At 43.3% G+C, this 144179-nt stretch overlaps 3 protein-coding genes across 5 annotated transcripts; 2 read left to right on the forward strand and 1 right to left on the reverse strand.

Annotated features, from left to right (window-relative positions):
• The first annotated feature begins 24189 nt into the window (after window positions 1–24189).
• Window positions 24190–42734, forward strand: GJB3 (gap junction protein beta 3). Its single transcript, XM_007422299.3, has 2 exons — window positions 24190–24341; window positions 39054–42734. The coding sequence occupies exon 2, from the start codon at window positions 39088–39090 to the stop codon at window positions 39889–39891; it is 804 nt and encodes a 267-aa protein (XP_007422361.1). The 5' UTR covers window positions 24190–24341; window positions 39054–39087; the 3' UTR covers window positions 39892–42734.
• Window positions 42735–60459: 17725 nt separating this feature from the next.
• GJA4 (gap junction protein alpha 4) lies at window positions 60460–67867 on the forward strand. Of its 2 annotated transcripts, none has more exons than XM_088140233.1 (3): window positions 60460–60483; window positions 60651–60811; window positions 64690–67867. In XM_088140233.1, the coding sequence occupies exon 3, from the start codon at window positions 64691–64693 to the stop codon at window positions 65741–65743; it is 1053 nt and encodes a 350-aa protein (XP_087996359.1). In that variant the 5' UTR covers window positions 60460–60483; window positions 60651–60811; window position 64690; the 3' UTR covers window positions 65744–67867. The 2 variants fall into 2 exon arrangements, with proteins under 2 accessions (XP_087996359.1, XP_087996358.1); XM_088140232.1 differs by having other exon boundaries at window positions 60465–60483; window positions 64685–67867.
• A 36869-nt stretch (window positions 67868–104736) lies between these two features.
• On the reverse strand, window positions 104737–111764 carry SMIM12 (small integral membrane protein 12). 2 transcript variants are annotated; one of them, XM_088140234.1, is made up of 2 exons: window positions 111606–111764; window positions 104737–105674 (listed from the first exon to the last, which is right to left on the reverse strand). In XM_088140234.1, exon 2 carries the CDS (start codon window positions 105658–105660, stop codon window positions 105379–105381), a length of 282 nt encoding a protein of 93 aa, XP_087996360.1. In that variant the 5' UTR covers window positions 105661–105674; window positions 111606–111764; the 3' UTR covers window positions 104737–105378. The 2 variants fall into 2 exon arrangements, with proteins under 2 accessions (XP_087996360.1, XP_025033108.1); XM_025177340.2 differs by lacking the exon at window positions 111606–111764 and adding an exon at window positions 111049–111523.
• Between the last annotated feature and the right edge of the window lie 32415 nt (window positions 111765–144179).

A 144179-nucleotide genomic window follows, 5' to 3' on the forward strand; every position in this document is an offset into this window, starting at 1 on the left:
TAATTGACGTGTTTGGAGGTGCCAGGTTGGGAATACTGACTTAAGACTCACATTAGTAGATCAGAAGGGGTTAAATATAATTGCCATCAGAGTGGGCAACCTAACACACCACACTTGCCTGTACAGTGGTACCTCGGGTCACGAACTTAATTCGTTCCGCGACTCTGGTCGCGACCCGAATTGGTCGTGACCCGAATCAAATTCTCCCATAAGGTTCAATGTAAATACGGTTAATCCGTTCTGAACCATATGTATTTTTTTTTTAAACCACAAAAATATGACACAAAGTACAGTACAGTACAGTATGAGGAGAGAGAACGCTAACCTTGCTTGAGGCGTGGAGGACAGGAAGGCGGGTGGGGAGGCGGTTATTGTTTGGAGGGAGAGTCCCGCTCCCTACAGGAAGCCACGACCACGTGTGTCAGCAGGGAAAATGGCCGCGGACCCTGCTCGTCACCTGATGCGGAGTTCGCGAACGGAAGCAAAATTTTGCGAACGGTGCTGTTCGTGAACTGAATTGGTCATGAACAGAAGCATTCGTGACCCGAGGTACCACTGTATTTGCAAAACTCCAAGGCTATTTCAGAGTATGTAAGCCAGGTAATCTATTTAGCAACCCACTCAAAGTAAGTACTTACAAAACACACTTGTAACTTGCTTTCTCAAAGAACTTCCTGGTTGTTGAAGCCCCTACCCATAATAAATCTCACCTAGCTGGACTTCTCTTGCAGTCCAGGTCAGGCCAGTTTAGTACTTGGATGGGGAACTCTCAGGGAATCCCTGAGCTGTAAGTTAGACCAAAAAATTAAACATGAACCTCCCAGGAGAAGACAGTGGCAAGCCATCTTCATTCTGCTGCCAAGAAGATTCCATAAAGTTACCAGGAGTGGAGTTCAATTTGAAAGCATCTTTACCTTTTAGACACAATTGCATTTTTAAAAACATGATTTACATTTAAAAGGGGAGAGGAAAAATGTTGTAAGACCAAGTGAAGTATAGACTCCCTTTCAGTTTATGGCTGAGGCTTCGTGTTGTTCCTGCTCCTGTGTCCATGGTGGCCACATGCATGTAGGAGTTCTTCGTTGGAGGATCTGCCCTTTCCCCTCGTCTTCTGTGGTTCTTTGTTGTACAGAGGGATTAAGGAGGATGTCCCCAAAAGGAAAGAGGGTGTATGTCATCCTCCCAGAAAATCATAGCCTTAGTTTTCCGGGTTCTGCCATAGCAAGGATGACAGGTACAAAAATAATTGCAACTTCCACTGGGCTCAAGTTGGCCTCCAGCTCCTTAGAATTTGGTTAATTGGTCCTGACCAATCCTGTCTGTACAGGTAGAGGAAGAAGAGAAGGCTTTCTCACTTGTTTGCCTGAGATCCTTCCAAGATTAAGTAGGTGGCTTTTTTAACATCCTACAGTGTGGCTGTCAATCCAGATCCATCTGGGTGTGTCATTCCATTGCACCCAAAGACAAACACTTCTGGTGACTCATCGTCTTCATTGCCCAGAAAGCTACACCCGAGTTAGGTTGCATGCAACAATTTTCAGATTTTTCCAAGGCCTAGAGGACCAGATGAAGCTAAACCAAATGTGCATTTCATTCCAAGGTGGGAGAAGGACAAGCAGGAGCCGGGCTGCTCTTAGCATGTGACTATGTGGGTGAAGAACTGTAGAGGAACACAGAGACGACCTTGGAGAAGATCTGCAGAGACCGTTAGCAAAACATGAGCTCAGTTTGGGAAAGAAGATAGTGTGAGGTAGAAATATAAAGTTGCCTCACCTTGGCTCTCTTTTGCATAAGAGGGAGGGAATGGGAAAAACTGTTAGGCTTTCAAGACTGATATCAACCTTTCAAGTCAGGAAATTGAGACCCCAAGAAATACTAGAACTCTGTTTTATTGGCATAGGCTATAATAACAGAATCTTGAAAACCACTGACTGTTTCAGTTCACACAAAGCCTAAATTACAAAGTGGTATCTAAATAGCCCACTTCAGACATTGGGGCCTAGGTCAATCACTAGTGCCAGCAACAGCACCTAACACCTTTGATAGGACCTTCTCAAGGCCAGCCACCCTAAGAACCTCATGCCATAGAGCCCTCCCCCTCCACACACAACTTTATGATTTTATTTATTTTTATTTATTATAACCCTCATTTCTTGGGCTGCTCAGCTGCAGAATGATTGTGAGCAGTTTACAAAGTTAAAAGGAAGAAACATCACAATGACCACAAAAAGAATAGTGGTCTAGAAGGAACAATCTGAGATGGAGAAAGGGGGTTGAGGAGCCAAGATTAAAAGGTTCGTTGTACTGGCAGGAAGGGTAGGGCTAGTTTGAATCTTTGGAGGGATGTTGTTCCAGAAGGCAGGTGCTACAACAGAGAAGGTACACATCCTGGATGATGCTGTTTAATCAATGGGACCCAGAGCATGGATAAGGAGAAACCATGGAGACAGAAAGTCCTTCAAAAACTAGAACTCATATCCCCTTTTATAGTCTCACCATGTCCTAGAAGGACTTCCTTTGGGGCTGGTTACCTGAGAGAACCAGGTTTTTATGACCCTTTCTTGCTCCTTGTGGTTATTGGAGAAGGTTCATCCACTGAGGTTCATCAGTATGGTCAAACTTTCTCTGTAGCCACTCTGAGTTTCGGGCTGCATTCTGTGTTGAACCAAGGAATCTGACTTTACTGGTTTTTAAAAAGAACCTTAAGCTATGCGTACACATTGTTTTTTCTTTAATTGTTTGTGGTTATAATTTTAATTTGAGAGCTTTGGTGAATTCTGGATTGATGTCATTATTATACTCAGACTCTGATAGCTGGTAGTATAAAAGGCAAGAATATAGATTATGTTTTATGTTATATATGTTTTATTTTGTTTTGTTTCAGTTTTAACTAGAATTTTATACAACTTTCAAGAGAGTTTGGTTCTGAAGTCCTGAGGCCAACTCCAGGTACCAAAACATATAGCTGATATTAGAGTTCTCTTACAGATGATGATAGTCAGCACAGAAGAACTGTCAATCACCCCTCTTCAAATAAGAAATGACATTCTATATTGACATAGCAAGCAAGATTTTTCCTCAAAAAAGCCATCCCAGATAAACAGATTCAAAATATACACATCCATTCACCATCCCAACTCTTGTCTGAGATAATCCAATTCCTATTGTTGCAGGAAACTCTTCTTGCCCTCCTTAGCTCCACCACAACCACACACACACACACACACACACACTAAGCAGACAATGTATCTCCTTCTTTGTTTGTTTGCTTCATTTTTTAAATAGCTTGTCTGGAGAGTTTTAATGGAGAACATTCCATTCACCTTTCTTTCATATTTTTCTTTTCCCAGTTTTTACTGTGCTATCTTCACTCTGAAAAGATTATTTGAGTGTTACCCTAGGAAATCATGAAAGGTGGGAATAAGTACTCTACAATTAAGGGCCATGTGTGTTTCAACATGGGCTTCTTCATTTAAGTGCAGGTGGCCAAGGTAGTCTGATCTGTGCACCATGTCCTGATGTATCAGTTGTAAATCTGACAGTTGCATTCACATCCCTTGCTAAACTAGGTGTTTATGTGGGTTAGGTTTTGTTGTGGCTCAGCTTTGTTGTGAATGCAGGCCATTTGATTTGTTTAGGGCATTTTGTTAATCCAGAAAATAGATTAGTAACCAGTTTGGGTCTTGTGTAAACACAGTCCATAAGTATGAAATCACTATCTCCAGACCTCTAGCACTTCCTCCAATGAAAAGCAATCGTTTAGATAACAAGAACCAGTGGAAAGTTCAGCATAACTTGGGACAAATACCTTGGTTCACTGTTATGAAATTGCTGGAGAAATAGCATCAGTGCTTTGATGCTAATTTTGTCTTCCTTGCCAATTCATATTTAGGGTATCCCCTGTTTGGCTTTATTTTAGATTTCCCTGTATATTTTTATGGTTATGCGATCACCCTCTCTAACAATCTTCAAACTTAGTCCCTCATCAGATTGCTGGATTTCTTCCCTGTGATTGCAATAAAGAGCCCACATCATGCCCTCCCTACCTCTGAAAGTGGCCAGACAGATGGACCAGTCTACTCAATGAGGGACTATAGTACCAACTTGCTCTGTTGGATCCCTAACAATTGTGCCCATAAAGTGGACTGGCCCATCTCTGACCAAACTCTGCTACGTTTTATGATTGGTAACTATTTTACAGAGGCCAAAAGTTGTGGTGGAGAGATCAGCGGTCCAGATAAGTAGAGGTTCATCACAAACATGGACAGGACCATGACTTTCCAATGGATGGGGTGACTATTCAAGTAGGTGAGGTTGTGCTATGCAGGTGAGAAAGGCCAAGGATCTTTTGCTTTGGGGGGGAAGAGTTGCTTTAAAAAAAATTTGAGGCTGTTCTCAAAATTGGAGAAACTGTGCCACCAGTCTTTGGCAACTACGGTGACAGGAGACCCAAAAAATGGGTGCTTGAAACAGCAGGCAGCCCTAAGACTTCAAGTTGCTTAGCCCTACCATACTGGAACTAAAATGGTTTCTGTATTGGTGGCCACCGTCCTTTGCTTGAATCTTGCTTTCCAATTAACAGATTGACTGGACATGAGGAAGTGAGATGGACTTGGCTGGTGCAAATCATGGTGGCCCCGTATCTTAATAATGAAATGCCTGTTCATTGCTTCAGCATACTTAAGTTGTGTTAAGACATGCTGAATTACTGAAACATGCTTGGGTTGTATAAAGAGCTAATTGACTGCTCCTGCTCTTTCCCAGCACCCCAGACAAACCTGTTCTGAGGATTAAAGGCAAAGTTCCCACCTTCGAGAGATTGCAAGGCAGAAAATTGGAAAAAGCTCATTAGAGATCTTTCTCGCTCCCTTCCCCAAATGATTACCTTATAAAACTTGCCAGATCTATTTCTTTGCCATGTACTGTATGTGTTCAGCATTTTGCCTACATAAGGGAAGGATCAAACAGTGCATCTACATCAGCCTAGAGCAAGGGACGTAGCACACCTGCCAACTGCAAGGGATCGACAGAGATGGAAGACCTGCTTACTTCATTCAAGTAAGAATGGACGTAATGGCTGGAAAAGCCTTGCCCAATTGTCTGCATAGAAGAAAGCAAAGGTAGACATATTGAAGCTCTGTGTTTTAGGACCATCTTTCTGCCCACAGAAAAGCTGTCCATAATCTGACACCAGGAAGCTTCAATCCTCCTGCTACAGTTATTTCTCCAAATTATTTGGGGTTTGACCCTTTTCAGCAAAAGTCAATGCATTGTAAATCTCATCTGCAAGATATGGTTTGAAAGCACTTGGCCCCGATGAACACAATTGCAACCAATCTTATCTCAGTATGAAAACAAGAGCAGGACATTACAAGGGAGCTCATCAACTGGGCAAGAAGCTGTTCTTTTGCAGGGCACTGGAATCCAACACTAGTTTCTTGGAAACCCACATTACAATATTCTTGAAAATCCCCATTCAAACTTTGGGGCTTAACAAAGTCCTATTTCCTTCTCAGGACTCAATCAACCTTTCTATGGTCTCTTCCCTTCTCTTTCCTGCTTCCCTCCATTCCCATTCCCATTTCCATTCCCATTCTTTCACCTCCTTCCCTTCCCTTCCCTTCCCTTCCCTTCCCTTCCCTTCCCTTCCCTTCCCTTCCCTTCCCTTCCCTTCCCTTCCCTTCCCTTCCCTTCCCAAAGTGAATGCTAGCAGCAACAGAAAACAATTTGTCAGCAAGTGCTTTTGCTAAACAAGGCATTCTAAATCCCCCTACAGGGATTTCTTCTCAATTCAGCTTCAAAGGTAGCTGTGATGGGGCTACAGATGTGTCATGGGAAGATTAAAATCAATACACTAAAAATGCTTGTTAGCAAGGCTTATTTCTGTATTGTTGTTAAGGTCCATTTCAGTAAGGGACTGGGAGATGACCTGAACCATAATAGCCTCACCTTTGCTGTCTGGAGAGGATATTTCACCTGGTCCAGCATTCCTGTTTGGGGATTGGGGGCAGGGTGTGAGATATTTCAACTAAAGAAGAGAAGGCTAAGGGGAGGCATGAAAGCAGTCTTCCAAGACTTGAAGGGTTGTCACAGAGAAAAGGGGGTGAATATATTGCCTGTGGTGCTCAACAGTAGGACAAGAACCAATGAATGGAAGCTTTACAGAGAGAGATCCAAACTCAAAATAAGGAGGAATGTCTTGACTATTAGCACTATTAAGCAGTGGACAATCTGCCTCCTCCTGCTCCATAGCTGGAGGTTTACAAACAAAGATTGCACAGCCATTTGTCTGGGACAGTCTGACGATTCTTCTTCTGTATATGAAGTTGGACTAGAAGACCTTGGAGGTCTTCCAATCCTATGATTCTGTGAACTCTTCAGTTTCCAGCTACCCAAAAGAGTCTCTACCCCAAAAAAGAGAAATGTATGATTGAGGGTCCGAGCAAGTACGTGTGATGAAGAGAAACCATTGTGAAGGTTACCAACTAAAAATTAGAATTGTGAGCACCAGCCTGCAAGGGTTCAGAGAATCCCATAAATTGAAATAGTTTCCACATCTTACCCCTGTGGAGGACTTTCCCAAAGCAAACCCCATGCTCAGATTTCTCTGCATAAAGGGTGGTTTGTGAATCATGACTCATTTTTCCTGAACTTTCCCTAAATGACTCAGTTCTGCATCAGTTGATGGATTTCCACAAAGGAGGACAGAGGGAAAAATTATTAGTTTGTGATTTCAGGCCTTTTCTTCTGCATTTTACCCATCACTCCTTTCTGTTCTCCATCTCTGCCAGAAAACTAGGTATGAACCCTCTTCAGCCTGAGTTCATCCTCCCATGTTTGGTTAGGAAGAAACAGGATTAGGAAATTTCCATGTGGATCCTTCTTGGATTCTTTTCATTTCTTGCCCTCCTTGTTCTTTAGCTCTAAGATAAAACTTCCCTTATCTTATCCATTTTTATACTGTACTTTGTCTGTCAGCATTCCTAGTGGTTTTGATGCAAATAAAAAAAAGCTTAAAATGCCCATTCTAGGAGAGGAGAGAAATTAACCCCTGCCATGTTTCTAGATCACCTGCCCTTCAAGAATGTGGTCCTGCATTTTTATCAAAAGGAAAATGTAGAGGAAATTATAACAGAGAACATTAGAGCAAATGAGCATCGATGCATTTGCAAAAGGAAAAGTAGTATTTACTCTATGAATGCAGCTTGGCTTGGTGCCATGTTAAACCTTATTTGAACCACTGCCAGATCTCAGATCCCTATGGGATGCTGTCATTTGCCCTGGGCCTTGTTTTCTACATAATATTTTGTTATTTTGTCCTTGACGTTCAGCAACTTCCAGACACCATTTCAGATTTCTCCCCAATACTATGAATGTTACACCATAATAGGATAATCTACATCTTGTGGCTGATATCCAGGCCCCATAGCACATTTTGTGGTGTCTAAGATTCTTCATCCAATTTTGGTTGTGTGTTGGTTGAAGACCAGTAGTGTGATCCTCTGCTAATTTATTGAGTTTTCTGTTAGCCCAAGTATGAGCTTAAAACAGTTTAAGTAAAAGCAGAAGCAAAAAAAAGTACTTTTATCTAAAAATGAAATCATTTTTCTGGAAGCATCCTATTGGAGCTCCATGTTCCATCAGTGGGCAAGACCTGAGCCAGAAGTGATAAAGAGATGTGTGTAACTGTTATATTTGTTCAGTACTTAGCAGGGGAAAAACAGAAAACACCACTGTGTGAAGATTCTCTTCATTAGCATCATAACTTTTCTGGAACAGAAAAGGAGGCAGTATCTGTGAGGTTGGAGAAAGGACAAAGCACTATTTTCCCCCCAAATCAGAGGTTCTCCACCCTTGATCTAGGCCAGTGTTTCTTCAACCTTGGGAACTTTAAGTTACTGCCTAACGTTCACTGTCTGGAGACTGTGCAACGCACAGGCAAAAGTAGGATGAGAGGAAACAACTCAGTTTCACAGAGAAGATTGTTCCAATAACTCACTATGCTTTCACCATAAGGGAAACACAGAGAATAACTTTTCTGGTTTTGGGCTGCAGGCAGATTGGCCTGGATGACATATTCCATGTTATGTCACATTGTTGGACCTGGTGGGAATCCTCCCATATGATCTTGGATGCACAGAGACCAATTCAAACCATTTAAACTGTGACCAGAATGCCCCATTTCTGAAAAAGTATTGATCTCTCAGATAATGCTAGCATCATCCAGGCATTTCCATTTTTATGCATCATCCCTCCATGTGTTTATTTACTATCAAAGTTCAGCTCTTCCTCAGAAACCCGCTACATTCAGAGCAAGATTCAATACCCAGTTATTTCACAACTCCTTTCCCTTGAAGTTCTTCTAGGGGAATGTTTGCCCCACCCCTCTACAGTTTTTCCCACACTTCTATAAGGTCTCATCAATTGATTTCCACCTCCTCAGAATTAATTCACTCAGGCATTTAATTGATCGTGCTTTTCTCCACCCTCCCTGAGAATAGCTATGAAAAATCATGTTGGCTGTCAAAGCCTTCTGTTAGTTGCTAAAAAGCTTGTGTGGTGGGGGGGGGGGGGTGCATGGCAAGAAGAATTGATTGTCCTCCAAATTAACCAGATGTTGATTACTTGCACGGTCAACAAACCATCCAGCAGTTTCTGTGCACAGAACTGGGCAGCATATGATGAGATGAATGCCAGTACAGTAACAAAACTAATGGGTGAAGCATGCTAAATTGGGTGTGAGATATGCTGCAACGGTGTCTGTTTGGATAACAGAATGAGTCAGACATCTGTACAGGCGCTCAGGTTTGCATGTAAGGAAAAAGAAATGTCTTGATTACCCTTTCTGAGTAATAAAAAGCCGGGATGGAAATGAACCAAATCTTAAAGGCTTCACATGGAATGGCTGTCTCCACATTTCATGTCAGCAAATTTCATGTTACGTGTGGTGAAAACAAATAGAGAAATGGAGGTCTGCCTTCAAAAAGGACTGGATTCTTCCATCTCTTCTCCTTCTCTTCTCCCATCTCTCAAAGGAGAAGATTCAGAAGAATGAAAGGCCCGTAATGCCAGCCACAGAGACCCAGACAGAAAAGGAGAGGAATCTCTTCTGACAGCAAGAAGGAACATGTCTGAAGAGTATACTGAAGGGGAACAACAAACAGTGCTTTTAAGGATACAGAGATGCTTGTTATTAGAAAAGAAAAAGCTTGTGCTGGCCATGTGAAGTTCTGGCAGGGTGCCCAAGGCAGCTCCCTCTTTTAAATGTGTGGCAAGACAAACACCCTGGAAAGCTTCACATAACCCTCCCTTCTGCTGATCTGCATCTGTTTGAACCTGCATTGGACTGCAGTCTCTGGAAACAAGAAGGAAACACTGGGCCAATCCTGGGGATGTTATGTAAGATGAAGTTTGGAAAAATAGAATCCACTAAAGGAGAATCCACATTCCAGTTGATTAGGCAAGAGACTAGAAACAGAAGATGCTTATGTTTCAATCTGGACTGCAACCATGTCTGGAACATGATGTTCAGCCCACCAATAAAATGGAAGAGCTGGAAATGATGCAGAAAGAAAGGAACTAAAATACTGGGAGACTAAACCAATGCTAAAACATTTGAGAAGTTAGAATACTGACATGCCAATGTCTTTTTCCTGCAATTTGGGGATTATTCTCATTCCATTTGAGGGAAACACTGCTTTCATTTTTTCCCCCCAAAGTGTATAAACCTTTCTATGAAAGACTCTTGGGTGGAATGCAAGTTCATCTGTTTCTTTCTCTTAAGCGGTAGTGATAGAATATCCTAAGCAATCATTTCTCTTGCAGACTTCAGCCTCCCTGTCTTCCCATACTTTCATTCATATGGAGGGGGAAACCTCCCAGGTAGAACAGAGGGCAGTCAAAGAGGCTGCAAAATGCAGGAGAGAAATGCAGCACTGAACAGCTACTTCCCCCTGCCATCTTGCAATTTAAAAAGCTGGGAAAATGCCATCCAAAAGAAATGCTAAAGCAACTTGAGAATGGGGTAGAAAAACAGAAGCCACTTCCTTTCAGGAAATAAGAAGGCATATTTTGACACAGATTTTAGAAGGAGAAATCTAAGGAAGAATGTCTTGGCAGTTTCTTCACTGATATCTGGAGAAAGTGAGTAAAGACAACATTGTCTCCCACCATTTCACCAGGCACAGGCTGGTAAAATATCAAAGAGTGGCTGAATTAGATTTTTCGAGGGCAGGGGATTTTGATGCAGTTTCCATCACAATGCCTTGCCTCTATCCCAAAGCTGAAGAAAGATCAAGGCAAAAATATACTTTTTTACAATGCAGAAATGCTTATTTATTTATTTAGCAAATGTATACAGCCACCCAGCTCCCAAAAAAGTGACTTTGGGCAGCTTACAAGCCGAACAATAAAAACGATATCACAGTATAAAAAGACATCAACCATAAATAACAAAAAAATATTAAAAAATTTAAAAATGCAAGAATAAAAACATAAAAGAACCCAAGATAGCGGGAGAACAACCATCATTTAGCCTCCTACAATCTCCTCGCCATGAGATTCCCCAGGGTTGAAGGAAGAACCACGTTTTCAAGGCTTTCCAGAAGGCTGGCAGAGATGGGACTAACCTCACCACAGGAAGGATAACAACGTTCCAGAGGGCTGGGGCTACAGCAGAAAAGGTGTATCTCCTGGATCCTGCCAGATGGAGCGCCTTTTCTGATCAGGGATTTTTCCTGATCATTAGTTTTACATAACTAGGGTTTGGCTAATGCAGTGTAGGCAGCTCTGTCTTCAGGCAGCAGATGGGATCTACAGCATACCTCTTCTGCTGGACCCGATAGGATGAGTAGATGTAACCAGGAAGAGACTATATTCTATATTATTTGTAGAACATTAAATATACAGAAAATATTATGCAAAATAAAGGAAATCATGGCTTTATGTGTTCTCTCTCTCTCTCTCTGCATAAATCATGCAGGTTATCCACCACATTACGCAAAATTAGAGAAATAATTCAATGATGCCCCATTTGCATAATGTATGGAAGACAGTGCCTGCCTGCCTGCCTTCTTCCTTCTTCCTCCTTTCTTCCTCCTTCCTTCCTTCTCCTTTCTGCCTTCCTTCCTTCCTTCCTTCCTTCCTTCCTTCCTTCCTTCCTTCCTTCCTTCCTTCCTTCCTTCCTTCTCCTTTCTGCCTGCCTTCCTTCCTTCCTTCCTTCCTTCCTTCCTTCCTTCCTTCCTTCCTTCTCCTTTCTGCCTTCCTTCCTTCCTTCCTTCCTTCCTTCCTTCCTTCCTTCCTTCCTTCCTTCCTTCCTTCCTTCTCCTTTCTGCCTGCCTTCCTTCCTTCCTTCCTTCCTTCCTTCCTTCCTTCCTTCCTTCCTTCCTTCCTTCCTTCCTTCCCATATGGCATTTAGACAGCCCTGCTTCCAGGTTCCATGGTTGAAACAAACAGGGATTTTTCCTGATCGTTAGTTTTACATAACTAGGGTTTGGCTAATGCGGCGTAGGCAGCTCTATCTTCAGAAGGACAACCTTGGGTTAATTAATGTGCTGGTGGAGACTCTTTCCATATATGTGAATTTTCTGTGCCCCAAACTCTTTACTGGCTCTATATATGGTCACGTAATGCAGGCAAGGGGTAGCATGGTCAGTTCTGAGTTTTTTTAGAGGGTTCCCTTTGCCCAGAGAACTCGAAGTGGTGCTTGCTGACACACAAAAGCTGATAAAATCACAGTGGAGGAGGACTGCAGAGGTGAAGAACAAGAAGTTGATTCTACTGTGAAAAGACTGCGAGGTTCTTGGGTCCAAGTCAAGGTGGAAGGGGTTTCATGCCCTTCATTTCCCATATGAATAGGAGATTGTACAGCGGTCTCCACTGCAGCAGGAAGGGGCAGATTTCCGCCTTGATGGGTCTACTTTTTCTTCAAGTCCTAGGTTTATCAACTGGAACTTGGGTCGAAATTGTGCTTAATGGCAGAGTCAAGCTCCAAATGGTGGTTTAGGTATGGTGCAAATCATTTCTGTTGCTCCTTCATCCATCACCTGGGATAGCTTTTAATATATATAAATCTGGACTTATCATCCCTGATTTCAGAGGGTTTTTTAATTATTAGGATTTTAATAAGATGTTACCAAATTATTTTGCTTTCATCCTTTAACGCTCTAGAAAGAGTTTGAGTTGTACCCCATTTTGAGGGAATATTCCATTTAATGAAGAAAAAGTGGGACAGGATCTTTCATGAATAAATAATGCCATCTTTTAAGAACAACTTTTTTACAACTGCATGTGCTGATCAGATGCAAAACAAGCATGAAAACAAACGCAGTCCAGGATTTTGGCATCCTTAAAAGTCATTTCAGATGAACAAAAATATCCTTTCTTCTAGTTTTGAACTAGAGATGGAGGAATTTTTTTTAAAAAAAACGGGCATTTTTTAAAAATCTCAATCTTCCTCCAAGGATCTGAGCACAATGCAAAGGAGTTCCTTCCCACAGGATCACAATAGCACAATAACTATGTCCACACAACATGTTTCACCGGGGTGCTGAATTTACAAACTGCCTTTTCACATGATATTGAAATGCAAACAGAACAAAGGCTGAGGTTTCATGAAGTCAAAAATAATCAGGGGCATCTGCAGGGGGGTCAAAAAAAGTCAAGATGGTGGTCACAACTACACAATCAAAGCCCCAGCCTCTTGCAACACGCATTTAAAAAAGAGTGGGGCACTGATCACATGACCACAACTCCCATCTTCATTTTTTTAACCCGCCCCCATGGACACTCCTGCAAATAACCAAGCCAAGCTCAACACTAACCAAGCTTAGCAGAACGTGTGTATGCAGTTGCTGGGTCCTTGTAAATGATTTGGTTAAACATGTTTTGTGAATGTAGCCCCTGAGATAGATTCATTGAATGCTGCTTTCAAAAGCAGTTTAAGAAATGGTAGGTAACCAGAGGCTGCAGAGGACTCCTGAATCTCTTTTTGGTGGAGCTTCCTAACATTGCCTGCTGTTTTCTGTAGAAAATGGAGGGAATAGTAAAATTTAAAGATAGAGCTTTCCCCATTTTTAAGAAGGCTAGAAGAATGCTAATAATCACATGCATTTACAGGATGTTAGGAGCACTAAATCTACTTCCACCCACTGTTGCTCCAATCTGCCAAATTTCCTCCTACAGCTATCCAATGAACATTTTCCATGCCAGTCTCTCCAGCCTTGGAATTCCGGGATGAATAAGTTGTAGATTTCCTGAGCATTTGCAGAGAGGCTTTCCTTCACTGTTGAAGAACCCCAGCTGGGTAATAGAGCTCAGTCTGGAATCATTCATAAAGAAAGGACCTCAACTCCTTTGCTCAATATAAGCAATTCTGGGAGTTGTAGTCCCAATGAAACTGGAAGGTGTCAGGGTGTGAAATCTGATATACAGCGTAAGGTGCAGTTATGGCATCCATGAGGACTTTGATGCAAGATGAATGCTCAGCTTTAGAAGGAAGGAAATGGGGAAGACATAAAAAGTAGAAAAGAAATGGGGAAAATGGAAGCCATGTGACTGTATGGAGAAAATTGGGTGGGGAAAATGTTGAGATCCATTGAATGGTTGATTGATTGATTGATTGATTGATTGATTGATTGATTGATTGACAAGAAACTCACCCTTCCAGCCTGCCTGAGTAGCTTTATCGGCTACTTAGTCGGCAGAATCAGGAACTGAATTTCTTGATAGCAGAGAGATGGATTGGGCAGGACAGAAGGGAGAGGGAGGTGGCTGATGGAAGAAAGTCAGTGCAAAAAACCAAATTCCTGCCTCGAACGTTGGTGTGATGGAAGCAAGAGCTGAGCGTGCCAAGGCAGAGGGTGGTCAACTTTGGAGCAGCTGGCAAGGTCAATAAGCAGAAGCCACGGAGATGAAGTTGCTTCTAGGTTTGGAGGAAAAAAAGATGAGGAAGAATATGTTGAGAGGAAAGAATGCTATTTCCACCCACAGCCCACAGCAGAACAAACAGGCTGAGGACATCTACACTGAAAGAAGAGAGACCCACTCTTTAATTAAGGAAAGAATTTAAATTTCTACTGATCTTGCATCAGCCCACGGGCAGCCAAAATATTGACTTACCAAGCCGCAGGCTGGAAGCATAAACACTATTCATCAGAAGGATGGAAAGTAGCCACATTTCCAAGTGGTTGGTTTAAAAGGCAAGCAAAAACGGTGAAAATTCATCTACAGGAGCATTTTAAAAAAGAGAAAAAGCCACATTTTCAAAATCTGAATGAGAAATTCAAAATACTGGAGGGCTTTTTATTTTTTTTTTTAACCCTTTGAAGTAAGACCACTTCAATAGAAAGAAAAGTACTAGGACTGGTCATGTAAGAAAGATCGGTTCTGGGGGTATAAGAAACCATTGGGTTAAGCTTTTTGGGAGCTGAGTGATTATCTGTGTAGCACAATGTTGATCCTCATGTTTCCACTGGCTGGTTGTCTCATTTGAGAAAAGTGGGCAGGAGAATTTATCTTCTCAGCAGTGGTCTGTAAGTCCAGTGTAATATAGAATGCCTTCATTCAAAGCAAACTTTTTTGTCACTTCTGGACCCAGGGCCCATTGGTTTTGAACTTTAAGATCAATGCACTGTATATACTTTTTTAAACTTGCCCTCCTTCTCCCCCAGGTATTTTTCTCCCCCCATGCCCAAAACCTCTAAAATGAAAGGCCAGAAATATTTAGCTAAACATTTCTGGCCTTTCATTTTAGGAAGGCCCAGTGATCATTTTGGTTGCCCCTTTAAAATGGATTTTCCAGTTGTTTGGTTTGTTCCCTGTAGAACTCCTAGTTGGTGATTCTCATTTCTTCCAACCTTCTCCCTTTTTGCTCTCAAGCTCAACACATTCTTCTGGAGACCCAACTAAAACAAAAGGTTGTATAAGACATGGAAATGCAATACAAAACAATATAATGGTTCCCATCATACAATCACAACCATGCAAAATGCACTGGCTTGTTCAAAAATGCAGAGTTTATTGTTGAATTCACACAATATGCTTAACCAGGTCAGATAAAGGCCCAATGGCTGTATTGGTACAACATGGCTTTATTAAATGGCAATCTTGATTAAGTCATGTGTGTCTGTGTGTGCATTTGTAAGTGTCTTAGAATGTTGTGTGAAACCAGCCTGTTGGGTCAGTCTGTGGCTTGGTGGTTTGTGTAAATTCAGAAAATTAGCTAATTCAGTAACCAGGTTGAACACAGAAGCCTGCTATCAAAACTGCTATTGGAGTTTTGAAACAATACAGACTAAGTCACTGAACCAAAGTACCACATTAAGGTGAATCCAAGCCAGCCACCAGACAAAAGTCTGTTCTTAACATCATGAGAACAAAAGAACTCTCAGAAGGCCTTAGGAACATGACCAGAAAGCATCCATAAGTTCCTATAGAAAACAATGGTTCATACCTTTTTATCCTTGCTAAATGCCAAAGCTTAATCTACCTCAACTGAGCAGCATCTTTAAGAAAGAATGTTGCAAACACACACACACACACACACACACCTACTTTGTTTTTAGGGTGAGGTTAGGTCAGATGTTATGTTTTTATATTTAAAATTTGCATTCATGCCAGCAAAGATAAGGTTGAATTCAGGAAGACCAATTGCAGAGTCAGCCATGAATCCATCTGGAAAGCCAGAATGCAAATGTTGAATTCCTCAAGGAGCAAATAAGGTCAAGCCAGGGAGGAATTTCAGGATAATAATTACAATCCACAGCAATCAAATAGTACGATCTCTGAATTCATGCTAGCCAACTCTGTCAATAAGAGTAATGATTAAAGATGCCTTTAGTTGTGTTAATCCATTTCTTTCTTCCTTTCCTGTTGGCCTCGCCGGGTTAACCAGATAGGAATCATAACCAGATAAGCTAATTCCACTTTATTATAAGACTTTACTTATTTATTTATCAAATTTGTATGGCCACCCACCTCACAAAAAAGTGACTCTGGGCAGTGTACTACATTTAATTAAAAAACCATTAAATATATGAAAACATTCATTTTTTAAAACTATTTAAAAAGCACAATAAGAAGAGAGGACACTGACAGAAAGTTGCAAGTCTGAAAGTACAATTCTCCTCCCACCTCCTTTACAGCCTGAGAAATTAGGGAGGGTCTCTTCTGAGCCCCTTGCCCCACCCACTATCCAGCTCTGGGCTATACTGTCTCTTATCTGACCATTCCCTAGGCAGCATCTCTTCCCCCATCTCCCAAGCTTTTCCCACATGCCATTTCCCTTTCCCATTTCCCATTTCCCATTTCCCATTTCCCTTCCCTTCCCTTCCCTTCCCTTCCCTTCCCTTCCCTTCCCTTCCCTTCCCTTCCCTTCCCTTCCCTTCCCTTCTTCATCAATTCCTTTCCTTTCCATTGCTACCGAATAAGATTTCTTCTTTATGTCATTGAAAAGTAGGTATTATAAAAGAAAGCCGCCGCAGATTCCTATGGCACTGGAGATCCCCCAGAGAGATTTTATCAGAGCCTGAATTGCTGCATTAAAGAGAACCAACCAAACTGCCTCTTTTCCTAGTAAAAGAGTGTATACATCCTTGCACACAAGCAATGTCTAAGCAAGCTGAATTTGAAAATCAATGTTTGCTTCTAAAAAGTGGTATGCAGAAAGACACAGTTATCTGAGGGGAAAGAGAGTGTATTAAAGAAATTTACATGCAGTAGGTCCGCATCAAGGAAATGTATATAAATACATTTATATAACATGTTGGTAGGGGTTCTGAGGATAATATATTAGCTGAGTAGAAAAGCTCAGTATATTAGAAAACAAGATGAACAAAAAGAACCATACAAAATTTAGACAAAATGCTCCCTACTACAGCAGTGAAGCTTCATTTTAGAGGTTCATTTAGTAGGCAGTCTCAACAAATCTTCACATCCAACCGACTGTCCAAACTGAATCAACAGTTCAGACAGAATCTCTGATTCAGATGCTTCCCACTCAGTTCAGTGATCTGAAACAATCTGGTGATTCAAACTGGAACCAATTCACCCCACCCTGTTGCCAGGAAATCTTAGCAGCCACCACATTGTTGTTGTCCATAACATATATTTGGGAGATCCAGTGTAGACTTTGGTAAACTTAATGCCTTTGGTTGATAAAAACTAGGTGTTCTTTTCTGGTATAATAATACACCTAACCTGGAATTTACTCAGCTGTCTATGGCTAGCAAAATTTTGTCTGAAACATTGCTAAGGTATTTAGGCCACCCATCCTTGTCCAATACAAGAAGTTCTGGATCTTCAGAGGTAGGCACCGGTGAACTCTGTTTCCAGATGCAAATAGAGAAGGAGGCCTAATGCAAAGGTAAGCATTCACACCCTCCTATAACTTGCCTCTTCTTGCATCATGCAGCTTTCTGATCAGATGCCTCCTACAACTAACTTCTTTCTGTAAATAAGTTGACTACTGGATTTCATTTGACATTTTTATTGCAAGACACTAGTTTAATCGTCCCCTATAATCAAGGTCACCGAAGTGCATAGAGTCTTGCAAAGAGTCAGAAAGGTTTGGTGTATATCTGTAAAAGGTGATTTTGTGGGGCCAAATGCTAACACAACACTCCTTTTCATAGTGTTTGTGTGGCTCAGTCAAAACCTCTGAAGAAGAATGCAAGGTGAAATCCATTCTGAAGAATATAGCTGAAGAAACCTATTCTGGAGAATATAGTCCATGGGTGATGGCTTCAAGGCTAATCATGGGTTGTAGATCATAACATTGTGAGAAAGGGCTACTGGCAAAGACCGTTGTCTGAACTTTTCAATATGCATCTGAGTCTAGCCATCACAAAGAAGATGCGGTGTTTTTCCATAATGATTTAATGGCTGTGCCTTAGATGAGATATCCTGTGAATATGCATTTCTCCATGCCCAGAAAGCAGGTGTGGGACTAGCTGTGCTTCGAACTTTCTGGTGGAGTTTCCTTTATTGGGGCATAAGCACAGCTTTTTAATTATCTTGCACAATTGCTTGTCTCAAAAATTCTGTTTCATGTAAAGAAAACACCAAGGAATTCTGTCATTTTCTTTGAAAAGCCTCAAAAGCACTTGTGATCCCAAATGACAAGCTTTGAAAACCGAATCAGCTGCATAATCTAATAAATTGAGTCAATACGGCTCTTTGTCAGTGGGCGTTGCTGGAAACCCTCTGCAGCAACTGAATTCACAAAATGCTTTAGTTCCAGGCATCTTTGAAGGAAGGTCCTCTAATATCAAAAGTATCTTGCTTGGCTGGTATTTTAAACGTATGTGCCATTATATTTTCCTGGGTTAATTATGATAAGCAAGAATTGTGAGTTCCTTATCCATGTCAAATTCCTAGATGTGCAGAACCTTAAACATTTGTTTGGTCTGATACATTTTAGTAAGATTTTTTTTTTTTTTTAGTTAGCAAGGATTACATCTTGGGTTTTTAACATGTGGGGTAGCCAAGGGATTTATTCCAGTTTTTTTCAACTTTTAAAAAGCACTAAAGGCCAATCTTTTTCTCCTTATCCTTGATAAGTCCTTCAGTGACCACAGAACTTGTTGGAGAGCTGTAGTTTCAGCAGGAGAAAGCTGGTCTTTTGTAGTCTTGGAAGCAAATGTAGTTAGGCCTGAGTAGTACCTAGATAAGAGGCAGCTAGAGATAGCAGGGCTGCAGACGAGACTGGGAAAATTTTGAAAAAAGAACAGAAGGCCACAATAGCAACAACTTCCATTTTTATTGCCATGAAACCTACATGGATAAAGTCACTTGGCAGTGGTATTTATGGGGAGATGGTTAAACGTGGCAAGACTGTGGATGAAGGGTGTATGATGAGAGCTCTGCCACTTTTGAATGTGCTTGGGGCATTGAGAACCAGTTGGTTGTTGTGGTGAAGGCACCAGACTAAAAACTGGGAGACCATGGGTTCTAGTTCTGCCTTCAACACGAAGCCATCTGGGTTCCTTGGGCCAGTCTCTCTCAGCCCCAGGAAGGAGGAGGCAAGGGCAAACCACTTCTGAAATACCTTGCAAAGAAAACTGCAGGGACTTGTCCAGGGACACCAGGAGTCAAGACTGACTTGAAGGCACCTAAATAAATAAATAATGTGGCATTGATGCATGTACACAGGAGACAGAGCTGCATGACGTTTCATGTATCACATTGCTGATGTTGACATCCACCCACCTCTGGTGCTGCTGTCATTGGGAGACAAGCTGGATTAGGGGAGACTTGAATTTCACAACGGTCTTGCTGGAAAAAGCAACTGGACAGGCAGTGTTCAAAAGGCAACGTTCAATAAATCATCTCTTAATACGGTGGTACCTACAAAGATTTCAAGCTTTCCTACCTTTTTTTAACAGGCCTGTTTTAGGAACTACTTCAGTAACGGTTAGCTAGGTTGTGGCTAAGATGCATTTAGTGAAGACCTTCATTTTTTGCTTATATCTGTGAATAGAAAATTCAAGTCAGAGTAGGGTAGCGCTGTAGCAATTTCTGATAGATAGATAGATAGATAGATAGATAGATAGATAGATAGATAGATAGATAGATAGATAGAGTTGTGAAATCTGTAAAAAGGGTACCATCTGCTTCTATCTTGAATCAAAAGCCATCTCACTGATGCTTGTTCTCTAGAGAGGCCTGGAGGTTTTGTGGAGTATCATAAGCAATATTGACTATCCATTGCTGAGTTCCTTGGCCATCTAGGTACAGCATTTAATAGCAAAATACCCATATTTTTAGTATTCTCTGTTCGCAAGCATATGAAACTCACCTACATACACTGTGTTTCACTAACCTGGAAAACTATGTCTACTTTGGGAAATAAATAGCTCAAAACCTCGTTAAGACTCCCAAATGTTACAGAATAGCTCAACCAAACAAATTAATGTACCCAGACATCAATACACTTACATACTTTTTAAACATTCAGATTCAAAAGATATGTTTATGTCTCGCAAGGGCAAAGAGATACCCTCCTTCATGTTACAAAAACAACCCCCAAAAGTGTTGATTCCTCTATGGGCGGGCCTATTATTGCAAATAACTGAAACTGGAAAGAGGGAGAAAGGAGAAAATAACATTCCACAAATGTAGTGTGGAAGGAGGTCTAAGGAAATAAAACGAGAGTTGACTCTGGACAAGCTGAAGTTCAGTTGCTGGTCCCTGAAACAGAGAACCAGGGCAGGCAATAATGAGACATTTAGAGAACTCAAGAGAGAAAGTAGAGAAAGAAAAATGAGAAAACAGAGAATTTAAATGGATAACTCAGTCTTACCCCAGCCTAGTTCTCTCAAAATATATGGAATTACAACACTGAGAATTCCTACCTAATATTCTTGAGACGAATGGTTCTCCTTTGGGGAGATGCTAAAGATATTGAGTCAACGGAAGGAAAGGAGAATTTGATCAGTGGAAATTCAAGTTAGGCAGCCGAGCAGTAATGATGCTAGGTAAGAGGTATGAAAACTAGTCTTGGATAATTTCCCATAATTCCAAGAAAATCCCAGGTTGATTTAATGCTAAATCAAAGATGTAGGAACAATGCAAAGAAGGCAAAGCAAGGAAGACAGAAACTGATATCTGGATTCCAGGACATTGCTAAGGTTTTGACAAATTGCTCAGATGATACAGGGGTTCGGAGTTCAGCACAGGATGGAAAGGCAAAAGAGGGCAATGTGAAGAACCTTCAAAGAGACTTCAGGCCGCTTCACTCCCTTTAGATCTATTTAACAAAAGACAGACAGTAAAAGCCACCCAAAAGTCAAGCTATTCTCTGAGTTTTTTGATGGGTTAAATAGACGGTAACCCTGTAGGATCAGGATCCTTTTTCTCACTTTAAAGACTTTCCCTCGTGGGTTTTACAAACAGGGCAGAAGCTTACAATCAGACAGGCACTATCAGACACTGGCACTTTTCTGAGAAATTCCATTTTGATTTCATTAATAGAGGAAATATGTGAGCAACAAGAATGCCGCTCCTGTACAAAAGTATGATCATCGTTCCTAGAGGCTCCAGAAGCTTTTAACTCACCTGCTTTTTTTTTTTTCTCCTTCCTTTTATTTTTCTGCAGACCTAAATAAGTGTTCTCAGCCAAGACATCTGGGCGACATCCAAGAAAAATAGCAGGTAAATACTACCCAGGGGCAGCCAATAATATAACGTCACAAGTAGAGCCACGCCACAGGTAATGTTATGAAACAAGCATATGTTGCTTGAGAGTACTTTTTCTGCTCCACGAGACCTTTAAACAGTTGGATGTTCTTTTTCTACACTTCTTACTGTTTTTGCCAAGAGGAGAGGAGTGAATTTGATTTAAAAAAAAAAATACTACCATGTTTTGCTTTGTTTGGAGTAAATGCCACAACTTCCAAGTCATCTCCAATTTCTCTTTGGTCTTCTATCTTGGCTTTGAAGGATTCAGAATTGCTTTGCCCTCTCTTTGGCTTTTTAACTGCCTCGCTCGCCATTTGTGATTTGCACATGGGGGTACAAAGCCCACACTGTAACTTTGGACTGAAACTTCTTTTGGGAAGATTTGGATGCTTGTTTTGTGGGGGGACACAGACAACACCAAAATGCATCTTGAGCAATGCATTATTAGTCACATCTCCTTTTTGCCCCAGGTCTCAGAACATCAGGCATTACCACACTTTAATCCTCTATCGGTTCCTACACGTGCATTGTAGTAGCTCAACACGGACTTACAAGGAGAGGCCACAACTTCAAAAGAACAGAGACAAAACAATGACTTGAGAGAAAGATGGTTTCTGAGGGGCACTCAGGCTCCTGACAGCCTTGCAAAGATTTTTGGAAGAGGATAGAACAAGGGCAACAGAAGACCCATACGGCCTTTTTCAGGACTTCTGGGACTTTTTGTGTCCCTACCTAGGGAGGGACGGTAGGTCTTTGGTTTTTGCACAGGTATCTAGAAAGCCAGAAGGAAGAGCCTCCATGTTCTGATCCCTTAGCAGAGGAGAGATGAGCCCAAGGGACCATACCATGCACCAGCCATCAATTATAGCAAAGCTGGGAATCATTTGGTGATTGAATCCTGCAGAGTCCCCATGGAGAGGGCATGAATGAGAAGTGGGCAGGCCCTTACCATGGTACATTATGTGGGTGGAGCCAAGATTGGCTCATTTATTTGTTGGCTTGTTATTACAGGATTTATATACCGCCTCTCAGTTTGTAAACAGACCCCCTTGGCCTTCCAGAAGGCCCTTAAGACCTGGTTTTATCCTCAGGCGTTAGGGGTGGGATGTTTGGGGAGCTCCACATACGTGGGCTTGTTTTGCGAATTTGTTGTAAGGTGCCTCAGTTTTCTTTGGTACTGGATTATTTTTAATATTATGGTTATGGGGGTTCTTTTATAAATTGGTTGCTAGCTACCGAGAGTTGAGATGGACGGGCATACAACTTTTCTGAATAAATAAATACCCTCAGAGCAACTGGCAACCATTCAAAGACCCCAAATATAAAACATAACAAGGAAATAAAGTTTGACCAATATACAGTCATTTTCCTAAATATGGGGGGAGGGGAAGCCAAATGCACCCCCTCTCCCAGAGTGTATTCCATAGCTTGGGGGTCACGCTGGAGAAGGCTCCCTTCCATGTACCACACAGCTGAGCAGTCAGGACATCTTCCAAATCAAAACCAGCTCTCCAGTTGAACTAAATAAAAGGGCTGTTACCAGGCTTGTCCAAGGGATCAAAAAATTCAAGGGGGCAGTCACACCCATGTGATCTAAGCCCCATCCCTTTTTCCATGTGTTGCAGCTGCCATCTTGTTTTTGTTACACCCCCACTCCTCACAGATGCCTCTGACCATTTCTCCAACTTCTGTTCTTTAACAGAAGAAGACGCAAGTGCTGTCATAAACCATGTCCCTCTGGGAAATGAAATGGATATCACACCAGCCTACACAAGGTCACAGTTGAGGGTCTGCTATCCATCCCAACCCAGATGAATAGTTTGTAAATACTGACCTGTTTCCTCCTCAAAGTGTCATGCAGTGACCAAAACTGGAATGTTGGGTCTGGATTAAAGCCGTCTTTAGCTGCATTCACACCTAAGGTTTCCCCTCGTTAGTGAATTAACCCATTTTCTGGGATTGTATGAAACATGGTACCACAACGTAGCCAAAAGAGCTAGGCTATCCCAACCTACCAGCAAAAAAGTAACATCTAGCCAAGCGTCTCATGTTGGACCAATCAAGTTGCTACTGCTACTTTGATTTGCTTGGGTGTGTTGTGTGAGCCCAAACATGCCTTACAGACCTTGATCAATGCAGTCCTAAGAGTACTTCAATAAGTCAAATATTTACTCCCATTAATCTCTTCTCTATACTTATTTCTCTTCTTTATTCCCCTCCTTTGTCCTTTACTGTTTCCATCTCTGGTCGCAATAGAATGCATTTATTGATTTGCTGCTTTGCAGGCTGTACAGCCTCCTTCTGTGTTTTTCCCCCAAGAGCTCAAGATGGCATATGCAATGCTTTCTCTCCCCATTCTTTCACAACAACAACAGCAACAACCCTGAGAGGTAGGGTTGGGCTGAGGTACAGAGACAGGCTCAGAGTCCTGTAGGGAGTTTCAATGGGTGAGGAAGGTCTCCCTACTGGTAGTCCAACACCTTCACCACTGGACCAGACTGGCTCTTGGGCTGAGAAGGATGGATTGATGGATTGGCCTAGAGTCACCCCGAGACCATCTGTGGCTGAGGGTGATCTAGAACCTGGATCTTCCCACTTCTTGTTTAACATCTTTATCACTGTGTCACATTGATAATCAGTTCCTCTGGGGACACCCCTACATTAATCAGTTCCTTCCACATTGTGTCACAATTGCCAGAGCCAGTTGTCTTAGCTTCCAGTTTGTGTCATGAGCTAAGAGACTTGCTTGGGATATCCCAAATTCAAACAGGAGAACAAAAGGGGAGGGGAGGAAACACTGATTTTGGAAAGGGAGGGGATCTCCTTACCCAAGACCTAAGAGAGGTATAACCAGATTGGTTGTAAAACCAGCCAAATGAAAATCTGAATCAGCTCCCCCCCCCCTTCACCACACAGAGAGAATTCCTTTCTCCTTGCACAACTCAAGAAAATTAGACCACACCCTATTGCTCACACAAAATAAGGCATCTCATTACAGTGCCATGAGCCGGACTCCTCCGGTGCTTTTTTCATGCAGGACAAGGAGAAAGTTTCATGGCTTAAACTCTTAAGATTTCAGGAGACCTGCCACAAAGGAGAAATCTCTGCTTTTCTCTTGGAGAGGCTGGCCAATCTCAGGAAAGGCCAAAGAAGGTTTGAAGTTGGTGAGTAGAATTTCCCTTCTTACTGGTGGACGGACGCGAGTTTCAGAAGATGGAGAGATAGACCATCTCCGCAGGGTTTCTCTTTAAAAATATTTGGAAGTACTCATTGCTTCCAACCAGGAAACATTGCCCATTTGCCAATACTTTAATCCTGAACAGAGGTTGCGGGGAATGTGTAAGTACGACTTCAGTAGATAATATTGATTCTTCAAGCAACTAGCAGTCTGAGTGGGCATTTTCAGTACCTAGAGGTAAAGACTCCACATACCAGGATATCAAAACCATCTTCTTAATTTTACCTAGGACCCCATGGAGAAAAAGTTGGATGGGTTCAGTTGCTGAACAACAAATCAAAATAACCTGCTTAGTAGATTTTGCCTCAATAGGAAACATGAGGAAAAAGCAAGCTGTTTTAATGTCGGTAATCAGGAAGTGCCTCTCTCACCGTCCGGCTCATCCTCTTAAGTGTCTGTGCTCCTGTGTCTTTGGTCCCCCAAAAGCCAAGCTGAATGGGGACTTGGAGGTTAGATTAAAGAGAGAACTGAAGGCAACTCAGTTGTTTCATCTTCTTCGCTGTTTATATGATAGGAAGCCGTCCAAGTTTACAGAACTCCAGCTAAGCACAGGTTTGCTTTTTCCACCAAGAGGCAGAAAGAAAAGATCAGATGTCTCACTACGGAAATCAAGATTAACTGTGCAGTCATCTGAATGGTGACTTGGCTATCAGTCCCATAGAGTTGAACGGCAATTACTAAGCCCTACATTCAGCAAATTGCCTTCTTTCTAAAATAAGTAGTAGGAGTAGTAAATTTAATGCTGGCTGGGAAAAAGCAGATGCATGTGGAAAGGAAACAGGCAGGCTGGAGAAGAAGGAGTTAATTTTTTTTTTTCCCTTCCTGCCTGTCTTTGCAGCCAAGGTATATACTCTTGTATATACACTTGCCTTTGAAATGCACTGGCTTGTAAAGGAAGGTGTCAACTAGAGAAAAATAGGGAAGAAATAAAAGCAGTTCCTGGAGTTGGAATCAAAAAGCATCTGTTCTCCCAAAGCTTCTGCAATTTGATGAGGAAGGTGCAGCAGGGTATAAAGGAACTTTAATAAACTCTGCATGGGGAGAAAAATGAGATTCTTCCTGCCAGACCTGACTTGCTCCAGGGAGCACCAGGGGGTGGGTGATGGTAAGAAGGAAGGATTGAGAGCAGTAGAAGGGAGGTTGTTTGGGGTTTTTGTTTTTTTAGGTGCTGGCTCTAGTCAAGGGAAGGGAACCATTTGGGCTGCAACTCAGCCACATTGTTTAGGTGGGCATACAAAAGGTGGTCCTGAGAGCTTGGCATTATTCAAAAGAAAGGGCTTTCTCACGCATCCGAATCGATTCAGGGAGAGAAATACATCGCTCGATTGGTCTGTAAGGTGCAGAATCCTGTCCTATTTCTTTTCTGAATGCTTCCCTCCATTTTTGACTTTTTGGGTTAAAGGTTGCTTATTCAAAACTAGCCAAACAGAGAGGAAAATTCCAGGCTGCTGAACTCCATGTGTGTGAGTTTTCCATGTGCAAGGAGGCAGGCTGAACATGAACAGATTACTTGAGGCTGAATTAGCCCCTTCATTCATCTGGTTCATGACGTCTCAGTGAGGTTTACCATCATGGCAGGAACTCTCTAAAAGTTTGGACTGAAGTCTCTTAGATCATGGGGGTAGACGAGCTTAACCCATCGCCTTGGAGGTGCAAGGCATGTACAGCACCGCCGAGCTGTGGCCCTTCAATTATTTTTTTGTCTAGGTCAGCAAACCTGGTGGCAGCGACAGCACATTCCAACAGCCAGCCAGAGAGGTCACAATAATGATGCTCTGCTGGAGAGACTTTTGTAGGGAAAATCATAATTGGGCTTCTGTTAGGGCAGTGTTGTCCAAACTTGGCGACTTTAAGATGAGTGGACTTCAACTCCCAGAATTCCCCAGCCAGCCATGCTGGCTGGGGAATTCTGGGAGTTGAAGTTCACTCATCTTAAAGTCGCCAAGTTTGGACAACACTCTGCTAGGGCCATAGTCTGGTTTTTTAAAGAAACTTTCAGTGTAGCCAAAGCAATCATCAGATTTCATATTATTATATGTGCAATATTATTATAAGCTTCCATGAAAGCTCAAATCCTGGTGACTTACATGGATCCAGGCATGTAGGTTTATTGGCAGAAACAATAGAAATAGTTTGCCATGACCTTGCATGCAAACCTGGGCATCCCAGGTGGTCCCCTATCTAAGACCTCACCAGGATCTCCTCTGTTTAGCTTCCAAGATCAGCCAATGTTGGATAGGTATTTCATTGAGGTTTGTGGAACCCATATAACATCCTGGGTGCAAACAACACTCTAAGCCTAAATAATGACCTACAAGCCATGATGGTTGCTTTCACACAACAAGCTGAAACACGAAAAAGCTAATCACACAACAGCTAAGTAAGAGAAGCGAATCTAACCAGTCTATAATTGGAACATGATTTGCAACCATATTTCTCTGTCCACGAGATCTCAGTCTGGGCTATGCAATCCAGCTTTGGGATTAAGAAACATGGCAGATCGGTTCCAAACAGGTGGTTCATGCATCATATCAAGCCATGTCTCTCTAACCATGGTTTAGAGAATAAACCACAATTGGCTAGGTTCACAAAAGACACTAGGCCAAAGCCAGCTAACACGCTTATATTGTTGCTCAGCACAATGCCTAAAGCCGGCTCCTGGTAGCAGGTCGTTTCTAGGTATTAACCTCAGTAAAGAGGTTAATGTCTTCCCTTTAATCTTGCACATTAGATTGAGAGTTCATCTGCAAAGCACTCCCCCCACCCAGGAACTCCCATTTCAGAACTTCTTGGAAGGCAAAGCCCAGTTACAAATCGGTTTTCTCCAAACAGGCTTTGGAGGGAGTTGAAAACCCGTATCTCTTGCAAGAAGCCACAATTTGCAGGTCCTCAAGCTGGAGAGAGCAATGTCGTGGTGAGGAAAACAATAGACTTTGTCACTGAGCTGCTGAATTCCAATAGTGCATTTTAACTCAAGTTATGAGCCAGAGGGCCACCTAATTTCTTCTTTCTTTCTTTAAAGAAAGGCAAGTGCGCTGTTAAAAGCACAGCGCAGGGCCAGTTTTAACCTTTGGGGACTCTAAATATGGCGGCTTCAAACAGCAGGCAGAAGAATAGAGGACATGAGTGTTTTTGCTCCACTGGCTTCATCCATAGGTGGATTCACTGTGGTTATCTTTACTTGTGTATTTCTGTAGTCAGCGCTACTGCTAAAGGCTTAGATCCAGCTGTTTTCAGCTTGGTTGGCATGCCTAGCAGAGCAATGTATCTATGCTGGTGCTTCTCAGACGTTTCAGTCCAAACAAAACCTGAGCCAAGAAAATGAGTCACTGAGGAAGAGAAGCCCAGCATGGCCCTACTTATAACTGTTTACTATTGGGTGGAGAAGCATTGGCTTTTCCCCCTACGCTAACATTTTTAGTCCAATGCACAATAGTTATTTAGTACCTAACATCACCTTCGATAACTAATGACTCTTGAGATTCTGTATGCCAAAGTCAGATCAAACAATCCAGAAAATTGAGACAAACATATTTACATAACAGTATTTTTAATTGCATCTATCAAGAATATAAATATGTTCCCTATTGAGAATATAAAACAATAAAAATGTTGTTGTGCTCGAAAGTCAGTCTCCCAAAGCTATATTGAAACGTAATGTAGTAAAAGCAAGCCCGTGAATCTATTATCCTGCCGTGTAAGAGCCCATAGATTCACTTAAATATAATCAGCATTCTGAAAAATCATCTCCAATTAAATGACTGAATTTCACTCAAATTGTTCAGATTAGGAGGTACGGTTGCGTATTACATTCAGAGTACAAATTCCAGTTACAGAAACGGAGATGAAATGATATGACTAGGTGACTTTAGATATCAGATTGATAGCGATTTATGTTATCTGTTAACAGCTTCAAGAAAATTGCTGTTCTTTTGAGTGATGGTGTAGGGCAGGGGTCTCCAAACTCTTCCGCTCATTGGCCCCCTTCATGAAGTTTCAGATTGCTCATCAATCCCCCAACATTTATTATATGAAAATAATTTCACAAATTACTACGTTAACTAATAGTACTACAAAGAATAATAATAGTCCTTGGGAAGGACTCGATAGGCGGATAAAAATGCCGAATCCAGTCTAAACATCTGGATGACTGTGCAACCAACCATAATAAAAATTAAGACAACATTGACCCCTTGGGTAGTCCCATCAACCCTTAGGGGTCAATATTGACCACTTTGGAGAACCCTGGTATAGGGTATCTTGATGGGAACAAGAAATTATGTTCAGATTTTGCACACGCATGCACACACACACACACCTCACAGTGCAATTATGAACAGTTGGAATATGCAAGAACTAATGACTTTGCAGAAGAGCTTTTCATAAATAGAAAGAAAATCCTTATCTATTTCGGTTATAACCCCCTTTCCTCCTGAAGCACAAGGCAGCATACATAGCACTTTTCCTATTTTAATGTTTTTGTCTGTTTTTATGGGGGGGGGGGTCTAGTTTTGTATGCTGCCCAGAGTCCATTGGAGCTGGGCAGCTAATACATTCAAGTAAATAAATAAATAAATCCAGCCAGCCAGCCAACTGGCCTTTGAGTAGGCTGGCCTATGAGAGAAGGCGGGATTGACCCAGACTCCCTTGGGGAGACCAAACCCAAGTCTCTCCAAGCCAATTCTACTGCCTTCACAACTACCCCACTGAGTTCTTGTGTTGAGAGAGGGGGACTGGCCCTTCTAGTCCCCCGGGGAGCTTCTGAGACTGGGGGGGGGGGACTAGAACCTGGGTCTTTCCACTCCTAATCCAGCCTGTTCATTGCCATCCTATCCTAGCTCCTAGGCTGAAAGGGAGGGACTGGCCTAGAGGTTCTGCGGCTGAGGAAGGATTACAATCTGGGTCTCCCTGGTGCCACCCCAACACCTTGGCCGCAGCAGTACACTGATTCTTGGGCTAAGACAGAGAGGATGTAATGCTTAATCCAGCATTTTAACCACATCACCACCCTTTACAGCAGGGTTGGAAGCCACATGCCCCCCCCCCATGCCTCATTTTTTGCAGCCCTCATTTTCGGACCTCCAATGGCCAGAAACCACACTTGTTCTATTCACCCCTTTGAAGTGGAAAACTTCAAATCTGTAGCATCTGCCTCTCGCTGATCAGGGTGGCCATCTAATCTAAATGAACTGCCTGTGTTAGTAATAAGTCATCCCAGCCGCGGCTGGGTGATGCTATTAAACCACTGGCTGGCCTTGTGTTTTTAAAAAGGAGAGACATCTTGCCAAACTTCCCCCTCCCCCCCCAAAAAACAGAAAAAACCAAGTTAATCTCTCCCCCCCTCCCCAAATGCCACTGCCGCCTCCTGGAAAACATGAGGAACCTTTTGACCTCCCAATGTCAGGTCAAAATATTGCACCCCACTCCGTGTCTGCTCCTCTTACAGGTGCAATACTCATAGTATTGCACCCATAAGGAGAGCGGCCATGGAGTGGAAAGGAAAACCTGGATCAGATTTACAAACTGTTGCACCGAAAACCTGCCGTTTGGCCAATTCCGTGCCAAGCCACTTCCGTTTCCCAGAAAGAGCTCTTAGCGGGCTGCCTTCTAAACTGCTGCTGGCAAAGCAGGTGCCTCTAAGGCCGCCAGCAAGAATGCCAAGTGCCCATTGAAGTTGCCCATCAAAGCCTTAAAAGAACAACAAAGCCATGCCAGTAAGGACAAGAAGAAATTTCACAGTGACGGAAGGTCGGTTCAGTATTGTAGCTGACCAGCCAACCATACGGTTGCCAACTTTTTTTATTTTCCTGCCTTACTTCCCCGGAACAGTGGATGACTAACTTCCACTGTCCCCCTTTCCTGCAGGGGCATCTGCAGGGTGTGGTCAAAAAAGTCAAGATGGCAGCTACAATAGTGTAGTTGAAGTTCTGCTTTTTTTTTATGTGCATCATATGCAACACATATGAAACACTGGCAGAGCTTTGATTATGCCATCGTGGCTGCCATTTTGACTTTTTAAAAATATTTTTTGTTAATTTTTTTTTATACGTAAAAAGCAAATTTAATCAAGGAAAAAAGGAGGGAAGGAAGGAAGGAAGGAAGGAAGGAAGGAAGGAAGGAAGGAAGGAAGGAAGGAAGGAAGGAAGGAAGGAAGGAAGGAAGGAAGGAAGGAAGGAAGGAAGGGAGATGGGTGGGGGAGGAAGGAAGGAAGGAAGGAAGGAAGGAAGGAAGGAAGGAAGGAAGGAAGGAAGGAAGGAAGGAAGGAAGGAAGGAAGGAAGGAAGGAAGGAAGGAAGGAAGGAAGGAAGATGAAGTGCAAAGAAAAAAAGAAAAACAAAAAAGATAGAGAAACAGCTAAAGGAACTAAAGTAGATGACTTTTTTGCTGCCATCTTGACTTCTTTGCCCATACCCTAGCTTCCCTGCCTATCAAGGTGATGGCAACAGCAAAGCTGCAAGAACCATTTGCAAAGCTTTTAACAGCAGGCAATTTCTGAACACAGACAGATCTAACCTACTCTGCTTTACGGCTATGCGTGCTTTTTTAAAATATCAATATATGTATATATATTGGGTAGTAATATGGATACTCTTAAAATGTTCAGGCTTTTTTATAAAAAAAAAAATCCATCTGCCTGCAAAGACAACCTGATCATTCAGGTTACTACTTCGTTATATTGACCCTGTTCCCCTGCCTTGAATGGACAACAGCCTGAAAAACGCAGCAGATGAAATTTGTTCAGAGATCCTGGCATGTTTCTGAAAGGAACACATTTTCCCTAGAATGAGCTCACCAAAAAATGCTAATGACTGAAGAGAATTATTTAATGCAGGAATGCAAAACCTACAGTAGCAAAGTCTTGGGGTCCAGCTGCTCTGAGAACTCAAATCCCCAATTTATAATCCAATTTGTTTTTGTCTGCCCTAGGAACGTCATAGAATGCAGCCTTGGCACTAGACTTCGATGCCACGCAGGGCCTAAACTTGAGAAAAGTTGCATGCCTTCACTTTGGCTGGGCTTTGGGCGAAGTCCCGTGGAATTTAATTTAATTTATCAGATAAATAATCCTTATTGGGTTCCACAATGCGGCAGAATCCAGCGGTTGCAAGGGGGAAAAAATCCATGCAGATAGAAAATGAATTGGTTAGCAAGAGGGCTCTATGAGTAGTTTTCTATTTTCTGTGCTAGCTTTCTCTGAGCAGGGTTCTGCTTGCACGGGAAACAGGCTTTGTTCATTTATGGGAGTGTACAGTTGTCTCTGAAATGATGAGAACCTCTAGTTACAAGTTAGTTTATTACTTGCAGAAGGAGGGGACATCACGGTGGAGGGGCAGGGGAAGAGGCAAGATTGTCTTGTTTTTCCTGTTTCTTTTGGAGAGGGACATATAACCTCCTCCAGGTTAGTTTATTACTTGCCGTAGGAGGCCTGCTTAATGTCAGCCAGCAAAAGAATAAGCTGCTACGGTGCTAAGGAGGGAGAATAGATCATATCAAAAGGGAGGTGGGGGGGGGGAGGAGAATGCCATTTTTGAAAGCTCCGACGTATAAAAGCAGGAAGATTAAAGCTGGTGGATAAAAAGCCATCAAATCCAAACGGGAGAAAGTTCTGCCCCAACTCTGCTATCTTGCTTTCTTCTCTTTTTTATTTTCTGCTTTTCCTTTCTGTGCAATTTGTAGGGTTTGTTTATTGTTTAAGGTTCGCAGAGAGCTTTTCAAAAGACCCGCTGCTCGCATAGGGGTTTCTTTGACTTTGAAATCAGCCCGTCACATACCTAACTTTTATTTAGAAAAGATGAAAAAGAAAAAAAGGGCCCTTTAAAAGATGGGAAAGGTGTGGCCCTTTCATTTCCACTGCCCTGTTATTATATACAGCCAGATGTACGACCCATCTGTAACCACGGTGGAGAAGAGGGACAAACACCTGCAGATGTGGCCCGGCTGGCCGGCGATTTTGGGAATTCGGTGCCTCTGAAAAGGCAAAGCCTTCTCCTTTTTATAGGAGATGCAAGAGGAACCAAAAGACTTGTGGGTTCTCCTTCATGTGCATTCGTGCATAATGGAATTAACAACTGCTGGATCTGGGTGTTTCATTCTTTAGGGCTGCAGGGGAGGGAAGGGGGGTAGCCATTTCTTCCCCAACCCCACCCCACCCCACCCCACGCCTTGCAGGCTTCCTCTGAAGATGTTGTTTGCGTGGAGAAAAGCTGCCGTGGGTCCCAAGAGAACTGACAGTGTGTCCTCTCTGGGCCTCCAGAAGGGAAAGGCAAGGGGAGAACAGAAGTGATGTCACAATACAAACTCCACCCCCTTTGTACTTGCATCATGATGTCACACACCATAGGTAAGGGGCAGTCAGCATTCAAAAATCCCATATAATACGGCCCTTCATTTGAACAAAACCATACAGCTGAGATCTGCGTATGTGGATCTGATCAGGGTAAACTGTAGGGGTGATACAGAAATATGATTTGCATTTAACTGGCTTCTGTGATTTTTTTTTTTTTTTTTTTTTGACATATGGCCTTATTTGTGTTCTGTGTTTTGTATTCTGCCTTCCGATATGGCCTAATGGCTAATCGGTAATAATAAAGATATAAAGGTAAGGGGCGGAGCTTGTCTTGCGACACATTTGGTCATTGTTCCATCATTGTGGCTTGTACAAAACACCTCCAAGAACAAGGCTCAGAATTGGCTGGATTCCTCTACCATACTAAGCCCTAAGGCACTTGGGTAGCATTTGGTTAGGCAAAATAAGTGAACCCATTCAGTGGCTGGGTTCTCACAACACGCTACACTAAACTAAAATGAGGTTGGATGGTTATGGTTCAAATTTCCACGTGGTATGGAAATTCTGACCTTGGGGGAATTTTCTTGTATGAACTAGGCCACCATATCAAGCCATAATCTGGTTTGTTTTTGGAGGTGCATTCCATGTTTTGTTTTGTTAACCTGGGTTTAGGGTTCAGCAGGTTGTATGATAGAGGCTTAGCCTTATTATTATTATTCATTAACTTTCTAATCCACCTTTCATGGGTGTATTGGCCCTAAAACAAGCCATTATGATTTATTCAACAAACAGTTGGCATAGCATTCATGTAGGAACTCCGTTATTGTCTCTGGTCCTCAGGGAAATCTTGAGTGGCCACAGAAAATTCAGACGATCCATTTCTGATTTGGATCTCAGGAAAGATTGTTGAGATTACACACAGCCCGGTCTTGTTTTAGAAAGCATTTTTTTTAAAATATCAGTTTAAAAAAATGGTAAGGAATGCAGAGTCAAAATGCAAGCGGTTCCACCTGTTTGATGGGTTCTTTCCAGATGTAAAAAAAGCTTAGTGCTAATTGCTCACAAGCACCACAATTAAAGGAGAAAAGGGAAATTGGACAGCTCCCAAAACAAGGAGCAGGATTAGCTAGCCCAGAACTGTTGCTGTTCTGACAAAACCTGAGCTGGACTGAACTTTGGGGCACCCAACACATGGGCTGGCCAGAACTTCAGTCTTAAATGAGATGGTCCCTGTTCATGTTTGTACCTCAAATCCCCGTTCAAAATACACCTGCAGGGGTCCACGGCAAAGCTAGACAGATGGGGCTAGATTGAAGAATTGGAAAGAGTTATAGTTGGGTTCACAAATCATGCCACATCCTAGCCTGTTCACGCACTTTTTAACCACGCACAACATGCTTTGCACTCTGGTCTGGGCCCAGCCACTGTGTCTTGTAAACCATTCTTTATGACTTAGTGCAGTGTTTCTCAACCTTGGCAACTGGGAGACGTGTGGACTTCAACTCCCAGAATTCCCCAGCCACCCATGCTGGCTGGGGAATTCTGTGAGTTGAAGTCCACCCGTCTCCCAGTTGCCAAGGTTGAGAAACACTGACTTAGCATATTACGTACACCAGAAAACTGCAGTTTATTCAATGAACTATGCTTGAACAAACCATGGCTCAGTCATTCAGCTCAATTTGTGAACTACATTTCTTTTTAGCAAGTTAAACCAACCACAGCTTAACAAAATATGTGAAGCAATCTATAAAAGGTTCTCATATTGCTTTCATCCATGAACAGCATCGGAGCAGCCTATAAGCCCAATAAAATAATTGTGATAATGTTACTGTTGTCATTTAACAAATCAGATTGAGTCAAGAGACAACAGTGGTGAGGACAAATTTCGTGAATAAATACTGCCTTACTTGGAATGGGTTTCATGTTTTTTTCTTCCATGACATCTTCAGAAAGCAAGATTTGACTGGCACATTGATGATACCAGTGTGCTAATGGGGCAAAGTTGCCAAGCACTTAGCCAGTTGGGATTGCCAATACCAAACACCAATAATGGAAGAGAAAAGATTCTTGGGAGGAAGGGGGTCAGAAAAACCCAAACATATATCAATATGTTTGCCCCCCAAATATTTGCTGAGAACATTCAACACAAGTCTAGTTTAAATCTCAGGCAAGACAAGGCAGAAGGCTTGGAACAGGTCCTGGAACACTGGAAAATCATAAAGAGAATTTAAAAGCAAGGAGGTCACAGAGTAAGAAATGGCCCTTGGCAGGAGAACTTGGAAGAGGGATTAGTACACCATGAAATATGAAGAAGGAGGTGCAGAAAGTAGAGGAAATGTCATTCCAGATGGAGCTGGAAAAGGTGGGTGGGTGGGCAGGCATGAGTCACCCAGTTCTACTTAAAAATGAGAGAAGCCGTCTGCCGTGATGAATTGGAGGAAGGAGCCTGGTCGATGAAGGGTGTAACTCAGAAAGTGGGATGACACCAGCAGTGGCAAGAGGAAAGAGTAGGTGGCAAAGGCATGGAATTGAAAAGGCAAGGAAGAGGCAGAAGGAAAACTGGGAAGTGGGGCTAAGCCTAAGATGGCTGAAAAGAATCATCTTCCAGGGTCCAGGTCTTTGAAATACCATGGCCCCATTAAACTAGAAGAATCAACCTTGTCTGGGATTGTGTCCTCAAGATACTTGTGCAAAACAACAGCAAATGGGAGGGATCTTGCTTCGTTATGGGGATACATGCACTTCAACAAAAACGCCACATCCCTCTTGGAGTCAGTCAACCAATTGTTTGATTACATCAAGACAGCATTTTGTCAATATTTCCTGGTAATGTAGATCTGAGAGAGGAGGCAGAAAGGGAAGGAATTATGAATTAGATGAAAGGGGTAGAAAAATGCAGCAGCCTGCATATAACTAATGCCTCCATCCAAAATTTGGATGGAACTACATATGTACAGTATGTAGTTGTATGTGTTGGGTTCTACTTTGGAAATCTGCAGAGATATCTATGTCAGGAGAATTTCAGAAGCCTCCTAATTCCTACATGAACTTTAGGTAGGAATTAAGAGGACAACCATGTTAGTCCATGAGGGCAAAAAAATAAGAGGGAGTCTGAAAGCACCTTTTCCAACTTAATGAAGTTTATTCAAAGGCATAAGCTTTTGTGAGCTTCAACACACTTCACCAGATGGATCTGATAGGTAAAAAGGAAGTGCATTATGGGCAGGCCAAAAACAAAAACCCGGATAGATAAAAATTGCCAACTGTGGTTTCAGCTATCTGTGCTGCTTTTAACTCTCTAGCAAAGGGAGCAAGCACGAAAAAACATCTTCTCCTAAGCCAGAACTTTGAACCATCCAGCTTTGATACCCAGCCTTCTCCAAACTGGTGCCCTCCAGTTATGCTGGACTACACCAGGCCATGCAACTTTGGGGAGGCTGAAGCTGATAAGTAGTGGGTGAGATTGATTGATTGATTGATTGATTGATTGATTGATTGATTGATTGAGCCATCAAGTCAGCATCGACTCTTAGCGACCACATAGATGAATTTTTCTCTATAATGATTTGTCCCTAACCTGGTCTTTCAGGTCTTCTTTATATTTTCTCTCCATGTGGTTTTCTTGGTAAAAATACAGGAGGGGTTTACCTTTGCCTTCTCCTCACACAGTATGAATTGATGCCTTTGCCATTGTCACCCACCTCCAGCATCTTCCTATGTCCCTGATGCCCAATACAGATGCCTGCTTGCTTTAGCTGGGCAGTTGGGATGACCTTCACGCCTTGGGTCACCCTGCTGGGAATATATACTCCTGGCATACACTCATGATGTTCTTCGCTCATCCCTCCCAGGAGTACCACCACCACCCTACCACGATGAGGCAGCACAGCAGGACACAGGAGGAGCGGGTGGAATCAGAGCAAAACTCACATTTGACTTCATTGACATTTCATTAAATACAGTTGATGCCATTTCTTCACAAGCATTTTGTCATTTTTCCTCTTTGCCCCATGAAAAGTTACAAAGGGGCAGCAACTTTTGAAAAGATTGGGGACCGCAAGTTTTTGTCAACCTGAATAATCATGTGGGGAAGTCTAATGCAGGTTATCAGCTATGCTCTCCTGCATTTTAGATGTTTTAGGCCTACCTTGTGATGTTCAGGATAAAAACTGGGACCTCAAGTATTCTTCCCCCAAACATCCAAACAGCAGCAGGGGTTCAGTTAGACTCTTGGTAGGCAGTCTGTCCCTGCTACACCATTGGGTTTGAGGTCCTATGTCTTTTCACATCCCTCAGTATCAGGTGCCAGATGGGAGACAGGGTGTGTCGAGTCAAAACCTTCCCCAACCGTCATCTTGGGAACTGCTGAACTCCAGCAAATTATTCCATGGATATGCCAGGAAGCCACCAAGGTATGAGTCAACTAGATATAATAGCCGAATAATAAGTTGTCTCACAGGCCAGGTTAATAAATATTGTGACACCGGCATTTTCAGCCAGAGCAAAGTAGATGCCTGTAATAAAAGCAGAGGAACAAAAATAACTCCAAGGAATGTGATTTATTTGTAGGCTGGTTGGTTGGGAAAATGTAGCTGCCCATCTTAAACAAGTCATTCTGGGGGGTTAACAAACAAGACATAAAAACCGTATTTTAAAAAACGAATATAAAACAATGCAAAATACAATTAAGAATATTAAGAGACTTGTTACGTGTTGTCAGAAGTGTTGTTGACCATGCCAAGATGCAGTCTAACTATGGGACTGTAACTGCAGAAGAGGATAGCATTCCATCTAATTTCAAGCCACCCATGGGATCATAACTGTCCATAAGTTAGCAAAGGCAACCCCGCCCTCCATGAATGGGCATACTTGAATGTGGAAAGGGTGATCCAAATAGCCCAGAAATTTGGGACAGTTTCCCCCATTTTATATTTTCTGTACTGTATTTTGTTGGAACGGATATAGTAAGTTATCTTTGACTGAGTTAAAGAGATATTATTTTGAAAAATAGGTGGGTGGTAAACGGGGAAGCCATCACGTCGTTTCACTCTAAGCAGTTAAGGATGTGAAAGGTAAAGGAAGAAAGGAAGCGCGAGACTGGAGGTCTCTAGCAAGAAGATAGAATCCAGGTGTTTAGAAAAAGCAACAAGAGCTCTTTCGTCTTTGGTTCTGCAAAGTTCTAGATAAAGTTCTGTGAAGCTCTCTAGGGAAGGCTGGGTTCACACAGCATTTAGGCTAAACTGGGGGATAGTATGTTATGGGGAAAACCAATCATTATTTTAGCATCTTATGTGAATGATGTCATCACATGAAGCCATCACGTGCATGATGTGCTTTGGTATTGCATATAATATGAACACGGCCAATATGTTTTGCAAACCTGGATTTAGAGCTTAGGATATTGTGCGAACCCAGACTAAGGGTCATGCAAGGATTCTTTTCAACTCCTTTCAGTTCTGTTGATGCCAGAATGACTTCTGCATTCGAGCCCTACATAATTCTGATGTAAAATTTACAAAATGACATGTTTGATAGAGATCTGGACAGCAGTATTTTGAAAGGGCATATGAAGGGAGGTTATGCATCCCTTCATATGCCCTTTGGAGCAATCTTAGCATGAGAGAGCAACTTGCATCCCCCGCCCCCGGTGCCCTCCTTCACTGGTGCCCCAAACAGTATTAATATACCTTTCAACCAAATTTTGGCAGGAAGGAAAGCAGAGTATTTATTTATGCATGTTCTTAAACTATTAAATATCAGTTGCCTTTGCTTCATGCTCTGCTCCACCCACTTTTTCTTCTTGCTCTGCTCCACCTACTTTCTCTGGTCATACCTGCTGCTCTGAGTACAGCCCTCCACATACTACAGGTAGTCCTTGCTTAACAACCACAGTAGGGACCAGAAAATTGGTTGTTAAGGGGGGGCAGTTGTTAAACGAATTGGAACTGATTTTATGACCTTTTTTGCAGCGTCATTAAGCAAATCACCATGGTCATTAAGCAAATCAAGCAGTTTCCCATTGATTTTCCTTGCCAGAAGCCAGCTGGGAAGGTCGCAAATGGTGATCACATGACCCTGGGATGCTGCAACCGTTGTAAGTGCGAGCTGGTTGCCAAACACCTGGATCGCAATCACATGACTGCAGGGGTGCTGGGATGGTTGTAACTTTGGGCACTGGTCGTATGTCACCTTTTTTTAGTACCGTTGTAACTTCAAACAGTCACTAAACAAATGGTTGTTAAGCGAGGATTATCTGTATGTTGGACTGAAAGCAGCTCTAAGCATTAAAAAGTTACCTAACACTTGAAAGCTAGGAAACCTGTTTAACTATATGCTTCTGTTGACTTTCCAGGTGCTCGTGAGCTGAGCTTCCAACTTCTATCACCATGGATTGGAAGACCTTACAGGGCCTGTTGAGTGGAGTAAACAAATACTCCACTGCTTTTGGCCGCATCTGGCTCTCTGTGGTCTTTGTTTTCCGTGTCCTTGTTTTTGTGGTAGCTGCTGAGCGGGTGTGGGGAGATGAGCAGAAGGATTTTGACTGCAACCACAGGCAACCTGGTTGCACTAATGTCTGCTATGATCATTATTTTCCCATCTCCCACATCCGTCTCTGGGCACTGCAGCTGATTTTTGTCACCTGTCCATCTCTGCTCGTCATCATGCACGTGGCCTATCGTGAGGACAGAGAGAGGAAGAACCGGGAAAAAAATGGGGAAAATTGTCCCAAACTGTATAGCAACACTGGAAAGAAACATGGTGGTCTTTGGTGGACTTATCTCCTCACCCTCTTCTTCAAAATGGCGATTGAGATCATTTTCCTCTATCTCCTCCATAGAATATGGGACAGTTTTGACCTGCCACGCCTGGTCAAGTGTGATATGCAGCCTTGCCCTAATACAATTGATTGCTACATTGCTCGGCCAACTGAGAAGAAGATTTTCACTTATTTCATGGTAGGGGCATCAGCTCTTTGCATTGTCCTCACCGTGTGTGAGATCTTCTACCTCATCTTCAAGAGGGTAGTCCGCTCAATGCATAAATGGAAGAAGAACAAGAAGTCACTGACATACAGCAAGGCCTCCACCTGCCACTGCCATTTGAGGATGGAACAACCACAGGACGGGAAATTAAAAAATCCACCCTTGGAAGCCCTCAGAGCTTCTGCACCTAACCTGACTTTGATCTGAGTGGGAGAAGAAGCAAATCCGAAATGGCCCCATTCCAGGACACATAAGTCGTTTTTTTAAACATGAAATGGGGAAAGAGGACTTGAAGTGGAGGTCTTCCATTGTATCACTAACCAAATTTTCCACAAAGGAAGGGCCACAATGATTGAAGGGGAGCACTGCCATGTTTATTCAGGTCTTAAGACAAGGCCATCTGTTTACATACGATAACTAAACTAAGCATGCACACTTAATATGCTCTGGCAAACCCTGCTAGAAAAGTTGTAACCTTCTACATCCTCAGGTTTATGCTTTCTACTTTTCCAAACTATCTCACAAGGAAGGTAAACATCTGCATACAATATGTTGTGATCTTTAAAACTTACAACAGCTAAACTCTATGACCTTGGATTTCTTCCTCTGATTTATTTAGTTGTTTATAGGGTTGTTTATAGAGCATTAGTCACTGAATTTTCTGCCAAGGTGGGGGGTAAATTAATTAGGGAAATTCAGTAAACATGCATTATTTAACCCAGATGTCCTCCCGTCTCTTGCAGGCCACAATTCTCTGAAATGACAAATGCTAATGTGGTCTGCAAAGCAGGTTAAACAAATCACATTGAAAGGTTGTTTCAGCCGAATTTCCTCTCTTGAATTTCACCTGGAGGAAATCCACCATGAATTTGGAGTTCTTGTTGAGAACAAAAATATCTGAGGAACTCCAAGAGAAGCAAAGTCTTGCTATGCACATTTCTTCAAGGAAGAAGAGAGATTCTGTTTATACCATTCCAACCCCATCTGTAGTTGAATTTGATTCCTGATGACTGTATCTGTGTATTTTCCACAGAAAGTCCTTTCACATAAGAAAACAAAAAGATTATGTTGAGTTGGGTTAAAAAGGAATGAGACAGTATTTTCTTCTCCGAAGCCTTCTAGAGAGGACATGGCCTTCTACTCTCTGCAAAAAATAGAAGTATCCTGACAAGGAGAGCTGAATTTGGTATAGATAGAAGAGTTGGTGGGGGATAAAACTTTCCCAAGTTCTCCACCCCTGATCTTTCACCCTGTTTTGTAACAGAAGACGTCCACAGAAATCAAGACTAATGTAACATTTGACATTCATTTGGAAGGATTAGTCCAGAGGAAAGGGGGCATGTCATAACAAAAGAGATGGAAGGAAGCAGTTAGTCTAAATCAATGTTTACAGCTCAGTTTAGCCAGAAGAAACATAGCAACAGAAAAGATTTCACTATTAGCAGAAGAAGGTATTTTGAGAAAAGTGGAGATAAGGCTACAGAACTTTTCAGGGAGAGTTCGAGTCCCCTTAATTAAGAGTTTCACATAGACCCTCTTTCATGCAGAGCAAGAATTAAAGTCATATTTAAAAGATTTGCTTGGCTGATGCATCTGTTGCTGTGGGAAAGAAAATTGACTATGGACAAAGATTAGGCAGGACCCATGCCTCACTCTGGAACAGGTTAGCAAGAGACAGCAGGCAGGAGTCCCTTTGTTTTAATTAGTTTTTATTATAAAAGTTTTTTACAAAATAGAAACAATACCAGTTGAAAGAAAAAAAGAAAGTCAAGTCAAAGAAAAGTGACAAGTAAACAAAAAAGAAATGAAAGAGAAAAATGCAAAGAAGTGGCTTCCAATCTTCTTTACAGTAGTTATAAAGGCATTTATATGTTATCCTCTTGCTCTAAGGTTACATCATGGCTCCCTTCTTTCCATAATGTACCCTCCTTAATCATCAAACCCTTAAATCACAAGTTCATTTTTTCCATTTTCAGCAAAAAGTCCATAAAGAGTTTACAGTCAGTAATAAAGCTGGTTATCGTCTTTTCCCTCATCAAACAAGTCAACTTTGCCATCTCTGCAAATTCTGTCATCTTCACCAACCATTCCTCCATTGTAAGACAGCAGACAGGAGTTCCAATTATTTCTAGAGGGCCTGACATTCCCAGCTTCCCCAAGCAGAAATCGCAAAGAAGTGGTTGGAAAGACGGACAAAAAAATTCTGTGGAGCAGCAGTTTGCTCAGTTTCTCATGTTTTCAGCCTTAAGTTTGTTTTGTTTCATTTCTGCCAACAATAATCATGAGGAGGAGGAGGAGAATAATTCTAATTATTATAACTTTACCACATTTCTAACAACCGCATTTTTGCAAGCTTGTTTTCACTTGCAAACACTTTCAATTTTTTGTTATGATTATATAAAGGAAGTTTTAAAAATGCAAATAGAAGTTTTAAACAATATTTTAAAAAATAGGCACTACAGATAAAAAGCCCAAATATAAATAGCAAATGTACAGCCAGATAGCCAACAAGTGTAAAATATAATGACTAATATATTCAAGTACATCATTTGAAAGCTTCCGTACCATAAGACGTTTTGTACCCATTTCTTAACCAAAACATGTCTCTATTAAACTTTAAAGGTATTTGGTTAATACAGTCGACGTAATTAAAGAAAAAAGGGAGAAAGAAAGAGAAACTATAGGTGATAAACAATACATTAAAACAACGCTGTCAATTATATGTCGATTATATGACAGAATATAAACTCTAAAACTCGCATTTTGGGTGTGGCACAATTTCATAAATAAAACTGAAGTGTAGAAATGGTTTCCAAATAGTACTGAATCCACCATCAGATTTATTTTACAAATAGGAACTTTCGCTAGCCATTGAAGCCCACATGGGTAATCATTCTTCCACAGGGAATCAAAGATCTTTCCCAATAAAAAAAATATATATATAAAATCCTTTTATAACAAAGCCCTTAACAAAGACAATGCCAGTTCAGCATATGTTGAAGAAATGTATGGCTTAGTGATGTTTAATAAAAAATATCTCAGGAAATGGGATTATGACGTTCAGAATGTGTTCCTTTCTACAATGGCTTATTCTCCAGTAACGTTGAGCTTAACAGCATTGTCACCACACATGGAAGAAGGATCCAGTCTGTTCATTACATGTGTAACATTTTTTGAAAAAAAGAATTCTTTATTTTAGCAATCAAGACCGGAGTGATATGCCGGTGATCAAACGTGCACAGGAAACTGCAAATCTCAGAAGATGAAAACATTTTGGTTACCCTATTACTTCTGGACATGTGAAGGAGGTAGGCTTATATTAACATGTGAACTGAAGAAATTTGTCCCCCAGCTCTATCCTACCCTACTTAGAATTAAAGGCACCTCAATTCATTGAGACCTATTTCTTTCTGAGATCTGGAAATACCAGTTGGAACAATCTCACTTTTTCCACAAGCTCTTTTCTCTCCACCCTTTCTCCCTTGCTTAAATCATGTACTGGCAATGCTGACTACCTTGAAGATGAGTTTTCAAGGATAAACAAGGATTATTCAGCTGCTAAAAGTTTCTTGAACACACCCAAGTGTGATAACAGATAAGTATTGATGTATCAGTCCAAGCCTTTTATCGGCACAACGATTTGATGTATGTTTTGTTTCAGTGGTCTTCAGAAGAACTTATTATCACCACTGATAAGACCTACTTGCACTGCCACCCAAGATTATATATTCTTCAATAGCAACAGGGAAAGTGACACCCATGGGTGCTCACAACAACCTTGGAGCCTCCAAGGACCCCCCTAATCTAAGCCAACGTATTTAGAATTGTAAAACTAGAAACATAGTTGAAAGTTCACAAGCGAGACAAATGCACAAGATCTTGTCTTTCTTATATGGGATCTTGAGAGATTTCAGATAACCATGCTGGATCTTCCTAGATTTCTGGGAAGACTTTAGGTGGCTGAAATCTCATAAGATGTGGCCACAGTGCAAGATTACATGCATTACTTCACTTTTCTTCTTGAGATGAATGGAGGTATAACTCATGCAAGATGCCACGATGGTTTATAGCAACTGAAAAAAAAATCCAAACAACTCTTGCATGAATTTAGAAAGAATGCTTGTAAAGTTCAAGGCCTTCGGTGATTTAACTATTTTACTTTAACTTCTTTCCAGATGTGCTTAAAATCATTGTTTTCGCAATTCCCAACCAACATGCTATTGACTAGTTAAGAATTCTTGAAGTCATGATCCTCATACATTCAGAAGGTACCAAGCTGGGGAAGAAGCCAGAAGCTCTTTCTCCTATCATGCTGCCATTTTTAATTGGTGATGCCAAATGTGAATATGCAATATTCCATAGAGGACTTTTTTCCTAATTAGAGGAGGTGAAGAGATGAGTGTAGAAACCAACTTGGGTGCTGTCCTATAGGCTGGGTGCTACAAGAATTTCTGTATACTGACACACCTAACAATTTACTCGTCAGACAGGAATTGTTCTGAGAAATGGATTTCCAGGTCATGTTCAGACTGTCAAGCCTAGTGCCATCTACTCTGACAGAACCTCTCCAAAATCTAGGGCAGAGATTTTTGGAGGTTTGTTTTCTAAGTTCATTAAGCTGCAGACATTAGAAGATCAAATGCATGCAAAGTAGGGATTCTGTTTCTCAAGTTGAAATTACTCCCCAGGAAGCAGTCCTTGGTCTTTTTTTCTGCCCAAAGATGGATGGTGTAGAACTTGAATCACAGTCACAGAGGTATGAATCTTCCATTTGCTATAATGTCTTCATTCTTTCAACCACGCATCTATTCCATCCCATATCTGCAAAAGTACACATTTGCATGTATTCGTTCTGTCCTGTTTTTCAACATTTTGTTCACAACGTCCCCTAATGTACTCTTTTTGGGGTATGTACATTTTAAGCTTTTAAAGAGAAACAAAGAGTAAAGAATTGCATTATAATAATCAAAAAAGTGCAACAGCTGAAGGGTAACGGCATTCCAGCAAATTGGATTACACTAAAATTCCAACCAAAGAAATGTCCCCCGTCAGCCAAACTAGCTAGCCAGTGGCTATTATGGAAAAACTAAAAAACTCTCCCTGCACATTTTAATTTCTGTTGAACTTCCACCTCTGTCACTGTTGTCCTTCCAGGTATTGCTTAGATCTGAGCCACCCGATGGTCCCAGATGAAGATGTTGGAAATTGTAACTCAGCAACATTGCCCCACGAGTTTCCCATCATGGTATCAACATTCATACCTTTCCTCTCTCAGGGTACCCTATCCTGGTACTCTGGGAACTATTCTGGTCTAGTCTGGTCTGTTGTCCAAGTGGATGGCTGTACCTAACTGCAAAGGACTGAAGTTGGGAGCTTTACTCCCCCCTGGCCTCCATCCTTGAGAAAAATATATATTCAGTAACACCATAGATGGTTTCCCTAGCTTGGAACAGTTTTACTAACTTTGACCCAATGGAAACAACTCCCTCAGAACCATCCCTACTCCATGTTCCTCATCCAACCAGTCTTCTTGCTCATAATGTCCTTCTGGGATGGTCCATTCCTCCACCTCTTTTCATTTCAGGGTTTTGCTTTTGACTTCCCATCAGAAAACAATTCCTCTGCTTCCACTAAATACAATCCTTCTCTACACACTCTCCCCTCGCTCAGCCTCTTTTCTTTCTCTTTCCTTAAGGATGACTTCCACCCACCCCATGAAGTCCCCTTTCCAATTTTACCCTACCTAGATAATTGCTCAGTAGACCCCATTAGGTTGGGCTCAACTTTTGATGACTTAATGAATACATCCCTATTGTTTTCTTGCCAGCATTATGGAAGTGGTTTCCCAATTCCTCTTTTCTGAATTTTTTTGACTTTCCAAACTAGTTTACAGCCCTAGACTCTCATCCAAATACTGATCAGGTCCAATCCTGCTTTACTTTTTCCAAGATTAGCCAATGTTGTGGGTGGATGCTGCTGTGAACTTGATGACCTTAATCAATCCCATTTCGCTCAACCTGTTCCCAAGAAATATAACAGTCACAAAAATATCCAAGGAAAGCCACAGCTCTGTATATTGTTCCTTTACAAAAGGATAAATGGCTTCTATGAGGCAGTTTAGTAGAGTGGATAAAGATACTAAGCTAGAAACTGGGAGGTCATGAGTTCTACTCCAGCCTTAGGCACAAAGCCAAGGTGACCTTGGTCCCATCACACCTTCTCAGCCCTAGGAAGAAGGGGGCAAGGGCAAGCCACTTCCAAAATCTTGCCAAGAAAACTGCAGCGACTTGTCCAGGCACTCACCAGGACTCAAGAGTGACTTGGGCACATACCTACACACAAAACGCTTCTATATCAAAGATGATGGATGACTGCAACCTGCTTGATTTACCTGAGGAATTTGTCAAGCTTTAAACCAAGGTTCAGCAGCAAATCAGTCTCCAGACACTTAATCCAAAATTCAGGTCTCAGCAATATTTGGCAGCTTTGTCCTAGAAATGAGATAGAGAGAGATCTAAGAGTTTAAATTATAGGCTTCTTCCTTCTGTCCTTCCATGTAATGGATACCTTATCATAAAATTAGTAAAAAGTCCTACCAGGCTCTTTCTGGTTTTTGGTTAGTCTCTTGAAAACTTTGGGAGGCAGCTGAGATAAGTTTATAGAATGGCTTTTCCATAGCCTGGGAACTGCTGGTTCCCATCTCACCAACTTCAGTCCTTATAGAACTGCAACACCTACTGTCAACTCACCCATCTGTAATTGGATTTTGAATCATAATCAATGGATAGGTGGCAAAGTCAGGCCAATGACTCAGTGGATGGGGAATCCCATTAAGTGCATATAAGGAGGGAGATGTTACCTATCTGAATAAACTACCCCTGAACTTCCCCAAACTGTTTACGTCTAGGCCAAGGATGTAGCCCAGAGCCCCCGTAAATCCTGACACCAAATTGTGACCATTAATGGAACAGAAGAGGAAATGCTATTAAGAACATGGAGAGTAATCAATTAAATTGTCATTTCATTGGCTTTTAATATATATTTAGTCTTTGTCCAAGCCATATCCTCTTCTGGCCCCACTTAATTTTGAAGCACAGCTCCTAGCTGAATGCAGCCCTTAGCTTGTTATAAATGATTAATCCCTGGAAGCTTTATAAAGCTGAGGTCCAGAACTCTCACTGCCATTTGCTCAAGGAGCACTGGCATTTTGCCCATTCAGGTCTGAGACTACACTTCACCCCAACCTTTTGTATCACACCCTTGCTCTTTCATTCTACATCCTCAAGTACCAGCATGCTGCAGGAAGTCAACTGTTACTCTTAATAAATATGATAAACAACAGAAGATTTCCATCTCATTTCTTCTTCAAGGGGCCTTCATAGCAGCTAACTAGGAGGTTACACATGCCATCCCATACTGGCCTCCCTTCCTTCTGCCTCTCAAGAACATATTTATGCTCAGTCATGACTGGTTCTACACAGTGGCTGGGGCACTTACTCATCGGTTGACCAACTGTAGAGCAGATCAAGGTAAAGATAAATATGCCCTCAAGTTGGGTTCAACTGCTTGATGACTTCATGGACCCAACCATAACGGTTTCCTTGGCAGTAATGTGAAAGTGATTCACCACAGCCTTTTTCCTGGATCTTTTTCAACTTCCTAGTCTAGCCTCCCTGTTATTTTTTAAAAATAAGTTCCTGGAACCCCTGATCCAGAGGCGAAGTCTAATGGTAGAAAATTGGCTGTGGTTGAGTGAACTTTTTTTTTTTTTAACTCCATCAACTTCTTGCAGAACCTACCAGTTCCACAGAAAACGTACCTTCCTGTCATCTCAGGACGGAAGGACAACACATTAACACATATGCAAAGGAGCATTTACTCCAGCTAAGTGTGTGTTCCTAGCTTTGAGGGGCTGGAGACCCCATTTGGAATTTGGGCCATGGTGCCATGGCCAGTCACAAAGCAGCTATTTACCAGAAGGCACTTGTATTCTGCCCAACTTGCAACAATTCTCACAACAATCAAAGAAATTACAGTAAAATTGATAAAAGATAAAGAAAAAAGATGGCAAGTGCGATGAAGTGAGGGGGTCTCCCTCTCCCTTGTCAAAAGCCTGGGCGAAGTACCAGATGTTCATGGCTCTTCTGAACAACAGCAGAGTGGAGGCCATCTGGATCTTGGGGGGAACCTCATTCCAGAGGCAGGCACTGCTGCAGAGAAGGGGCGCTTCCGGGGTCCCAATAGATGACATTGTTTAATTGAAGGAACCCAGAGTGCACTAACTCTGCAAGATTAAACTGGCCAGGTACATGCTAGAGGAGACAGGTGGTCCCTCAGATAACCAGGCCCCGTGCCATGTAGGACTTTATAGGTAACAACCAGCACCTTGAATCGCACCTGGAAGCAAACTGGCAGCTCACAAAGCAGAGATGTTACATGACATGCCCATCACTGCCTGCCCCACTGCATTCTGGACCAGTTGAAGCTTCCAGGTAGTCTTCCAGGGCAGTCCCCTGTGGAGCGTATTGCAGTAGTCAAGTAGGTGATGTTGCTCACTAATCTTAGCTTCCTAAGATATTTTCTGTCATCGTAGTTTATATTTTTTCTTTCCCCCTAGGTTGTGACTACCCATGACTTACTTCTTTAAGAATGCCTCTGAGTCATGAGCAATCACTGAAAATACAGATTGTGCTTAAAATTAGTGGGCTTAGGGTTTGCTCCCTTCCCCTTAAAAGAATAATGCAATTCTGAATTTAAAAACAGCAACAACAACATCTGGTGGGGCAAGGAGCCTGACAGTTGTCAAGGCAGATGCCCACTGGCACACTGGCTCCCGGGGCACCACCTTGGAGATGCAGAGCCAAAGCATTCCTTGTCACAATTAGCTGGAGTGAGATTTGAATCCAGGAGCATTTACTAGAACCTTGTGCCATTATACAATCACTTTTCCAATAGACCAGATCCTTGGCTGACAAGTAAGTCCCATTTTTTAGGAACTTGCTAATGCTAATGAATATCTAAATTGTCATGTTTAATTGGATTGGCTGCTTCTTGCTGATTCAAAGTGCAGGATTATCCAGGAACTGCCACTAGCCCCCTTGGAAACCTCTCCGATAAATTATCTCAACCTTAGCTTCTCTCCGCACAAGGTGAGATTTTAATGATTCAGTGCTCTTTTCATCTCTTTTCTTCTTAAAGAGAAGGTTAATAATCTCACCTTTTCTCTAAAAAGAAGGAGGAGGAGGAGGAGGAGACCCAGCTTCAATATTCTGGCCTTTTGAGTTTAGAAAATATGTTATTAAAGTAGTAGGCATAACTAAAATGTAGAAAAGGAATTACAACGTGGAGAAAGGAAATAAAGTAGCTTTATCCAGTCCTTCCTGGCACATTTGGGCTGCATAATTTTAGATAAAGCTCCCTCTCGCGTCATAGTGAGATCATCTTATTTCAATGGATCACTCATTGACAGAAGAAAATATTTGACATTAAAATAAGAAATGAAAGAAAGTCCGTATCCAAAACAGCCAGTAATGGCTTTGAAAGAAGGCTAGCAAAAAGAGAAAATGAGCAATGGTTATAGTGATGGCTCCTTTCATTTGGGGTAAGCCAAGAAAGGCCAGGTCTGGGAAACTGAATTTAATGGATGCATTTCTCTCTCGCATCCTCCTTCAAGTGATGTCTGGGGTGGAGTTTCAAGAAAGCAAAGCAGAGGCTGCTTGGACTGTAAGTGATAGGAAAGGGAGCAAGGCCTCGCTGGAGATGTTGTGGGCCAAATGCACCAGACTGACGGGCCGGATTCGGTCTATCGGCTGAAGGTTTCTCACCCCCAGTCTCATTCAACTGAACTTTTTCCATATTAAAAGCTTCCCTCAAGGACAGGGTTATCAAACGTCTAGCAAAAGGAGGGCATGTCTCCTTTTTATCCTCATGGCCTCCATCTGGGAGGCACGGCCTTAAAATCAAATATTGTCCAACTTTTTGAGTGTCTTGGGTTTTTTTATTATTATGGTTGGTCACATAGACAGCCAGATGTTTAGACTGGACCTGGCATTTTCATTCACCTATTGAATCCTGCCCAAGGACCTGGGATAGGCAGATGTTCTTATTTGATGGTGTTAAAGGATTCAGCGCAGGATATAAGCTGTTCCAAATAAAGCTACCTTTTGCAATGTACTGATCATGATTTTTTTGCAACTGACTATTTTTTATTATCATTATTATTATTATTATTATTATTATTATTATTATTATTGACTGTTTTCACAACAGAAGTCATTCATGTATGTGACTTTGTAAATTGTCCACTTCTTTCGTTCTCTCATCCATCGAAAGACTCGACAGCCTAGATTTACCTTATTTAATTTATTTCCTAATTCCAGCAATCAACTTCAGTCCAGACCCTTCAGATCTATGATCGCTGGAGTCTGGAGATCACCCAACTCATCATACGTTTCTAAAGTGAAATTTGAAAAGTATGTCATTGTCTATTCTATCTTTGACTCCAAAAATGTTACTATAACTAACCCACTTTTGTAAGGAATTAAAGAGGAAGGAGTTAGACATTTGCTCTGGTTTAGCCACAATTATTTAGGAAGATGATGGGAAGATGAGTAGATGGCTTATACCATGTCAGACCATGGATCTATCTATAACAGGAGTGAGCAACCATTGAATGATACTGTATGCCAAGGTTTTCAAAAAAAGTGGTGAAGGCAGAAACTAAACTTTATTTTCATTTGTTTTAAAATCAACTAAAAGTAAACAGAATTAATTTTATTGTTCCCAAAGTGTTTAATAACTTCCTACTTTTATCACTATAAAAATTGCCATTTAATGGCAATTCTTAGAAGGGCCCTGAGGCTATACCAAAGCACTGAGTCCAGGAGCCTACAGATTCTCCAGGTCTTCAAGCTAATATTTATCCCAGCCCAATCTGGGGAAGTTGCTGAAATTTTAAGCTGGCATTTTAAGTTCTCCTGCCCAGAGAACCAGTTTGGTATAGTGGTTAAAGGCAGTGTTTCTCAACCTTAGTAACTTTAAGACGGGTGGACTTGAACTCCCAGAATTCCCCAGCCAGCATTGAAGTCCACCCATCTTAAAACATGCTGGCTGGGGAATTCTGGGAGTTGAAGTCCACCCATCTTAAAGTTGCCAAGGTTGAGGAACCCTCGCTTAAGTCAATACTTTCTGCTTTATTAAAGGAATGAAAACTTTCTTTTTCCCTTTCAGGGAAATAATCAAGATTATTTGCAGCTCTCTGTCAGGTTTTCAGTGCCCCCCACTCCTCTTCCATAGCCATGTTCTGCTTTCTAAACACAGACATAAGCCTCACCAGTTCAAGAGAGAATCCAATAATCCACATGAAGAGCACTGCAGCTTTAAAAAGTTTAATTGCAGCTTAAAGCTACTTCCATATGTAATTCCACTCCAGCCTTTAGAGCTGCATATTCTCCTTATGTAACAAAAAGTCTATTTATGAGGCAGAGAAAGACAACAGTATCTATTTAAAACAACAGATGTCCCAATTTTCTGGAGGTTTTTTTTTCTTCTTTTTAACACCAAAGTTCAGTGAAATTAGCTTTTCCGTTTTTAACTGAGATGCTGACAATATACTTTAATGGTTTTTTTAAAATAAAAAAAATTCAAAAATAGTTTTCAAAAATTTCAATTTTTATTTCCGTGATTCTAGCACCACCTCCTGGCCACCCATAATTAAAAAATAACTTTGCTTGACTTTTTTGCATCTTAGCCTTTGCAAAACATTTAGTCGATCTGCCAGAATGTACCAGTTTACCAAGAGTTCTGAATGTTTGCGGGTCCATTGTAGCCAAGATTGTTATTCTGCAAGTAAGTAACACTGAGATGGAAATTTTGTCAACATCTGGAATGTTTTTTCCTTGACAGACAGGCAAGGAAGAGATCTTCCAAGTGATTTGGTCTAATTTCCTTCAGTTGCTGAATGGGTATACAGTATTTTCTAGATTTTCTTTCTTTCTCCTTCCCCTTTTTTCATTTATTTCTATTTGTTTATTGTTTTATATATTTACGTACTATATAATGGGGTTGTGATTTTCCTTTTGTTAATTTAAATCAAGATTGGGGTACCTGGTGCCCCCTAGATGCTTTGGACTACATTTCCCATCATCCCCTGCGGTTGACCATGCTGGTTGAATTAATGGAAGTTGAAGTCCAAAACATCAGCCTATCCTATCTGAGATTACATTAGCTGACTTTTCAGACTTGGGGCAAATTGCATAATGCAAGGTGCAAACGCAGCCAATTGGCTTGGCAAACCATGGTTAGGTGTGGCATAAAAAGCCCGTTGTGATTATTCAGCAAATCACAGGTCAAATGTAATACAATTTATGCAAACGTATGAAACCAGTCACTATCTTATCATCTTCAACCTGTCCTGAAGGCATTCATTTTTAGAGTTATGTCTGGTGAAGGACACTCTTTCTCCTTTCCTTTCTAAATTCAGTGAGAAAAATATAAAAGTAGCTGAGTGGGTCTCTTTTAATGAAGAAATTAAAATGAATGAACTATTGGGAAATACATAAGAAGATACTCTTAATTGTGCACCTTATGTATCATAACAGGTTTGCTTAGCTCAGTGTTTCTCAACCTTGGCAACTTTAAGATGAGTGGACTTCAACTCCCAGAATTCCCCAGCCAGCTGGCTGAGGAATTCTGGGAGTTGAAGTCCACACATAAGAAACACTGGCTGTTCTGCAGCGATTTGGTGCAGTTCCACAGCTTCTCCAAAAGATGGCAGTGCTCCCTTTGAAATAGGCCAACAATGCCAGCTTCTCCCACCAAACAGAGATAAAAGCAGCATTTTGGTGTGAAAAATTCTTCGCTCTTCTTCCAAGCAGAGGAACTGAAGCAGAAGGCAAGGGAAAAGTTCCCTGGAAATTTCTCAGAAAAATACCTCCAGAGAAATTTCATCTCGGGTAATGTTGACTGACAAATTGTTAATTTTTAATTGGGGATGAATAATCCAGGAGCAAAGTGAGTTAGGGAGAGATTGGAAAGAGTAGATCTAAGGCCCTGGCTTCGTATAGTCATATTAAGGATAAAATACTATCCATGCTTAGCTGGGTGGACATCCTCTTAGATTCAGGAGATATGTGTTGGAATAGTGGTACAAAAGAAGGTGGAAGTGAAGTTGGGCACCCCACTGAAGTTCTCAGTGGGGTAAACACTAGCATCAATTAAACTCCACAAGCATTAGTCTTCCCCCACCAGTCAAAAAGTTGCCAAACCCCTCTCCCTCACACACACACACACACACACACACACACACAAAACAAAGCAAAGCTGGAGAAAAAGGTACTCTACTAAAAGTGACTCAAAAACAGTAGCAGTTCGATTTTTAAAAGTGCTTACATTGTGGAATTTACACTTTAAATCTGTATCAAAGAAAGAAAGCAGAGGGATTGGCCTTTCTTAAAAGGATTGTGTTGGTTATTTATGTTAACAGCTAGATGGTTCTTTATGTTGCCAGCTAGATAACATGGGGGAAAAACAGGGAAAGCTTCCAAGGTTTCCTCTCCTACCTACCTCTCTATACAAACCAACACACATCATAAATTTTTAATTGTAAGCCATCCAGAGTCACCCTCTGGGGGAGATGGGTGGCATATAAATTTAATAATAAATAAAAAAAATAAAAAAAATACAGTGACCAATATTTTTAGCAGTATCTAAACGTTTAATGGTGAAAGACAGCCTTCCAGAACCACCTTCCAACCTTCTTGACCATCTTTCAACCTTCTTGGTATCTTTCAACCTTCTTGCCCAGCAGGCTATTGGCTGGTAGAGGATTCTGGGAATTTGTGCTCCCAAAATCTGAAGAGTTCCGAGTCAATGAAGGCTGGAATAGAGCTTCCATTTTGGCTCCAATGCAACTCCGCCTTCAGCCACAGCATAGATTTTGACGATGAGCATTATTCGGACTTGCTCGATGACTCATTATCAGGACTATGACATCATGCCATGATTGACAGCTGAATGACTGGAAGGAATGATAAGGTATCGGTGCCTTTATTCAGTTGGCTCTGAACTGCTATAAATGGGCATCCAACTGCGCTCATCCCTGCAACATTTTTCTTCTATAAACATAACTTTATTCATGACTTGCACGCTATCCAAGAGGAACAGGCCTCCAGAATAGATCAGAGCTTTCCAGGAACATCTCCAAGATTTGAAAGATGTAAAAAAAAAAAACCACCTGGAACAACGTTAGCTTGCGAGGGGAAAGACTGCCGGGCCGATGACAGGTTTCTTCCTAGCCTGTTTCATTTGAAGGGAGCCCCGTCCATGGTACGGGCACTCGAGCTGATCTTACAGCTGCATAAATGATTTGACACAATCCCCTTGATGTACCGTGCCCCAGAAAATATGATTCGGCCATAAGAAGCATTTCATTTAAGGGGGAAGTGAATAGTCAGTCCCAGCACAGATAGTAAGATGAGTCTTTTGGAAGGAATTGGGGGAATGTGTCAATTATAATCTAAGTCGGAGCGTGACCTTGAATGGTTACTGGTGTGATAAAAACGTGAACAGACACTTAACACGCTAGCCTTATCCAAGCAATGTATATCTTTCATAAAGCAATACATACACATATTTCAAACCCATTTAAGATGCGCCAGTAAGTGTGTTGCTCCTAAAGCTAGCCATTTTTATTGTAAGCCACCTAGAGTCACTTCCCTGTGAGATGGGTGGCTATAGAAATGTGAGAAATAAATAAAAGATTTTTAAAAAATACTGTGGATGTAAGCCGCCCTTTCCTTATTTATCTATTACAGAAAACAAATGGACAGATTTTTTAAATAGCATACGCTGAATACAATCAGAAGTTGTCATCTGACCCACAATCCCACTTCTCTAAACTCTCCTTCTCCATCTCAGCACAGTCCTGCAGCCTTCCTCCCCGCCTTAGTCCAACTCCAGCTTCTTCTCTCTTCTTGACCCGCCCAACTCTCCCGGACTTCTGCTTTGCCTCCTCCCTTCTTCCACTTCTCTTTGCAGTTCTGTGGCTGTTCTCACTTTCCAGTCTCTGCTCCACCTGAGCTGACTCTGTTGGTACTCTGTCGCCACTGAGTTCCTCCAGTTGTAGGCATGGATCCTGGTGGTTGTTGCTGTTGGGCGTGGGCTTCTTACTCCCCTCTTGGTCCTTTCTTCCACTCATTCCTGTGAGAACTGTAAAAGATCACTCAGATACAACCTTGAAGTAAACCAGTATCAGTACCAAGAGGCTCAACAAGCACCAGGTCAAGGGCTTCCTGCAATTGTCTCCTCCAATGTAAGGTGAGAGATACATTCTAAGTCTTTCTATAGTACCAGCTCTCATCAGAAGCTAAACAGCTCATATCATCACACATCTTCTCACATCTGTGAGAAGGCAGTGTGAACATACTTTAGCAACTACTCCTGATCTGAAACAGAAACTGCAACCATCCAGGATCTTGGCTAGTCAGTGACTTCCCAGAGGGGTATCTCCTTCTGGTCTTCTTCAACATTATATCTTCCTGGAAGAGCTCCCTCCCTTCTTCTTTGCTTCGGTCTTCTTCTGGTCATAAGCATATGAGCACCAGCCTGTTGCAACACGCATCAAGAAGCAGAAGATCATGAACGGAAAGATTAAGGATCCACTTGCTTTTTATTCCTACAAATATGTGTCAACTTACATGAATATCATAGTTTACCTCCTATTTCTGAAACAAGAACAGCAGTCATCTGGTTTCCTTGGCAAAGCTGTCAATCCCTTTCTAGAGCAAATTGTCATTCTCTGAAATGTTCTTTCTGTGCTCACTTATCAGGCACAGTCCTGATAACCACTCATCTGTCTTTGTCGATCTCAACCATGTTTTCACCTTCTTATCATATTGAATGACCTCTCCACTGTGCAGGTTAGTAGTGTTGGCGTGATAAGAATTGAGTGTCGATCTGAAGGGAATACTGCAGTGTGCTGCAAGAAATCCTGAAGTTCGTTTTCAAGCTGAAGAAGACCAAGGGTCTCCTTCTTTGACCACATTTCATGTCAGATGGCTGCTTCTGCATGCAAATTGTCCATGTTATATATGATATTGATTTCTGCTTGGAATTCTGTCACTTCAGGTACTGCCACATGGCATGGAAAAAGTAAGAAGACACTGATGACTTGCATGTTTCTGCGCCAACTTGTTTTCCAATGATGAAATCACTGAGTGCAGGGATGGTACATAGAAAGACTAATGGGAATGTTCCAACACATTTCACACTGACATCTCTGAAGTCCACGCTGTCAAGGGACCTATCACTCAGTCTCCAACTTCTCTGCTAGCTGTTGAACTGTGACTAAGATCCCCTTGAAGCGGCCCTCTACTTTTTCCCTGTGACCACAAAAGACAACGAGGACCTTCTAGATGTGACTGCACACTTGAAGAATAGGTAGATGTGCAGCTTGCACATCTGATATCACAGATTTCAATGGTGCTGAGTACCCTGAAATTATAACAAGCAAGATGAGGAAACATGATGCCCTCAAAGAACATTATAGCTGCTAGGCATCCCAGTGTATTTTTCCTGACGAGGTATTGACTAGTACAGTGATGGCGAAACTTTTGGGCTCGGCGTGTCAAAAATTTGGAAAATGCCTAACTTGACTCTGCTGGTGTGTCACACCCCCACCCCACCCCAAACAAAAGAGAGACCATTTTTTACATATTCATTTATTTTAAAAAATGCAGTCCAATCATGCGTGGTGCTACGTATTATACGAAGAAATGTCAAATAATTACAAAAATGAAATATGAGTAAAACAAACTCAGTTTCTTCAGTAACTCAGACAGGGAGAATAGTTGTTGTCAGGTGTTGGTGAATGCTGGCATGTCACCCAAAACGTCATGGAATGTCACCTTTGACACACGTGTCATAGGTTTGTCATCACTTGACTAGTACATGCAACTGCTCAAAACGCATGTCAAAGTTGCTGGAACATTCTCCAAAGTGCTTGTACCTCACAGTAGTGGCACAGCTGGAATAAGTTGTCTTCTTTTTGTGCTCTCAGAGAAAAAAACTGGTGCTGGTTTGACCATGCCAATTATATTCCTCATCTTGAGCAAGCATTCGAGTTTTTGTGCTCTAAGCTACACAATGACCCAAAGCAACTCTCAGATACCAAATCTTATTTTTCCCTGCCCACCTCCTTTTTGCTACAGAGCAGTCTTCACATCCTTGCCCAAGGAACTCCTCCAGACTGAAGGTGAAGTTTGGGTACCCACCAAGTATACGATTGGCAGTGGAGGTTGTATCCAATGCAGTTGGGGTCACACCTCCAAAGAACTCTGTCTGTGTTATGGTTTCATTGCCAGCTATGCGAGTGACATTCACATCAAATCATAACTATTCCTTTTCAGATATGTTGGCAGCCTTATCAGCAATCATGGAAAAGTCGGTCAACATGCTGGCTGCCAAAGCAATTTCTTCTCCAAGAGCATCTTCACACCGGTGTCAGCTCTTTGAAGTAGGCCAGATCAAAACAGGCAGAGCAGGGATTCCAGGAATGTTCTTAATCGCAGTAAGGTGAAATAAAAGAATCCTGAACCCTTGCCCAAGTTTCTTTCTGTCCCATCTAATACTATACAAATCACAGCTGGGCTGTTCTGAGGTTCCTCCTCACACTTTCCTCTTTCTTGGAACTGTGTAAACTTTTCTGAAAGTGCTGGAGCTGCAAAGACTTGTTGGGAGGGATCAACAACAACATACTTTATCAAGTATGGTGGGCTGGCTGATAGCTCAGTGTGGTTATGTGACCCCAGATCTTGTGGTATCTTTCTGTGGAGTGTGTGGGGTGATTCCAGAAAATTTGGGAAGCCATGCTTCAATTGGCCCTGGGCCAGCAGCGTGTTATACAAAGCCAACCAATGCAAGCAGGATCAGGTACTGACTCCCCATTCAACCGCTAAGTTAACCAAAAGTGAGGGCCAGGTTCTGCCAACAAGTAGAGACAAGGGCTAGATTCCTACAACCTGCTGCACTACAAACTACCCAACCTCCCTTTAGCCTATCCTGGCATGTTGTGTGAACCCAACCAGGGTATTCCTCCTATAAAAGTAGTTATGGGCTTGGAGTCTTGAAAAGACTGTCATGTCATATTCAGTCCACTGAGAATCTAATAGATTGTACTCCAAAAATACTGAAAATGGGGATTGCCACCTTTCTCCTGGTCTGACTCCCCAACCTTTGACAGAGGAGGAATGGGAGCCATTGCACCAGACCTTCACATACCAAGGGAGGGCCATCCAATACAGCTTCCGTATCTGAAACAAGAAGAGGGATTCAATACTTAACACTGAATAAAGCAGGGAAGAAATCAATTAATTCAAGCCCAAGAACTATTTAAGGACTGGTGGGGGTGGAGTGTCTTAATGGTTTTACTGGGTGATTGACTTCTATGGATGAAAAACAGTGGAAAGGAAAATTATTTCCATGTTAAGAAAATATGTGGTTTCAAATGATTATTCTGCTCCCCTCTCCTTGGGATGCCCAAAGGCTGAGTTCTCACAACCTGCTAAGCTAAAATGGGACTTTGGACTGGTGTGGCTCAATTCACAGAACGGGCTTGCCTGTAGTTAACCATAGCCTGGGTCCACACAACATATCAAATCCTAAAGTAACTGGTAAACTGTGGTGGACTGACTTGTGGTTCAGGATGCCATGAGAACACAACCAGTTCTCATGCAGTTGGGGTACTTCAGCAACCTGTGGTTCAGCTAACCATGGGTTAGCCCCTTGTGCAAACATTACACCCTTAGCCTGGTTACTGGAATTAGCCCATTTTCTGGGGTTGCGCAACACACAGAACCATAAACTAACCAAGGTGATGGGTTTGCATAACTCAGCAAGCTACATGAAATTATCCAGGGTTAAAACTAACCAGGTTTAGCTTCTTGTCTGAAACCAAATGGGCCCTGCTTGCTCTGGTGCCTTGAAGATAGAAAAGTAGCAGTTTGCACTGTCAGGGAAAGGAAAGCAACGGCGAGCAGAAGGTTAGGCTGATATTCAAGGTCGCTGAAGGCAGGAGGAAACCTTTGCCAGGGTCGTTTCTGACTCATCCACTAGGCGCACCTTTGGGAGGGGATTAAATTGACAAATTATGCTCAACTTACTCAGGTCAATTACACCTTGGTTTAGATGATGGGTGCTTTTGTTGTTCAGCTTGTCAACTTTCTGTGAAGCCCTTGGTGCTCTCTGAGCTTGGTGGTTTGCTTGCAGACGTTTCATTACCCAACTAGGTAGCATCATCAGGGCGAGTGAGTGTGGGGTCAAAAAAAAGCTAAGAAGGAAACCAAAAGACCAGAACACGTCCTCTCCAGCAGCCAAGATCCAGATAAGCAGGGATTAACACCAGACAAACAATCAGGCAGAAAACAGTACCCTAATCAAGGAATTACCAAAGAGAAAACCACACCCCTACCAAAACTGGCAGGACAAGCTACTGTATATAGACAAGGAGCAAACCCCACACTCACTCACTAGCACTGGTGATGTTACCTAGTTGGGTAATGAAACGTCTGCACGGAAATGACCAAGCTCAGAGAGCACCAAGGACCTCACAGTTCAACCCTGAGCTTCCTATATTCTCTTCTATTGTCAACTTTCCCTTTTCCCTTTGTCTTTGAGGATCATTTATTTATCAATGTGATTTTAAAATGTACTGATATCATTAAGTCTTATTTCGTTGGGTGCATTTTAGAGCCACGCTCCGTCGTTTTTTAACTCTTTCTTCATCTCATCATTTCCACAGGCAAAAAAAAAACAAAAAAAAAACAGGCACTAGTATTTAACAAATGCCTGCCCTTTATTGTTTAAATTTACAGCCGGCTGGTCAGCAGGTTTTTCCTTCCAGTCTGATTGCTCGCCGAGATTGCTAGATCAGTGTGGGCTGCCTCCTGGAGTTGCGATATGAGAAGATAAGATGGTCCACCCCAAGGGGGTTCTCCCACCTCCAAGCTGCTTGGTCAGGTCCCCAAAGCAAGGGGGCCTTGCTTGCTCCCTGCCCCAATGACTGCAGGGATTCCCTGCTTAAACCCCCCCCCCCTTTTCCTGCTCCTGATTCCCACGCTTTGCAAGGTGCTGGCAAATGCCTCCCGTCCAGGATTTCCCTTGCATTGCTCCTGGCCGGAGTTGCCGCGCAACAGAGGCACCAATTGTTATTTCAGTCTCCGCTGTTTTCCTCTGCTTCCTCTTTCCTCAGCCAGGCTCCAGACCAATATATTCTCCCACCGCCGCCGCCACCACCCTGCTGCTACGGCTGTTTAGCAAAGCGAGAATTTTCCCTCCCTTTGCTTCTATGCCGGGGTTCACACAACCTGCCGAGCCGGGTTTTATATTAACCCAGGTTTTTTTTATGGGGGGGGTTGCATCAGTCCTTGAACTATAAGCTACCCCAGTGGACTGGGTTCACACAAGGTACTAAGTTCCCCCAAACCTGCCCCCAGTTTCCATGAACAAACTCGAGAGCAGCGATTTTCAACTTTAAGATGGGTGGACTTCAACTCCCAGAATTCCCCAGCCAGCGTGCTGGCTGGGGAATTCTGGGAGTTGAAGTCCACCCAACTTAAAGTTGCCAAAATGACAAACTACTGTAGAATGGTATGCAAATTCAGCTGCTACATCTTTAATTGACCTGCTTCCGTGAGTTTTGTGCACACAACCTGTGTGATGTGAGCCACCCTGCTAAGCTCTTTCAACCAGGAGGCAGGTGAAGTCACCTTCAGCTATTCCTTCTTCCCACCTGCCTGATCAGCTGTGAGTTGCTTTTTTTGTTAAGTCAGAGTAGCCAAAGACAATTGAACTGCCTAGTCAAGGTTTTTTCTCCTCCTCTTCCCCCACTCGTTTCCTCTCACTCCTCCCCCCTGTTAACTCATCCAAGGATTATTATAATAAACTTTTCCCTTCTTTACTCTTCATAACAGGCTCCAAGTGCCCTGGATTCTGGGAGTTTGCTGCACTCACTCCCGTCCTGCATCTCAGCTCAGCTCCAGTTTTTCTTCGGGAGCGCAGCTGAAACCAAGAACCCCAATCCCCAAACTTTTGATGAGGACTTTTAAGCCAGGAAAATCCCTTTGATTTGTGGGTGAGTACAACCGTCTTCAAATTTGTTAAACCGTCCTAAACGTGAAAGCCCTGGAGGCAGTTGCTTTGATTGAAAGAAGAACGATAACTCTGATTTTCACATTTCGGTGCTTCAAAACTATTCCCTCTTGGCATGACAGCCTTTATTCCATTTTAAGATTTAAGAGAAAGGTTTATTTATAACATCTGCTTTTCTCTACCGGACTGGCATATCAAGGAGATCCGAGGCAGCAGTCAGTTTGCCATCCTCTTCTGCTCTGCTTCAGCATGGCAAGCATTCTAGCTTTCTTCAGACTGCATGTTGGCTTGTTAGAACTTCAAAAGGAAGTTACTAGTCCTCATTGACTTATTGGAGAAGAGCTAGTGCTCATACCCCGAGGAATTCTTCAAAACCAAGCATGCCCGCCTCTGTCTGGAGGTCCTGATTTTTCCAAGAGCAAACCCAACGAGAATCATACCAACAACAAATCAGTTCAGGTTGCCAACGCCTCCAGCTCCCACTGTGCCTTTCAGAGATGTAGACAGCCAGTGGCTATGTTTATCTCCCTGTCAGGAAAAAGTTTGTCTACAGAGCAACCTACTCTAAAAGGAAGAAACCGGATAATTTTTAAAAGCTTTTCCCCCCCATTTACCAAAGCCACTGGCAGTACTAACCCTTTGTAAGTTCTGGGCAGCTGCCGAGGCTGGAGAAAGAGAGAAAAATTCATCGCAGACCCAGCTGGGCAGCCAGCACGTCTCTTGGGTAACTTTAATCGCTTGATACTTTTTCCTCCAGTTCTACTGCCTTCCTGAGACAGAAGGAGTCTGGGGGCATCTTTTCCAAACCACACGCTTTATTAAAAGGCGCACATTACCAGATTTTCAACTACCCCCCTAGACTATCGCGGCTCTCCTCCTACGTTGCCTTTCTGGGTGGGAGATTTTAAAAGCAGCGGCTTTAAATGCCAGCGAAGCACTGGCTGGACCATTCGTGGTCCGTATCCTGCTTCTCTATCTTTTTAAAATGGGCCATAGAGGGAGGGCCGTAGAAAATCACGAAGAACAGGGACGCTGGAGTGGAATAGTTCTTACAAGGTGAAAGAGAATGCATTTGGCTTTATGACGGCGTGCTTAAAACCTCATGCTTCCTCCTTCTCCCATCTGTAAAACTGCTAGGTTTCCATACTTCGGAGAATATATCTAAGCCAGTTAACAGGTAGCTTTATTTGAAAGTGGACTTTTACAATCATTGATTGCTTTGAAATCATTTTTTTAAACTCCTGACCGGGCACAGATGCAAATTATTTTTAACTCCACCCTTCGCACTACTTCTAATTTCAGAAGGGCAGTTGTGTTCGACTCTCGGAGGAAAAATTACAGTGTTGCGGCCCCTAAATCTTTCTCTTATTGTAAGCGAACGGTCCATTCGACCATTTTCGAAAAATCAAGATATTTATAGGCCCCTACCGGAAGAAGAGCAAAAATAAACCACCTTTCGGTTTCCAGAATTTCCTTTTGAACTGTAAGCCATCTTGCAGACTGTATTGTTTTTCCCAGAAGATCTAATTCTCCTATGTTAAGCTGAACCTGACAAAGCTGGAGGTCATGAAAGAGTTTGTACTGCCTGAGATACTTATATGGGATTTTGCCGTAACATGTGTTTCCTCCTGGCGCAGCTTTCAAAAGTCAACATTTACTGGATGCTGTGTGCCAGATGATCTAGTAGAGGGACAGATAAAGTTTTTGGGGCAAATGGGTGCCCACCTGGAATGTTGGAAGCTTGTTGTGATGCACGGTTGGACTCCTACAACATGTGTTGATGGGTGTGGTTATTCTCAAGTTACTTACCTGCTCTACCCCATTCAGGGGCTCCCTACAGCTTCCATTCTACCTTTTTCTCTCCTTTTTCTTGAGCAATCTTCCAAAGAAAGCACTGGATCCCAACCCCTACCATTTTTTATCTTCAAAGAATATCCAGGGGACCACATGAAACTGGTGGCATTCTTATAAACTAGCATCTTTCTGGATACTAGTCTTTTTTTTTTCTCCCCCCATTTTAAATATTAATAAACATATCTATCTACACACACACACACACACCCAAAGTGACAATACAAGAGAGACTTTAATAAGTAATCAGCTTAAGATCGAAATCTCTAGTATATAACAATTACTTTGATGTGAGTTGTAGTGGTTCTTTTCCAATGTTGTACTCAACTTTGGATGAAAAAAACCTTAATCATGTTATACTTGTAATACTGCCTTCCTAAATTGTAATTCATACTGATAGAATATTGAGAATAGAAAAAAAGAAAAAGAAAAGATGTCCTAAGTTATTTCAATAATAGAACGTTCATCGTTTTTAAACATATTATGCAAACATCAATGTATGGAAACAACACGACGTTTATCACAATGAAGTGAAGAGGTAGGCAAATAAATAAATAAATCGTGCTGAAGGATTTGGTTGGCAGAGTTGCCAGGTAGCGCTCAACCCTTCTAGAGGGCACTGGGTAGGGCAAGGCAAAAGGGAAGAAAATGAACTGGTGATTTAAAATGGAAAAAAAAAATGGAATTGGTGACTTATGGATTTGATGATTTAGGAAAGGGAGAAGATGGGAAGAAGAGAATTATGATGTAATCTTAAAGAGGGAGGATAGGTGATAAATTCATTTGTAACTGCTGTAAAGATCAGAAGCAGCTTCTTAATAGATGTTTTCTTTTTCTCTATTTACTCTTTTTTTCACTGACTTGTCTTATCGCTTTCTTCGCGCTTTTTCTTTTCTATAGCTTTATACTGCATGCTTGTCTTTTATTATTGTAAAAAATATTTGAATAAAAATTATTTTAAAAAAAAAAACACTTCTAGAGGACACCAGATAGGGCGAGGCTGTGTCAAGGGGTCAGATGCCCCATCTGGTTATCCTCCAAACAACTGGTTGGCTGTGCGAGCTGGAAATTAAGGGAGTTTAGGCCTAACACACCCAGCCCCTGTTTGCAGGTGTTCCTCTTCTGTTTCCTTTAGGTCATGTCTTGATGGCCCACACTGTAGAGTTGAAAAGACATTTCTGCACAGCCCTTGTTTTTTAAAACAGGTCCTTTCTCTCCCACCTACCTATTTAAGTTTCCGCTCTACTATTCAGAAGAGCATTTCTTTCAGTCCGATCGTCTTAAAGCCGTGTTTATAACACACATGTGTGTGTTGTGTTACTAAAAGAAGGAAAGGGACTCGTTCACATCACTTTTCTCCTCTACTCACCCACACTCACCCAGGCAAAAAAAATATTTCAGCATCATCACTTTGGATGAGGTCCCCAGCTCCAGCCCGCTGAAGCTGTAAAGAAAAGGTTCTGAGTCTTTAGTTTAACTGCTGGCAGCCTACTGCTGGGTAAAATAGGAGTATAGCGTTTTAAAATGTGACTCCATTCATAAATCATGCTCAGCTATATTCTGTGTTCCCCCAAGACATCGAATCAGATCGATTTCAAACTTGACAGTTGTATTTGCCTAACATATTAAACTCAGTTAGTTTTAAACTTGGTTAATTTTTGTGGCTTTGCTGCTTATAGTGTAATTTAGACAAGGAGTTCCTCCAATAACCAAATTAAGAATGTTGTGTAAGCACCACCATAATGTACTCTCTTTGGTTTGAGCTTAAAATAGGGTATGAGTCCAGCCATTGTGAGAAGAAAATGAGGTTTCACAGCAATGGGGTGGGGTGAATTATGGTCCCATTCACTAGCCTTATCTTCCTGTGGACCCCTTGAAGGCTCCTGGGAGGCCAAGGTAGTCCAGGAAGGTTGCCCATCTGTAACTTAGGTGTTGGTAGGAACCTCAAGCTTTCATGAAATGATTATGGATCCCTTGTTAATTCCTGCCTCTCTACTATCCTTAGCACAGGATGGGCGACTGGGGTTTCCTGGAGAAGTTACTGGACCAGGTGCAGGAGCATTCAACAGTCATCGGCAAGATCTGGCTGACAGTCCTCTTCATTTTCCGAATCTTGATCCTGGGTCTAGCTGGGGAGTCCGTCTGGGGGGATGAGCAGTCAGATTTTGTGTGCAATACCAAGCAGCCTGGTTGTACCAACGTCTGCTATGACAAAGCCTTCCCTATTTCCCATATTCGTTACTGGGTCCTGCAGTTCCTCTTTGTCAGCACCCCAACCTTGGTCTACCTGGGGCATGTCATCTATCTCTCCCGGCAAGAGGAGAAGCTGAAGGAGCAGGAGAGTGAACTCCGGGCATTGCAAGCCAAAGATTACAAGGTGGCAGCTATGCTGATGACAGTGGAGAAGAAGATGGCCAAGATCTGTGTGGCTGAAGATGGCCGAATTAAAATCCGTGGGCCTCTGATGTGGACCTATGTCATCAGTGTGATCTTCAAGACCATCTTTGAGGCAGGCTTTCTCCTTGGCCAGTGGTACCTATATGGCTTTGTCATGGATGCTCTCTATGTGTGCCAGGGCTCTCCATGCCCACACTACGTGGACTGCTTTATGTCCCGTCCCACTGAAAAAACCATCTTCATCCTTTTCATGCTGGTAATGGGCTTGATCTCCCTTGTCCTCAACCTTCTGGAGCTTTTCCACCTCTTTTGTAAGCACATAGCCAGCAGGGTAAAGACAAATAACTGCTGTTCCCCATCCTCTGCTCCCCCTCTGCCCTCTGATGACAATGGCTTCTCAACAAAGCTTGGTAAAATGCCAACTGGGCCTTATCCACCAGATTTTTACCTCCCCATGGCAGACAGGCATTCCCCACCCTACCAGGGATACAACAAGCTCTCCAGTGAGCAGAACTGGGCCAACTACAACACAGAAGAAACCCTGGCCTTGCAAAACCAGGCTAAGCCTCCTGATCTCTTTGCAACAGGAGCCTCTGAAATCCATCTCTCTCAGGAAAGGCAGTCCAGCCGCCCAAGTAGCAGTGCTTCTAAAAAACAATATGTCTAGCAAACAGCCCTTTGAAATGTAAGTTACATGGGAACTTCCTTGATGGCAGCTGGGATTCTCTCAAGGGTGCTTTCACATGGAAGCCTTCATTGTGGTTCCTTACCATGGAAGAAAGAGGCTGGGCCTCAGGATTCTTCTCAAGGGCTTCCCAAGTTTCTACCACTTTATTCTGCTGTCCAGGTGGACACAGACTGAACTTGTGGGTCCACCAATTGTGGAAAAAGAGACATAGGACAAAGAGACATAGGACAATCTCGTACAAGCCATTGAAATGGCTGGTGAATGGGCATTTAAACATCCCCCAGATGCCTGCTAAATGTTGACTCCTGGGGAAAAAATCAGTTGTTCCCTCTGTCTATTTTGAGGCTTGTGATCTGCAGATCAGAAAACAACCACTGGACCACAGAGGGAGGAGGGGAGGTAGAAGAGAAACCAGTTTGGAACTATCCAAAATTGGGTCTCAAATTTTGGACATAAATGCAACCTGAAAAGGAGAGTGCGGAATAAACTCAAGGAGGAATTTCTGATATGTCCCCTTTTTAGGAATGGATGTGAACTGATTGAGAAAAGGCATTCATCAAGCCGATTTGTTTTCATGTTGCAGTACACCAAAAGTCTGAGCGACTTACTTATTAAAAACTGAAGCCCATCTATCGTTTACGTATCGTTTCAAGTAGGCCTTGGGGAGAATAATTGCTACTGCTGATGTTAGCTTATTAAACATGACTCCTATTTAAGTATAGAACTAAGTCTAACTGATATGACTTAAGTCCTCTGGGTTATTTCTTAAATGTCTTCCATGTAACAAAGCACTGTTTTTATCTTCACCATATTTGAATCTCCAGTTTCTGTATCCACTGACACTTGGTGAACCTCTAATCTGCAGAGGACTCTCACTACAGTTCTTCTCTTCAATGGATAACTTGGAGAGGTTGAATCAAGATTATTCACTATGTATATTAACTCTCTGTCTTCTTGGGTATGTAACTCCATCTCTCATCCCAGTTGGATAGTTTTCTGGAGATTGGCCTTCCACGAGCTAAATGTCCTTCAACCCTGTTGGGGTTATAGTTCCCCAGATTTCCAGCCATGCTGGTTTGGGATGTTGGGCATTGAGATCCTGGCACATCTGGAAGATGCCAAATTATGGAAAGCTGCTGCAGACACACATTACTCTTGGTTTTAATTACTCAGAACCTCATCAGAACTTGCATCCTGATGGTTCTGTGAAGTATCATTCCTTAGTAGACCATAAAATATTGTGTTTATCTGAACTTTATTCAGTATAAATTTCCATTGATGATATCCTCTAAATATTGAAAACTGTCTGGCCTCTTCAAATGCAGAGCTGCTCACTCCTCTCATTGCAATCATGATTTGTGCAGGACTCTGCCAAACGGAGTTTACTACTGGATGTTTGAGGACAATGTTGTATTATATGTGTATCCTTATGAATGGTTGTAGTGGTCAATCTCTCTCCTGGCTTCCTATTTGTACCTTCTTTTTTATTGTAATGTGTTCTAATTCTTTCACATCATATGACTGTAAGCACAAGCTGGATCCTTCAGTGTTAAAACCACAATCTCTCCTGCAGTGAGAAGATAATGTAGATTTTTTAATGCCCATGTTTCAGCCTATTGGAAGAAGGTTGCTGCCTCTCTCTGGATTAAATCAAAGGAGCGGGGTTGTTTTGAACTTTTATGTTTGTACTTGCAAAAAATAATAATAATAATGCTCTGGAAATCACCTTTTGTTGTTGCAGGAGAAAACTTGTGATGGTTATAAAAATAGAATTACTCTCCATCTTCGGTCAAGAACAAACTGTGATAGGAGGAGATGGGGGGGGCAAGGACCTTGTTTCCATCTCTAGTGAACTGTTTGTGGTAACTAAGCTGTGAAAAGGAGATTGTTGGATGTCGAAAACCTACCTGCATGTCTGAGAGATACAGACATCTCAGATCCACGGGACCGTAAGAAGCTGGCTTCACGTCATCAGTTCACAACCAACATTCATGCTTGTCAGGGTGCAAGTATCGGTTTGGGGAGGAGGGCTGTGGGTGTTCTCTGGTTTTGTGTCTGCTGTTTTTTTTCTAAATAAAAAGAAAAATTGGCAAGACGGTTCTATGGGTCAATAGTACATCTTGCAGCCTGTATCGAGCTGGTAGGATGAATGCTTCCATTCCACCGGGCCACACATGACCTCCAGCCCACAATGAGTTGTGGGACACTCTCACAGCCCCAAAGTCCTCTCTCAAAATGTTGTCAAGTCTTGCTGGCCACGTCAGGCATCACACAGGAGCCCCTGCAGCAGGGGGAGGGGAGGAGGCAAATGACAAAATGTGATTCATCTCACATTGGTCTGTAAGTATGCAAGGGTAGCATTTGATGAGGTCCCTCTACATTGCATCGTGGTTTGCTCTCGACCCCTCTGCAGTCATACGGCGATGACTGTTGTATCAAATCATCTTTTAAAAACAAACCAGTCATCTTCCGAGCACTCCACCAGCATAACAGTGGGAATTCCCAAATTGCCCTAGTTCAGTGTTGTCCAAACTTGGCCAATGGACAGTGTTGTCCAAACTTTAAGATGAGTGGACTTCAACTCCCAGAATTTCCTAGCCAGCCATGCTGGCTGGGGAATTCTGGGAGTTGAAGTCCACTTATCTTAAAGTGGCCAAGTTTGGACAACACTGCCCTAGTTCCAAACCAGGACTCACCACAAGCTGGGTTTCAGTCTGGTCAGATGAGAACCTCTGCCGGCCATATTAGACCGAAGCGCTGGAGATTTTCCATATCCAGTCCTTTTCCATCACTGCTTTTTTGCCCCTCGCCCTGCTAGAGGCAGCATCGAGTCAACCTTGGCTATTCTCCAAAAGTTAAGCAGTATCAGATCTTGTTAGTCCTTGGATAGGAGACCACCAGGAAATCCCAGGGACGAGGCTAACTGGGAAGTTGAAAAGCATCCTGGAACCACTTCCGTCTTGTTGCCAAGAACACTACGTGGATGTGTGTCTGTAGTCTTCAGGAGCTGAAAGGGACTTTCACACTTCTAGAAAGTGTCAGAGGGAGTAACACCACCCAACCTCTTTATTTGTTTTCCTTTCTGCTCACCTTAATATTTCCAATTTCCTTAAATTTACTTTATTACATCTGTGCTCCGCATCCATGCAGATTATGCCTAGGCTATAACAGTGCCTTTTATTTTATTACTTTTAATTTATTATTAAGTTTAATTTATTACTCCCTTAATCAATCTCTCTCTCTCTCTCTCTCTTTAGAAAATACCTTCCCTCTTAAATCTCTCCTTACTTTTGCTTTCCAAATACGTAAAATGGGTGGGAAGTGTATAGCCCTGCAGATGTTTCTCAACTACAACTCCCAGCAGCCCCAGCCAGCAGCATCAGAGAAAGAGATGTGGGAGTTTTGTTCAGCAGCACCTGGAGACGTCACCTCCAGGCGATGACAGAGCTACCCCCCCCCCCCCGATTTGCTTCAAGCTGTTTGTCCTTCATATCTTCCCTTCTCATTTCTGTCTTTGCATCTGTTGTTCCCAAAAGGCTGAATTGGTTGTAATTAGTATGTTTAGCAGTTCTCTTGCTCTACCATTTCAGCTACATCATCTGTAAATGCAGTCAATTTTCTTTCCCCTTTATAAAGCTTGGATTAATCACTGTCCATATTAATTGCAGCCTCTGTAATAAATATGTAAAAACAGAGGACAGGGGTTACCTCTGACCACCTCTTTATAAATTTCAGGTTTTCTTTTTTTTTTAATTAACTTTTATTGAAGAATTTTTTTACAGAATAAAAACAATACCAATTTAAAGAAAAAAAGAAAGTCAAGTAAAAGAAAAGTGGTCAGTAAACAAAAAAGAAATGAAAGAGAAAAAGAAAAAAAAAGAAAAAGAAAAAAATACAAAGAAGTGGCTTCCAATCTTCTTTCCAATAGTTATAAATGCATTTATATTTTATCCTCTTGCTCTAAGCATCATGGCTCCCTACACACACACATTCATTCATTCATTCATTCATTCATTCATTCATTCATTCATTCATTCCACCTTTTTCATGCCCATCTCCCTGAAAGCGACTCTGGGCGATTTATAGTAAAATAATAAATATTAATTAAAATACCATATAACAATAGCCCTACAAATAATAAATATCTTCCAAGATTGATAGTAAACTAAAAATGATTAGGCTCAGGGAGCATCCTCAAGGCACCAGCCGCCCCCAACTTTGCCATCTCTGCAAATTCTGTCATCTTCACCAACCAGTCCTCCATTGTGGGTATATAAATTTCAGATTTTCATTCAGGATCCTTTTCTTTAAAAGGATCTTCTTCTTCCTAGTGTTTGCATACATTATATATGCCGTGTCTCATCTTGAGAACTTTACACCTGCCTTCTGCAATTGAAGGACATCTTATTCCAGCTATCAGGGTTTTCTCCCCACAGGTCAATAAATGCTAGAGGAGAAATAGGAATCTTTCTCCATCCCTAATCATGTCTGTCGGTATTTGAAATGGTTCCTTTTTAACCTGAAACTGATCCTCAATTACGCATTGAATGGCATTTCAGAGTTTGAGTTGCTGGAGTGTGTGATGCAAGGGAAAGATATCCACTCACTGGAAGAAAGCCTTATTGTCATTTATGGGGCTGACTTCTGAGTAAACCTAGATAGTGCTGCCCGGTTAGCCAAAAATCAGAAGGAATCTGGTGGCACCGTCTCTGACTAATATTTTATTAAAAGGCATAAGCTGTCATGGACTACCGTTCACTTCCTTCATTGCATGGAGTACCCCACTGATGTAGGATTTAAATTGGGACGAGGCGAAGTGGGGAAGGGAAGGGGAGACAGGTGATACCAACACAGGTAAGACCTGTGCAAGACATTACAAGTAGCTTATCACTTGATAGCTGCAATGTATTTATTGCCACCTTCTGAGATCGCCTGAAGCCTATCTGATGTCTCCCAAAAGCTGATGCCCTTTAGCAAAATTTGTCAACCTGAAAAGGAGGTCTTTTCCTGATCCTCCTGATTTTTTGCCTCCATAGACTAACACAGCTCTCTTCCTACCACACTGCACAGTTAATGCACTGATTGAATGCTGTTCAGATTCCCTTTTATGTGGAATGTTCAGCTCCTTCTTGCTGGAACTAGAGGGGAAAAAAGTCATCTGTTCTTTGAGATTCTCCCATGGCCAGAGCTAATCCAATGAAGCATTAATGTTCAGATTATCATCTGCTTTATATTTAATTCAAATGTTGGAAGGCACCCTTGAAACCATCAAGCTCAAGTGGGGGTGGGAATGTGGATCTGAACAGCAAAATAAAAATGATTCCAGTCTTGTGGCACCTTGAAGACTAACAAGACTTCAAGAGTATCAATCTGTTAGGTCATAAACACATGTTAGATATATGGAGTATCATCTGGGGGGAACCCACACGTATATTTGGATTATTGGAAGAGAAGGTAGATAGAAGGGAGGATATCAGATTGCAAAAATCTAGATGTCCACTTAGATCAGGTTCCTCATCCTCAGCAACTTTAAGATGGGTGGGCTTCAACTCCCAGAAATCTAGATGACCACTAGATCAGGGTTCCTCATCCTCAGCAACTTTAAGATGGGTGGACTTCAACTCCCAGAATTCCCCAGCCACCATGGCTGGCTGGGGAATTCTGAGAGTTGAAGTCCACCCATCTTAAAGTTGCTGAGGTTGAGAAACCCTGCACTAGATGACAGGAAACGCTTTGTTTTCTGTGTCTCTTTGCTACCATCTAATGATGGCTCGTGTTTTTGCAACCAGATCTGGCAGCCATGGTAAAAGGAGAGGTCAGAAGGAAAAGAAAAGTAGAGGGTGCAAAGCTTGATAATTATTTATAGAGCGTGACCGTTCATAAAATCGTTGCTGGGTGTGGTGCAGAATGGCATTGTGAGCTGATAAACAACAATGATCTCTTATCGGCAACTGGTGAAGCTTATCTGCAAACGGTTCTTTCCCCTTCAGTAGGGCTAACTCTCTAGAAGGAAATTTGATAAAAATAGCTGTGGGGGAGGAAGGCAGTTTAATCCTTTCTCTGATGACATTTCTCCAATCCCACCCCTGCCCCAGCTGCTATTATCCCTACAGTGGAAACAATTTGGCTAAGTTCTTATAACATGCTTAATCCCAAACTCAGGTTAACACAACACAATCGCGGCGTGCTCACCTAGCATTTGAAATCCAAACAGCGAAACCCTCTTGCGGCTTAACTTGATGGTCTGGTTCACAAAGGATGCAATGGCTGAGCTCCGACAGCATGCTGAAGGAGAAATTCAAGCCAATTTTAACCTTATTTAGCTAAACTCCTTATTGCAGGAACATGAGAAAGACGGAGAGAAAACATAGGGAGGCAAGAGCTGTTTATTTTATTTCATTTTTAACTGCACTCCTGAAGAGCACGGCCGTGATGTCACTAGAAAATGTTAGAATTTTATTTCAGTCCTATTTTTTCAGGGAACACACACACACACACAAACACACACACACCCACACACCAGAACACTTGATACTGAAAACTAACCTTTTGCCATTAAATTTCAGCTGTGCCACTTTCAGCTGCTTTGACTATGTCAAAAATCGGACTGGGGACATTTGGAGCCCATAGATGTGGCTTGCCCAACCCTGGTTTAAAGCCTTCTATTTTCCATCATTGCTCTGACAACTGAATTTGGAGGGAAGGGACACAGCCGTACAGCTGCTTTTAGGTAAGAAATCAACATTTCAGGAGATTTGATTTCAGAGCTCCTGAGCCATGCCTGTTTCGCACTAATATTCCAGCATCAGAAACATGTCTTCCATTATTTTCCAGAGATTTTGGTTGGTTTTCAGAAAAAAAGCCCTAATGTTAAGAGCAATTCATCAGAGGAACAGATTCTCATGGAAGGGATGGTCTCTCCTTTGCTGGAGATGTTTAAAAGACACTGGATCAATGTTTCTCATCCTTGACAACTCTAAGATAGGTGGACTTCAACTCCCAGAATTCCCCAGCCAGCATTCTGAGAGTTGAAATCCACCCATCTTAAAACATCCTGGCTGGGGAATTCTGGGAGTTGAAGTCCACTCATCTTAAAGTATGCTGCCTGGGGAATTCTGGGAGTTGAAGTCCATACATCATAAAGCATGCTGGCTGGGGAATTCTGAGGGTTTCCTGGTGATGGTCTCCTATCCATGCCTTTCCTGGTGATGGTCTCCTATCCGCTTATTAAACCAGTACCTAGGCAAAGAGGGCTGAAACATTCTTTAAGTCCTGGGAAACATGATAATATCTGGAAACAACTTAGGCAAATGCCTCTCTGATTCACTGGGGTATAAGAAAGATGGGAGATACAGCACCACCAGACTTGCAAGATTCTGTTATTAAAGCTTAGTTCTAGTCTTATGGAGTCTTTCTGTGGAGTTGATTTTCTGACCTGGTCTACCTAGTTGGGCTGACAATGTGCTTCATAGGGTCATTCTGTATTCTCCCTCCTGCCCTTATCCATCCACCACTGGGTAAAACAGCGATATATCCTGGCCCCAACTTGATTCAACCTCTGTCTTAGCTATTTGGTAAATTCTTTATCAAATAAGGAATGCTACAAAGCTACGTTGGCCAACAGTCCAGTCACAGTTCTGCTATGTGCAGACAGTCACAATGGACAAGCTCATCATCAACTCTGAGTACACTAAAGTTCTGGTATTTTCAAGACTTTTCTTTCCCAACCTTGAGCACTCTTCCAGAGTTATTTAAATGGGCTGACTATTAAGGATGTAAAGTTAATAAATAATAAAGATGATATACTTATGTGCATGCACACACAGGCACACACACACACACACAGATGCATATACCCAGATGGTTGGAAAGATTGGAGGAAAAATAGAGAGAATGAGACTGCAAAGAAACAGAAGGCAAAAATGTTCAGCCAGAAAGGGAAAGCAATTTACTGTAGTTAGATTAACAGATTATCCAACTTTAGGGTCAAGGTGTGTAGTGATACAGCTCTAGGCTGAGGTTAAGAACATTGGCTTGGCTCAGTGCCTAGATTCAATTCCCATTCATGCCTTTTTGGGAAATGATGATGTTTATGTAATGAACAACTCATCTTCTCAGCAGCCCTGTATTTAGCAGCAAGACCAAATTCTCTTTTCTCTCGAAGCTGTATCAATCGGTTCTTCAGCTGGTTCACCTACTGTACTTCCTCTTTCTCTCTGTCTTCATTCTCCTTCTGGGTTCTCAGCAACCAATAAGTTGGGTCAAAACTTCATGTTCTCTGTTTGACACATAATAGGTGGAAATGAATTCAAGATAAGCGTCAAAACCCAGAGATGTTGTATTGTTTTTTTGGGTTTTGTTTTGTCTTGTTGGGTTTCTATTGCAAGAGGACTTAAAATATTCCAGCACAGTACATTCCCTGGAGTGGTGTGTGTGTGTGTGTGTGTGTGTGTGTGTGTGAAGCTTTTAAAAATAACCCGATCAAAGCAGTTAAAATATGATGGCAGGCATGTCTTCCCTCATCTATGCTGAATTTATGCAAAGCGGTTCTCTCTCCTTTTTGCTATTTCTATATTCCTTTGCAATTACAACAAGCAAACAAGGTTATGACTACGATGAAGCCAACCCACTTCTGAAAATGACATTGGATTGGCTCAGGTTGCTGTCATTCTCACAGCAGGAGAAATTATTTAAATATTGTGGGGAGGCAGTCTTGACCAATGAGCACAGCATTTTTGCATTCCTGGGCACCTGGGTAGGCCGAAGTCAGTTTGTAGGAACCTGTGCTTCCAGATTTAACTTTCTATTAAAAAGGCAGGACAGAAATCAGTGCTCTGAATAATAAGGATGGGTTCTCCTAAGACTGCAACCACTATGCTCTATTCAACCTGACTTCTGATTAATTTTCCAGCTTTTTGTAATATGTCGGACCAACTTCACCCTGCACATTAAGCTACCAAGAATGTTAACCAAGCCTAGGATACTTCTGAAATTTTAGTTGTGTTCAGTAGCCCTCAAAGATTGCTACAGCAACCAGTGGGCTGATAGAAAGCCATGTGGTGTTCCTAATCAGTGGAAACATTATTGATGTATTGCTTCCTTTCATTTCTGACCCACCTTTCCTCCAGAAAGAAGATGGCAGACCTGGGACTCCCTCCTGCATTTTTATTCCCACAGCCCTGCAAGATAGGTTGGGCTGAGAAAAGAATGACTGGCCCAAAGTCATTCAGTGAGTTTCTGTGGCTGAACTTTCAAGGCCCCTGTCTTAACCCAACACTTTAACCACAATACCACATTGGATCTCAGAGGTGCTCTGACATAGTATAAGGTTACTTCTTTGTGGGGAAGGAGCTGCTATCCATTGATAGAGATTCAAGGTTAGTTCTCCAGATTCAGACTTTGGCCAGAGTAGAACCTACAGAACTTGCCAGAGCAGGCAATATTGTACCAGAAGGCCTATTGGTCTGACCTATCAGAGGGCTCTATATCAGGGGTTGCTGACTTGTGGTCCTCCACCCGAGCTCCTATAGCTATGGTCATAATTTCAGAAGCCTTCTGGAAGCCAGCAATTCAGCCCTGTAGCAAGGCAGGTGGATGACAGGTTGTCCAAGAGAGAGATGATGGGGGAGGAGGGGTTATGTGCACATTTCAGGATGGTCCTGCTCACTGTTTAGTTAAGCTTCAGCCACCATTGACAAGCATCCATTTTGTTCCTTCCATCTATCACCCACCAGAATGCAAAAAAAGGGGGCTGGAAAATTTGGGGCCCACTCACTCTAAAGAGTTGCAGACAATAAATGGGTTACCTACGGCCTATAGGTTTCCTACTCTTCATTGTCCAGATAGTTCTCCAGAAGAACTGACAAAGAAAAGATAGGTGATCCCTGCCTTATAGAAATCGTTAGTTCCTCCTGAAAAGATGGGAGTGGAAGGCAAGATGCCAGGTTGGAGTCTGATGGCTTTTAATTCAATTTTAGCTCTAATGGAAAACAGAAAAGAGTCCTTCTCAGTTGGCACCTCCAACTGGTGCTACAAAAGCAACGTCCAACAGAGTCTCTGTTTTCCATCTCTGGCTCTTATCAGTCACGCAATTGTATTTACAGAAGACTTCCCAGACACCCCTGGTCCTCCCTTTCCCCCAGTTTCTAAGGGCAAACATGCAGTTTGGGCCAAGTTACTTATTTTCACATGTGAAGCCAGGGCCCCCAGCTTGCCTCTTGAGCCCCCCAGCTCACCTCTGGGAACATCCCACTGCAGAAACGAATGTGTCTGTGTTATTCTTGGAGAGCAAAGGGAGGCTGCTGGAGCACCACAGCGAGGCCCTGCACGACGAGGTCGAATCCTGTCATAACATTTAAACAATGGAAAGGCACGGGATGGCTGCAGACTGACCGATTTGGCATGAGGAGAACTCCCCCGGGCGGGAATCGTTGTAAGCAAAACGGTCCCCTTAATCTTGTTTTCCACCTTGTTGGAACCAGTTGGTTAATAAAGGAAAAGAGAAAAGAAAACGAGCAGCACTTTCCCCCCCATCCCAATTCTGCCAATGAAAATATCCACTCCAAGACAGTGAAAAACAGAGCTAAGCTAATGCATGTATCAACGCTCCCCATCAGTTTGGCCAGAAAACTCGGAGGTGTCTGTTACATCACCTTTTCACCGGGCACTTCCTCTGCCTTCATTATGCCCTGGAACCATTCACAGGTCACTAAAGACTTCCCTCTGACCAGCAGGAGTGATCCCAGGTCACCAATGGTGCCGAAACACAGAGACTCGGGAGACCACAGCTTAAACCCCAACCCCCTTTACGACTGGGAGACCAGACCCAATGGGTTTGGAAGGCGTCTAACTTTGTCATTCTTGATCGTAAACATTGGCCAAAGCCATATCTGGGAATCATCTGAATGGCGTGGCAGATGAATCACTTTTTCTTTCTTTTTTCTTGTCTTACGTAGAGGTTTCAATAGCTGGATTTTTTCCAGAAGGTGAGAGTTATTTGGAAATCGACATTTCCTCTCCTCTCTTCTCAACCTCCTGGCTGCTCGTTTAGGGGCAAACGCATTGATTCGGGCTCATCCTGCCCTGGTACCCATCTCAATTAATTTTAAGGTACCCAGTTGGAATCAGGAGCTTGGCATTCAGAGTGAAAATGACAAGCAACTCCATGATAGTACCCGTGCCCAGTAACTTAGCCCGTTTCTTTATTATTATTTTTTAAAGAAAGAAATGAAAAGGAAACTTGCTTGCCAAGTGCCAGTTTTCAGAACAGTATTTATTTCCAAGAAAGCTCTTGGACTCCACAAATTCCCCACAGATGATTTTAGAAAATATAAACAGCCAGTGACTGAAGCCTGGTGCTTCTCTATACAGAAGAAAACCCAACAAGACTTGGGGGGTGGGGAGCCGAAAAGAGCATCCGCAGCTATTAGAAATGGCTGGGAGCAAACTTACCAATTGAAATGATTGGGCTCACTGGGTGGGGTAAGCCTTCCGGGGCTTCTCCAACACCCCTTTTTCTAGGTTATTAGACAGCAAAAGCAGATCTTTTAAGCAGCTTAGTCTGTTCTATTGTTTTCTTTTGGATGCTACTCAGCAACCATAATTGTTTCATGAGATACACAATCCCTGCATTCTTACTGGACCCCAGTCATCCCATTTATCAATTTCAACTCCAATTTCAGAGCTTCAAAGGCAGTCCTATATACAGGTGAAACTCAAAAAATTAGAATATCGTGCAAATGTTCATTTATGTCAGTACAGCAACTCAAAAGGTGAAACCAATATATGAGATAGACGCATTACATGCAAAGCGAGATATGTCAAGCCTTACTTTGGTATAATTGTGATGATTATGGTGTACAGCTTATGAAAACCCCAAATTCACAATCTCAGAAAATTAGAATATTACATGACATCAATAACACAAGGATTGGAAATAGAACAATATCGGACCTCTGCAAAGTATAAGCATGCATATGTACTCAGTACTTGGTTTGGGCCCCTTTTGCAGCAATGACTGCTGCAATGCGGCGTGGCATGGATGCTATCATTGTTTCATGAGATACACAATCCCTGCATTCTTACTGGACCCCAGTCATCCCATTTATCAATTTCAACTCCAATTTCAGAGCTTCAAGTTACTGTCAGTCCAAAGGGCAGGGCAGATGAGACTTAAGAAAGCCATATAGGTTAGGACTACTTTTATTGTAACAGGTATAGTAACAAAATATTGCATGTCTGAACGTACTTCTCCCTCCCTCATTTTATTTTTGGGTGAACTAGGGAGGACCTTGTCTGAGATGTTTTCTCAAGTTACTTCCTTGGCCCCGTGCTCAAGACCCTCTTACCTGACCATTTGTGATGGAATGGTTTGGTGAAGGCCACGCTCAGGGAGATAAGCATTTCCTTAGCTCCCAGCAGGAGTATGGGAAGGTGAAGAGGATGAGGCTGGCACCACCCTGAGGAATTCGCGGTGTTTGCTTGCTGGCTTGAGAAGTTTAGATTCAGTCTGGCAAGATTCTGTCTTGTGCGTGAAAGCTAATAAAAGCTATCGAACTAGACCTGTACTGTCTCGTGGAGTTCTTTGGGCTGAACCTGACACCATTGCCTTGGTAGCGGCTCTTCCTCCTGTCCTTCCAGGCCATTCCCTCTTCCCTCTACAGTTACCCAGGACAGTAATGAAACACTTGCAACCCCAAAACAAAATTTGGAGAACTCTAGCAATGTAGCAATTTGGGGAATGAGCAAGCCTCCCATTGCATCCATTTTATCCTAGGGCCATTGCTCTTAAACTAGCAGGGGTGCCCACTGCCCCCCCCAAATATTGGGGATGCATAGTCTACTTATTTCCCTGGCTCCCCACCCTCCATCTTTTGGTTGGTTGGTTTTAATACCCTTCCCAGCATAGCCCCCCCCCCCAAAAAAACCCCAAGCTTTGTTCATTTAACATGCTTAACCTGATAGTTATTAGCTCATTTTCTGGGATAGCCAAATACATCAAACGAACAAATCTCAGCAAATAGACGATTCACCCATCACACCAAGCCTCCCCCCCCCCCGCAAAAAAACCCCACAAAGTTAAAACCAACCTAGTTCCAGTTGTTGAGTGAGTGTAGCCCCTAAGTAACTGGTGCAGTTAAACCCATTGTGTGAACACAAGTAATCTGCAATAGTGCAAGATCGAAGGGTATTGAAAGCATTAAAATCTGGCTGTTCCCACAGGCCTTGGGTGCCATGTCTCCGCAGAATTTTATCCGATTAAGTATTGAGTTTTTTCTGGATGGCACAATCTGTGTTTTTATTGTTTATTATTTTTAATGCTGTAAGCCCCTGTAAGTCCTTAAGCTACTATAAGTCCTGTTTACTGATTTTACTGCTGTACCTACTGTAGGTTGGGTGGCTCCTAAATCACATAAACAAATTGCATAAAAATATAGAATGGGAGGGAGGAAGGAAGGAAGGAAGGAAGGAAGGAAGGAAGGAAGGAAGGAAGGAAGGAAGGAAGGAAGGAAGGAAGGAAGGAAGGAAGGAAGGAAGGGTGGAAGGAGAGGAGAGGAGAGGAGAGGAGAGGAGAGGAGAGGAGAGGAGAGGAGAGGAGAGGAGAGGAGAGGAGAGGAGAGGAGAGAGAGCAAAAATTATTCAAATATACCCCCACCCCCAAATTCAGCTATACCAGTTTGCCTAGGTGTATGTGAGAATATGTTCTATTTTCTTCTCATTGTATTTCCCCAATTTTCTCAAGATGGCCCACATCTGTGAGGTTGGTTGGACTGATTGTGAATGTCCTACAGCCACCAAATAAGCTCCAAGCTCAAGTGGTTGGTCTCAGATCAACATCTGAACCACCCAAACCCACCAAAGCATGCTGTCTCCTATAGGCCTATCTTCATTTAGCAACCAAAGATCGTGCTTTGTCAGTGATGGCGCAACTAAAAATAAGTAGTACGGCTGGATGGGAATATTGCTCAGGGTTATCCTTTTTTGGAATATTTTTTCCCCAACAATCCACCTAGTTCTTCACAGATGGGAAAGAAGGCACTTGAGATTTGAAATGACTGAATATGTGGAAAAGCAAAACTAACAGTGGAATGTGAATTCTTCTGTCTTCCTGCAATGGGCTCTAAGTTTCATATTCTTTTCTGAGGATTAGCTCTGTGCATGTTTTATTATTATTCCTTGGCCCAGCTGGGAATGCCCGTTCTTTTTTCCTGCAATTCAAAGTTTATGACAAAGCTTACAAGGGCCTTTGTGCTGTAAAGTCAGGGATAAAGCCCTCAGCAGTGCGCTGTTCATTCTTTCTGGAGTGGTCAGGAAACAGTTCTGTGATAAGGCAAAGAGAACAGGAGAAAAACGAACAAAACATCCCACCACAAAGCTCTCCAACTGGGAAATAGCGCATGCAGGATGACGAAACCTATATTTATCCCCAGACTCAGCAGATAGAACTGGGAAAGCTGCGTGTCAGGAACCCAGAAGTCCTCTTTATAACACAGGGGGAAGCAAACGTGGGGAGCTGATGGGCTCTTTGGGAAGGCTGAGATCATGTTGGGTTGCTCTCACAAAATGGCTGCCATCAGGCCTGGCCAATCACAAGGCTCCCTTAACCCCAGCACCTACACTTCCTCCACCCCAAGATGCTCTCATATAGACGGCCTGAGCCATCCACCATGTTGATTTTCTACGAATGTAATATCCATATGGCATCTATGTGAGACTCCAAAGCTTTCCTAGAAATAAGGAATTTTCCCCCAATTTAAAACATCGATTAAAAATGTTCAGAGGGAGCAAGCAGAAGGCGGGTCCCTCCAGGTGCCATAAAGATTGCCTCCTCCAATATCATTCAATCTGGGTGGGTGGGGGTGGAGAGTTATGGTGCAATCATGCCTACTTGTGAGCTCCTGAGAAGTTCCCTTTGGCTCACGACTGCTGAAAAGAGATTGCGGAGCTAAACTAGCTGGATCTCTTGGGCACTTCTTACATATTTTCTGTGTTCTGTTCCCATGCAGCATTTTCCTGTGGCCCCTATTTTTAAACACTTCATTCCTCCCACCCCATTCCCGCCCAGTCTCATGTCTTATGACCTGGGAGTGAGCATTCCAGAAATTGCAGCCACCAAAACATTTTGCATAATTGTTTATTTAGTATTTAACATGCACCCAAGAAACAACGTGGTTCTCTCTGGAACTGATAAGGGTTAGGACTGAAAATAACATATAATAGAGCAAGATGGACTTACAAGCTCAGGGGTTTTGTGGGATGGAGTCCCCTGAACTGAGCCACAGAGAACGTCAGAACGGGCCAAGTAGTTGGAGGAATGCTGGAGAAAGGATGAGAATCTGGATCATGAGACTTCTTTCCAAGCTTGTCCTTCACTCCCACCATTTATGGGCATTGGCCATGCAGGTTGGGCCGATGGAAGCTGTAGTTCAGGATTACTCCTTCCATATATACTATAAGGCAAATATAAACATTTAAAGTAAGGTTTCTAAAGTCTATGTTCATAAATATTGTAAATGGGTTGGAGCGCAAAGAAAGAGGAAGTCAGAAATTTAGTATTTATCTAGGTTATTTTAGTAGGCATTTTCCTTCTTTTTTTTTTCTTTTTCCCTTTTCTAGTATGTATAAATAATAGAACTGTGGGGATTTGACATTAAGCTCAAAGATTGATACGTATAAATCACAAAAACAGTTCAGTGTTCCTTGTCTGGTATGGTTATCTTTTATGAATGTTATATTGAGCATTAATTGCATAACTTCAGAAATGTTCTCTATCCATTTATTGATATTATCTCTTCTAGAATTATACTTTTGTTATAAATAAATAAATAAATAAATGGAAGGGGGGAAATTACTTCATGCGTGACTCACCATAACTTTCAGTGCCAGCAATTGTGCTGATAGCAGCCAATATAGATGGTTTGAAATGGGGCTGGACAGTTTTGTGGAGGACCATTCAGTCCTTTCTAATACTCATGGCATATGTACTATCTTCTGAATTCTACACAGCATGCCTTAATTACTAGTGTCTCTAAAGCAACAGTGAAAAAGAGTCTATCACTGATCCAGGCTTATGAGCTTCCCAAATACATCCAGTTGGGCACTGAATGCTAGACTAGAAGGGCCTAAGGCCTGATCTATCAGGATTCTTCCAATGTTTTTAACATCTGGAGAACATCCAGATAGAGAAGAACTCTACTCTTCAGACTTGAAACTCATGTGGCTCTCAGCTTCTTTTTATTTTTAATAAAAAGTTCCCACAATTATGTCACTAAGATGTCCAAGGGAAGCAACCACAGAAGATCCCAAACAAGGAAACACTAAAAAAATGTGGTAACCAGTAAAAAACCTTGCCCTATCCCCCAGGGAGGTAATTGTCCATCCCCCCAAGGCTGTCAGCCACCCAAAAAAACTGAGGAGTCAACAACAGGCAGTGTCTGCTTCTGTCTTGGAAAACACCTCCAAGACATTAGCGACAAAGGGAAGAACACCAGATTATGCAATCTCTTCCCCAAAGAATTATGGAAGCTGGTGATGCTCCAAAATACCTTCCCTGGAGAATGGGAGATTTTCCATTTAATCCTGAGTTCATAGTTCAGATTCCTTACCAGGAAGATCCAGGAAAACATTGCTAGAAAATCAAATGTCCCAACATCCGTATCCATAACCCAGAAAGAAAATAAGAGCATCCAGAGTTCTGTTTCTTGAAATAAATTTAAAATTCTCCTCTTTCTCTCCCCATCACTAAAAAACACCCTCTTACATTATCCCCACCCTAAATGCAGAAGAGATTTATTTCAGCCTAACTGTGCTAAATTCAGTAACTGCGTTCACACAATTTGCTCCGTCAGATCTATTGCAAACCCAGCCCATCTGTTTGTACAAGATACTGCATTTAGTATGTTAACCTTGGCTGACGTTTTTGTGGCTTAACATGTTAGGTGAACGCAGTGCATTTCTGGGGTTTACAATTCGATTACGGCGCAAACCTAGAAACAGGTTAAGCCAGTAAGCATATTGAATGTGTTGTATGAACATAGATACTGGGGTTTTCCCTGAAGAAAGGGACGTAGCTTACTGGTAGCACATCTCCTTTCCCACAAAAAGTCTGGGTTTCAGTCCTTAATAATACCTAGAAGAGAAGAACGGTTTCCTGGCTGCTGAAAGGCTATATAGCCAGTGCTGCAATGCACTGAGATTCTCCTGCCCACGCTAACCTAAATTGGCTTTTTGCTCTTGGCTGAACATGACCTGTGAAACCAATGATTGAGCTTATAAACAGGGGTGCTTGGGGGGAGGTGTCAAAATCTGCAAGATGGGAGGTTCAGCATCATGATCAAAGCCCCACCCTTTTCGTACATACGTACAAAGGAGGTGGGGCTTCCATCCCACCATCTTGCAGGTTTTGACCATCCCCTGCAGATACCTCTGCTTATAAATGATGGTTTACATCTTAGGTAACTGTGTGGAATCTGTTGCTTTTATTCAACACACCATGGTTGAACTAAAACATGGCTTCGGATGGCGGTGAGATACCCGGGGGGGAGATAGTTTCTGTTATATCTTTGGAATATTTCAGCTCTTGAAGGATTTGGAGGGTTGCAGGATTGTAAATTTGCCCTTGACTTTGCTTATGGGGGGGGGGGGCTGGGGGAGAGAGAGAACTAAAACTCATGCCATCATAAAGCCCACAAATTCCACTGAATTTTAACAATGCAATTTAGTCTTGCTCTGGGGGCTGCAAATCTAGACCGGGGACTTGCCGGTGGCCAGCAGGTCATTCTTCAGCCCTTTCTGTCTTGGTGCAAGGTCAATACCTATGTGAGAAAAATGAATCTTTGGGTGAAAAAGACAAGTTTTTAGAGGCCTCAGATGAATGGGATCGCCTTAATAAGATTGAAACATAAAGGAATGTGGAAGCATCCTTGAAGCTGATGTGAACCAGGCCGGTTGTAAACTCCTTATCACAAACATCCCCATAGCAACCTGGGCATCTGCCCTGAGGGAGGATGCCTTCTTCCTGGCATTTGGCACCTTGAACTAATTTGTGTCTTCTTCTCTGTGACACTATTGTTTTACTAGCAGTTAACAGAGGGGCAGAGAGTAACTTGAGAACTATTGCCTATTTAGGTCTGCCTGCATCATCGTATGAATATGTATGCGTATACGTTCTTTTTCCCTTCCCCTTCTTGTAGAACTGTATAAATATCAGAGCATCCATTTTGCCTGCAGGGGAGTGCCCCCCACTAACTTCTGGTGGGGTCCCCCTCCAGTACGTACTGCTCAATAAACACTGCAGTGAAGCCTTGATTATTCTGCATTTGTGTCCTGTGTTTTGATCCCACACCTATTCACTCTATAAAGTGAGTTGATGGGACCTACAGTTTGACTCAACTTCAGGCATGTTCCTATGATTCTACTCCTTGGAAATTCCAAACCCAGTTCCATTACCTTTAGCTCCTACTTCTCCCTGGTCCCTCATTAGAAGCACACACACACACACACACCCCACTGCGCATGGCACTACTGTGCCATCCTACCAGCCAGCCAATGACCAAAGCTGGGCATGCTGGCTCAGCATCGTCATGCATATGGACCCAGCAGCAACTCCGTTCTGATTAAAGCCTGGGGACATAATCTATTATTAATTTATGGTTGATATATTCTGAATGAGTGCCTAGCAGACCTCCTGTGTAGCTGCATTCTGATTGATTCTTAGCAGCCATCCCAGCACTGTTGCAGATAAAATATGGCAGTCACCAGAAGCTGGCCAGCAGGCATTCAGCTCTCTGAGATAGCTTGAATCCATCCTGCAGAAGAGCAGTGGGGTTTACCAACTTCTCCTCTTCCCAAAGTCAGCATGCATCATTCTGAGTTCAACAAAGCTGAATCCCAATCTGGTTTTCCATTTGCATCCTAGAGCCTAGTGACATTCACTTCAGAGTAAGTTCTGGTGAAGTCAGTGGCCCTCACAAAGTCTTACATCTAATGTTACTCCAGGCTATGAGACTTTTTTCAGAGGAAGCTGCAATTTAAAGACAAGGTGGGGAGTACAGGTATATGGGCATATGGAAAAGAGTTGTGTGGCATCTGCAACAGGAAAAGGGTCTCTCTAAACATCCTAGAACCCTTCTCCATTGGCAGGTAATCATGGCCCAAACATGCTCTGAAAAACGAACATTTTATTTTTTATGCATTCTACCCCAGAATGCAGACTCTCTGACCGCCATTAAAATTAACAATCCAGCAGAAACAAAAGCGAAAATTACACAAACCCTGTAAAATCAATACACATCACCCAAATCATTATACAACCACCATAAGAATAACACTTACACAAGTATAAAATCCCACACCTTGAACTTGATACCCTGCCATCTGACTTGGCTAATGAGTTACAACAGGATAGCCCTATCATCAAATGTTTCTAACTGCCATTCTCAACATCTACCGACTGCTTCACCCATCAGTCTGAATTATTCAAGAGGTAAGTTTTCAAATCTTTCTTTAACGCGTCCAAAGTGGGACTGGAAACAAGGCTTGCAAACAAGACGGAGCAGCGCACGAAAGTGGGGGGAACAAAGCCTCTGTCCTGTTGATTGTGTTGCATAAACAGGATCATGCCAGGACAGGATGGGGGACAGAGAATGGACAACCCCAGGGCCTTAACCCCTAGCACAACATCTTTTTTCTGCCCATAAACTGCCTTCATCTCATACCCAGCCCGTGAGTGAGATAGGGTTAAGTCATCCATAGCTATAGCAGGGTTAAAGTTGCATTTTCCCTCTTTATTCTGAAACTATCTAAGTTATATCCAAGCTATTAGGATTTGGGTCACCTCATCACACCGACAAAAGTTAAGTTAGAGAGATATTAGAAACAGACCGTCCGCTTCTTTCCAATCCCCCAGGGAGCCAGCCGTCTCTCCCTCCTTTCGTCTTTTCCTCCCATGCTCCTTCTCTGCCCTTTCGCCTGACACTGTGGGAAACTTGTGTGTCCTTCTGCCTCCTCTTGCTGACCCTTCTGGTCACAGTCCCCAGCGGCCTTCATGTCATTCCCTCCCAACCGGAGTTTCGTTTCTGGCAACCAGAAGCAAGATACGATAGAGGCACTGATAGAAAAGGAAGCCCGTGCCTGCATTTTGAGTACAAGCTCCATAGGATGAGCTCTTTCAGTCTTGTTTACACCACACTAAGCTGACCAGATCTTGCAGCAGTGAAAAGAAGAGAATGTTTCTTTCGGCATGGCCCATGTTTAAACTGATGATTGACGTGTGAAACCAGAATGAGGCATTTTGAGCTATCAAGCAGCAGTAGCAGCATCTTCCAACTGAAAGAAAACCAGTATAGGCTTCCATTTTTAAAAAATTTTTTTGCATCTGCTTTGATTGACACTGTAAATTTCTGCCCTTGAAATGTTTATGGTAGAGCTGTGGATGATCACACAATTAAGTCTATGTTTGTTATCACCCTAAATGAATTATTGTTCAGAGATACACTTATTAGCTCATCTCGCTTTGGCATATTTTAAAGATGTGCCAATCATCACTTTTGCAAAAGTGCAACGGCACAGCTAGACCTGGACTGTTTGATGCAGGCCCAGGGCTCATATTAAAAAAAAAATTGCACCGGTCCTATCTTCATCATCTTCTCCTCCTTAAGATTAGGGAGATGGAGCTCCCAGGAGGAGAAAGGAAGCAGGGGACATCTGGTTCCAAAACAGCATATTGGGCAAATTCTTTAATGTTTGGTAAAACTAACATTATCCTAGAAAGCCTCCTGTATTTTTTCCCACCAGCTCCCTTTCAATTTAATGAAAAACCGTTTGCGTTCCATTTTTTTCTAAAAGAGAGGAAACTTCTAATGTCATTCTCCCCCAGGAGAATGGGAACTGGCATCCTTGCTCGTGTTTGGAGGCATGTTGGCCAAGAGGTGGGTGTGAATGGCTCACTTTTCATCGCACCATCTTCTGTTCAAAGATCTACAGCCTCCCTCCGTCCATGTTTTGCAAGAGAAAGCATCAAATGATAACTGGGAACTCTTCCAGTCAGGCTTTTTTTCCATTTGGGCAATGTGGAGGGCCTGGAAACTTCAAGATGATGAAAAGATGAGGCATAGAAAACATCAGCACCAGAGCTAACCTTCTCTGCCAGTTCCACCAACAGGGTCATCTCAAAAGCCCCCATGAGAGAAATCCAAAAGAAATCCACAATCTCCCCTAAAAATAAGGTAGAAAAGCAGAAGCCTCTTTGTGGAGGAAGAGAACCTCTGAGAAATTGCAAGGCAGATGTTGGAAGAACTTGAAACCAGAGTGTTGTCTAAAAGTATCTCACATCTCAAACCCATATTTGCCAGAAGACACAATTCCGGATCCAGCCATTCCCAGGGAGAGAGTTGAGAAGTTTAAAATCTAAGGGTTCTGTATCTTTGCTCAGGCTGAGAATCAGGGGAAACGAGCCTTCTGGTCTCGGTGCAGGGTGATCAGACCCACCCTCAACCCCTTTTCTGGAAGGATCCCACGGAAATGTGTCTGGAGGGAGTGACAATGTCAGGATACAGGAAGTTACCCAGCAATTATTGAATGAACCTTCCTTTCACTGGGATGTTCACACACATTTGTCACTGGCTTTTGGCTTGGCATGGCCAGATCTTTGGGCTCCTGACTGTCTGAGACGGCCTCGGTCGCCACTGTGTTATATTTAACCTGATTCTCCAATGGCCATGAAAGGGAATTGTTTGGACCTTCACTTTCCTGTAATATCAATTGTTGGAAAAGACCTGATAAAGGCAAACACAATAAGAGGCCCTGATGATAGGTACAGCTTTCTCTAGGGAAAAGGGGGTATGAGAGGGCAGGTTGGAAGTATTTCTGAAGCTTCCTTCCATGCGCCAAGTACCCACAGATGAAGAAAAGACCATGCTCGTCTTGTGGAAGGACACATACTTCCATTTCGGTTTGCTCATTTTGGGGTACTTGGTCAAGTTCAGTTGTTCTCCCTTTCCCAACTTTGCAGGTCTGTGGAGCTTGTTTGCTAAATGTGAGACTCTCATAAAATCTTGACACTAAAATTTGCACGAATTTTGGTGAATGCTTCTCAAGATGTGCCTTTTTGTGACTTTGCAAGTAAACTTTCCTAATACAATGCATCTTTATGCCTTTAAACCGGGGCCATCACTTTTCTGCTTTTTCCTAATGTGCTTTTTAAAAGAGAGCATAGCAAGCTGCATTGCAAAATTCATAAAAGTGCAGATTTCAGGGAAGTTCACATTTAATTGCATATGAAACTAAATTACTCTCCCATCCTTGGTTAATGATGCCCTTGTCTGGATCCACACTCAAGCCTTTCCTCTTCATCGCCCACTGAAGTTTCTCCTCTGCTTAAACCGAGCTTCAGAACTGGCCTTCCTTAAAAGCCCAAATGCAACAGTGCTGTGTCTTTTCTTAGCAGTTCACTATCTGGAATAGCAAATGAGGCACTGCGTGGCAACCAGTGAACGGGACAGAAATAGTTCTGGTTGTATCTGAAAATCAAAGTATTCCATTCTGAGAAAATAAAGGGGCTTATTTTTCAGGCAGATGAACAAAGTTATTTTAGTTTTTTTTCTGAGACAATGACCTGGCCTTAATCACTTTAGGTACCCCTTGTGATCTCTTTCATTCTAATTACTGTTATAGCAGGGATTTTTCCCTTCAGATTTCTAATGTTTATTATGCACAGGCTGCATTTACTTCAAGGCAGACATGAAGAACAAAATCAGGACCTTTCCTCTAGCAGTGCTCTCTCTCTCTCTCTCTCTCTCTCAATCTCATTTTTTTGTCATTGGTTCATCTAAGACTTACTACTCTGATAGCCAAAAATGCAAAGGATCTGCAAGCTCTAGTAATGAAAGTCAAGGAACACAGTGAAAAAATGGGACTAAAATTAAATGTAAAGGAGACCAAATTAATGATAACAGGTACAGCAACCAGCCTTTGAACTGGCAGCGAAGATATCGAAGTGGTGGAGAGCTTCTCCCTTTTAGGATCCACCATCAAGAATAAAGGAACAAGCAGTCAGGAAATATGTTGCAGACTAGTACTTGATAGAGTAGCCATGAAGGCCTTGGAAAAGATATTCAAATGTTGTGATGTGTCTATACCTACAAAGAACAGAATCGTGCAGGCCATGCTATTCCCTGTGACACTCTATGGAAGCAAAAGTTGGATTTTGAAGAAGCAGGATAGAGAGAGTATTGAAACTTTTGAACTTTGGTGCTGGAGAAGATCCTGAGAATACCATGAACCAAAAAAACAAATGGATTCATTGAACAGCTCAGCCCAGAATTCTCACTTGAGGCGTGAATGACCAGGCTCAAATTATCTTACTTTGGAAACGTTGTGCAAAGACCTAGCTGTCTGGAGAAGGCTCTAATGCTGGGAAAGGGGGAAGGAGAGAGAAGAAGAGGATGGCCAGCAGCCAGGTGGATAGACTCAGTTACAGTAGCAATGGGTACACCATTGGAAGACCTGAAGTACCAGATTAGGGACAGATCATCATGGGGGAATCTTTATCTATGTGATCATTAAGAGTCAACACCAACTTGATGGCACATAATCAATTAATCAATCAATTATCTAAGACTTAAGTGCTTGCAAAGGATTCTGGGACTCTACAACTACACAGTCACTAGATGATAGAATATGACAGCTCCAAACAGGAGACAGAAGGGTTGGAGCTTTGGAGGTGAAAGGCAGTGTTTGGAAGAAAAAGGTGTGGGGCCTGGTGGGAACAAAGGTAGAACTTAGCCAGAATGTACTGTTACAAGGAAGAACCCTGTATCTAAGATTCCTTGGATTGGTATCTGAGGGACACAAGGCAGAGGGCATGATGCCAATATTAGAAATATTCCAGCTAAGAAGAAAAAAAGCTCTGGAAATTGGCTTATGTCACATCAGAACATGGATCCTTCTTGCTTAGCATTGTCTACACAGCTTCCTCCACCACATATTCCCCAAAATCAGCTTGGCCTGTGTTGGTAAGTCCACCCTCAGCCATAGAAGCTAATTAGACAACATCATTAGGGAATGCTCTCCTGCTCTCCCTCTGATCAACCTGACTCCTAGGGTGGTTGTGGTGAAGAGAAGAAAGGAAAGGAAATCTCCATGTAAGCTGCTTTAAACTCCTGGGGAAAAGGTGAGATATAAACCTAACAACTCAATAAGCACATTTGAAGTGCGTCAGGCAGCGAGGGAGTTATCTAAATGAGCCGGCAACTGCTTCCAACAATAATTCATCATTCCTTTCCCTTCCTCTCTCTTCTTTTACTCCACCCAAACATAGAAGATGGGCTAAACTGATTATTCCCTTCCCCACTTAAGTGTAAAGCGGATAGATGTTCTTGTGCAATCTAATAAAAATGGGATTACTCTCAGCTACACAACAGTGCCTCCCATTGCGAGGCATCTTCCTCTCTAAGAAGGGGAAGAGGTGCAGGAAGCACAGCACTTTAGCTGCCCAGAGTGGGCACACAGGCTCAGTGCCAGGACTCAGCATGATGCTCTTCAGGAAGAAGCCCAGGAAGAGTCAAAGAAAGTAGATGCACCAGACAGAGCTGGTTAGATAATACCTCTGAATCTAGGCTTTTCATGGCTGGTGTGGGTCTTCCGGGCTGTATGGCCGTGTTCTGGAAGTTCTAAAAACTTCCAGAACACAGCCACACAGCCCGAAAGACCCACACCAGCCATCGTATTCCAGCCGTGAAAGCCTTCGGCAATACTAGGCTTTTCACATACATTCTTTGCCACTGAGCAACAGCCATAGGTAGTCTCATACAAGCCACCATGACACTATGATGCTCATGGCACCATTTGTCTCTCCTATGGATACCCATGGCCACAACACTACATCTTGCTTTAGTTATTTTCAAATACGTCCCCTTGCCTTGTTCTTTCCCTTTCCCTTGGAGATTTTGAGAAGGAAGCCAAAGTCTAGAAACTTCTGCTGAAATTGTGAGCATCTTTGTGCATGATCAGCCCATGCAGAGCCCACAAGACTCAATGAGCTTACCGTCGTCCCATGAAAACAGAGAGCACGCATTCTTTTATTGATGACACAGGTTCACACAACTTGTTCAGCACTAATACAAGCTAACCGTACACAATGGTAGTATTTGCATAGCATACTATGCTCTCCTAAAATAAGTCATATTATAGCTTAATATGATAGCCTAGTTCATGTTAACACAAGGGCTGGGTTTCAACCCCAATCCCATTTTAGCCTAGTCTAGCATTAACTCTAAAGATCTTGACTTAAGCTTCTTTGGGAAGTCCACCCTACACTTTTGAAGGCCGCTTGGTCCAAATTTCCAAGGTACATCATTCTTTCATGAGCCTGGTCTCTTAACCCCACCCCCAAGCCTTGATGCCACTCTCTACTGTTACTATGGTGATATCTCCCACACAGCAGTATCTGAGGTTTTCTTCCTTTGTCCTATTTCCTTTAGCAAGGAAACACCATGTCTGAATTTGGAACCTTCTCCTTGGTGGTTTTTATTACTTATAAATGCTTGGTGGGGAGAATGGATTTCCAAGCATAGACTGTAAGCTTCTTGGAAGCAGAATCCTTTTCTTCAGCTTATGTATCTGGAATCAGGGAGCCTTCACGGTTTCTTAACATAGGCTGGAAAGTCTGCAGCTGGAAATGCTTTGCTCCATGAGGCAAGGGTTGTCTTTCTTTTTCTTAAATATCTGGAATGTCCTGCTGGGGACCTTCACAGCTTGAACAGTATGCCATCTGGATGAAGGATCTTTCTCTGTCGCTTCTGCATCTCAGCAAAGAAGCATGTGTTTGGATGGGTCTGCCCAACCAGTGGCAATATGGGAGCTTTGCAGAACATCTGTCTTGTCCCACCAGGGATTGCCTTTCATTCTTCTTCTTATTTTTAGTGGTTAACATCAGCAAACAAGTCATTGTGGCCTAACAATGGACAAGGGTCACGTCAATTGAGGAAAAGGAAATGAGCCACTTGGTTAATTAAAGATCCAGCTGAGCCTAAGGGAACGGAAATCCCGTTGCACAAACCCACTTCTCCTTGGGCCACCTGTCGTTCTCATCTTCGCCGCTGGGGGCACTCTTCCTTGCGGAGTCCTTGGTGCTCTCTGAGCTTGGTTGTTGAGGAAACCACCAAGCCTGGAGAACACCAAGGACTCCACTGTTCCACCCTGAGCTACAGATGTTCCCTTCTGTTGGAACTCTTCCTTGCCTTTGTTTGGGGCAAAAGGAATTCCGGACAGATCCGGGCTGAGGGAGAGGAGAGATTAGGGAAGGGATATTCCAGGGAAATGTTTGGAGGAGATCTACAACTGCAGTGTTGCAAATGTTCCCTGCCCCTTTATTTCCCGTTCTCATTCAGTATGACAAAAGAGAATTGGATGTTCACCCTTCTGCCCAAGGCAGGGTGGGGGTCGTGCGTTTCTTTAGGAGTGACCAGGTGGCCAAAGGACTTGTGGGAATGGCCTTTCACTGTTCACTCATCTCTCCAGCCGTCCGCAGCTTCCCTGATTCCCACTTTCCATTAAATTCAAAGGAAGGCATTTGGTCCTATCTGGGGGCTTTTTTCAGATTGCAAAGTGTGGGCGACTAGGGAAGCTGCAAGTCAAGATGGCGGCCGCGATGGCGATTGGAGCTCCACTTGGTTTTTGATGTGTGTTGCACATAAAAAAAGCTATGATCGCATCTTCAAGGCTGCCACCTGGGCCTTTGTGACCATACTCTCCAGACACCCCTGGAGGTTGCCAGCACACGAAAAGACAAGTTGCAGAAAGCAGCCACATTAGCGGTATCTCAGTCCATCTCTCCTAACAAGGAGGCAAGTTCAAAAACACCTCCTAGAAATTTACAAAATTTGGATTCCTGCCCTGAGCAACAGATGCGACTTTTTTGTGGTCAGCCGGTGCTTTCAGAGAAGTTCACTGAGTTGGTTTCCTTCCAAATGCAGGCTGGAGGAGCCCCTTTAATTCAAAAACGTTTTAAGGGAATTTGAACAGAAGTAGGTATATTGCTCAGGACGGAACATATGGCAGAAGCAACACAGACAGATGCAAACCTATTCCTGCAATAGACAGGATCTCCAGGGACCAAAACCTCTTTGCCCAAAACATTGGTGATGCTGACTAATACGAGAAGAAGAAAATACTCTCCAAAATGCCACCGTTGGTTGACTCTGCCAACAGATGGAGACTTGGTATCTTCAGCTTTGGGGTGTAGCTGTTGGTTTCTGGCTTTCCTGATAAACTAAATAAGAATTCCCAGTCAGTGTGCAAAGACAGATAACACGCTCTTTTGCACAATTGGGGATGCTGCTTCCCTATCACAGGAAACAACGCCTGCTTTTTTGGCTGGGGAGAGGGGGGACTTCCTTCATTATTCAGGAGAAGTCAAGTCAACTCTCCCTGGTCTGCTGCCCACCAGAGCAGTGAGACTACAGCTCCCATCATTCTTTCAGGGCATGATACAGATTTAGAGGTACAGATGTGAAGGATAGCAGGGCTTCCCTTGGCATACCACACAAGTAGCTGGTGGAACTCAAGACCACAAGACGGGGTGAGAATCGCTGGGATGGAGAGCGTGTCAGAAAGAAAAAAAATTGGACTGTACATATGGAGTATAAGAAGTCTATGATAAAAGTTAGATCAATGGAGTCTCCATGTTTCATGGCAGCATATCAGAGGTAGGTACGTTGGTTCCTTGGGCACTGATGTATCTGCAGATAATTCCTTTTACTATCCCCCCCTTACGTTTTTAAAGCCCCTTTTAATTTTAAAAACTAGCCAGCAGGCCTGCTCTAAAGCCACACCAGAATCATCTTCACTCAGAATGATTTCTCCAAGCCTGCAGAGGTGTTAGGAAATAAAAAGGTCAGAGGGCGACAGCCCAGGGCTTTCCTTGGCAGGATGCCCCTCTCCCCAGAAAAACAACAGCGAAGGTAAGATGGAAGAAGAGCCTGCCAGGAGCTAGAAGGGGAGATAAAGCACAACCTGGTCACTTTGCCTGCTGCTCAATGGGCCTGTTGTGATTGTCCCTTCCTGGCAGAGAAGCTGGGCGGCAAGCAGGCAGGCTTTTGGGCAGCCGTCTCATAAGCCCACCACCAAACAGATCAGGAACTCAAAAGGTTGGCTGGCCTCAAACTAGACTCTTAGGGTGAGGTGTATCTGGGCATCTCGCCTGTGCTCTGAGGATGGTCACCCCTGCCAGGGAAATGCTGGGCTGGAGATGCCCTGGACCACGCCTCTCTTGCCAACACTGCTGCTGCTGCTGCTGCTGCTGCTGCTGCTGCTGCTGCTGCTGCTGCTGCTGGGAAAAAGGCCGTGCCAGGTTCCGCCCTGCCGTCGCTCAGAGGTTTTCTCGCCTTGCAGCAGGAGGATCTGTTTTTCCGCCTTATTCTCAGAGGGCTTGAGAGGGTTGCAGAAGGGAAGGCTTTCACAAAAAGGACAAAGGCAACATCACAATGGGGTGACACAAGCCCCGCCCCTTTTATACCTGCATGCAACATCGCAACACATATACAAATGGGGTGGGACTTGCAGCACAGCAACCCAATGCTGCTTTGGTTATTTGTCCTCCTCGCCCCACTGGACACCTATGTACATATATACCTATGTACACACATGGTGGTTATATCCACACATCATCAACTAATGGCCAAGTTGATGTATTCCCAAAATATGCTTAGCAGGCTTCATTAACATTTTCCTTCCTTCCTTCCTTCCTTCCTTCCTTCCTTCCTTCCTTCCTTCCTTCCTTCCTTTCTTTTCTTTTCTTTTCTTTTCTTTTCTTTTCTTTTCTTTTCTTTTCTTTTCTTCAGTTTTCTTGTAACTTAATGTGTTCCGCAAACCAAACCAGCTTGGTTAGTCTGAGGTTCAATGTACTGAACCCTCATAAAATGGGTTAATTCAGTAACTAGGTTTAATGTGTTGCATGAATACAGCTGGTGCCATGCCAATTCTTTTATCTCGCTATTGCAAAACCAATATCTCAACATTGCAAACTTTTGGCTGATCCATTTCTTATTCTATAGTTCCACTCAATTGTTTTGATTGTTTGTTTGTTTAATGGAGACACAATCCTCAGAAAGAAAAGAAAACCTGTAATCTGATGCCTGATCTTCTTGCTACACTATTGTCCAATGTCTGCTTGGAGGCAGCAGAAAGATCTTGAAGAAATACAAGTTAAACTAGCTCAAAAATTCCCCAAATCGTTAGAACCAGCAATCTACAAAAATGAAGAACTCCCCAAGCACTCTCTGCAGAAATTATCTGCCCTACTTTCAACTCCATCCTACAGCTAAGCCTACTGCATCTTTGTTGAATCCTTATTCAGCTCAAGTCTGTTTCAAACCATGCTTTAGAAAGGTGCATTCCACCAAAGGAGAAAAGGCCACTCTGTTGTCCTGAACTCCTCCATATTTTGGTAAGCTATAACGTCCATCAGGTCATATCATCTCCCCAATATGGTGTCCTCCAAACAGGGGCTACCCTTCATAAAATTCACAGGGGAGGAAGAGCATACTCTGAATATCCTAAGACAAAGTTAACGGCAAAGACACCTTTGAGTCAAGTTGGAGAACATGGCGCCTGTAGAGTTTACTTGGCAATGATACAGAAGTGGTTTGCTATGGTATTCTGGTGTAGAGATGTCTGCAGGGCATGTTAAAAACAGTCAAGATGTCAGTTCTGCTTCGACTGCACCATCATGGCTGACATCTTGATTTTTTTTACCATATCCTGTGGACACCCCTGTTCTAATGGTGTATTGATTAATTGATTGATTGATTGATTGATTGATTGATTGATATTTCCTTATGTAGCCTGTGGCCCTGGGATTTCCCCTCCAGGTGCTAACCAATCCCAACCTTGATCAGCCAAAGCCAGCTAGATGCTCAGATCCTGCTCAGATCTCCCAGAATTAACTCTTTAAAAATCTGTCATAACAAAAGCAAGGCCAGTGAGAATGTGGAAGAATAGGCCAGCTGTTTCCCAATCCAGATATCCCGGAAGCGTTCTTCATCAAAAAGTTGGGGAGGAGAATCTAATCCACATATGTGGTATGAAATATTATTCCAGATTGATCGACTGGTTTTTATAGTTGACTTAAGTGCAGCCCGATTTCAAATCGACTCTGGGCAGCTCACTACGTAAAAACGAAAAACAATATACAATTGGAATAAAAACATGAACATGAATCAAGATGGCGAATCTGGCCCACGACAATTCACATACTCAACAAGGGGCTCCAGCCACCCTAGCCCAAAGCCCAGGAGAATGCCCAAGTCTTCAGAGTTGCCTGGAATGCCATTCGGGCGAGAGGACTGAGCCAGCCAGGCAGGAACCACAGGAGACAGGTGATCCCTCAAGTAACCAGGCCCCATGCCATGTAGGTCTTTATAGGTCATAACCCCCACCTTGAATCACACCTGGAGGCAAACTGGCAGCCAGTGCACCTCATGAAGCAGGAATGTCGCATGAGCATATCAAGCCATGCCCATCACTGCCCACACAGCTGCATTCTAGACCAGCTGAACCTTCCAAATGGTCTTCAGGGGCAGCCTCAGGTAGACCACATGAGGTAATTAGAACATTACTGATGGTCTGAATGGCCTCCTGATCTGGGAAAGGGAGCAACTGGCACACCAAACGAAGCTATGCAAAGGTGTTCCTGGCCACAGCTACCACCTACTCATTGAGCAGGAGCTGTGAGTCCAGGAAGACCCCCAAATTCCACACTACTCCTAGACCACTAGACCAGCATCACTACCCCATCCAAGCTTAAAGATAAACTCATATCCCAGATGGGTTTATTCTCTGCTAAATGATTCTAGAATGAACACAGCTAGAAAACAGTAGCAGATTATGTTAGTATGACAAGTGCTATTCTTTCTACGCAGCACAACAGTGCCCCCTAAAGCATCTGATATAGCAAAAGGTCTGAATAGACAATGTGCATCTTTTGATTCCCCCCAAACTTTTCCTATAGAAACCTTTTTACACAGTGGGGAAAAACTAGTCACTGCCTTTACCCCACAGTCACAGACTCCTTAGGGACGTGGGCTTTTCTGATTTGCTGGCTAGGCCCAGGGCATGAGAGACAAGCGGCAACCTGGAGCATCGGTGAAGGTGTTGGACAAGAAACCAGAGCAGCTGGGTTCTAGTCTCTCTTCAGCCATGGAATCTCCCTGGGGGATTCTGAGCCAGGGGGATGTAGTGGTGAAGGGGTTGAACTAGGAGCAAGGAGACCTAGGTTTGAGCCCCACAGAAGCCCAACAGCCAGGGTAGTTCAGGAATGAAGGTCCTGGACTAGAAGTGGAGAGACCCAGGTTCTAGTCCCTTCTCATCAGAGAAGCTCCCTGAGGGAGCAGGCCCCTGTCCCTTAGCCCAAGACCCAGCATAGCACCTTAGGTGAAGTGCTGGACTAGGAGCAGGGAGATCCAAATTGTAGAGAGAGGTAGAGACAGTGAAAGAATGCAAAAGCTATTAATAGATAAAAGAGACAATAAATGAAACCTCAGCCTTGGGAAAGAAGGAAGCGTAAGAAAAAGACTCAGAAAAACCCCACCTTGATTCTCTTTGTTATAAGAAAGGACAGATGGAACTCTGTCAGGTTATTCCAGCTGAGAGCAGTAGAGTTCCATGAGTCCTTGCTGTGTCTGCTCTTGACCCGACCTACCTCGAAGGGCTGACACAGGTTGTAGTCCTCCCTCAGCCACAGAGGCTCCCTGGTTGACTTTATTCTCTCTCAGCCCTGACCTGTGACAGGCTCTGAGCCAAGCCAGGGGAAAAACCAAGCCTTCGTCCCATCACGTACGGTATTGAGACCTTGCTGGGGGAATTAAGCAGGTGTGGTGAAAACCAGTCAGATCCTGCAACCCTCCAAGACAAACACTAAGAAAAGCCCCATCTACAAGGTACGGTAAAAAAAAGTCAAGATGGTAGCTGCAACAGTCCAATTGAAGCTCCAGCTGTGGCCACCATTTTGACTTTTTTTCACCATACCCTGCAGACACCCCTGAAAAACAAGCCAGGGTGTTAGAGACATAATATTTTGCTTTGGGGGCTAAATAATAGTTTCATCAAACAGGTTGGCTTCCCAATCCTCCTTCCTCTGAAAGTCTACTGCTCAGAAGGCTTAATACCATCCAAGAAGGAGGCCCAGATTATCTTCACAACCTTTGCTCTGTCCTCTGAACATGCGTGAAACCCACGATCTTATTCAAGGTGGTCCTAATAAATAACAGATTTAGCTAGACTAGTTTTAGTTGGACTTCTGTTGTGTTGGCATTGTCTTGCCTTGCTTTTCCAGTATTCCTCCTTTCCTGTATTCCTCCTTTTCCTTATTTACATTGAAAGATTGGGCTTCATTGGTTTGGAAAGGGAAACACTCGTTAAATCCTCTCAAGGGAAAGAGGGTTGCAGAGTTCCTTCTTGCATTTTCAGGATGTTCACAAGCTTTGAGTCAGTTCCATATTTCTGGAGTTTGGGCAGGAAGATCCAAGCACCTTCCTTTCTATTTTTATTTTCCCTGGAGCTGAGTTGATAGAAGAAGCCCTTGGAAGAATGGCTAGGAACTCCCAGATAGCTGGTCTAAGGAAATCCATGAGGCCCATCTTGATTGGTGGCAACCTATCAAGTCTAATTATCTTTCAACAAGAACTTTTCGAAGAAGTCCACCAGCAAGGTTTAAATGATCACCCCTCCCCTGTTGCTAGTTTACCTTTCAGCCATTTCTTAGCATTTTGTTATGATCCAGGCCATCACTACTACTGCAGCGTCTGTCCATCCTGCTTGGTCGTCTATGGGCCCATCTATGAAAATGTCACCAGGCCTTCTCGGTCCCAGCAGTGTCCTCTGGAACACCATCCCTCCAGAGATCTGCTGTGGCTCTGCCTTGACTCAGACAAATGGGCCCCGAAAACCTGGTTCTTTCCCCAAGCCTTGGGTTAGGTTGGGGGTTGGTCCTCTTGTTGAAATGGTGCATGTTTGAGAAGGTGTTGGCTTTACCCTTTTTTTTTTTTTTAAGAACTTTATTCAGTTTCAATAAAGAGTAAAAAACAAGGAGAAAAAAGAAAATAAAAGAAAAAAATACATACAGAAAAAAAAAGTAACTTCCGACTTTCTTTGGTACAGGTATAGATATAAAATACATTCGCCTCTTACTCTAGTATTTAAAAAAACTACAGTATAAATCTATATCAGCAAATAATGTAAAACAGATTAATACAAAGTATTTCTCTAGTTATAAAATAAATCGGTCATCAAACCCCAAAATCAATTTTTTTTTTTTGAGTCTCAAGTTAAAAAGTCCAGGAGTGCTTTCCAAATAGAAACAAAGCTAGAATATGTGTTTTCTTTAATCAAGGTAGTTAATTCCGCCATCTCTGCCAATTCCATTAGTTTCACTATCCATTTTTCTGCTGTAAGTATTTGTAAATCTTTCCATTTTTGCGCTTGGCTTTACCCTTTCTGAATGTTTCACTATTTTCTGATTTTTTCTTAATGTTGTAAACTACCCAAAGTCACAATGGAGTTGGGCAGCCTTAGAAATGTGATAAATAAACAAATGCATAGATAAAGCCAACATACGGTTCCATTCTTTGGGTCTAGCATGTTATCTGAACCCAAACATTAAGCTTTCTTAACCTGGGTTAAGCATCGTATGAGAAGCCAGCCATCCGCTCTTCTGGGTTGTCTACCTAACAGGATTTTGTGAGACCCACAGGATGAAAGGGAGGAGAGATCCCCCAAACTAATGAAGAAAAGGAGGGTAGGATGAAAAATAATCACACAATGATTTTTTTTTCTGACAATCATTGAATATATCTTTTTTTTTTTTTTAAGTGTGAGACCAAGTTCAGGTCCATGGAAGATTGTTGGGTGACATTGGACTAGACGTGCTCTCTCAGCCCAGCCTACCTCACTGGACTGTTGTTGTGGGGACAATGTGGAGAAGGGAGGTCCATACACCACTTTGAGCTCCTGGAGGAAAGATGGAATGGAAATCTAATACGTAAATAAATAAATTCTATGTGTTTGAACTAGATAGCCAATTTGGTGTAGTGGTTGGCATCAGACTAACTTGGAGACCATGAGTTCAAGTCCCACCTTGGTGACCTTGGGACAATCCCTCCCTCTTAGCCCTAGGAAGAAGCCATTTCTGAAAACTGCAGGGACTCGTTCATGTAGTCACCAGGAGTCACGATTGCCTTGAAGGCAATGAGAGCCAGTTTGGTGTAGTGGTGCTGGTGCTGGACTAGAAGCCAGGAGACCATGAGTTCTTCTCCCGCCTTAGGCACAAAGTCAGCTGGTGGACATTTGCCCAGTCCCTTTCTCTCAACCCCTGGAAGGAGGCAAGGGCAAACCACCTCTGAAAATCTTGCCAAGAAAACAGCAAGGACTAGTCCAGGTAGTCACCAGGAATCAAGACCGACTTCAAGGCACACACACACACACGTGTTTCAACTTCCTACATTTCATTATTAACATTATTATTGCATTTTGATCTGCATGACAGGCAGCCTACCATCATTTTAAAATAACAAATGCACCTTCTACAGAATAACCTGGAGCAGTTTGAGCTGAATTGCTATCCATAATTTTTCTAGTTGCACAGATGTTGTCAACGAGTGAGGCCAACATATGTCTGGAAATCAGGTGTATTAGGTGGTGGCCAGAGTGCATTCCACTGGCATCAGCACAGGGGTGTCCATCGGGGGGGTGAGGCTTCGATTGCATGGCTGTGGCCACCATCTTGACTTTTTGCACCCCTTCCCTGCAGACGCCCCTGTATCCGCACATACCCAAAGAGAGTTAAGCCACTAACATTACGCCGTTAGCAAGCACATGTAGACTTGTCCACACAGCAAGGAAGCAAGTATTATCCCTGAGAACATGCCCCAGTTCCCCCAGAAATATCCCCAGGATTTTTGCTCTGGGTATGTATGCATATATATATTTTTTAAACCTCCACACGCATCTTTGCATCTCTCTCCTCTGGGGACTCCTACATCTTTTGAGAAACCGATGACAGCCATCGGCATGTTATGTTTACAGAGATCAGTTGTGTGAACCGTTCCAAAAGGCCCCCCATTTTCAAGGGCAGCACAGGGACAAAAAAAGGGAAGCCCGTTTATCCAAAGCTATCAGCTGTTTGGCCTTTTCTCACATCTGCAGGAAATTAGGTGCCCTCTAACCCTGGATCGGGGCTGGAGGAAACCAATCTGTTACCAGCAACTAAGCAAACTGAACAAGCAGCTGACAGAAGGATTTTGGAGAAGTGGGAGACCACCGATTTATCACTGTGAAGGAGGAAAGAAAAACAGAGTGTGGGGGTCAAAGAAAGGGGGCGAAGGAGGAGACCTGAATTCGTTAGTCACAGCCAATTCTTTTTTTCCCCCTCCTATTCGCACATAACCAACACAAACTATTCTTTTCCTTCCGTTCCAGGCCAATCCCTTGTCAGATACTGGTATAGATTTTCTGAAGTGCTGGGGAGGGTGTGATTGTGATCTTTTGGGGCAATTTGTAAGAAGAATCACTGATCAAGGACTAAGCGACGAAAGGGCCTTGTTAATACTGTTTCTACTTTTCAGAAAAACAGCCAGCTTGGGGTAGTGGTGAAGGCACCAGGCTAGAAATCGAGAGACCCTGAGTTCTAGTCCTGCCTGAGGCACAAAGCCAGCTGGGGGACCTTGGGCCAGTTCTTCTCTCTCAGCCCTAGGAAGGAGGCAATGGCCAACCACTTCTCAGGTCATGCCAAGAAAACTGCAGGGACTGGTCCAGGCAGTCACCAGGAATCAACACTGAACTGAAGGACCCCCCCCGCCCCCGGCCAAATTTTTTGGAACAGAACTGTGGATTAATATGGGAAGAATAGGTGAGCAGTGAGACTAGGATTTTGCAGAGCTGTGGTAAAAAACAAATGATTTACTGATTAACATTTCTATGTCCCTCTGCTTCCAACATCTTGGTGCCATGAACAGAGAAAAAAGCAGATTAAAAACAAGACAACCATCCTCAAACGAATGCATTATAATGGCACTAATCCACATGGGTAGATACCAACACTTGACATCTCTAAATACTCTCTCCAAGTTCTTCCACGTGAGGGGCCACCATTGAGAAAGCCCTGCTACAAAGTCCATGCAGATGAAACTCTCTTGGATCTTCACATAGAGCCATCTCTCAGATCCTGCTGAACAGGACTTGGCGGTAAAAAACTTACTGGAGCAATAGGAAAAACTTGGCAAGAATGAGCTGCTACATTAGCCTGTCCTTTTGTGTGTTTTAGGACTTACAGTGCATTCGGGTCATCCTCATTTAGCGACTGCAATTGGGACTGGCAACTCAGTTGTTAAGCAAAGCAGTCGCTAAGTGAAACCACAAGGGTGCTTATGATCTTTCTTCCATTTTCTTTTGCTTTACAGACCTGCAAAGGTCATAAACGCAAGGATTGGTCGCAAAGTAACTTTTTCATCACCTTCGTAACTGCGAATGGTCACTAAATGAGGCAGTCGCTAAATCAGTAATACCTGTATATGGATAAGTGAACAGTCCAAGAATACCCAGGGTTATAGTTGAAACTGGAGACGCTGTAACTGACTTCATGAAAGACTTCTGCAAATGGTGTTTAAACCATTCTGACTTCCTAAACTGAAGCATGATACATTCATAATTAATAATGAGAATACCATGAACAAATCAAAAAGCAAAGCAGTGTTCGTTTACAAGCATTCAGATCTCTATAAACTATTTAAAACCAAGCCGAACTGTGCAAGCACATTGATGCCACAACTTCAGAACATGCAAAACACAAGTTCCAAAGACCATCACCCTGGAAGCAAATTTCATTTCCTTCTTGGAAAGCGGGCATGCAATTTCAGCCACCGTTTTTTAAAAAATGCTTTACTATTACTCCACCCTGACACCAATTTTTGAAAGTCAGTTGCTTTCCCTTGTTCTTCCTCGATCTATTGCATAGCAGTCCTTTTTCATCCCTCTTTCATTCAAACTTTTTATTCCGTTTTTTAGAGGCAGCAGTGATGGCAAAGTGGACGGCAAAGGGAACAACCATGGGTTATCTATTTCTGAGTGGTCTCATTTTTTTGTAAAATTCTTTTAAACCAATGAATGGGTTCATACATACATAAACAGCATCAACGTTTTTATATTTTAAAAAACGGCACTCTCCTAAATTTAAAGTCAAGCGGATGTTTCATCGATGGGAAATCCAACACAGCCAGTTGCCTTTCATATTCTAAATTCTAGTTATCAAGGTATCCGCGGGGGTTAGAGGGTCAAAATGGTCAACATGCTGGCCACCATGATGCAATCAAGCCCCACCTATGACAGCGTGATCACCCTGTTGGTTACCTTAGCTTTTTAAACTTCACTTTCATGTTACTATATTTACATCACCTTCATGGTCTTCATATTAATTGCAGTCTTGTTTCTTTTCTTTTGGCTTTTATGTTTGGTTTATTTTTAAAGCTAAGATCGTCTTCACTGGAACAGCTGTCAATGTTGTTATGTAGAGTTTTTGTGGTAGTCTATCACTACAAAAAGGAGAGAATTTGATGCCGTGGTTAAAGGATCAGGCTAGGAACTCGGAGACCGTAGGTCAGTGTTGTGCAAACTTGGCCACTTTAAGATGAGTGGACTTCAACTCCCAGAATTCCCCAGCCAGCCATGGGAATTGAAGTCCACTCATCTTAAAGTGGCCAAGTTTGGACAACACTGCCGTAGGTTCTAGTCCTGCCTTAGGCACGAAGCCGGCCGGGTGACCTTGAGCCAGTCCCTCTCCCTCAGCCCTAGGAAGGAGGAGGCCAGGGCAAACCACTTCTGAAAATGTTGCCAAAACTGGCAGTCACAGGAATCAAGACTGACTCCAGGTTGTGCACACACACACACACATGCACACACACGAACAGCCCATAATCTCTCATACACATACCCACACGTTGCAGATAACAACTCTTTTTTCTCTTTTGATTTGGAGGGCATCGAGGGCCAGATTGCAACAAAACACACAGCGGTGGGGAAGAAGAGGCGTGTCTGAACAGACCAGACCTGAAAGTTAAGTTTCCAGCAGATTCAAGGTTACTTTGATCCATTTAGATAAAATAAACATCCTACGAGTTGCAGCCCTCAAGCCACACGCGTGCTTCATCAGGTCAGTCAGAAACCAAACAGTGACACTTGTCAGACACCCTTGCCCAACTTGTTTTTAATTTGCTTTGTGTTCCTAAATTAACGTGTTGCCGTTTTCCAACTCATTCCGTTCATTAATGGTTTAATGTACTGTAAGTAGCCCCAAATGTACTCTATGTAGACCCTAATTTAGTAGTCAGGATAAGATGCTACATGAACACAGCCATAGACTCTGTGTTTGTATTTTCATTGTGCGGAAGCATGTCTGTATCTATAGGTGTGCATTGTGTTCATGCACAGGGGAAACAGAATGCAGGATACAATCTGCCATCCATTTTTCAGCTTCCAAAAACTCCAAATCTTTTCCTTTTTACATCCCCCAAGGACTCCATAATGGAAATGGATGGTTCTGATCCATATGCTGGCCTGCTCAATACATTTGACAATTTTCTTGGAGTTGTATGCTGTACAGCAATGTTTCTCAACCTCAGCTCCTTTAAGATGTGTGGACTTCATCTCCCAGAATTCTGGCTGGGGAATTCTGGGAGTTGAAGTCTACACTTCTTAAAATTGCCAAGGTTGAGAAACACTGCTGTAGAGGAAGATCCAGAAGCAAGGTATGAACTGTCTTCTGGGGAAATTTCTCCATCATTCCTGATTACTGAGGAACCACTAATACATTGGTGAGAATCTCAAGCGGTTTGCAATGCAAAGACCCAACTAATACAATTTGCAAATAGATTTATCCCCACCTACTCACCCTCCCACGCATAAAATACAAGGCTCCCCAAACATGGAAACTGATTTAAATTTTTAATTTCAACAATGGATCGGTGTTCCAAAAAAACCAGCACAATCTCTTCAACAGAAATTTCCAGGGAAAGAAATGCACAATTTCCTGAGAGGCAACAGTGCAAATATGGTCAACGGTGGCCTCAGGCAGCAGTCAGAGTTCTCTCCTTGAACTGAGAAGGTTTCCAGTAGAAACAGGAACAGTTTTTCATTTGCCTGTCCAGAGTCAAAAAGTCTCCAAGCCATCTGAAGAAGAGATCTTCCCTTAAAAGAGGTCTACGTACTTTGGGGCAGTCCTTTTAAAAGCCAAATCCTTCCTTGGATGTGAATTAACCTTTGGGATGTGAACTAATTGAGCCTTTGCCATAGCTATGGAGGCAGTTCCATCAAAAGATAGATAACCTTCTTATGGAAGATCAGACATTCTGCAGGCAGTGCCAAATACCAAGATTCATAAAGTCCATCCTCATCTCCGTGGGATCTCAGCAGCTGTAGGAATCCGCCAAAGCTGGTGAGAATGGCAAATATACATTGCATGGGCTGGTGGGCTCAACAATGATATGAAACAGAAGACCAACATTCAAAATCAAAGAATTCAGACCTCAAATGAAAGAAAAACTGATTGGCCAGGAAGAAAAAGGCCAGCTTCCTTAACTTTTCTCGGGCCGGTTCCGATTGAGAACAGCTTTGGGGGCAAATTCCAGCTTGTCCTTGAGGCTGACCACTTGGGTAAGGTCCTTCCCAACACTCTCTTGGAGCTTGCGGTCCTCACGTCTTTCTGAGATGCTCTTCTCGTCCTCAGGTGTCTGTGGAGGTGGCTTGCCCCGGATGAACCACTCGAGATGGTAGCCTACCACCCCGACCACAAAGGCTACAGGGAAGGTAACGTAAGGAGCATAGGTTCGCACGCTCGCCCAGAAGATGGGCCACATGACTCCAGCAGGTTCTGCAGAAGGAAAAGAACACGCAGTTGAAGAACCAGCAACCCCTTTAAACCCACAGTGGCATTCGAGGCACACTCACAAAACAGATTCCATGGGGAAACTACCTGTATTCATCAGCTACGATCGGTCTGGCCAGATGCCCCAAAGCATGTTTAAAAGCCCACCCACCTCTCTCGAGAAGACTCACTACACCTCCAGCTTAGCTCTTCTGCACAGCTGAGCACATTGTGAAGGCTCCAGGCTGTGATCAAATACCATTTTTATTTATTAAAGAGAATGCAAAAGGCTTCATTTTTAAAGATTTATGGGTAAGGTAGGGAAGGAATCTGGTGGTCACTAAGAGCAGTGTCCACAGGGACCATTACACCTCCATAGCTGCCCCACAACTTGGCAGGAAGCCTGCATTTAAGCCATTTCTGCAGAAGCACAATTTTAACAAATATTGGCTTTTAATGGACTCAGGCCAAGAAGCCATTTTGATAGAAAAATGGGTACTCATCCGCCAGATGATTGAATTCCCCAGGAAGATGACAAAACAACCACGGAGCATGTGATAGCACTTTAAAAGGCTAACGCTAACTTTACTGGTCTTTAAAAAGCCACAAGGCTCTGGATTGGTCTTCCCTGGGTAACTATTTGAAATGTCATTTCATCCCCTGGGGTCTTTCTTTGTAGAAAGCCAGAAATCAAAGTCACTTTATTTAAGCAGAATTATCTCCTGCTTGGCTGGCTCCAAAGTCCTATTACAAACAAACACATCCAATTCTCATTGTGGCTTCACACCCTGCTTGCGCGAGGCAGAGGCCCCATCGGCCCTTTGAGGCAGACTAGACTAGGAAACCAAAGTTATGAATGCTAAGACTACTTTTATTATAAAGTTATAGTAACAGAATCTTGCACGTCTGAATGTGCTTCCCCACTCCCTCTCTTTATCTTCCTGAGACGTGGGGAGTGTCTTGTCTGAGACACTTTCTCAAATTACATTTCCACCCCGGACTCAGATTTCTTTTATCTGACTGTTGTCTTGGTTGCAGCTCTTCCTCCTGTTCCTCAAGTTTATCCCAATGTCTGTAACAGGCTCTCTCTGTATCTCAATAAACACGTGTCTTCCCTCCCACACACACACTTCTCCACCCAGGAATTTTACTCATTCACTTGGGAATCATGGGCTGAGTTCTCACAACACACTAGACTAGACTGAACCGGGGTGAGGTACCTTACGGTTCTATGTGTTTTTATCTATTTCTTCCCTCCCCTTGAAACATTACAATTAACAATTCTTAAAAGTATAAGTTACTAATATGTACTGTATTATAAACTATATTATTATATTACCATAATGTAAAAGACTACATTATTTTTTTAAAAAAACTAACCTATTACACAATAAATTCTATGGTTGAAAAGAAAAGAAAAGAGAGAGAGAGAGAGAAAGAGAGAGAGAGAGAGAGAGATACCTGGAAATCAAGGAAGGAAGGAAGGAAGGAAGGAAGGAAGGAAGGAAGGAAGGAAGGAAGGAAGGAAGGAAGGAAGGAAGGAAGGAAGGAAGGAAGGAAGGAAGGAAGGAAGGAAGGATTGATTTTAGAGTTGAACACTTTTTTAAAACCCCAATTAATTTTAAATAGAAAAGTACAAACGTTTAAAAAGAAAAAAAAGTTTACAGATGTTTGAAACTTTATAACTTTCTTTAATTTCATCATTATAATTGAATTAAATCTTGATCATATTGATGGGGTTGTCTTTTTCCTGCAGAGTTTTGCTTTCCTTTTCTTTTTTTCCTTTGTTGTGGGAAAGGAAACCACTTCTGAAAATGTGATGTGAATCACATTAAGTTATTCTACAGTTGTTTAGACATACAACTACAACTTCTGCAAGCAACAGTTTTTTGTTTTAATAGGTTAACCCTAACCAATAGGTATGTGGTATGAACTCAGCCATCAAGCATAGGCTGAATAGAACAAAAATATTTGGCTGGATTTAAAAAAGAAAAGTTTACAAAACTGTAAGAGCTGATTCAGTAGAATATTGGCCTATCAGTCAAACTCAGGTGTCTTTTCAGAAGAAGAATATACAACAGCCAACAAGAATTGCATTTTAAAATGTGTGTTTTAAGCAGAAGGCTTCGGAAAAGCCATACCAGAAATTCTTCACTTATGATATTCTTAAAACATCAAGAGGACTCTTGGAATGAACTAAGTGGCCTTCACCAAAGATGGACCCAAATTGTATGAAGGCCCTTCCCGCAACTGCTTCCTTTCATCTCAAGAAACAAAGGCACCAGACTTCTTGCAATGATCTCAGGTCCTGAAAAGGTTGTTCTGGCAGCTATTAAGGTCCCAAACCATCCAGGATTTTTTAAAGCACACACCTGCATCCTGTACTGTATTTGGAAATGTACCGGGAACCAACATTTCTATTTAAGGACAGAAAATTAGATTCCCAGTACATAATTCCAATGTGCAGTGAAGTGAACATATTCCTTGTGATTCTCAGATGCAATAATGATTTATTGTCAAGTTATCAGAGTGCAGATAACTACAGCTAGACCTCTTCTGCCCAGGAAGGGCAGCAAGGTCATAACCTCTCTAGACAAATCTTCTTTTGAGGGTGCAACTGAAGAACTATGTGGCAACTTTGATCTAGGGCCTAGCACTAGGATCACTGTGGAACTATTCTTCTATTCTCTAATGCAGTGTTTCTCACTCTTGGCAACTTTATGATATTTATGACTTCAACTCCCAGAATTCCCCAGCCACCTGGAGTTGAAGTCCACACATCATAAAGTTACCAAGGTTGAGAAACACTGCTCTAATATCTCTAACCCAGCAACATGGTTTCCAAGTCTGCTAAGGTGTCAGTACTATTGTGTCTATAGCCAAAGAGCAGAGAGGCACAGAATACCATCTGCTTGGAACAGCATCATGAGAGTAGTGGACTAGTTGTAGATTAGATTATGATTTCTGGGCACCCTAGATTCTGCAGTTAATACTGATCAGCACCAGCTATATTTAGAAGGTGGCCAAGGGCTTAAAAGTCTCTGACTGAGAACAGACACTTTGGAGCAACTTCCTTTGACTGGACCTCATTGACCCTGACCTTGACTTGACCTTGACTTGGTCTTGACTCTGCTATGGTTTGCTAGATGTCTTCCCCATTTCCTTTCAACAGCCGGCCTGTTTAGCTGCACCTCCTGCTCTACCATGTCAGGAAATTCCTCCTTATTTCAAGTGAGAGATCCAAACTCAAAATAAGGAGGAATTTCCTGACGGTGAGAGCCAGTAAACCAGTGTTGTCCAAACTTGGCCACTTTAAGATGAGTGGACTTCAGCTCCCAGAATTCTGGGAGCTGAAGTCCACTCATCTTAAAGTGGCCAAGTTCGGACAACACTGCAGTAAACAATGGAGCAGCCTGCCTCCTGAAGTTATGGGTGCTCCATCAGTGGAAGTATTCAAGAAAAGACTGGATAGCCATTTGTCTGGGATGGTATGAGGATTCCTGCACTGGGCAGGGGACTAGAAGACTAAAAGGCTAGAAGACTAGACTAGAAGCTAGAAGACCTTCAAGGTCCCTTCCAACCCTATGATTCTATGTCAATCCTAGGCACAAGCCATTCGGGAGCTCTGTATTCCAGATGCTAGTCATCCTCCAGTGCAAGACTTAGATTTAAGAGAAGATCTTCTGACCAAACTAGCAAACCTGATCCTTTGTGGGAAACAATCCAATTCCAGTCACTTCCACAGTTGGAAGCTGAATTCAGTTGCAGCTGAATGAGATGTATAAGAGGAACAGAGATGGGGGCCTTCCAAACATTGAAGACACCTCACTCCAAATCCTGAGGTAACTTCATGCTGCCATTTTGTGTCAACAGAGCGGGGGGGGGGGCAGGAACCAAGTGGAAGCCTGAAAGATCCTACAGCAGAAAAGAAATGGAGTTGGAGCTTCTCTTCTGCTTAGGAACAAGGCCACGAAAGACTCAAGTTCCCAGCCTCAACGACAAGCCAGGCACTTGGTTCTCACTGAACCACCTTTCTCTCCTATTGGAGAGAGAACCAAAAAGAGAGTCAAGTTGCATTCAAGGAAATGCTCCTGCCGAGGCGTGCGATGAAGCCAAGAGCATGCTTTTGAACATGGGGTAGCTTCACACTGAGGATGTCTAAACTCGCTCTTGTAAATAGGGAACCTCACACTTTTGCTTCCCAACATGGGTATGAAATCTGTACGGAGACTGACTGGCGTGCTGATGTATCCCCCCAAGGTGGGGGGACATAGCCTCCTTTTTTCTTTTTGAGAAATCACAGCCCACCCTTTGGAGCAGTGTTTCTCAACCTTGGCAGCTTTCAGAGGTGTGGACTTTAACTCCCAGAATTCCCCAGCCAGCCTTGCTGGCTGGGGAATTCTGGGAGTTGAAGTCCACACCTCTGAAAGCTGCCAAGGTTGAGAAACCCTGCTTTGGAGAATAAAGAAATCTACCTCTTGACTTGGAGGAGGAAGGCCTCCTCCAATAGCAGTTTTTGGAGACTTAAAAACTCTTTCTTACTCACCCAAGGACAGTGATGGTGAACCTACGACACACATGTCAAAGATGACACGCCACGACATTTTGGGTGACACGCCAGTGTTCACCAACACTCAACAACAGCTATTCTCCCTGTCTGAGTTACCAAAGAAACTGAATTTGTTTGACTCTTATTTCATTTTCTTAATTATTTGATGTTCCTTTATATAATACAGAGCACCAGACCTGACTGGACTGTATTTTTTAAATGAAGACGTAAAGAATAGTTTCTCTTTTGTTCGGGGGGGGGGGGGGTGACACACCAGCAGAGTCACGTTAGGCATTTTCCAAATTTTTGACACGTCGAGCCCAAAAGGTTCACCATCCCTGCCCTAGGGTGAGGCTAGGCAAAGAAAAAAAAAATCTCATATTACTGAGCCCCTAAATATTGGATCCTTTTCTCTCCAGGGATAAGAGAGAAACTAGGAATGGCATTTTTAAAGAGAGGTAGGAATTGCAGGATGGGGGGAGCAAGAACAGTTGGGGAAGGGGGGCACCTCCCTGGAAACTCCCACCAGTGACAGGCACAGAATAACACTTGGTGGCAGATGACCCACTGGGCAGAGGGGCATTCAGGTTAGAGGTCAGGGCCTACATACTGGGACCCCCAAAGTTAGGTTTGCCCAACCCACCAAACCACAAACTAGTTAGTTTTAGTATAGCACCCTCCAGACGGGTCTTCTCTATCTTTTTCTACAAGGCAGAGGGAACAGGATGGATCCACCGTGGATCAGTTAACTGTCACCATGTTGTGCAAGGTCGAGCGGGAGCAGCAAACAATTTCAGTTTCAGGATGTGGGTCAAGGGGAACCGAAGCTACCTGCCAAGATGTTCTGTTTCGCCTCCACAGGCTACCTTTCAAGCTAGGTTGCTGCTCTGCCCCAAGAAGGCACCCCTGAATTCCACGCCAGACCCGGGGGGGGGCTTTCTAACCCCCCGGCCCCAAAGGTCATCCTTCAGCAGCCCCGTCTAACCGGGCTGCTCAGCCCCTCGCCTCCCTCCACGTCGGGGAAGCTCGGGGGGGGGGCCCAAGCGCTGCCTCCACGGCGGTCAACGCCCTGGCCCTTTCCCGGGGGGCGCCCGCAGGCTGCCGGCGCAGCCCCCGCAGCCCCAGGCCAGCCCCGCTGGAAACCGCGCCCGGCCTGGCCCGATCGCCCCCCAGGGCGGGACCCCGGCCGAGAAGCCCGCCGCGCGCCCAGGGAGCGACCTTGCGGCCGATCGCCGCGCGCTGATGCCACTCGCCGCCCGCGGCCAAGCCCGCAGCGGGCAACTCGCCCCGCGGTCTGGAAACGCGGGGAAGGAAACGCGCAGGCGGGGCCGGGGGCTGCCGGCGGCCGGGGCTCGCCTCCCCCCGCCGCCCCGCCCGTCTCGCCTCACCTCCTCCGCCAGCGGGGCCGCCGCCAAGCCAGGCCAAGCCCCCCCGGGCTCCGCGTGCGCCCTAGCTCTCCAGCGCGCCGCCTCCGCCGGGCCGGGCGCTGCGCTCCGCTTCCTGCCGCCGCTCCATTGGCCGCCGCCGCTCTCCGCCCGGCGCTGCTCATTGGCGGGGCGAGGCGGAGGCGGGGGCGGGGGCGGGGGCGGGGGGCGCAGGGCCGGAGCGCCCAGCGCTGCCCGCTCCTGCCCGGGGCGGCGCGCCCTTGGCCGCCCGGTCCGCTCCTCGCTGGCGCTTCGCTCTGAGATCCCTCTCCGCCCCGCAGACATCCCCGGCTGGGTTCGCCCCAGCGGGGCTCTGCTGGCGCTCCCGTAAGCGACGGGCACGAAGCCCGCGACGCTGCAGCCTGGCACGGGCGCCGCCAGCAGGCGCGGGGAGCCCTGGCCGAGCGCACGGCTGGACTATGCCCGCCAGCCCGCTTTTCCTCGTCCCTGCTGGCGGTCACAGGGCACGGTTCGCGCAGGGCTGCGTTGCCCAGCGGTGAAGCAGCGAGCGGGGCTCCCGCAACGCCTTATGCTTAGGGCTGCTGTTGCCGCGCACGCAAAAACGCAGTTCGTAGGAAACGCTGCAGCCCCCTTGACGGGGGGCGTCAACCGCTGTGCGGGTCAAGGGTGTCCGCAGGCGGTGGTCGGAAACCACCAGGGGGCAGCCCCCACGATGCCGTCCGAGCGCCAGCTGTTTTGATTTTTTATGCACGTGAAACACAGGTGGCGCTTGGATGGCACAGGGCTGGCCACCATCTTGACTTTTTTGACCACCCCCGCAGACAGACCCTCTAGATCAGAGGGCTCAAGGCCTCTGCCCTAGTTGCTGCTTAGCTTAAGCGCCGAGTGTGATCTGTGAAGCCCTATTTGGCTTGGCACCGTAAACACTTGAATTGAACGAGATTCTCCCACCAGAATCGGCCATCTGGTACCTTTAGGAAGCAATGAGGATGGAGTGATTGGAAGAGGAATGTCATCCTCAGGGACCGTGTAACTGTGAGACTGCTGACACCGCTGTGTAATTCTATCATGGGACGGTCTACCGCTACGGATTACTTCTTAATCTAATTGATGCCATTAGAGTCTTATCGTGGATGTTCTGTCATTCTGATTATTGTCATTTGTATTGTTTACGTGGTTGTTTTATTGTTGACGCTTGCGCTGTGGATGTTTTATCGGTTTGTACGGCTGGTTGCGCCGTGGATGCGTTCATTGCCATTTCTGTAAGCTGCCGCGCGTCTGAATAAATGTTACGGCCTACAGATATGCTACATTCAGAAATAAACTTAGGGATCCCAAAATACAGGGAGTGGGTTTTCTCAGCACAGGACGTTAAAGCAAAACCCAACGAACGACATTAGCCCTGGGTTCAAACGGCATGCTAAACCTGAATTTTTAAAAATGCGGTTGTTCTGTTCATCTGCGCTAGAGGCTATCAGAGGAACCGTATTGTGGCTTCCTGGCCTGGTTCACATCATGACCAAAGATATAGTTGAGTTGCTGCGATGCGCTATACTCAAAATGGACCAATCCCATGTTTGGCCTTTCTGTCTCTGAAATAACAGATTCTTGATTTCGTTAGGATCAATCGCATTGCCAAGCTCTGATTGAATTCTAGCCTTGTTTCACAGGATGGTTCCCGGCTGGAGATCTTGCACCTCTAAGGATGAGATCTCAAGAACTGTACAATGACGCCTTATTCCAACACGCTTGTCCTTTAAACAATGAGTTTTACCTTGCCTTTCAGCACAGAACCTTCTTTTCCTGAAAATCTGGTTGTGTGAACATAGCCATCAAGGGTTGCAAGCACCGAAGGCTGTGAACTGTCCCCGTGTATGTTCTAAGATTTGTATTCAGGGAGTTCTTAAATCCTTACGTTTTGTCAGGTTACCGGAAAACAAACATTGATTTATTTAGATCAGACAATTTGCCACCGCGCTTTTCTTTCAGAAACTCAAACTTGTTTACAGTGAATAAATAATGCATATAAAATATTTCTGCTGTAGATAAAAGCTCTAAAAAGCTGCTTGGATTCTGGTGAAGCTCTGTGCATTTTTTCCCATTATTTCCGAGGGAGATGCCGCTGTTACTGGCTCTATTTCTGCTTGTTGATTGCTTGTGGCTTCACATCACATTCAATCTTGGTTTGTTTAACCACAGTGTGTGAAATTATCTTTGACTGGGTTCACACAACATGGCAAGCCAAAAATGAATAAAACTACATTAAGGTTTGGCGTGAGGCATGAGCCCTTGAATTCTGTCCACACAACACACTTTACCAGTAACAAACGTAGCAGTTGCATTTGGACAATATTCTAGGCTTGGTCAGTGTTGGGTTTTGATCTGTTTTTGTAGCTCAGTGTGTTGTGTGAACTCAGGCATGTTTGGCTCAGTCAAACCTAGAAAATGGGTTAATGCATTAATCAGGTCAAGACTCTTATGTGGAACTTCCTTTAGAGACAGTTCATTAACTGTAATGAAGTCAGAAAGTGGCAGAAAACTCCAGTACGGGACTAGAGAGGTAGTTAAATTTGTTAAAATATCTAATATCTGGCCATGTTAGTAACATAAAACGTTGTGATCCAAAGTTTCTCTCCCTATTTATTTTATTTTTTTTAACAGTCAGAAATATCGTAACTATTTCATTCCACCACTTACTAATCCATGAAGGCTCCCACTAATTTTTATCCCATTTTAAATGCCAATCGCTGTATTCTTCTCTTCTTTTATGTAAATGTTCTTGTTCAAAGATTTAAGTGCAAATACCCCCAAATGTAAGCATTTTTTTTTAAAAAAAGTGACTGCTGCTATTTTGCCCACAAATGTTTTGTTTTATTATTAGCTGTGTGTCATTTTTAACAATCCATTTCTGGACTCAACTCAAAGTTGGTTTTGATCTTGGAACTCCTTTATCTGTGGAGTTCTTGGAGGCTGGTGGTTTCCTTGCAGACGTTTCATTACCCAACTAGGTAACATCATCAGTGCAAGTGAGTGTGGAGTTCGCTCCCTGTTTATATACCGTAGCTTGCCCTGCCAGTGTTGGTGGGGGTGTGGTTTCCTCGTTGGTATTTCCTTGATTAGGGTATTGTTTTCTGCTTGATGGTTTGTCTGGTGTCTCACAACACATGGACAGACTCAGCCATAGTTTCAACTGGGAAACTCTGAGCATCCTAGACTAAGCTAAATCTCAAAATGTGAGGGAATTCCTGGAAGCTTGGCATTCAGACAAATCAGCCATCAGTAGACGCACAGAGATAAACCACAGGTACACACCATTCAAAAGAGACAATAAAAAACATAGGGAAGAAACAAGAAGACTAGAACACATCTCCTCCAGTTGCCCACACTCAGATAAGTGGAAGACCTGGTTCTGCCACTTGGCCTGGGGTGGGGAGGGAATACCTCAAGCATGGGGATGGCTAGCCCCATAGAGACCCTCTGTCTTCAGCCTCAGATTTTTCATTTTCTTGGACTCTCCTTCCCCTTTTTTAGAAATGTTTTTAAACTGATATTTTATGTATTTATATCTATTTATGTTTTTAATGTTCGGTGTGAGTCGCCCAGAGTTCCCCTATTGGGGGGAGATGGACGGGTAAGAAATTTAATAAATTAAATAAATAAATAAGCAAGCAAGCAAGCAGGGATCAGCACCAGACAAACAATCAGACAGAAAACTCGCACTGATAATGTTACCTAGCCAGGTAATGAAACGTCCGCAAGGAAACAACCAAGATCAGGGAGCACCAAGAACTCCACAGTTCAACCCTGAGCTACAGATATTCTCTTCTATTGGACTCCTTTATGTTTTAGAATGAGGAGTTTCCTGCCTCTTCTTTGTGAGGCCCACAAATTAAGGCCAGGTTTAGGGAATCCCAGGGCTGTCGCTGGATTAGAAGGTTGAAAAAAAATCTGTGTTGCCAAGAAAAGCTTGTGTCATGTAGTCACTAGGAATTGAACTCGATTTTACTTTTTCTCATGGGTTATAGCTGATCTTCGCAAAGCACCCCCACAATTCAGTTCTGTTTAAGTACCTTATTAGAAAGAAACCCCCCACCAGCAGATGGATCAGAACATAATCTTTTGGGATGTTGAGATACAATTTCTCTTCCTTTGTTCATTCTCCCAGAGATGTGATAGTTGTAAGCGTGAGTGCAAGGGCTTTATGTATCTGCCAGTGCAGCACTGGAGAAAAGTGAAACTGGAATTCTGGAATTTGAACGTCGTTGAAGGATTTGTCACCTTTTGTTCTGTCCTCCAGTTACACTATCACTATCCCTGAGTTTCGTAACAATGAAAGAAGCAACAATTTGCAGTGAAAGCCTTAATAACAGGATACGTGAGTTTCAGCTAAGGTAGATTAATGAATTATCCTTACAAAAGAACAGTTCGAGCTTTATCTGCTGGAAAGTTGCTGACTGTTCCACACACCTGCTTCCCTATTTCAGAATCAGTGAGGAAATTATACATATAAATATAAATTCAGTTGTGCGTAGATCACCTCTCTTTTTACCCCAGAAATATTCCTTCTATTCAGAGCATAAAGAATAGAAAAAGAAGTACAGCCAAGCTATGCAGCTAATCTCCAAATGGGCCAAACTGCAGCATTTTGAAATACAGAAGTGATTTCCATTCCCTTCTTCAGGGGTATCTTTTGATGTCCAGTCTAGTCGGAAGCCCTGGGATCTTCTAGTGGCCTCTCATCCAAGTACGAACAAGGCCTTACCCAATAAACAGGTTCTATCCCATAGCCGGCTCAAGTTTAGTTGAAGTTTTCAAGACCCTTGACAAAGCCCAACTTATAACAAATGTTCATTAAGAACTAACAAAAGCACCAACAGTTGATGGTCCACTGGCAGAGTATAATTGTAGCCTCTTCATATACCCTCATAGCTTAAACTAAGCCCTTCCTTAACCAAAACCCTGCTTTGGGCTTCTCAGGCTGCATGCTAGATGGCAGTTAGGTTTGGTCAGAGAATTTAAACAGGATAATTGATATGTAACAATGAAATACCAATAGAAGAGAAATATGAAATTTACAGTGAATATTGTATTTAGAGAAAACTGGTCCCAGATGCTTTTTCACCGGTATATTACTCCAGTACTGATTACCAAAATAGACAATTCATATTCCAAAACTTGATGGAAATGCAATGATTAGGTTGGATTATTTTATTTTATTTTTTTCATATTTGGTGGCAGTGTCATAAAGCTCAACAATTCTGGAAGATGATTTACTACGGAATGAAGTACACTTTAAATACTGACTTTTCTTTCCTGCCAGCTGTTTTCCTGCTAAGGATTACTGAACTTTACATTCCTACAAAGTATACAGATTTGTCTTAGTATATGGTAACAGTTGCTGGGATACTGTTTTTTTCCTAGAAATTACATATATTTCCTTCTTTAGAAGAATGGCAGACTAAGTCGTGGGAGTATGCCTCAGCCTCAAAAATAATTTCATATTTAAAAATTAATCTGATACAGAATTCAGTTTAATCTGGAAACTATTTATGGACTACAATTCTGATATTATTATTATTATTATTATTATTATTATTATTATTTTATTATTATTTAGACTTCTGCCACATATGAAATTTGGATTTCTCTTAACATAGTCCTTAAAACATTAGATTTTGCCTGTTTTGGTATAACAAGGATGGGCCTTCTTAAAGTTAACAGAAATTTCTATTAACTGTCTAGTCTGATTAATTATCATATTCTTTTGCTAATGTTTGTTCTTTGGATTGATTTCAGTAACAGTTAAAATCATGTCATATATAGTATTACTCTAATGTTATTTTGAAATTCTTGTTCAATTTTACACAATTGAACAATTACACAATTCCGGTAAGTCTCTTTGTTTCTCCTTGGTTTTTTTCTTTTTTTCTTGATCACGCTTTAAAATATCTGTTAAAATAAACCAACAAATCACCTATTTTTTTTTTTTTAAGCCTACAATTGGAGATGCATCTTTATAGAGTCTTTGAATGCTGAGAGTTAATCCTCAGGTAATCCTCGGGATCTGATCCTTTTATAAAAATGATTAAAGCAGTGTTCACTGTTGCAAGACAGGAACTGTTCCTTTCACAAGTACAAAAAGAGCAGAGGTGACCGTGATGGTGCAATGCTGCTTTATCAATGGTCCCCTTCTTGGCCACCCTGCATATATCTCTGGGGTCACTTGCAGCTCCAGAAGACATGTCTCTTCCATAACAGATCCATAGGCCACTGAGACGGCTTTTTTGCAGATATTAATGACTGGACAAGTTCCTAAAGGGAGAATTTGTCCCCCCTAGTAAGGTCCTAAGACATTTAGGGCTTTAAAAGTTAATATCAGCACCTTAAATTGTACCTGGTAAGCAAGAGGAACCTATATGGGTCTTTTAGTAGGGGCATCATGCACTTCCTATAACTTCCACCAGTTAGTAGCTTTGCTGCCACGTTTTGTACTAGTTGCAACTCCTGGATACTTTTTAAGGGAAATCATAATCATGGAAATTGAATACAAGATGCATAATTATTTGATTGAATATATAAAAGCATAATTAGTAAGGTGTCTCCCTTATTTTTAACTTCTTTTATTCTCTGTTTTATTTTGTTTTATATATTTTTAATGTATTTTACTGTTTTTAGCTTGGTTGTACACCTCCCAGAGTTGCCTGTAATGAGATGGGTGGCTATATAAATTGATTTAATAAGTAATAATAATAAATAATGCAATGCCACCTTCCTCAAGCTGGCACCTTCTATAGCAGTGTTTTCCACGCTTGGCAACTTTCAAGATATGCGGACTTCAGCTCCCAGAATTAATTGCCTAATGCCCTAGACTGGGATTGAATAAAGTCAGACTCAGAGTAACAGGTTAATCTGGATTATATTCTTATTCATGAGTAACGTGGAACTCCCTGAGTTCTAAGGGCCAACAGATGGGGACCTATCAACCTGCAAGATGATGATGATGATGATGATGATGATGATGATGATGATGATGATGATGATGATGATGGAGGAGGAGGAGGAGGAGGAGGAGGAGGAACAATGTCCATATTGGGTGACTACAGGGTGTGGTCAAAAGAGTCAAGATGATGGCCATGATGGTGCAACTGAAGCTCTGCTTCATCCAATGGAGCTTCAGTCACACCATCTGGCTTCCATCTTCACTTTCTCCACCATATCCTGTGGACACCCTTGGTCCGTGTGTTGATCTTAGTTCTGCTGTGTTATGAGATCCTCCAGTGTAAATAGATTTCTTCAGACAGATTTCTGCCCTGTTGGATATTGGACTGATTTGATTTCCTGCATGCTGTCTCTTCCTGAAAATGCACTTGGGATCTTTCTGCCTATTCTTAGACTTCATTGAACCATGCTACAAGTACTGAAGTAGTTCTCTTTCTTTCTGGCTTAACCTTGGTAACTGAAATGACCCCTGTTTGGGACACACACAGTGCACTGTACCATAAACTAACCAAACAGGCTGGATTCAAAAAATACATCAAGGCAAAAGAGAACATTAGCCAAGTTTAGCTTGTTGTCTGAAGGCATCTGCTAGGTTTTTAATGGACTTGGATAAATGTGTGTACAACTCTAGCCCAGGTCCTCTGTGTTCTTATCTGTTGGTCTTCCTTGATACTTCCCTACTCCAAAGCAGAATCATTAATGGCTGGAGCTGCACACTGTGTTAAACTGTATTTCAGTTAACCATCGTTGACTCATTCACAGCTGGCTAGGTCCACAAATCATGGCAAGCCACAAACATGGTTTTTAAGCCACCATGGTTGGATCAGTACAACACGCTAAATCAAAAGCAACAACCCACATTCATGGCTTTGCGTGGTACGTGAACGTTTACAATTCAGATCTAGTTCTGCTCGATTAAAGCAGGTGGGGGGAATCAATATTATTGGCAATATCTTTCTGGGGAAAATTGAAATGCCACAGGGATGCCTAAGTTTCTGAGATCTCCCATCTCTGTTTATCAGGAAAGATTTTAAAAAAAAGAGAGAGAGAAATTCTGCAGAGGAATAAAATAGAACATGGCAAAGCACTGCGGACAGAGCTGTCTCTATCCGGTATTTCAATTGCTTTAAGTTTCATTTAAGGCTGCTCAAAGGAAAATATGGGGGTCTGCAAGGCAGGGGTGGGTGGAGAGGGGACATCAAACCTCTTGTCCTCACCATGCAACCGATGCAATTTGTACAATATGCATCATTTGCACAATAATGTCATGACGTGTGATGTCATTGTAGTTTCTACCTGATGCCTGTGGATGCCAAAGCCATGGTTTCTTGGTCTCTTCCCCCTTTTTAAAAGTCCAAAATCCATCATGGGTCTGCTTCCTCCGAATGCTGATTCGGGATGTTTTTTACAGGCCCACCAGGATTTTTATTTGGGCACACGTGAATGAAAGTTCTCGTATCATGTTTTATCGCTTGCCCAGACTCAAAAGAGAGGAAAACTAATCGCTCAATCATCTTGAGCTACACGGCAGAAAGAAAAGATTGGAAAGTGCAGGTGGGGAGGGGGCAGAGGCAGAGAAGGAAGAAATCCTTTCTGGAATAGCCACTTTCCCCCAGTAATACCTTCAAATAAGAATAAATGTATCCGGAATAAATAGCCTAGCCTGACACCCTAGTTTTCCGCTTGCGAGTAGCAGGAAATGTAGGGGAGTATTCCAAAGAGATGAGACCCATCTGTTCCCCAAAGTGGCACAGTCCATTCTACTGCTGCGGGGACTATACCACCTGCATGGTACTGCACTGCAGACAAGGCTGGCTCTCCCACAATTTTGACTCTTATACATTTGGAAAGAGCTGAGCTCTTCTCCACACAGCAGGCCGAGCCAACGGATGGGCAAGATGGTCTGTCTTTTGGAGACTCCCCCAGCTTCCCATCTAAAACATAAGTTGGAATCAAAGCAAATGCTAATTAGCCAATTAGGGCAGAGAGCGGCCTCTGCGGAACCCGGGAGAAGGGGAAGGAGGACCCCAAGAGGGAACATTGCTGGCAACTTGTCATCTCCTTCCTCAGCAGCTTCCTAGGTCCAGAGGACATTCACAAATCCCCGCTCTAGCCAAAGGAGAATTGTCCTCCCCAAGACCCTTCTCACAAAAACAGAAGGCTCTCCACCTTCAGGGTCCCGATTAATCAAATCCTGGAAATAAAAAAGGGGGGGGAGTAGAAAGGATCTAGAAAGGAGGGGAAATTTTCAAAGTCAATGCTCACAGCTTCTTTTTAATTGACTTTCAGGAGCTGCAGTTGAAACCACTTAGTCAGGAAAAACCACTGGGGAATCCAGCGGTTGGTTCGACATTAAGCGTCTGATCGTGATAGCTTCCTTTCTGACAAGCCAGCTGCTGTTCCTGTCCATCCGTGCAAAGAGGACTTGGCTTTTCAATGCCAACGTGTTTGCTTTTTACCAAACCCCAGCTCCCGGACCTCCACCACACCTTTGCTGGTATGCCAGCATTTGCCAAGATGAGGTTAGCTTGGTTTTCTTTCAACCCAGCCCTCAGGGTAGTAAACAGCCTTGTATAGTCTGTGTTTGTGTAGCCCAAATATCCCTCACCTGACAGTTCTTGCTTTGCAACATCAACTGAGGGTCAGGCCCCCAGAAGGTGGTGCCCTACATACGACTCTGGGTTCTCCATTTTCAGAAGGATATTGGCCGGTGAGAGAAGGTTCAGAGGACAACAACTAAGATGATACGGGGACTTGAGCTTGTGTCCTATGGGGACAGGCTGAAGAAATGGGATGTTCAGAGTGAGTAAAGGAGACTAAGGGGTGGCAAGGTACCTGTGTTCCAGTACATAAAGAGAAATCACAAGGAAGAGGGTCAAGTCTTTTCAGTGGCTGCAGAAACTAGAACCAGAAATCATGACCAAAAGTCCCAGCTGCCTAGATTTCAGTGTGTGTGTGTGTGTGTGTGTAGTTGAAGTCCACACATCTTAAAAGTTGCCAAGGTTGAGAAACACTGAGGTAGACTCTTCCAGTGTTGTATAGATCTTACTATCACACTGTAAGATCTGTACAACACCGGAAGAGTCTACCTCAGTGTTTCTCAACCTTGGCAACTTCAAGGTGTGTGGACTTCAACTCCCAGAATTCCTCAGACAGCCATGCTGGCTGGGGAATTCTGGGAGTTGAAGTCCACACATCTTAAAGTTGCCAAGGTTGACAAACACTGGTCTACCTATTATGGATTCTAGAGGATTTTTAAGAAAAAAGCTGAGCAGCCACCTCTCATGGGTGGTTTTGCTGATCTTCCACACCCTGCAGAAGATGTTCTTTGTGGTTCCTTCCGACTCTACAGTTTGAATAAACTGTAAGTCAGTGAGTCACAGTCCTCTGAGGATTGCCTCTTGCAAGGCCCTTCTTCCCTGGTATGTGGGTTTTCCAGTCACACAGTCCTGCAGACGCTCTAGTTGCAAAGCTTGGCTACTGACCATTTTTACAGGAGGTCTAGATTGACGGGGTCAATATCTAGACCCTCTGTGATGCTCTATCCACACCTTCCTCAGAGGAAGCATTCCACTCTGGCACAGGTCAGCCTCCTTGCAGCACATGCATTTTTCAAAGCCGCAAATTAAATTTTCATTCTCATTTACGTAGCTCCAATAACAAAGCTTGAACTGGACGTGAAGGTTTGATCGAGTTAACTTCTTGCATCTCTCCAGCAGCTGATCTCCCTCCTAGTAACAACCAGCTCTTCCATAGTTACAGTAGCTGATGAATTTCATCAGAGGTGGGAGAAATTCTAAAAGCAGGAGGGAGTATCGGAAAGAGAAAGGGCTTGTAAGCAAGGGGGGGAGGGGACAACTTGCAATCTTGAGATTCCTCCCCCCAACCACTTTGGGGCAAGAAACTCACAAAAACCAATAGTTTTAAATGCTATATGAAGCTCGAGAAAGATTTTGTAAAACGATAAAAATCCCAGAGATTCCTCCCCTTCCCCCCCACCCAATATGTATTACAACACCCCACCCAACTTTCACCATAACTTATCCTTGCACTCCTCCATGAAGGTTTGGCTGCTGGCCACAAAACCATTGCATACATATATCAATGGAGGCAATCCATTTTGGACATGCTTGGAAGCAGAGATGTCTAAATCTCAAACCAAAGTCCCCTTGGCTCAGCCTGCTTTTTCTATCAGTAATAAACCACCAACAGCCTCTGGAGATTCTGGAAGTCCACACATCTTAAAGCATGCTGGCTGGGGAATTCTGGGACTTGAAGTCCACACATCTTCAAGCGCACTGGCTGGGGAACTCTGGGAGTTGAAGTCCACATGTTGTAAAGTTGCCAAGTGTGAAAAACACTGCTGTAGAGGGTGCCAGGTTGAGGAAAGTGGGATTGCCATATGCATCTCTCATATACAATTTCCATTCTCCCCCTTAAAGGAACCCTTTCCCCACCCAATCTGGTGGTCAGCGAAGCCATGAAAAAGACCAAAGATTTCCAGGCTGAACTCTGCAAAGCACAACTCCTCCTCCTCTTCCTCCTCCTCCCACCCACCCACATAGCCAAGAATGTGCCCTTAAATGCTCTCCAAAACGAAGCACTGCAGGAACACCTCTTCTGCCCCTCCAGTTTGTGCTGGCCAGATGAGCCGTGCTGTGTAGTTTTCCTCTTGTTCTCTGCGGGCTTAACCCAGCAATCTCCTTCATCACTTTTTAATGCAGAAACCTTGTACAACTCTTAATAATATAGCAAATAAGGAAAGGGAAAGCGCTGTTGCTGCCTTTGAGACCTCTTTATTGCTAATGGCAGTTCAGAGCAATATCTTATTTGGCCTCGCTTGTCAGCAGAAAGGAGCGGGGAGGTACGCCAGCTTGAGAATGCTTCCCCCTTTTCCAGCATACGTGCTGAATCTCATGCATCAGGGCCAGCATGGGGGGCAGGAGGGGGGGGTTCTGCTGCCAGGACACTCAGGGCCCCCTGCCAATGCTTTCCTTTGGCCATGCTTAATTATTGTTCTTTCGGGCCAGCCGCATCAAGCAAGAGAAGGTAGCCCATTCTAGCCAATGAAACGGGGAGAGATTGCTTCAGGGCATCATGGTGGAAGATTCAATACGATCTGCTGGCCAAACTTGAGTGTTCTTGAAAAGTCAGCAAAGTCAGGCTTGGCCAGCACTTGGACTACAGGAAATCCCAGGGCTTTGGGCTAGACTGGGATGTTCAGCAAGGGCAATGGTGAAACAATCAAAATGGCACCCTGGACCGTGTGATTGCGATGCACGTAAAAAAGGGGGCAGGACTTCAGTCACACAGTGGTGGCCACCATCTTGACTTTTTGACCCCGTCCCCATGGACAACTCTGGAACTGAGAAAACATCCCGTAAGAAGGCAATGCTTAAACCACTTCCATGCTCTTGCCAAAAAAACATCCCTGTACAACTGTGCCCAGGTTGTCCCCTAAGGACTGTCAGAAGGATCAAACACTTCTTTTCCCTTTCTGGGTTCGTGCCAAGCCGGGAATAAAACACACCAGGCGATCAGTGGAGAGTCAAAGGAAATATGTTTATCCAATCCAAAATAATCAATTAGCTTTGAATGGGCAGCCGTGCAGGGACAGTTTTTATAGTCCTTCCTTTTTATAGGGTTTTGTAGTTTTAGAGATTTAGCCAATCATTATCAACGGAATGGAATGTGTTAACAAATGTTTCCTTATCATAGAGTGAAAGCAGATGCCTCCTTATTTTTAGTTAAACAGATGTCTCTTCATCTAGAACTAAAACAGAAATGTTTTTAAATGGGCATCTTATCTATACATGTGTTTGGCTACATGATGTGCCATTTGTTTCAAATGGCGAGAGCCAGCCTTTCCTTTTATAAAATGGCTACTGCCTATACAATCGTTCCAACAGAATCAAGATAGATTTGAGGTCACTTTTACCTTTATGTTCCACTGAGTCAACCAAGCAGTGGGAACCCAACCCCTGTTGCTTTCTACTGTTAGATGACCTCATGGTTATGGTTGCATATTTTTAGAAGGATAGGGACCAGACAGAAGCGCTACATTTGGGGAACAACAAAGGACAAGAACCTCTTTGCATCCCTTCCTAATGGGTCTCTTATATTTGTCTTCCTCTGTTAATCTTAGTTTTTTACCAAATTGGTCCCAAGAGAGGGATTCTAGGAGGATCCATGGAATTGTAGGTGAAAAAAACTCACTTGCATACTGAAGGGCACCGTCCTGACTTTTTTTGACCCCCACACCTTATCCATTCCTTCAGATAAGGAGACTTAAGTCATGCAGGGCTTTCAAAGTTAAAATTGGCATCTGAACTGTGCTTGGAAAACAATTGGCACAATTGCAGATGTGGGTTTCACACCCTGGTTGACATCTGAGCAACCAAATAGTTGAAGTTTCTAAAGCACACTTACAGGGTTTCTACTATGGAGGAGGAAGGGTCTCCTTCACTTTCCCAGGGACCATCACCAGGAAAAAGGTAACCGTTATTTTGAACTCCCACAAAGTACTCTTGAAGCTTATCGGAGGACTCTTTTCTCATCTAACACAAAACTTTCACCTTCTCATCTCCCAAGGCTAATCCTCTGCCACCTGTCCCCTTCCTACCTCCCACCTGTGCAGAGCAGGCCACAACAGCTATGAATATTTAGTTACAGTGGTGGAATTTCTCTATGAAATATGTATCAGCTTTGTAAATATAAAATTGCTTCCCTATTCACTTGGGACTAAGCAGCTGTTTCACAGAGCTCAAATTTTGCTTGCACTTATAACATTGTAATTGCATGTGGCAAATATGTATTTCTGGATTCTAGAAAAATGTCTTCCATACCTGTGGCTTTAACTGTTCTCATGATAGAGAGAGGAATCCAAGGACATCTGCAATGAGGGGTCAAAAAAGTCAAGATAGTGACAATCACTGTGCTATTTTAGTTTTGTTTTTTGGTTTTTTTTTATGTGCATTGCCCATAAAAAAGAGGTGGGGTGATGGTCACACGGTTGGTCAGCTGCCATTTTTTGACACCTCCCACCCCACCCCATGGATGTTCCTGCAGGAATCTACTGGAAACCAGTTCAAGAGCAGGTTCTTGTGCCATATATGTGTGTGTGTGTTTTCCCCAATTTACAGGATTTGGAATTTTGAAGATCCTACCCCTGTTATAACCCAAGTTGCTTAACTGCCCTGTCCTACTTGGACTTAGTGTGAACTAGGCAGTTCTTCTTAATAATTTGAATGTGTGGTATCACACTTGGCAGAGCAATGTTAATTCTTTGTTTTTTTAAAAAAAACGAAAGCTCCTTTCATGTTGAAGGGACTACGATTCATTTCTTCTTATTAATGGTGTGTATTTCAGCCGAGATTCTTGCACAGTTTCCTTTGCTTCAAAGCTTTTGAGGATTTTAAACGCTGAGGTGCCCCCTGGGCACATAACAAAGTCTGTCTTTGGATAATCTGATGTTAAATGACTGGTTGTCTTTTGAGAACTGTAATGTTTAATATTCACAGGGCAGAAAAATTAGCATTAAACCTGCTTGCAGTTGCTAATGAAGCAGCTGCTGCTTTAGATGACCGACATGGCAGGATGGCAAGCAGATAGTCTTCTGTAACTGAGTTCACACAAGGCATTTCACCAAGTCTAGCAGCTGCTTTGGCCCAGCATCCTAAACTTGGTTAGTATCTATCTTGGTTAGTTGTTTTTGTAGTTATTGTATGAGTCCTAAATCCCTTTTAGTTTATGGTTCAAAGTATGGTGCAGTCCCAGAAAAGGGGTTAATTCAATAACCAAGTTGTGTTATTTGAACACAGCTGCTATGAAAGGGGGTCAGCTCCACGTTCTTAGAACAGTTTGCTGGACTCCTGAACGAGGGAATCAGACTTTCCCATCACCTACTGTACATCAGTGTTTCTCAACCTCAGCAACTGTAAGATATGTGGACTTCAACTCCCAGCATTCCCCAAGCCAGCATGCTGGCTGGGGAATTCTGGGAGTTGAAGTCCACACATCTTACAGTAGATATGGTTGAGAACACTAACCTACACTGAAATAGGATACAACTGTCAATTCAATTGCCTGCTCTTTGTTGATGACAAGAGGGACAATCTCCTTTGCCCCAAGCAACAGAATGGCTCAGGCTGACCTTGTTCAATTCAAGATTCCAGCAGAGTGTTTAAGATCAGTGTGACGTGCTTGGATGGAGAGGAGGCAATGTTTTTTTTTTGTTTTTTTTTGCACAAATCTATCATGTGACATTGGCTGGAGAGGTCGGGCATGGATAAAATAGCTAAGAAGCAAGTCACAGAGTCTTTCTTCTGAGTAACTCCCACAAGTGTTATTTTTGTTTGTCTACAACCTGTGATGTCCATGATGCACATAAAAGATAGGTGGAGCTTCAACCACATTATCATGGTCACCATCTTGACTCTTTTTCCATGTCCTGTGGACACCCCTACCCACAAGCCAAAGAAGATGTTTTTCCATAGTCAGGATGCAAGATAAGAACAGAAGTTAATCAGAAACAACCAACAGAGTATTACAACCACATGGCATCTCTGTAGCACACAAACCAACTAAAGCCCTCCAAAACATATTAAGTAAACCAAAAGACCCAGTAGCCCAAGAAGAAAAAACAGGAGTCATCTACAACATACAGTGTAAGGACTGTAACAACCACTATGTAGGACAGACAGGCAGAAGACTGGCAGAGCGCATCCATGAACACCAACTAGCAGTCAGAAGACATGATGAAAACTCCTTAAACTCACAACACATGGACAGACTTAACCATAGTTTCAACTGGGAAACTGTTAGCATCTTAGACCAAGCTAAATCCAAAAATGCAGGGGAATTCTTGGAAGCTTGGTATTTAGACAAGGCAGCCATCAACAGGCACATAGAGATAAGCAACATCTACACGCTATTCAAAAGAGACAGTAAAACGGAAACAAAAGACCAGAACATCTCCTCACCAGCAATCATATTGTCTCCCCAGATAAGCAGAGATTAGCACCAAGATTATCACCAGACATATAATCAAGCAGTAAACAATACCCTAATTAAGGAACTACGGGGGGGGGGGCACCAACACTGGCAGGGCATGCCACTGTATATAAACAGAGAACAAAGCCCACTTCATTCTAGCAGTGAAGATGTTACCTAGTCAGGTAATGAAACATTTGCAAGAAAACAACCAAGCTCAGAGAACCCCAAGGACTCCACAGAAGTTAATTTGACAGCTCAAGCTTCAGAGGGATGACTTCCTGTTCCAGGTTTAATTCAAGCTGTATCCACATCCAGATAAACAAGTAGAGATAAAAGAAGAAACTGTTCTTGTTTTAGCAGACCAGACCAACAGTCATCCCATGCTTTATGCTGACAGTAGGAAACCAGGTTCCTCAAGTGTGTTGGGAAATGCTGGAAGGGTAATCTGACGCAAAAGAAAACAAGGGAAGGACTTGAATTTCATATGGGATGGCAAACATTTTAATCTTTTGCAAGGATTTGTTTATTGCATATGTATCCTGCCTCCTTCCATCATGAAAATTCTTCAGTTAGGAATGAGAAATGAAAGGAACAGGTAGAGCAGGTTTGGCCTAACTCAAGCATATCTATGCAAGAGGGACTTCAGAGAAAGGCCATGAAGATAATCAAGGGGCTTGAAATGGTATCCTGTAAGAGGGGACTGGTAGGTTTAGCCTTGAGAAGATTAAGGAAGGGATATGACAGAACCCTACAAATAGCTGAAGTGACATCGCACCAATATAAAGTCCCGTTGCCTGTCCAGCCTACCTGTTCTCAAGCAACTGGAAAGCAGATTCCAATCAACTGTTAGGAAATACATCCTAAGAGAATATGGAATAAATATAAATCCAGATTGTGTCTGAAAATACCTCGGTGGCTCTCACCACAAGAAGCATATTATAGAAGAGAAATGATAACTAAACATAAATGGTTAACTTATGGTGATACATTAGAATTTTCCCAGGGAGAATTCAAAATGAAATCACGAGATGACTTGACATTAGAAGGGTTTACCTGTCAATGGTTTTCCTATGCAAAATTATCAGAAAGATTTAAAGTAGATAAAAGGACTTATGGTTTTGAATATTCTAAGACTGAATTTGAAACAGAATTATGTACAAATGATGAACGTGTTATTGCTAAAATGTATAAACTTTTGTTGGGATTTGAAACAGAAGAAGTGAAAGAATGTATGATAAAAAATGTTGGTTATGACATACGAATGGAACAATGGGAGAATATGTGGATGAAAGGATTGAAATTTACATTATGTTATAAAATTAAGGAGAATTTTTATGAAATGATGTATCATTGGTATTTGTCACCAGAAATATTGTCTAAAATGTATAAAGGTACTTCAAATATATGTTGGAAATGTGAACAACAGGAGAGGACTTTTTATCATGCTTGGTGGACGTGTAAAAAAGCTTAAAAAAATGGATCCAAATACATACTTTAATTCAGAAGATTTTGAAGATTAATATACAAATGAAGCTAGAGATGTGTCTTTTGGGACTGATGGACAAAGAGTTGGAAAAAACTCATGGAACTTTGTTTTTATTCATGATAATAGCAGCAAGACTTTTATATGCACAATGGTGGAAGAATTTGACATTACCCACAATGGAAGAGTGGATCGCAAAGATGATGGAGTTTGCTGAGATGGCTAAATTGACAGCTTTGATTAGAGAAAAGACGCTGATTAAGTTCAAAGCTGATTGGAAACCCCTTTTGGACTTTTTGCGTGAAATAGAAAAAATGAAATTATGATATATGGGTTTGATGATTATAAAAAATATTAGAAAAAATGAGTTATGTTGTAACCCTAGAGTAAGAGTTCGATTTAAATCTGTGTCTATAACTGTTATAAAAGAAAATCAGAAGTCATTTCCTTATACTTCTTTCTTTTCTTTCTGCCTGTCTGGCTTTGTTCTCTATTTTCTTTATCTTAAATATTAGTACGTGTTAGTTTTTATCTTTCTTGTTTGAAAATTTAATGAAGTTATTACAACAACAACAAAAAGGAAATACTTCCTAAGAGTATGATCAATTCAAGAGTGGGACTCACATACCAAGCAAAGTGCTGGGCTCTTCGTTAGATATATTCAGCCAAGACTGGCAACCATCTCTTGTAAGGATCACGTCTTCCTCTAGTCAAGTTCAACTCTTGCTAAGGACATGAGCATGTAGTTTCCTTGGCAGTATGGTTTAACATTGCCTTTTCCCAGGGTGTTTTTTCAATTCCCCAGGGATTTCCTGATGGACCCCCATCCAACTCACCAAGTCCAACTTTGTGTCTTATTTCTGAGATCAGCCCAGGTCACCTAGCAGGTGCACCTGCTGACTAGCTGGCCAGCCATCCATGGAAGATGCTTTCATTTAGATTCCCCGACTGAGCAGGACTTTGATGGTCTATGCTGTGAAACCCCCCCAAGCTTGCATTAGTTTCACTGCCCTGATCAATTTGGGGCCTCCCATCTATTGTGTTAAGTTGACATTAGGGAAAGTTCTGCTCCATGCTATGAACAACTCTAGACGGGCTAGGCGGAAACACGATTTGCTGAGTGTTTTCCTTTTCTCCCTGCCTTTCTTTAGTGCACAGTTGGGGCTTAAGGAGGTGATTACCTCATTGCACTTTAAGCCAGCGATCACCATAATTATTATTATTAGCAAATTGTGTGCATATTGAGAGGGGAGACAGGCGTTGTTGAAAGAATGGAAGGGAGAATAATTGAACAGCGAGTTTCACGTATGCCTCAAAATAGGGTTTTCTTGTGATCTCTGAGAGTGATGGTTAAAGGCATAGCAACAGGGTATTCTTTGCTCTGCTCGTAACCTAATGGGAAAATATTTCTCTCTTGCTCATAGCCACACATATTCATGCATAAACACGGAAGTGGCTGGGAGGCAGAACATGCTTTCAGGGCAGAACGTTGCAAGCTTTATTGCAGGCATCCCCTGCTTTTTAAGAAAAAGGAATTTGGGAATCCAAGAATGGGGAATGGGGAGGATCTGGACTTGAAAGTCTCAAGCCCTTCTCACTAAACTAGAGAGGATAAGAGCTCATGCCCTGAAGATTTCTCCGGCATACAAATTCAGCCAATCAATCAATCAATCAATCAATGTTTTCCCTGCCATTTTCATTCAGTTGGATGAAAAGTTTGTTTGTTTGTTTGTTTTTAAGAAAAAAGAAAAAGCATTTTGGAGAAATGATCTCTCTGGTGGTCCTGCAAGGGATCCACCGACTTTGCTGCTTTCATCAAAATGATAGATGCGGGATTGCAGGATTTCACCACAAGTGCCTTCCCTTTTGTACACGTGTGCAACATCACGGAACACGTAGGAAAGGTTTGCATTGCAATGGCTCAACGCTGCTTTCATCCTCCTGTTCCCTGATCCCACAGTCGCTGCTGTGTTCTTGCATTTACTTAGCTATGAGGCAGCCATGAGAGTGTTTGGGAATCTTCTTGCTTTCATCGTACCATCCTCTCACCAATGATCTGCTGCCTCCCCAACATTTATGTGGAACCCCAAAGAAAGACATCAGCTTGGAATTCTGTCCGTGGCTTCCTAGATGAGGAAGTAGGGCAGTCAAGGAGGCCTTCTTGATGGAAAGAGGTGTAGTAGGAAATGACAGGAATGGGCACACTCTTCATTACCTCCAACCAATAATTAAAAAATATTCCCCTCTCACCCCTACGGGTGGTACATGTCTTCCTCAATCTCGGGTCCTCTACCAGAGGCCTGGGAGTTTGAGGGTTCTGCGCAGGATCTGAGCTGTTCCTAGCCCTGCACTCCATGTATGGTTTGTTCCAGTAGCCCACTTAACATCAGATTGTCCTGGTTCCCCAACATCTGACGCGGACCTTGTTAATCCGGGCAACATCCGAGCCGGCATGACTCTCTTAGTTCGTGTCACTCTCATATTTTGAGGTGGGCAGGTGAAGCATTAGGGGGTCTTTGCCCAAGGACCCCTACTGGTAAGGTAGGTACCAGCCGGGATTTGAACCCCGGTCTCCTGCATCAAAGGCGGTGTTCTAACAGCTACGCTATCCAGCCGCTGGATATATATATCAGCTTAAAACATCATTTGAGAAACGCAAAAGGAATTCTCAACCATCCTGAGAGTAAGATAGAAATAAAATAAAAACAGAGATTTCTTCTGCAGGGAAAGAAAATTATGAGAAATTGCAAGGGGTTAGGTAAGCGCTAGGATTGTAGGATCCAACAGTCCAGCAGTCAAAGCTAAGGATTCTGTAATGGCCCAGGAGGACAGTTATTTATTTATTTATTTGTTTGTTTGTTTATTTGTTTATTTATTTATTTATTTATTTATCAAGCACATTTATACGGCTGCCCATTTCACAAAAAGCAACTCTGTATACTCTTACAATGAAGAAACAGGACTTTGCCAGGTACGTACTGAGCTCACACATTTGTTCTCACTCTCAGAATGGCCCTCCTAGCCATTCCATGCATAAATCCACTCTTGGTTTCTCATCACATTTCCTTCATTAAAGCAGCCTTAGTTAGAGAGCAGGGGGCTTATAAGTAGTGGAAATAGGAGTCTGCTTTTGATTCATACAAATCTGGAATCCAGAACGAAAGCAGGCTCTATCCAAAAAGTTTAAGAGCTACCTAAATTAGGCAAACCACATCTAGGCTGCAAAACTCCAAACAAGCACTAGAGGGCAGTAGAGCATTAGAGATGTCTGTGTCTCTTTGCTGCCCTCTAGTGCTCATCTTTGAACAAACTCCGGGAGGCAGTGAAGGACAGGAAGGCCTGGTATGATACAGTTCATGGGGTCAGACACAACGACTGAACAACAACAACAAGTGTTCATCTAGAACTTGGCAGCCCAGACAGGGCATGCCTAGTCCAAATCAAAGCAAGGCTCCTTCAAACCAGCCTAAATGTGAATCCGCTAAAGCTCTTTTAATGATTCAGAATTGGAAGGATGCCAACTTCACCTGACATACAAGACCAGACTGAGGTTGGTTAATTTATGGCTTGAGATACTGTGCAGAATCAAGCCATAGTGGTAAAACCCTTTACTGGAAGTAAAGGCAAACTCTTCCACTTTGTTGCACAAATCTTACCATTCAGAGTTTTTCTTTATATTTAAATTAAATCGTGGTAGATGCAACTTCTACTCTTTATTTCTGGTTCTAGTTCCTGTGGCCATGGAAGAGAGTTCTTGACCATCTTCTCAGTAGTTTCTCTTTATATACCTGAACATAGCTATCATGTTTCCTCTAAGTCTTTTCCCCAGATGGAATATCCCCAGTTCCTTCAGTCTCATGCCCCTGTATCATCTTTTTTTGTCATCCTTTGAATCCTCCCTAACCTGTCAAGTAGAACAGCTAGGTCATCTAGATTCTGTAAAACCCATTAGACATACTTCCGATATTTCCTCCCATGATTTTTCAAGATCATGAAAGCTTAGGACATTTCTAATTCTGATTTCTCACTGAATCCTAACTTCCCTATACGTCTGTCTCCTAACTTATGAATTTGCAGCCACCAACAGTCTCCTGGAATTTTGGCAAGCCCTAGCAGTCGCAGAGTTCTCTTAGTGCCAAAATTGGATCCTTGAGTTTCTCTGTTGAAAAGGATCTAAGGTCACTGACCTTACAAAAATGACTATGTTGTGGGTGGGAGCACATGCTTTTCCTACTGTGAGTTAAAAAAGGATAGGAAAGAGGTGTTTTGCTTAAGACCCTGGAGAGTTGTTCCTATGTAGAATCCACAAGGCTAGGATGAATGAACAAATAGGCTAAAACAAGTCCTCTTCCCACCATGCAGGTTATCTCTTAGGATCTCACAATGAGTAGCACTAAATCAATAAATGAGTGGGAATCCACACTTTCTTCAAAAACCTCATCTTGCTTTTTCTTAATCAGTGGACAGCAAGGGAAAGACCGAGAACTCTGATCAGAAACCTGAACTTGATCTGTTGCAGTTCAGAAGTCTGAACTCCTCCCTTGAAACGAAGGCCAACATGAAATTAGCGTAAGGGTCTTACGTTACCCATGGCAACTTCTTAGGGAGATCACAAAAGTGAATTGTTGGCGATAACGGTTAATAAGAGCTCTGATCTGGTAGGACATCTTCTAGCTGATGATGCACATGGGGGCTACTACCGTATATATGGTCTGCAAAAATCCAGGAGATTAGATGGCCATAATATGTTACAGTTTTCTATATGTTTCATTCACACCTGTCTGTGCATCTATTCATCATCTACCCATTGTGTTTTGTGATGGATGAAGCACCATTTCTCAGTAGCAGACAGCTATAACAGTCTAATGTATGATGGGGAAGACCCAGCTTCATGCCCTCATCAGAGGTTCTTAAGTCGAGCACTTTTAATCTCATGGCCTAAACTTCCTGAGAACATGAGGATAAAATGAGGTATGGAAAAATGCTGCTTTGAGCGCCTTATCAACAACAGCAAAAAAATGTTTGTCAATCAATGAAAGATACACCTATTCCTTTTGAAGACCTTCAGTAGTGGATGTATATCTGCAGTGGGCCTGTTCACCAATGCGAGTCACAGCTTGATACAGCATCAATGAATGAAGGTGGATAGAACATTTGCAGTCTGGATGCAGAGCTACTCACCCCATTTAAAATCTCAGGGGAACCTTCAGGGAAAAAAAGCAACCTAGCTGAGCTTAGACTGTAGAAAGAATGGCGTGTTCTTATTCGACAATGAAAGAACCCGGTCTGCAGATTTACAGAGGCAGCGTGGTCATCTCTGCCGTTCCACCTGTTCCAGAGATGGTTTTAAAGTGTTGAAAACCGCTTCTAGAATTTAGCGAATGGCTTCAGTACCTGGTTCAAAATATGTATGAATGACAAGCCAGTAAGAAAGGAAGTTGTGTTTATTGATATGTGAGCAAATTGTTGCTATGGCTACCACTAGAGGGCACTGGGCTCCAACAGGCCCATTCAAGTCTTTGGGCAAAAAAGGACAGTGAACAGGTGACTTCCATTGACAAAGCTGGCACATCAAATATTTGGAATATTGTGCAATATTCTTTGCTTGTTAAGTCCTGCTCTTTAGAATTCCCACTCAAATGAGACTTAAAAGACAGCTCAGTCAAACGCAGATGGCAATTCCAGTTTGCAGGGAAACACCCAAGGAACGTCAAGGCAGGAAAACAAAATATTTTGATGATTGAAAAATGTTGTGGGGGGTGGCTCTGTCTCTACATCGAAGTTGCACTATTGCAGTTTGAAAGAACGCCCAAACTTTCAACCAAAATGAAAAGGGTTTTACTACTAACATTTTTCCAGGTGTAATATCGGGGGGGGGGGGGGTTGCAGAAACAGGTTTGCATTTCTGTATGGCTAACTTCTCCCTAAACGTCTTTAGGTAAACATTCAAAGAACCATTCATGCGTCTTTAAGTTGAAAACTGATGGTTAAAAGCTATCAGAAAACCCCAACTTCAAATACCTGTATTCTGGGATATTTAACTCTGCATGAATTACAAGGGGGGAGGCAGCCAAAAGTTAGTGAACACATGGCTGGTTTTTAGTAGGCAATTTTACATGTTACAGCAGAAACTGTAAATAAAAATAATTTAAAAAAAAAACAGGTCGTGTTTTAGATCATGACAAATAATCCCAGGCAGATTTGTCCTCCATGAGTTTGTCAAATCCCTTTTTAAAGCCTTGACAATGGCCTTGCAAATTGCAACATGCTTCTCGGTGAAAATTCCCCATATGGTGAATAATCCTCCTCCTCTACTACTTGCTTGAAAATATGGGATCCTCGGTGATATGCATGGGGATTTACTTACACATTACACGCTTAGGATAGGGGTCTTAGCACCAAAATAATGAGCATCTCTGCAAGGCCAGCGAGATTAGGAGTATCTTCTATAAATGCAACAGCTTAGAATCAAGAGTGGCTCTGAAAAGTAAAAGAAATGTACAGCATTACAGATCAAATTTGGGTCAGGACAGCTAAGAATGCCCCGAAAAGAACAGGGAGAAGGTGCTTTAAGAGATTTGGAGAAGGCGGTTGTCCTCCCCCTACCCCAAAGTGCAGAGAGAGGACATTCTGGTCTAGTTAGAACACTCACGGCCACCTCCAGATTTTGAAGGACTCCTAGGAATGTTGTTTCAAGAGCAGTTTTCCTTTGTCACCCCTTCAGGGGTGTGTCTTTTAATGTCCTCCAATAAACCAGATGTGGCACTGGTGTGGAGCATGGTGGGAAATTCAGATGCCTTTCCATCACCTAGAACCAGAGGCATCCTCAGGATTGGAGACGGAGTGTGTTGCCATGGAGATGATGCAAGTTCTGCCCCTTTCCTACATGCACATAACATCATGATGCATGTACCAAAGGGGCAGATCTTGCATTGGGATGGCACAACTCTCCTTTGTCATTGGCCTCCCATGCCCCCCAGCCCAGACACCCTTGCTTAGAGCTCAAGGAAGAGGTCCAAAAGTACAGGTTTTCATGGCACCTTCTTGTCCAAAGGGAAGGAAGAAAACTCCAACCTAATATTGAATGCTGAGCCAAAATTTGTTTTTACAACTTCCTCTTTGGAAAAAGTCTTTCATTTTCTACCCTATTTTTAGGGTGCCCAAGAACAACTTTTAATGGGTGATGTTTTCTTGTTGGAAGTGGCACAAGACCCCTACAATAGTGCTGTTCTTCTGCAGTCTATGCCTTTTGAAGCCTCCTTGGCTGCTCACCCTTCCCAATCTGAAAGAGCCCCTAGGGAGGAGTTGCTTCCCTCCGTCTTCCCTTTGGACCAAACTGAGGCATAAGAAGCCAGGAGGCTGCAGACCACTGGAGAGAGGATTGTGCATTAGAAGACAGGACGTTTGTACACACCTGTTGGCTAACTCATCACTAAATATGTGCATCACTCTCCATCAAGAAGAATTTCACCAAAATTCTCTTCTCTTTTGGGAAAAAAAGTGAAAGCAATTCCTTTTTCAGCAAATTGAATGAGAACTAGTAGCCGAAACAGGCGGGTGTATTTTTCTGCCTGGCACTCTTAAACTTGTGAAAGCACTGGTTCTCTGCAGCTCCAAAATCCCACCTCAATGTCCCCAATCCTCTCTCAAGGTTTCTGAGGATGGGAGAATATTGGATCCCCCTACTGCCCACCTCAATGGGTTGATTACATGCCATCCATTACAAGCTCTGTCTTGCTGAAAGGTACCCAGTGGCTGTTGCCTGGCAACCACAGGATACCTTGGCTCCCCACTTCCCTGTTGTGATGTGTTGCTAGGCAACCACCATGTATCTTGTTTGATTATTTCAATCCATCCTGCTTTCCTACCAGAAAGGGAACACAAATAATAGTGATACCCCTCCTTACATCCCTAAACACCAATGAAGGGAAATCTCATATTAACAATGGTAATCAAGCAAGCTGTCCTCGGTACAGCTTTGCCCCAACGATTCTTCCTAGTGGAAGGTCTTCAGTGATAGAGCCAAATTGGTTTCTGCAAGAGGCTTCCAGATTATTGGGGCCACCATGGAAAAGTTCCTGCACTTTGCCATTGCCCCTACTTTGGGTGAGGACCATGTCAAGAAACAGAGAGGTGATTATGTCAAATGGATTCTTTGGCACCTCTTCCTTCTCCCATTTTATTCACATGTAGTAATTCATGGATCCCCATTTTTATCAAGTAGTGGCTGGTATTTATCTAGGCTCTCATCTTAATTCATAATTCATTTAAAAGACATTTAAAGCAGCTTTCTGTAGCTTGGTGCAATTAATTCCCTGGTCCAGATAACTTCCAGGGTCACTCACTCCAAATTTCAACTTGCTACTTTTATGTCATTGTGTACCTTCACCTCCTTCCTTTCTTTCAGAGAGTTCAAGATGATGTACATTGCTTTCCTCCCAACATTCCCCCCCCCCCCCCCCACAGTATCTGTGAGATAGCTTAGGAAGGCAGTGGCTAGCCAAATATCACCCAGTGACTTCCCTATCTGTATCAGGATGTAGAGCCTGGTCCCCAGTATGATCTGGTAGGTTGGATTTCAGCAACTGAAGAATTTGGCATGCATAATACTGTACCATTCCAGCAGATGGAGCCCCTAGCTGACCTTGGCTGATCTCAGAAAGAGCTAGCTAGGTTTAGACTTTGATGGGAGACCACAAGAAAATGTAAGGGTTGTAGACCAGACTAGGGAATCTAAAGAGCACCCCAAAAGAAGATAGTGGGAAACCACTTCCATACAGGGGCCCAGAAAACCACAGAGATGGGTCCATGAAGCCCACTGGAGTCATCCTCAATTCAAGAAAGTCCTAATCTTCACCTGTAATACTGTACCACTCATAGCCATTGGCATCGTGTGAGGAAGGTTACTTTAACCACTACACCTTTAATTCTATCTTTTGCTTCTCCACCCCTCTTTCTATTCTTGCTGGCTGTGTTAATATCACACACGTATCTGCAGGTAACAGAACCATGATTTACTCAATTTACTGAATCGCCTGGGTTCTTACAGCACACTGAAGCTCAAACTAACCGTATAGGCTGAGTTGCAGAAACATGATTTGGACACTCTGTTTTCACACAGCCTCAGCTTTATCAAGTTTTTGCCCTTTATCTGCTACATGGAGAGAGCTGGCTTGGGGTGGGAGTGAGGGGTCATTGTCCAATATGTGTGTAAAGCACTCAGGGGTGATCGAATGCATTATCCATTCATTGTTGGCCATTGTGGTTAGTGTGATTTCAGATGACTGCTGCACTTTGCTTCAGTTGCAGACATGCAATATTTCTCAATAAAACCATGCCATTATTCAGATATGCCATTCCTTGGACCTAATTGACAAACCACTTAAAATGCCCTCTGGACCAGAACTGCTACAAGAATTGATGGATAAATCTAAGATATTGGCAGAGTTATGATTGGATTCCAGGGTATCTGGGGAAATGGGACCAGCAAAGAGACTTTCACATTCTTTCCAGTTCAGCTTGATTTCTTTTGAAGTGTTCCGTGTGAGGGTCCCCTGAGTCCTCCCACAATATTCCCAAAATACTAGCTAGGAATTCTGGGAAGCATAACCCAACACAGTTGGGGAAGCCAATCTAGACATCTGGCAGATCTCTGTTTTAATTCACTGATTTCCATACTTGGCCCCTTCTAGACATAAAGCACCCATTCTCCGCACATTTCATGCTAATGTTGTGCCAAAATTTGCCTTCAGTTTCTCATAAGTTTTCTTCCCCTGTTTTTCCACCTTGTTCTCAAGGTAGCTGAGAATGACTTTTGAATGCCTCCTGGGGACATTTTTGAGCACTCGGTTAGCCTTTCTGGGTTCAGAAGCTCTGCTGAATTGGGCCAGTTGGTATTTGGATCAAAGACCACCAGGAACTCAGACCAGAGGCAAGACTGGGAAGGTGAAAAATAGTCTGGGAGAAACCACTTCCACATTCCACTGAAGAGTTGAGGACCTGAAGGAGACTTTTCTTTTCTTCGTGTGTATTGTTGGAACAGGCAGAGGGAGTTACTCCTGGTGTTACAATTTTCTCTTAGACATCTTTCCAGCATTCTGCACTTCCCATTCTGAAAAGGCTCCATGGGAGGAGTTGCCTTACCCTGGTCTTCCCTTGGGACCAAGCTAGGAAGACTGGAGAGATGACCCCCAATACAATGGAAAACAGGGCATTCGGACACATCCCTTGGCCCCATTGCTCCTAAACTGGAGCAAAGCATCGCTCTTCACCTACAACAATTTGTCAGACTTTCTCCTGCCCACTGAAAGTAATGTTGGGAGCACAGTCTTCTTTTCAGGAAAGGGAATGAGAGCCTAAAGAAACAAATCCAGACCAATTTGCACTAGTTCCTGCTACAGATATACTTTCTGTCCTCTCTCCCTCATCTTTGTACAAACCTGGTGGCTGCTTTCACACAACCTGCTAGCTTTTTGTTTGTCTCTGTGTGCCACAACACAGCATGTGAATCTAGACAATTGGGTTATGTTTGGGGAGAATCCAAGCAATGGGTTAATTCACACCAGGTGAAGCATGATGTGTAAATGCAAACATGCTGCTCCTTTATTTCAGGACATCACCTGCTGGCCTTTTCCTCCTTTCTACCCCTCTCCATGCCTTTCCTCCCCCACCCCCCACCCCCCACCCCACCCCTTGCCAATCCCTTGCTTCTAGCATCAGCAGAGATCCCTGGTCAGAAGAGGGAGCTGCAGGCAGTTCAGCTCCAGACACTGGTGCCGTGGTCTTAAATCGCTCTGGTTTTGTAAATTCAGTGGTCCGAGAGAACCAATCCATTGCAAGCCATTTGTCCTTGGTTTCTTAACTTTTGCCCCCTGCTGTGTGAACCCCGGTTCCAGACTGTTCCCTGCTATTTTTGGCTGTGCTTCTGAAGGATAGGAATTCTGGAAGGGGGTGTTGCCTGAGGCCCCTCTCTGGCCTGCCAAGTCCACCCTGTTGCAGTGTCTCCGTTCTGTGCTCTCCGCTGCTACTATTACCAAACCACCAACTTGTCCCCATCCCTTGCCCAGGGCTCTGTCTTGCCCCTCCTTGCCTCCAGAACCACAGCATCATAGAGCAGGAAGGGACCCTGAAGGCCATGAAGTCCAACCCCTGCTCAGGGCAGGGATCTGAAGCAAGGCACCTCCAAGAGATCGTTGTTCAGCCCCTACCTGAACCCATCCAATAAACCCTTCGCCTCTCCGCCTCACTGATTCCACTGTCAAAACCTATTTATTTTTGTCCCCTAACATTCAGGCAGGATTCAATCCTTCTGTGAGGTCAAAGCAGCTCAGCCAATGAAGCTCTGTAACCTGAAGGAGGACTGACCCAGTCACTGCCAGCAGCCCTGACCTCCAGCGAACCTGGGCGATTCTTTGCCCCCTGACACTTACCAATGCTACAGAGTGGATTGGCATCGCTTAGAGGAGAGAGCCACCCACTGAACCAGCAATCCTGGAGGGTCCCCCTCCCTGGGGGGACGTGCTGGTTTGGTACACCACCATACATTGGAGGGGGGTTCACATGGGAGCTCTTCTCTCCCTTCTTCTGGGGGCCCCTCCAGACTCAAGGGCCTTTTCAGCTCCAGCATCCCACGTGGTTCCAAGCTGGCCCAGCTGCCTCTCGGAGGGATGCGGGGCGGGGAGGGGGCAGGTGGGTTGCAATTTTCTCCCGATCGCTGGCCGCCGGTTCCGGGAGTGTCTCTGCTTTCCCCCTCCAAACAGCGAGGGCCCTGCTTGGGCGAGCTGAGCTGAGCTGGGCTGAGCCACGGCTGAACCCTGGAGAGCGCCGGCTGCCTCTTCCTCCGGCTTCCCTCTCAGTCTCGATCGGCGGCTTCCCGCCTCTGTGGTTCCTAGTCTCTCCCACCCCGAAAGGCCCCGTCCTCCCCCCCCCCCACTCAGCTGCTTTGGGGCGGGGGGGGCAGAGCAGGAAGGCAAGCAGGCAGTGAATTGGAGAGCCCAAAGCTCAGCGGCGCCTCCCCGCCCCCTTGCAAACCTCTCTCTTCTGCTTTCGCTCTCCCCCCCACCCCCGGTTCCCCGTCCTTTTCCTGCGCTCGGTCCTTGGACATCCGCTCTCGCATCAGGCCCTCCGCCGAGAGTTGGGCGGCCCGCAGCTGGGTTCCCCTTGCAGAGAAGAGAAGACGGAGACCAGGACGAAGGCGGCAGGCAGGCTGGCTGGCTGACTGGCTGGTTGGCTGGCTGGCCCAAGTGGCAGGAAACCGGCTTGGGTGGGCAAGGCAGAGACGACGGGAAGCGGGGCGGGGGGGGGGGCGGAGGGGGCGGAGGCAGTTTGCCAGTCAGTGGCAACTAAGCCTGGAGTCGTCGCCCCCTTTCTGTCCAGGGGAAGTAGTGGGGAGTCGAACTGCCAATCAGAAAGAGGAGACCCCCCTCCCCCGCTCTGCCCAATTCCTGGGAAATCCACCTCCGCATTTTTGCGCTGTCTCCTCCCCCTCCCCTCCTTCCTCTCTTCCCTCCCCCCCCCCTCCCCCCGTCATCTCCTCCTTTTCTCTCATTTTCTCGGTGTCTCAGTAAGTAAAGAAACCTCAACCCTCCCCTTCTTTACTCTTCACCCCTGGATCTGCAGTGCAGGGCTGGAAGGGGAAAAAAGCTTGGAAAGATTGTGCCCACGCCTTCTCCCCACCCCCCACCCCGTCCCTCCCCCCCTTCCCTGGAAGCCCTTAGCCTCTCAGACCCCAGACCAGCCAAGACCAAGGGGCATCTCCGACCTCTTTCCCCGTCGTCGTGCGCTCTGGGAAGGCGGCCGGCGCTCGGAAGGAGGAGGCGAGAGCCCCTTTGGGGAATTTAAGAGGGTGGAAGGATGTGATCGGCTGTTCTGGATGCCGCGGACAAAGGTAAGAGGAAGCGTGTGCGCTTTTTAATTTTTTCTTTTTTTCCCACTGGGTCAGGAGACGTGGCATCCAAGGGGAATCAAAGCCTGGGCTGTCTGGCTTTGTGTCAAGGCAGGGAGAGAAGCTGACGGTTGGGAAGACCAGACTTGCGGTGCAGGTTTTCCGATCAACAGTTAGTTGCCACCTCGTTTGGCTTCTGGCATTGTCTGCCCAGGGTCCAAGGGCCGGGCAGGGAGAGGCGTGAGAGCGGTCTGTGTGTCTGTGTGTGTGTGTGTGTGTGTGTGTGTGTGTGTGTGTGTGAAAGAGAGAGAGAGCCCTGCATGCTCGGTGCCAAATTCTCCCCACGTTGCACTACGGCGCCCAGCTCCACGCCTGCCGCTCTAAATCTGCCATGTGGTAGCTCGGTGCTCCTTACCTGCAGCGTTCCCACGTTGGCCCACGAGTTGGTGGTTTTTCCTCCTTCCGCCGGCCTCCATCCAGCCAAATTCACAGCCGAACCCCGCGGGGTTGCAACCGCCCTCAAGTCTCCCGACGGTACCGCTTTCCATAAATAGAAGTGCGAGAGGAGCTGTTCGTTTTTCCCTGGTGCTGAATCTTTTCAGGTTACGTTCCTCGCTAGCAAGAACTGCTGCCGTTGGCGAGAGCCAGGACAGCAGGTGCCTGTGTTAAAATTCCTCAAGAGGGGGGCCAATTGTTCAGGGGCCCCATGGTAACAGAGAAGTGCTTCAAGCGCTCTCTCTCTCGGTCTCTCTTTCGCTTCTTTCTATCTGAGATACCCTGAAAAAATAAGATGACATCCAAAGGCTCATGAGCCATACTTTTCCGTTAGGTTATTGCACTGAAGCTGGATTTTCTTGCCTGGCTGGCATCTGCCTTTCCCAGGTGAAGGAGAGATCTGTCTGCCCAACCTTAAAGGAACGCTTCTTCAATGGCAGCTCAGGCTGATGAAGGGGAAAGGAGAATCTCCTACCTCTGTCTGTTGGTACAATGGCAGGAGGTGAAAGTCTTGTTCCAGCTCTTTGCAAAGGGTGGGGGAGTTGTCAGGAGAAGCGACAGCTTGGTAGCAGCTGGTGGCTTGTCACAAAGCAATAAATGTGCAGATCAACCTGTGGGCGTACATGTGTATGTGCGGGGCTTCCAGAATCCGTAGATGTCTCTCTTTGAACTTCTCAGGAGGTTCATGGAGGTGGTTCCGTCACCTCCCCCAGGGAATGTGGAACATGTGGCTAAGGAATTAATCCAGCTTTGATCTCCCATCCATGCAGAGGAAGTGGTCAGAGAGGTTGACAGTACATAACTTTGAGCTATAAGAAGTTGTTGGGTTGGAGGAACCACCCAAGTGATCCTTGGATGGAGGAAAGCAGCAAAAGGCACCCCAAATAAAGTTTTCCATGTGATACACACATTTTTTTCAGAAGTTGGGTTGGGTGTTCTTTAGAATGGCCTTTGCCAACCGAGCATGCTCCAGATGTGCTGGGACCACAAAGCTTGGCTGGGAATTCTGAGAGTCACAATCCCAACACATTTGGATTAGGTTTGGAAGGTGAAAAGAAGAACATGTTCCAAGCACTCCCACTGACTGAAAAGGTTTTCAAACACTGGCATCTTTTTTACTGAAAGTTACAAGCGTGGTTTATAAAATTATGAATGGTATGGAGGAGGTAGATGGAGAACTTTGCTGTTCTCCTTGTCAGAGATGACTCACAATTTCCCAGCTGAAACTCTGCTGAAGATCCAGGATGGCCAAAAGAAAGGAAGTAAATCTTATGATTTCCTTGCCACAAGATGTGGTATGGGTCACTATCTTAGAGGACTTTACAAGGGAATTGGACAGATTCTGAAAGGATAAAATTGTCTGTGGGTACTCAGCAAGGGTGGAACATGCAATTCTCAGATTTAAGGGCAGCCTGTCTTTGAATATCAGTTACTATGAAGGTGAATGGTAAGGAACAGATTGTGGTGTGGGATCATTGATTCATTTGTTAGATTTATTTCAGCTCCTTTCCTGTAGGATCTAAAGGCCCCATACTATAATATTCTTTCCTCCATTCATCCCTTCACAACAACCCTGTGAGGAGGCTGGGCTGTGAGAGAATAACAGGCCCAAACTCACCAATGAATTTCCATGGCTAAAGATAGATTTGAACCTGGGTCTCCCTCAGTCTTCCTCTAACACCATAAACATTGCACCACAATTCACTAACTGCACATAAAGCTG

The sequence above is a fragment of the Python bivittatus genome, unplaced genomic scaffold, assembly GCF_059951505.1.
Source record: "Python bivittatus isolate LINGU-HERP-01145 unplaced genomic scaffold, Pbiv_v1 ctg000260_np1212, whole genome shotgun sequence".
NCBI lineage: Eukaryota > Metazoa > Chordata > Lepidosauria > Squamata > Pythonidae > Python > Python bivittatus.

Bases quoted from the DNA above. Each gene is read 5' to 3' on its own strand.
- SMIM12 (XM_088140234.1), bottom strand. From the start codon at position 105,660: ATGTGGCCCATCTTCTGGGCGAGCGTGCGAACCTATGCTCCTTACGTT.
- GJA4 (XM_088140233.1), top strand. From the start codon at position 64,691: ATGGGCGACTGGGGTTTCCTGGAGAAGTTACTGGACCAGGTGCAGGAG.
- GJB3 (XM_007422299.3), top strand. From the start codon at position 39,088: ATGGATTGGAAGACCTTACAGGGCCTGTTGAGTGGAGTAAACAAATAC.